This window comes from Pan paniscus, chromosome 20, assembly GCF_029289425.2.
Source record: "Pan paniscus chromosome 20, NHGRI_mPanPan1-v2.0_pri, whole genome shotgun sequence".
NCBI lineage: Eukaryota > Metazoa > Chordata > Mammalia > Primates > Hominidae > Pan > Pan paniscus.
This window is the reverse complement of record NC_073269.2, coordinates 21,220,278-21,342,173: the sequence shown is the minus strand read 5'-3', so window position 1 is coordinate 21,342,173 and position 121,896 is coordinate 21,220,278. Positions and strand designations below refer to the sequence as shown.

The following is a 121,896-nucleotide window of genomic DNA, read 5'->3' as shown; positions in this document are numbered from 1 at the left end:
TGGCACCTGGCACTGTGGGTGCTGCAGCGGCACAGAGAGGTGAAGTCCTGCGCCTGAGCTTAGCCAAAACCCTAAGGGGCAGACCCAGATTATAAAACACACACAAACAGCTATCCTGGAGGACGCCTTGCGGGGCAGGGTGAGGGGGGCAGGGTGTGGGTCCCCCAAATTAGCGCGCACAGACACAGGAACAGGGCGCTTTGCGGGACAGGGTGAGGGTCCCGACCCTCCGCGGGGTGGGCGACCGCCTCCCCAGGCGCACTGGCAGGGGCACGGCATCCCTAACAGAGAACCAGGCCTCGGCATGGGCTGAAGGGATGACACAGCATGGTCGACTCGGACAGCGGCCAGCGGCAAGAGAGTCCGAACAACGTTGGAAGGAGGAGTAGGGGCACGGGCAAGAGAGCACGGAAGACGCAGATGCCTCAGGCCCAGCCCCTCCAGGCTGCGTGTGGGCGGCCCCGCCCCTGCCCCCGCCCCTCCCGGCCTGACTGCACATGCGTGGCCCTGTCTACGGCCCCGCCCTCTCCCGGGACAGGCTGCGTGCGCACCGCCCTCCCGTGGTCCCAGTGCGCACGCGTGGCTGCAGCCCCGCCCCCGTTCCCCCGGCGCTCGGAGCCCGAGTCCGCGGGAAGATGGCGGCGCCGCTCATCCCCCTCTCCCAGCAGGTACGGGCCGGGCGGGCCTGGGGGCGGCGCCGGGGTGCGGGGCGCGAGGCGAGCGGTGCGGCGAGGCTGAGGCGCTGGGAGACTCAGCCAGGCGGCGGCGGGGGCGGCGCGTGCTGAAGGGCTTGCGGCGGGCGGGTGGGCAGGCGGCCCTGAAGGTGACAGGCCGGGACCCGCGGCCTCCCGTGCCCGAGCGACCCTCGCGGGCACCGGCGAGGCGAGGAGGTGCGCAGCGCGTGTCCTTTCCGCCCAGGGCCCGGACCCTGCCGCCGCTGAAGCTCCCAGGCCGGGGACCCGCGGAGGCGCTGGGCTGCATCCCGGAGAGGTGGGCGAGGGGTGCGAGCGTTTCTGTCGGCGCGGCGGCCCAGCGAGTCTTTGTCTCCCTCCGGTCCCGGCGCCCGGGCGGGCAGGGTCCCGCCGGAGCCCGGACCCGTCAGCAGCAGTGCGATCTCAGACTGATCCCCTGCCTCCTTGGAAGCTGCTTCTGCCACCCCTGCACCGGGCGCAGATCGCACGTCTCCGGGCGCCTCTCTGTGTCCTCAAATTCGCCTGATGTGCTTATGAAGGGGCAGTATCGATAGCGCGACACAGACATGCGAAAAAGAGCCATGCGTAGGCAGCTCTGTTATTTGGGAGAGACTTTCATTCATTCATTTTCTATCCATCCCTCAAATGTGCGTTGGGTCAGGTGCTGGGAGCGCTGCATTCTTCCAGACAGACAAGGTCGCTGCTTTCCTGGAGGTGACACTCGTGGGAACTAGAAACTACCTGTGTTATGCTAATCACAGCTGCCTTTATTTGCTGAATACCTGTGTTGTGCAAAGCACCATATAAGCATTTTGCTAGAATGATCTAGCACAGCATGGTGATTAAGAGTGAGGACACAGGGTCAGATCATGTGTTCAAATCTTGGCTCCAGCCCCGATTTCTCTGTGCCTTTGGTTGAAGCTCTTAGCCATTCCACCCATCAGTTGCTTCCTTTGGAAAATGGAGATATAAAAATGTGTTGGGATTATGTGAAAATTAAGCACGTGAAAAAGCGCTTAGAACAGTGCCTAGCATATGAGAGGCACTCAGTGATCCTATAATTACTGTCATCATTTAATCTCTGCCAGATTTGGACGTTTGGGAGTAGAGACCGCAGCAATTAAGAATTCCAAACCCAAAGAGAGCCGATAGGCCGGTTGCATGCTTGCATGACTGGTTAGCTGATCCAAGGAGAGAGAAGTGCACAGCTAGCCAATTTGCAACACTGTCACTAAGTTAACAGTGCTAAAACCCGGTGATTATTAATTAGCAAGTTCTTGTTACTGACATGAAAGTGCTCTGTAAACTGTTAAGTGTCCTACCGATAATAGGTGTTAATAGCTAAGTGCTACAGTTTAGAGTATGTAGTCAGGGGGTGGGGGGCGGGGAAGGCGGGAGTCGGGGGAAAATCACCTAAGATCATTTCATGAGAAAGCACTAAGCACTCCCAGTTTGGGAGGCGTGGATCTTTCTAAAACTTCCTGTCCAATTTTTTTTTTTTTTGAGATGGAGTATTGCTCTGTCACCCAGGGTGGAGTGCAGTGGCATGATCTCAGCTCACTGCAGCCTCCGCCTCCCGAGTTCAAGTGATTCTCCTGCCTCAGCCTCCTGAGTAGCTGGGACTACAGGCACGTGCTACCACACCCGGCTAATTTTTGTATTTTTTTTTTAGTGGAGACGGGGTTTCACCATTTTGGCGAGGCTCGTGTCAAACTCCTGAACTCGAGTGATCCACCCGCCTTGGCCTCCCAAAGTGCTGGGATTGCAGGCGTTAGCCACTGCGCCTGGCCAGGTCACTGACTTCTTAGCCTCTTCCTGTTCCTTTCCCTATACATTTGTTGAATGAAGGCGTGGCCTGGTTTTCTTCGTTTGGAAATGTCAGCACTTCTTTACACTTGCTCTCGAGTGAAAATCTACACCATGGGTTACTGCTGGCCCAGGTGTGAGGCGTGGCCCTCCCAGGCCCTTACTGTCTAGCTCAAGAGATCACTTGGGTTCACAGATAACTCTGGGGAACCAAGGGTATAATTCCAAAATTTTTGGTTGGGGGCAAAAGGGAAGCACCCTGCAGCAGGTGGCTGTGATCTGGTTGGATTTAGGTGACAGAGCACACTTGGCAAGCAGATGGCCAGGTGAAGGTGAGCAAAGTGGATAACCCAGCGGGCTAGCCTAGGGGAGGAGGGGTGTGTTTTCTCCACCCCCACTCCTGTCTGCACTTTTCCCATCAGCATCTTTTTCAGTCTGTTCTGTACTCCATGACATCATCTCAGAATCTCCTTCCTTATATACTCTTTTCTGACCCTGAATATCAACGTAAATTCGAAAGGTCTGCACTCCTGCCTCTTTAGGAGTGATTTTTTTTCCCCAACAGCATCTCAGTGATTTGTGTGTCTCCCTGTCCCCCTGCTCAGCTCTCTTCTGCTTTCCAAAAAGCCTTCCGTGGAAATGCATCCAGATCTCTTCCCTCCTTGTACTCCCTGAGGTTACCGGTGGCCCCTCCGTCCTTAACCCCGGTGCCCTGTGGCTGCAGCCGATCCTCCTCGAACTCCGCAACACTGGAGCCCGTCGGTCTTCACTCTTCATCCTCCCTCCTTTCAGTCTCTCCTTCTTGTCCCCTAATTTCAGCCTCCCTACCTGCATCTTATCTCTCTGTGCGCTCCCTCCCCTGGAGCTTCTGTGCAGAGGACTTCAAACCTGCCTTCTGGAGTCCAGAAGGTGTCTCTCTCCTGCACCTCTGCCAGCCTGCTGGACTCTGGAATGGGCCATTTCCTTGCCATGCCCCAAAGTGGTCTGGGCCATCCTACTTCCTACTTGCCCACTCCCTCCCACTTAATCCCACGCCACTGTGGAAGTCATCTTTTTGTTTTTTGAGACAGGGTCTCGCTCTGTCCCCCAGGCTGGAGTGCAGTGGTAGGATCATAGCTCACTGCAACCTCAAACTCCTGGGCTCAAGCAATTCTCCCACCTTGGCCTCTCAAGTAGCTGGGACTACAGGAGCGCAGCACCAATCATACCCAGCTAATTAAACAATTTTTTTTTGTAGAGATGAAGTCTTGCTATGCTGCCTAGGCAGGTCTTAAACCCCTAGCCTCAAGCAATCCTTCTATCTTAGCCTCCTAAAGTATTGGAATTACGGTGTCAGCCACTGCATCTGGCTAGGATTCATCTTCTAAAACATATTCCCCTGTTCCAAAAACCTTTCACAGCTCCCATTCCCCTTCCTCCAAAAGAACTCAGTTTATGGCTGGGCGCTGTGGCTCATGCCTATAATCCCAGCACTTTAGGAGGCTGAGGCGGATGGATTGCTTGAGGCCAGGAGTTCGAGACCAGCCTGGCCAACATAGCAAAACCCTGTCTGTACTAAAAATACAAAAGTTAGCCAGGCATAGTGGCAAACGCCTATAATCCCAGCAACTTGGGAGGCTGAGGCACAAGAATCGCTTGAAACCAGGCGGCGGAGGTTGCAGTGAGCTGAGATCGCGCCACTGCACCCCAGCCTGGGCGACAGGGTGAGACTCAGTCTCAAAAAAAGTCAGCTTTGATGAGCTTAGTAAGCCCTGAATCGACTCCACCTAACCTTGCTGGGTCCCTTTCCTGCACTTCTGGCTCTTGGCAACACTTTCTAGCCTCAGCATCCTTAGCTGTGTTGCTCCGGTTGCTAGAACATCACTGTGAGCTCCTGCCGTGTGCTGCCTGCCCTGAAGGACGGTCTTTGAGGCCTCCCCTGTGTTGTCCTCCCTTAGCCCCACCCGAATGAGAGTTCTCTCCCTTGTACCTTCCGTGGGTCCCTTTTGTGACCGCTGTACCTAGGAAGCGCATGATAACTGGGCTCAGTGATGAGGAGAGACTGCCCTGGGCCCAAAGAGCTACACCTTCCTCCTTTCCCCCTTGTTATGTGTTCTTCATCCAGGAGCTTTTGCTGTATTTCAGTAGGTGCCTCCATTCTAGGAGGCTTTTATTCCCCTTTTACAAGTGAGGAAACCAAGACCCACAGAAATAGAGTAACTTGCTGAAGTCTCATAGTTGGTGGGCGCAGAGCTGAGGTCACACCTGCGTCCTCCTGCCGCAGAGCCCTGCTGTTCCAGACGGCCTGCTGGGCACCCCTCCCAGAGCAGTAGCCGGCCAGTGTGTCTGGAATGAATGCTGAGTGGCTCGGACACTTACTTGTCCTCTTGTCCCTTGTTTCTTTTCTTCCTCTGAAATAAGTGCTAGTCTATCTTAGTAGAATGCTAATGGCAATGCAGTCTAAATTGATGAGAACGAAGTTTTAGAGTAAAATCCACTCCTGAAAGATCCAGAATTCCCTGACTGTCACTTATTGACCTGCACTGGCCTGTTTTTGTTGTTGTTGTTGTTGTTGTTGTTTCGACTAAATAGATTCTCCCTGGGCAAGATCGCTCCACCTCCATTCTGAACTTTAAAACAACTTTCCAGGCCGGGTGCAGTGGCTGACGCCTGTAATCCTAGCACTTTGGGAGGCTGAGGCAGGTGGATCACCTGAGGTCAGGAGTTTGAGACCAGCGTGGCCAACATGGTGAAACCTCATCTCTACTAAAAATACAAAACATTAGCCTGGCGTGGTGGCGGACGCCTGTAATCCCGGCCACTCGGGACCCTGAGGCAGGAGAATCACTTGAACCCAGGAGGCGGAGGTTGCAGTGAGCCAAGATCACGCCACTGCACACTCCAGCCTGGGCAACAAAGTGACACTCCGTCTCAAAAAAAAAAAAAAGAAAAGAAAAGCAGGCACCATCAGGTGCAGTGGTGCCTGCTTTTCAATGTTTAGGTCCTTAGATGTTTGTTTGGATTCCCAGATGTTCCTTCACTGCCCTCAGTCCTGCAAATACTTTCTGTACCTTAGTTTTCTCATCTGCAGAATGGTACTGTGGACTCGCTTGACCTGCTTTGTCACAGTAGAGTGTCAGGACCCTGCCGTGTGACGCATGTGCTCTCAGTGCTTTCCTTTTTTTTTTTTTTTTTTGAGACAGAGTTTCACTCTTGTCACCCAGGATGGAGTGCAATGGCGCTGTCTTGGCTCACTGCAACCTCTGCCTCCTGGATTCAAGCGATTCTCCTGTCTCAGCCTCCTGAGTAGCTGGGATTACAGGCGCCCACTACCATACCCAGCTAATTTTTGTATTTTTAGTAGAGATGGAGTTTCACTATGTTGCCTAGGCTGGTCTCGAACTCCTGACCTCAAGTGATCTGTCTGCCTCAGCCTCCCAAAGTGCTGGGATTACAAGCATGAGGCACCTCGCCTGGCCCTCATGCCTTCCTTTTGTAGATCACGCTGTTCGTTCAGTGAGTATTTATTTGGCATCTTCTTTTTGCTGGACACTTTCTGGGCAGTGGATGGAACAGTGAATCTGAAGGCAGTGCCGCCTCACGGGGCTGACATCGTTGGGAGGGGCCCGGATATAAAGAAGTGAGCCAATGTGTAGTGCATTCAGTGGGGATTGATGCTGTGAGATGAGTAGAGCAGGGCAGGTTCCGTTCTGATGATGGAGGTCAGGAAAGGTCTCACCACCAGGCTGGAAGGACTGAGTAAAGAAAACATCTTAGATTGCCTGGTTCATCCTCCCAGTCACTCTGGCCAGTATTATCTTCAGTGTATAGGGGCAAGAGGGGCAGATCACTGGAGGCCAAGAAGGGCAGATCACTGGAGGTCGAGAGTTCAAGACCAGCCTGGCCAACATGCTGAAACCCCGTCTCTACTAAAATACAAAAATTAGCCAGGCGTGGTGGCACATGCCTGTAGTCCCAGCTACTCAGGAGGCTGAGGCAGGAGAATTGCTTGGACCTGAGAGGTGGAGGTTGCAGTGAGCTGAGATTGTACCACAGTACTCCAGCCTGGGTGACAGAGCAAGACCCTGTCTCAAAAAACAAAAAAAAAAAGATAAAGTGAGGCCAGAGATTGTTACGTCCCTTGCCCAAGTTTGTACCCAGTGAGCTCAGCAGACATGGCTTTTCTGACACAGGTTCAGGCCTCTTCATTGCACCATAGTTTCTTGTCTTGGAAAGTTATTTTTTTGTTTGTTTGTTTTTAAGTTTATGACATCTCCTAACCTCATTTGTTTTTATACCTAGTTATTAGATATCATGTAGTCTGAGTTTTTATTTTATTACTTTAATCTCATCTCATTAAAAGGTAGAGAGGGACATGGAAAGGCCTGCTTATTGTCTTCCTTTTTCCTTTAGAGACAGGCTCTTGCTCTATTGCCTACACTGGAGTACAGTGGTGCAATCAAAGCTCATTGCAGCCTCGACTCTTGGCCTCAAGTGATCCTCCCGCCTCAGCCTCCCAAGGAACTGAGACTACAGGCATGCAACACCACACCTGGCTAATTTTTAATTTTTTTGTAGAGACAGGATCTTGCTATGTTGCCCAGGCTGGTTTCGAACTCCTGACCTCAAGTGATCCTCCTGCCTCTGCCTCCAAAGCGCTGAGATTACAGGTGTGAGCCACCACTCCCAGCCAGTTGTCTTTAGGAGAATCCAAAGGTTTCCCTGCCAGAGTGGTAATCAGTGCTCCTGGCCCATGCAGAATTGAGTTGTCCAGGCCCGGCCCACAGCAGAGGCTCAGGTCACGGGTGGTCCAAGCTGCAGGAGGGGCAGATGACTGGCTGCCATTTGGGTGTTGGACATGGTTGTATGGAGGAGAGGGCGTGTTTGGTGTAGGCCAAGCTTGTCCAACCCATGGCTGCATGTGGCCCAGGATGGCTTTGAATGCAGCCCAACACAAATTTGTAAACTTTCCTAAAATATTATGAGGTTTTCTTGTGAATTTTTTTTTTTTTTTTTTTTGAGACTAAGTCTCGCTCTGTTGCCCAGGCTGGAGTGCAGTGGTGCAATTTCGGCTCACTGCAAGCTCCACCTCCTGGGTTCATGCCATTCTACTGCCTCAGCCTCCTGCGTAGCTGGGACTACAGGCACCCACCACCACACCTGGCTAATTTTTTGTATTTTTAGTAGAGACGGGGTTTCACTGGTTAGGCAGGATGGTCTTGATCTGACCTTGTGATCTGCCCGCCTCGGCCTCCCAAAGTGCTGGGATTACAGGCATGAGCCACCATGCCCACCCGTGAATTTTTTAAAGCTCATCAGCTATCATTAGTGTTAGTGTTAGTGTTAGTGTTAGTGTATTTTATGTGTGGCCCAAGACAATTCTAGTGTGGCCCAGGGAAGCCAAAAGATTGGACACCCCTGGTCTAGGCCACGGGGAATAGCCTTTCACACGGAGGCAAAGAGGACTGAGCCAGAGCTGAGAGGCTGCAGGTCTAGGTCAAAGGGCCAAAACATGCGGCTGGGACTTTGGGGTTCATGTCCTTCCTTTAATTTAGGCAGCTCAGGGATGAAAGGAGGAAGGTCTTTTGGTAAATAAGACGTGAGAGTTTGTGTCTGGGCTACAAATTGGCCTAACTGACAGGATGTCTGCTTGCCGAGAGAGTGGCCAGTGGCTGATGGGGGCTGAGGAGCTGAGACCTGCCCACTGTCCTTCGCGCTGGACTGGGCTTTACCGCTGGTCAGAGTGGTGGCCCTGAAGTTTGCTCCTGCATGGAGTGCAGACCATTAGCTCTTAAAGCTTCTTTGGGCTTTTCCCTTCATAGGAGTCCCAGCTCTTGATACTACAAGCTTTGGGGTGAAAGTAAAGGTCACAGATGACCGCAGACATTTGTCTCGGATTTCCATCTGCACTGCCTGTGGTGTGGAATGTAGACCTGATAACAGAATCTGTTTACTGACTGCCTGCAGGTCAGGCTGACATAAAGTCACTTCTCCTCCTCTTGGGCACACCAGCCAGGCTGGATCAGGCGCTGCTACCGGCAGCTGACAGCACACCTGCTCCCCGTGTTTCCCAGGCCTGCAGTCCTCATTCCCTCTGCTCTGTGGCCCCCTGGCCCCTCTTTCTGTCATCTGCGCAGGCGATCCTTCATCTTGCCTCAAGGCGTTTGCATCTGCTGTTCCCTCTCTCTGGAATGCTCTTTCCAAACCCTTCATCCTCTGGTGAATCCCTACACCTTTTCATATCAGCTGGGGCATCACTTCCTCAGGGAAGCCTTTCCTGACAAACTGGCCCAGCATCTCTGTTACCACTGGTGGAGATGGACACCTTTTCCATTTAGCCGTTTATAATTTTCTCTTTGCGGGGTTGATTGATGGTCTGTCTTCCCCAACCACCTAGACTAGGTCCACAAGGGCAGAGACTGTGCCTGTTTTATTCATCCTTGTTTGCCAGGCTGCAGCTGGCACTCAGGTGCTCAACAATCATCTGTTGAAGGAAGAGTAGCATGGGCCACAGTATGAGAGGCAGTAGGGAGCTATGGCAGGTTCTTGAGGAGTGACACCTTTAGATGATCTGGCTGCTTACACAGGGAGTGCTTGGAGCTGGGTTCTAGCTCTGAGACAGTCTCTGTGATATGGGCATGAAGTGATCAAGAGGAACCTGGCCTGAGGTTGTTTTAGGAAGAGTAGAAAGGGCTGGGGGTGGAAGGAATATGTGGGGTAGCTGTTTGGACAGGTGAGGGTCTAGGTGGGAGAGGAAGCAGGGGGAAGAAGCAGGCATAGTGTCTGCAGCCGTCAGGTTGAGGCCACCTTCAGGGAGCCAGGACAGCAGCAGTGGGAGTGCCTGGTGGGCAGAGCCTGGTGGGCTGTGGCTGTGTCAGTTGAGTCAAAACCCATCACTTTGCAGGAAACCCTCCAAGCCACGTGAGACCCCACATTTAGGCACAATCAAAAAGAAGACCAGCTCTGGGGCTGGGGCACCATGAGATTCTGTCTGCTGAGCTACTGTGTGCTGTCTTGGGACCAAGATAAATAAAACCGAGCCCCACCCTCCAGGTCAGCTCAACTGCAGCTGGGCACCCAGGCACACAGAAAATTAGGACATAGTGTGACACACTCGTGGAAGTCAGGTGGCACCCACAGCGGTGGGATGAATCACCTCCACTGGGCTGGGAATAAAGGACAGGAGGAAGAGGGTGCCTGTGCCTCCTTTTGTCTTTTCCCTCCTCTGTTCCAACAGGCCTGGAGGAAGCAGCTGGGTGCAGCCTCTCTGACTGGCTGTACACTGCGTGGACCAGTGTCCTGCCCCCACCCTCTGCACAGGCCCTCTCTCCCAGCACCATCTTCACAGCTTCCTGGCCCCCTCTCTGCCTTCTCAGAGCCCCACTTCCCTGATTCTTTCTTTTACTTTATTTTTTCTTGAGGTGGAGTCCCGCTTTGTCACCCAGGCTGGAGTGTAATGGCATGATCTTGGTCACTGCAGCTTCCGCCATCTGGGCTCAAGCAATTCTGCCTCAGCCTCCCAAGTAGCTGGGATTACAGGTGCACACCACCAAGCCTGGCTAATTTTTTTGTATTTTTGTATTTTTAGTAGAGACAGGGTTTCACCATGTTGGCCAGGCTGGTCTCGAACTCCTGGCCTCTAGTGATCCACCCACCTCGGCCCCCCAAAGTGCTGGGATTACAGGTGTGAGCCACCATGCCCTCCCCCCCACTTCCCTGATTCTGGTAACCTGGTCTGCCAGAACAGGTGGCAACGGGACCCCAGCCCTGGTGGTACCCTGACTGCCCTCACCAGTGAGTGGGCCCAGGCAGGCAGCTCTGGGCCCTGGGGAGAGATTTGGGGCACAGGTCTGATGCAGGAGTGAGGGAGTGTTGTGGGACCAACAATGGTGCCATCGTCCCTGTGCTTGTTTCTAGATGAGGAAACTGAGAGGGAGAAAGGTAAAACAACTGGTCAGACCCCCATGGAGAACAGGCGTCTGAATCAGACCATGGGCTCCAAAGCCACCATTTTGTCCTATGATTGCCACACCATGGGCTCCGGGAGGGTTGAGGAGCTCTGTCTTTCCTGCTCCCTGCTGGGTTCCCAGTCCCTGAAATCTGGGCTCCTGGCACATAGTAGGCTGGTGATATCTGTTGATTGGAGGCTGGGTACTTGGAACAGCAGCCAGGAGCGCAGTCTGTCTCTCCAGCTGCCTTTGAGGGTAGTTGACAGAAGGGAACGTTTTGTCTCTCGGGTGAAGAAACAGGCACAGGGCCCAGAGCCGCCTGCTCGAGCCCACTGGCCGGTGACAGCAGTCAGGGCACCACCGGGGCTGGGGCCCTGCTACCTCCTCACCTCCGCTCATCAGAGGGTGAGGAAAGGGCTTTCCTCTTGTGCAAGTGACATCAACAAGCGTGCCTCTGTCATTACACCAATCTGTAGAAAACTGGCTTTTCTTTTTTTTTTTTTTTTTTTGAGACAGAGTCTCACTCTGTGACCCAGGCTGGAGTGCAGTGGCGCGATCTCAGCTCACCGCAACCTTTGCCTCTCGGGTTCAAGTGATTTTCCAGCCTCAGCCCTCCGAGTAGCTGGGACCACACGTGTATGCCACCACACCCTGCCAATTTTTGTAGTTTTTGTAGAGATGGGGTTTCTCCATGTTGCCTAGGCCAGTTTCGAACTCCTGAGCTCAAAGCGATCCACCTGCCTCGGCCTCCGAAAGTGCTGGGATTGCATGTGTCAGCCACTATGCCCAGCTGGCTTTTCTTTCTTTCTTTCTTTCTTTCTTTCTTTTTTAAGAGATGGAGTCTTGCTCTGTCGCCCAGGCTGGAGTGCAGTGGTGCAATCTCGGCTCACTGCAAGCTCCGTCTCCCGGGTTCATGCCATTCTCCTGCCTCAGCCTCCTGAGTAGCTGGGACTACAGGCGCCTGCCACCACGCCCGGCTAATTTTTGTATTTTTAGTAGAGACGGGGTTTCACCGTGTTAGCCAGGATGGTCTCGATCTCCTGACCTCATGATCCGCCCGCCTCGGCCTCCCAAAGTGCCTCCCACCGCGCCTGGCCCCAGCTGGCTTTTCTTAATCTGAAGAGGACGTGCTTTTCAATTTTATATTTTCCAGTGGAAGAGAAAACTATCTCATTTCACACTCTCCAAAGGGGAAAGATGAAACATGAAAAAACTTGATGAGGCCCTCACACTGAGCGTGTTTAACCAGGACTGTACCGTTATGGGGATGGACTGTCCCCCTCAATTCCCCCCACACCCTACAAATGGCACTGTTTGTGGTTGAGGGGTCCCAGACACGATTGGCCTAGGCGCATGTTCTTGTAAATGTTCTTCCCTTTGAGTTTTTTCTTTGCTGAGAACTAGAACGCTCTGTGCCCGCGGCACCCCTGTGCTGGCTTTGGAAGCTTTCTCTGTGGGTCGAGGCTTCTGGAGTGGAGGAGCAGGCTCCACAATTGCTGATGGGCTGGGCAAGGTTGTCCATCACCAGGGTGCAAATTGTTGCTGTTATTTTGCTTGCTCACACCAGGCCATGGAGTTGGCATTTTCTTTTAGGCCAGCCTCTGAGTTGGCATTCACAGTCAGTTGACTTTATTGATTTAATTTGTTGTTGTTGACTCTTAGCCACTAGAAAATGTCCTTTAATTCACATTTAATGCACATTTAAAATGTCCTTTAATTCACACTAAGTGGGTTTTTTACAGGTGTGTACTTACTTGCTGTGTGTAAAATTGTATTTTTTTTTTAAGAAAATGACAGCTGAGACTAAGAGAATTGGTGAAACACTGTTCTTTTTTTATTTTTAGAGACAGGCTCTGTCGCCCAGGTTGGAGTGCAGTGGCGCCATCACGGCTCACTGCAGCCTCAGACTCCTGGGTTCATCCTCCTGTCTCAGTCTCCTTAGTAGCTGGGACTGCAGGTGCTCCTCAGCACACCACCACACCCAGCTAATTTTCTGATTTTTAATTTTTGTAGGGCTAGGGTCTCACTATTTTGCCCAGGCTGGTCTTGAATTCCTGACCTTAAGGGATCCTCCTGCCTTAATCTCCAAAGTGTTGGGATTACAGGCCTGAGCCACCATTCCCGAACTGAAATATTGTTCTATCCTAGATGTTGGGAGCTGCTTAGCTGTTGAGTTGAGAGAGCAAATGGCTACCATATGTACCATAGTGTAGCCAACATTTGTTGAAATACTTTATTGCTTGGCAAAGATCAATTGGCAGGGCAGGCTATAAGGACTGTGATTTTACACCTGCAACTCACGTGCTGATTCACAGCCTTGCCTGACCTCCCTCCCCGCCCACCATTCTTTGTAAATACAGCCTGCTCCCCTGTCTCAGGAATAATAATACAAGAGTAACCATAATAGGGGATATAATAATGGCTTCCCATTGCAGAGTGTATTTCACTTGCATATTCTCATTTGGGACTTACCAGCATCCTCAGGCCAGGTGCTGTCTATTCTCATTTTACAGATGGGGACACTGAGGCCCAGGGTGGCTTGGTGGCTTGTCCTCACTGCTACTGAGCCACGGAGCTATGTCTGCCCGCTCCCCACTACCAGCTGCACCTTCCTGCACTCAGCCCACCACCTGCCTTCCTCAACACTTTAATCTCACCCATGCCCTCAACAGACATTTACTGAAGGCCTGCTTCTAGGAGGGCACAGCGTGATCCCTCCACCCTCCAGGCATTAAGAATGTAGTGAGAGGGGCCGGTCATTACAGCAGCTTTTCCATCAAATCGACTTCAGGAAGTGTCCCTTGTCAAAGTTTGGGGCTATGGGAGTGTGGAGGCAGGAGAGACTTATTTCATTTGGGGGAACCTAGGGTCATCTTAGAGCAGGGCGTTGGCCTGCAGCAGGCAGCGGCCCCAAACATAGGGAATGCAGTCACGCACCGCATAACCATGATGGACTGCATATGTGACAGTGCTCCCGTAAGATTATACTGCTGTATTTTTCCTGTGCCTTTGCTATGTTTAGATATGTTTAGATACGCAGCTACTTAGCATTGTGTTACAGTTGCCTGCAGTTTTCAGTACCGGGCCACGCTGCCCAGGTTTGTAGCCTGGGAGTAATAGGCTAGACCACAGCCCAGGCGTGGAGCAGGCGCTGCCTTCTAGGTTTGTGTAAGTTCACTCCAGGATGTCCTCACGACGATGAAATTAACCTGACGTTGCAACTCTCAGGATGCATCCCTGTAGTTAAACGATGCATGACTGCATCTTGTGCCAAGACAAGGAGTGAAAGGTGCCCGATATGTTCAGTAGAGCTCTGCCAGCCGGGGGAAGGAGGTGAGACTTGAGTGTGATATGTGTGAGTGTGAGTGTATGTGGGTGAGCCTGAGTGTACATGTGTGATTGTGTGTATGTGTGTGTGGCTGAGTGTGTGTGAGTGAGTGTGTGTGTGGAGTGAAATCAGCCCGGCAAGGTAGGAGATGGCCAGGGAGCACTTTCAGGACTGGGCTGAGGGCTTGGACCTTAACCTCCGTTGCACACCCTGAAGAGCCTTTCTGAGCAGAGGAGTGGCTGTGTGTGAGGTGCAGTGGGGAAGTGGGTGAAGGCAGGGCTGTGGGTGAGGAGGCTGGGCCAGGCTCTGTAGAGGCATATGTGGGTCAAGCGGGGTGGGGGCGGGGCGGCCCTCCCATCAGGACAGAGCCCCTGTCCTTGTCCTTGTCACCCCTGCTGTGCGTTTGCTCTTCTGTGTTGGTGTGTGTATCAGCTCACTGGCTTTGATGCCCTGACCAGACTATGATGCTCCATGGTGGCAGCAACCATCTTTCTGCTCACTGTGGGATCCGGGGGCCTCGAGGGGTGCCTGATGTTTAGAGGGGCCAGAAAAAGAACAGTGCACTAGGAGGCTGACGCTGTCACCCACAGTGATGAGGAGGAAGGTGGCATGGCACTGACCTGGCCAGTGCAGGGGATCTTGGCGTCCTTGGCAGGGAGCCACCCCCCCACTGTCAGGAACACCCCGACAGGAGGCCAGACCCATCCCAACCGAGTCCTGGGCAGTGTGCTCTGTTAGGGAATAGTAGATGGCAGGGACATTGGAGCCCAGGAGTAGCTGATGCAGGAAAGGAATGTTGGGAAGGCCCGGGGTACACTTTGGAAAGTTGGGAGACTCTGGGAAGTGGGCCCTTGTGGGAGGCGGTGGGTGTTCCTGCTGCGGAGGACACACTGCTGAGTCATTGAGCCCCACTCGGTGTTCCCCCCTCCCCCCCAGTCTTGGGTGACTGCTCTCCCATGTCTCTCCAGGGAGACCGCTCATGGGTCAGAGGAAGGAAACAGATGGAACTGAATAGGTCTGTTCTCTGAGATGCCCGGGAGGGGTGATGTCCAGGGGACACAGGTTAGCAGCTGGGAGGGCTGCTCAGAGGCTTCATCTGCTTTTGCTCTTAAGCAGCATTTTCAGGAGGGAGGGCTGGAATCTGCTCCCCTCCTGCCTGGGCGCCATTCCAGTTCCATCCCTTCTGCCCTCTGCATGGCTGCACAAGATCCTTGAGCCCTTCCCTACACGCCCGCCCCTCCATCCCTCCAGGACCCAGCTCCCCTGGTGTTTCCTGTGGTGGAGCCTCCTCCCTCCCTCCCCGTGGCAGGCCTGTCTCCGGCACTGCTTTGGTGCGGGTGCTCCACAGCCTTGCTTGACCGAGACTCCCTGGACAGGCTCAGCCATGGAGGGGGCGCCTTCCAGGTCTCCTGATGCCCTGGGTGTATGTCTGCTGCTGGCTGTGGACTGGCCCTCCATCCTGTCTCTTCCATCTAGCTCTTGGCAGCCGTCTCTGTGCTTTGTCACGGCTCCATGAGGCTGGGGGTGGGGAAGGTCCCATTGTTTATCTCCACACCTGCACCAAGGTGTCTAGAATGGCAATTAGATTTCCACCTCAATGCCCCTGGGGACATCCCAAGGAAACACATTCGTTTTTAGGGAACTGGCATGTCCTCCTTCGCCGGGTGTCTGCACTGTGAGTCGCTGCAGTCCCCAGGCTGCTGGAGTCCTGCTGCTGGAGGGCCATGGCAGTCTCTCTCTGATCGCTTCCTTCCAGCCCTGCTCCTTGCAGTGGATTTCTACCGTTTACCATCTCATATGCATATGCGCCCACCTTGCTGGCCTGCAGGCACCCCCTCCCCGGGCTCTGCTTGCCCTGGGGATGACATCCCGTCTTCTCAGCACAGCGTGCACAGACCCTGGCATCCTACGCACGTGCCCTTCCACCTGACTGGGGCCATGCTGAATCACCCACAGCTCACCTGTCTTCTCTGTCCCAGTGCACACCTGGCCCCAAGCCCTGAGTTCCCCTCACTGTGCCTACTGCTGCAGTCATATCATGCGGTCCCCTGTGCCATAGTCCTGGGCTGACTTTGTCCCGCCTGCCCTTCCTGAAGCCCAGGACTCTATTTTTTGTTTGTTTTGTTTTTGTTTTTGTTTTGAGATGGAGTTTCACTCTTGTCACCCAGGCTGGAGTGCAATGGCATCATCTTGGCTCACTGCAACCTCTAGCCTCCTGGGTTCAAGCGGTTCTGCAGCCTCAGCCTCCCAAGTAGCTGGGATTACAGGTACCCGCCACCATGCCCAGCTAATTTTTATATGTTTAGTAGAGATAGAGTTTCACCATGTTGGCCAGGCTGGTCTCGAACTCCTGACCTCATGTGATCCACCCACCTTGGCTTCCCAAAGTGCTGAGATTACAGGCGTGAGCCACCACGCCTGGCCTGAAGCCCAGGACTCTGTCCTACACACTTTTGTATCCCCAGTGCTGCCTCTTAGCACGAATTCAGCATGTGTTGATTGAGTGAGCAAACAAATAAATTTCCAGGTCCAAAGAAGGGAGAGCTGGGGAATCCAAGGGTGGACCCTTTTTCAGGAGGGTTTTTTGTTTGTTTGTTTGTTTGTTTGAGACAGGGTTTTCCTCTTGTTGCCCAGGCTGGAGTGCAATGGCACAACCTCGGCTCGCTGCAACCTCTGCCTCCTGGGTTCAAATGATTCTTCTGCCTCAGCCTCCTGAGTAGCTGGGATTACAGGCCTGTGCCACCATGCCTAGCTAATTTTATATTTTTAGTAGAGACAAGAGTTCTCCATGTTGGTCAGGCTGGTCTCGAACTCCCGACCTCAGGTGATCCGCCCGTCTTGGTCTCCCATAGTGCTGGAATTATAGGCGTGATCCACTGCACCCGGCTTTCAGGAGGTTTTATGCGAAGGGTGGGGGGAGGTTGGTAGCTGGAGGTGGAAGAGAGATGGAGGGATGTTTCTGGGGAGAGGGTACATTTTTACCTGGAGCTAGTGGAAGGAGGGCGATGAGGAGGATACCACGAATCACAACAGCCGGTGATTGACAAGTCCCCGGGGGTGGGAGTGCTCACCCTCATCTCCAAATGCAGAAGCTGAGGCACAGAGAGGCTGCTCGTCCTGCCCCAGGGTTGCACAGCGTTCCAGCAGCAGGACAGGACTCAAATCCACATTTGTCTGGCAGCACTGTTGACCTCCACATGAGACAGCTTCTCTTAGTGAAGCAAGATGGGAGAACACAGCCCATAGGTGTAGATGGAGCCGGGCAGTCTCTCCTGAAGACCTTTAGGGCTCAGCATAGTCCTGCATCCTCCACAGGGCAGTGCATCGAGGCAGGAAGCCTGCTGCAGGCGATGTTTTTTCTCCAGCAATTCTGTTTCTGGAATGCTGAGTTCGGTGCTCACGCCTGTAATCCCAGCACTTTGGGAGGCCAAGGCAGGAGGATTGCTTGAGGCCAGGAGTTCAAGACCAGCCTGGCAAAATAATGAGACCTCCCCCCATCTTTACAAAAAAATGAAAAAAAAAAAAAAAATTAACCACACATGGTGGTGCATGGCTATGGTCCCAACTACTCAGGAGGCTAAGGCAGGAGGATCACTTAAGGCCAGGAGCTTGAGGCTACAGTGAGCTATGATCGTGCCACTGCACTCCAGCCTGGACAACAGAGCTGTCTCTCTTTTTTTTTTGAGATGGAGTTTTGCTCTTGTTGCCCAGGCTGGAGTGCAATGATGTGATCCTGGCTCACTGCAGCCTCTGCCTCCCTAGTTCAAGCAATTCTCCTGCCTCAGCCTCCCAAGTAGCTGGGATTACAGGTGTGCACCACCACACCTGGCTAATTTTATATTTTTAGTAGAGACAGGCTTTTACCATGTTGGCCAGGCTGGTCTCAAACTGCTGACCTCAGGTGATCCACCCACCTTAGCCTCTGAAAGTGCTGGGGTTACAGGTGTGAGCCACCATGCCTGGCCCAGAGCTGTCTCTTAAAAAAAAAAGAAAAGAAAAAAGAAAGCTTTCAAACCTTGATTCTGTGTTCTGACGACCTTCCTGGTCCATGTCATTCACCTTGCTGCTTTGCTGCATGTCTGAATGCTCGGGGCAGTTCTCTTGCTTGTTGGTTCCTCTCCAGGGCAGCGACTGTAGGCCTTACCCCTGTGCCATGCCCCACTGTAGGCCCTGAGTTCTGTATGGTTTGGATGGAGGCCTTGAGCCCTGAGCATGTTCGTCTTCTGCTGGTCTCACAAGGCACTCATTTGGGTCCCTGGGGAGAATCCATGAAAATTCCTTCAGATCCTGCTTTTCCTTGCACATCTTTCTATTTCTGTCTAATTTACAAAAGCAGCTCATGCTGACATAGTACACCAGGGAACATAGGAAGCCATGAGGAAGCAAACTAGCTGACCCGTAGAAATCCTGGTAAGCATGGCCCTGTCCCGCCAGGTTCCAGTAGCGGGGCGATAGGATACCGTGTGCTTATAAGCCAGGTCACACTGCACCTGCTAGATTGCCCCCTTCTCATTTAGCAAGCTGATGAAGATTGGACCCCATTTGTAAACATTCTGCTGTTTTGACGGCTGTGAGGTATTTATTCTGTCCCATGGAGACTCAGCAATTTATTAGCAGCTTAACCAGTCCTCTGCTGTTTCCAGTGCCTCGCAGTCTGCATCTGTGCCCTCAAGGGGGGAAAACAGCGAACCCTCTTGCCCTTCCCCCACTCCTGCTTCACTTCTCAGTCTCCCAGGAGCAGACCTTGTAGCCATGGTAGGGCACACTTGTGTGTGTTCTAAAGGAATGACAGTTTGTATTGTTTCACAGAAGCACAATCCTGTCACCAAGCTCTCCTCATTTGTCACACTTAACCCTTACGCAGCTTGTGCCATTAGGGTCCTTGCCAAGGCAGAAGCACATCAAATGGCCTTTTTTTTTTTTAATAGAAATTCTTTTTTCTTTCTTGGATTTCAGCTTTTTTTTTATTGTAGATACAGAGAGTACATGTGCATATTTGTTACATGGGAGTATTGCATGATGCTGAGGTTTGGAATACGGATCCTGTCACCCTGGTAGTGAACATAGTACCCGATAGGTCGTTTTTTTTTTTTTTTTTTCTTTTTTTTGAGACGGAGTCTCGCTCTGTCGCCCAGGCTGGAGTGCAGTGGCGCGATGTCGGCTCACTGCAAGCTCCGCCTCCCGGGTTCACACCATTCTCCTGCTTCAGCCTCCCGAGTAGCTGGGACTGCAGGCGCCTGCCACCACGCTGGGCTAATTTTTTGTATTTTTAGTAGAGATGGGGTTTCACCATGTTAGCCAGGATGGTCTCGATCTCCTGACCTCATGATCCGCCCACCTCGGCCTCCCAAAGTGTTGGGATTACAGGCATGAGCCACCGTGCCCAGCCCAAATGGCCTTTAAACACATTAAAAGTTGATGGCTGGGCATGCTTACACCTATAATCCCAGCACCGTGGGAGGCCCCGGTGGGAAGATCTTTTGAACCCAGGAGTTAGAGACTGGCCTGGGCAACAAAGCGAGACCCTGTCTCTACAAAAAATAAAAAACAGTAATTAGCTGGGTGTGGTGGCATGCACTTATAGACCCAGCTACTTGGAAGGCTGAGGAAGGAGGATCCCTTAAGTCCAGGAGGTTGAGGCTGCAGTGAGCTGTGATGGCACCACTGTACTCTAGCCTGGGTGACAGAGCAAGTCTCTGTCTCTATGAAAAATAAAATAAAGCCTGGGCGTGGTGGCTCACACCTGTAATCCCAGCACTTTGGGAGACCGAGGCGGGCGGATCATGAGGTCAGGAGATCGAGGCCATCCTGGCTAACATGGTGAAACCCCGTCTCTACTAAGAAAAATACAAAAAAATTAGCTGGGCATGGTGGCGGGCACCTGTAGTCCTAGCTATTCGGGAGGCTGAGGCAGGAGAATGGCGTGAACTGGAGAGGCGGAGCTTGCAGTGAGCCGAGATCGTGCCACTGCACTCCAGCTTGGGGGACAGAGCGAGACTCCATCTCAAAATAAATAAATAAATAAATAAATAAATAAATAAATAAAATAGATGTAGAGGGAAGGGTTTAATGAATTCCCATGTACCCACTGCCCATTTACAACAGTTATCAATATTTTGCAGATTTCTTTGTACCACCCTTTGATCTTTTCCCCCACCTACATATATTTTTAGTTCTTAGGTTTTGTTTTGTTTTTTTTTTTTCAGATGACATTTTGCTATGTTGTGCAGGCCGGAGTGCAGTAGCCATTCACAGGCCCAGTGATCATAGCTCACTCAGCTTGGAATTCCTGGCCTCAGGCAATCCTCCTGCCTCAGCTTCTCGAGTAGCTGGGACTACAGGCGAGTGCCACTACACCTGGCTCTGGCTTGTGTTTTTTTTTTTTTTTTGAGATGGAGTTTCACTCCTGTTGCCCGGGCTGGAGTGCAGTAGCATAATCTCAGCTCGCTGCAACCTCTGCCTCCCGGGTTCAAGTGATTCTCCTGCCGCAGCCTCCTGAGTACCTGGAATTCCAGGTGCCTGCCACCACACTTGGCTAATTTTTATATTTTTAGTAGAGACGGGGTTTCACCATGTTGGCCAGGCTGGTTTAGAACTCCTGACCTCAGGTGATCTACCTGCCTCAGCCTCCCAAAGTGCTGGGATGACAGGCGTGAGCCACTGCACCCAGCCTCCTGTTGTGTGTTTTTTTTTTTTGAGACAAAGTCTCACTCTGTAGCCCAGGCTGGAGTGCAGTGGCGTGATCTCGGCTCACTGCAACCTACGCCTCCTGGGTTTAAGCATTTCTCCTGCCTCAGCCTCCAGAGTAACTGGGATTACAGGCGCACGCCACCGCACCCAGCTAATTTTTTTGTATTTTTAGTAGAGACAGGCCAGGCTGGTCTTGAACTCCCGGCCTCAGGTAACTGCCTGCCTCGACCTCCCAAAGTGCTAGGATTACAGGTGTGAGCCACCACGCCTGGCCTGTTTTTTTTAATCTTAGAAATTGTAGGCCAGGCGCGGTGGCTTATGCCTATAATCCCAGCACTCTGGCAGGCCGAGGCGGGTGGATCACGAGGTCAGGAGATCGAGACCATCCTGGCTAACATGGTGAAACCCTGTCTCTACTAAAAAATACAAAAAATTAGCCGAGCGAGGTGGCGGGCACCTGTAGTCTCAGCTACTCGGGAGGCTGAGGCAGGAGAATGGCGTGAACCCGGGAGGCGGAGCTTGCAGTGAGCCGAGATCTCACCACTGCACTCCAGCCTGGGCGACAGAGCAAGACTCCATCTCAAAAAAAATAAAATAAATAAAATAAATAAATAAAAGAAATTGTATTTCAACATGCACCTCTAACAGTTAAGACCGTTTTCCTTTACATAACCACAATGCCTTATCACACCTTACACAACTAATAATAACGCCTTTGGTATTGGTATTATCTGATACCAAGACCATATTCACATTTCCCTGATTGTCTGCAAATGTCACCTTGCATTTGGTCATTAGGTTTCCTAAGTCTTTAAAGAAAAAACAAAACTTCTCATTTTGAGATGATGGTAGACTCACTTGCAGTTGTTGGAGGGTCTGGGCAGGCACGGTGGCTCACGCCTGTAATCCCAGCACTTTGGGAGGCCGAGGCAGGCAGATCACCTGAGGTCAGGAGTTCACGACCAGCCTGGCCAACATGGTGAGACCCCGTCTCTACTAAAAGTGTAAAAATTAGCCGGGCACGGTGGTGGGTGCCTGTAATCCCAGCTACTCGGGAGGCTGAGGGAGGAGAATTGCTTGAACCTGGGAGGCAGAGGTTGTAGTGAGCCAAGATTGCACCACTGCCATCCAGCCTGGGCAACAGAGCGAGACTCTGTCTCAAAAAAAAAAAAAAGAGCCTGTACCATGTATCCAGTTTCCTCTGAAGCAACATTTGCATAATGGTGGTACAGTATTGCATCTGGGATATTGATGATGATGGCTATGTTCAGGATCTGAAGGAAGAGTCCTGGATTCTCTGGGGACCCAAATGACCACCTTGCGAGACCAGCAGAAGTTGGACATGCCCTGGCCAGGCGTGGTGGCTCACGCCTGTAATCCCAGCACTTTGGGAGGCTGAGGCAGGTGGATCACCTGAGGTCAGGAAGGCGAGACCATCCTGGCCAACATGGTGAAACCCTGTCTCTACTAAAAAATACAAAAATTTAGCCAGGTGTGTTGGCATGCATCTGTAATCCCAGCTACTTGGGAGGCTGAGGCAGGAGAATCACTTGAACCTGGGAGGCGGAGGTTGCAGTGAGCCGAGATCGCACCATTGCACTCCAGCCTGGGCAACAAAGTGAGACTCCGTCTCAAAAAAAAAAAGAAGATGGACATGCCTGGGGCTCAGGGCCTCCGTCCAGCCCAGACAGAACTCAGGGCCTGCAGTGGGGCATGACACAGGGGTAAGGCATGCATTCCCTGCCCTGGAGAGGAACCGAGAAGCAATAGAACCACCCCTGAGAGTTTAGACATTCAGCAAAGCAGCAAGGTGAATGACATGGACTGGGGAGGGCATCAGAGCACGGAATCAAGGTTTGAAAGCTTTTTTTTCTCTTTTAAGAGACAGCTCTGTTGCCCAGGCTGGAGTGCAGTAGCACGATCATAGCTCACTGCAGCCTTGAACTCCTGGGCTCAGGTGATCCTTCTGCCTCAGCCTCCTGAGTAGCTGGGACCACAGGCATGTGCCACCATGCGTGGCTATTTTTTTTTGTAGAGATAGGGTCTTGTTGATAGCCAGGTACAGAACACGTCCCTCCTGTTGCTCTTTTATAGCCACACCCACTTCCCTCCCAGCCCATCTCTTCCTTATCCCCGGCAACCACCTTTCTACAATTTTATCATTTTAATGATGTTATGTGATGGAATTATTCAGTATGTAACCTTTGAGGTTTGGCCTTTGTCATTCAGCATAATTCTCTGGAGAGTCATCCAGATTATTGCATGTGTGTCAGCCGTTCATTCCTTTTCATTGCTGAGTAGTATTCCATGGTGTGCTTGGACCACAGTTTGCTGAACCACTCACTTATTGGAGGACATCCGGGGTGTTACCAGCTTGGAGCAGTGACATATAAAGCTGTGGCCAACACTGCATACAGGATGTGGTATGAACATGACTCTTCATTTCTCCCGGGTAAATGCCCAGGACAGTTGCTGGTTCATGTGGTAGTTTCATGTTGTGTTTAGTTTTTTTTGTTGTTGTTGTTTTTAAGAAACTGCCAGTCTGTTTCCAGAGTCACCGTACCTTTTAACTTTCCCGTCAGCAGTGTATGAGTGGCCCAGTTTGCCTGCATCCTCACCAGCATTTGATGTTGTCACTATTTGTTATTTTAGCCACTCTGATAGCGTGCAGTGGCATCTCACTGTGGTTTTAATTTGCATTCTCCTTTTCGCTAATGATGTTAAACATATTTTCATATGTTTATTTGCCATCTGCTATGTTTCCTCTTTGGTAAAATGTCTTTTTGCCTTCAGATCTTTTGCCCATGTTCTTTTCTTCTTCGTGTTTTTGTTTGTTTGTTTGTTTTTTAAGAAATCAGATCTTGTTATGTTGCCCAGGCTGGTCTTGAACTCCTGGGATCAAGCAATCCTCCTGCTTTGGCCTCCTGAGTAGCTGGGACTACAGGTGTGCACCACCATGCCTGGCTAGTTTTTTAATTTCATGTAGAGATGGGGTCTCACTGTGTTGCCCAGGCTGGTCTTGAACTCCTGGGCTCAAGCGGTCCTCCTGCTTTGGCCTCCCAAAGTGCTGGGACTACAGGTACGCACCACCATGCCTGGCTTGCCCATGTTTTAATTTGATTGTTTTCTTTTTTATGCTGTTGAATTTGAGAGCTCTCTAGTATATATTTTAGGTAGTAGTCCTTTGTTGGATATGTGCTTTGCAAACCTTTCTTTCTAATCTGTAGCTTGCCTTTTCATCTTTTTATCTGGCTTTTTTTTTTTGAGACGGAGTCTTGCTCTGTCACCCAGGCTAGAGTGCAGTGGCACAATCTCGGCTCACTGCAACCTCTGCCCACTGGGTTCAAGCAGTTCTCCTGGCTTAGCCTCCTGGGTAGCTGGGATTACAGGTGCACACCACTACACCCAGCTAATTTTTTTGTATTTTTAGCCATGTTGGCCAGGCTGGTCTTGAACTCCTGACCCTAGGAGATCCGCCTACCTCGGCCTCCCAATGTGCTGGGATTACAGGTGTGAGCCACCGTGCCCGGCCTTTTTTTTTTTTTTCCTTTTTTTTTTTTAATACGGAATTTTGCTCTTATTGCCCAGGCTGGAGTGCAATGGTGCGATCTCGGCTCACCTCAACCTCCGCCTCCCGGGTTCAAACGATTCTCCTGCCTCAGCCTCCCGAGTAGCTGGGATTACAGGCATGCGCCACCATGCCTGGCTAATTTTACATTTTTAGTAGAGACCGGGTTTCTCCATGTAGGTCAGACTGGTCTTGAACTCCCAACCTCTGGTGATCCTCCTGCCTCGGCCTCCCAAAGTGCTGGGATTACAGGCATGAACCACCACGCCAGGCCTTACATGGCTCTTTCACAGTGCAAACATAAAGTTTGTCTGCCAATCTTTCCTTTTGTGAATTGGGCTTTTGGTGTCAAGTCTAAGAACTCTTTGCTTTGCCCTAGATCCTGAGGATTATGTTTTACATTTGAATTCATGATCCACTTTGAGTTACATTTTGTACGAGCCATAAGACTTTTAGTTCGAGGCCCATGTTTTTCCTATGGATGCCGATTGCTCCAGTGCCCTTTGTGGAAAGGCTTTCCTTCCTCCTGAAATACTTTTGCACCTTTGTCAAGAAATCCACTGGGCATATCTGTGTGTGTCTGTTTCTCAGATTCTCCATTCTGTTCTGTGCATTACTGTCTGTGCCCGCCCCCTGCCAATACTCCACTGTCTTAACTACTCTAGCTATAGAGTCAGTCTTGAAATCAGGTAGACTGACTCTTTCCACTTTATTATTATTTTTCAGAATTGTTTTAGCTTCTCTGCCTTTTTTTTTTTTTTTTTTTTCCGAAGATGAAGTCTCGCTCTGTCGCTCAGGCTGGAGTGCAGTGGTGTGATCTCGGCTCACTGCAGCCTCCGCCTCCCAGGTTCAAGTGATTCTCCTGCCTCAGCCTCCGGAGTAACTGGGATTACAGGCACCTACCACCATGCCTGGCTAATTTTTGTATTTTTAGTAGTGATGGGGTTTCATCCTGTTGGCCAGGCTGGTCTTGAACTCCTGACCTGAGGTGATTCACCCACCTTGGCCTCCCTAAGTGCTGGGATTACAGGTGTGAGCCAGAGTGCCTGGCCCTGTAATACTTAAATTACTAGTGAGATGGAACATTTTCTTTCTAACTTTGCTGCATCTCTTCTTTCTGAATTGCCTCTCTCTTCTCTTTGCTCATTTTTAATTGAGATGTCTTTTTCCTTGTGATTTGGAGAAGCTCTCTTTTCACTTGCCAAGTCTTCTCCTTCTCTTGGTAACATTTACCTTAGCTCTGCTATAGAAACCTCTGATGGAGCAGTTGGAGAGAGCTGCCCATCCAGTCCAGGAAGGTTAGACATGCCCCAGAGTTTCCCTGATGCCTTTTGAATGTTTTGAGTCAAGTCCCAGTTCTGCCCCATGCTTGCCACATGACTGAGCCAGGTTACCTCACCCGCAGAATGTGGGCCGGCCTGCCGGGAGGGCTGGGCTCACATCGGGTGATGGTTGTGCAAGGCCTGTGGGGGACTCTAAGGGGAAGGCAGAAATGGAAGGATTATCAAGCAAGCTCTACTCCGGGCTATGTTTTTGCATCCATATGTTTTTCTAAGTAGGAACTCAGACTGAGATGTGTTTCAGTGTTATATGCCTAACTTCCTGCAAAACTTGGCAGTGGCATTGAAAAACATAGCCATTATGGGGTCTCAGCTTTCCTGGGGAAATGGCAGGTCATCGAAAACACTGACTTTCAAGTCCATTTATATGCTCAAATTGAGTGTTGCCTTTTGACCTCTTCTGTTTAATAAAATCCTCCAGCACGTCATCACGGATGTGCATTTTCCCAGGCCAGCATATGCATGAGGCTGTCCTGTGGTCCGGTGCCCAGCCCTGTGACACCCGGGCTGTCATTACAGGGTGCACAGTAGGCGAGGGTCTGACTCCAGGACCACCTATCCTGGGTGCTTCACTGACTGTTGCTCATTGGCTGTTGTGGTCCTGAGTAGGGCAAACTCAGTTTCCCCACCTGTCAACTGGACTAGTAATATTACCTGCCCTTTAGCATTGTCGGGAGGATGAGAGGTACTGGATAGGAAACAAGGGATTATAGGCACTTCTCTGAACATTTTACAGTGAAAATGGATTGCTTTCCAAAAGTCATTTTGAACCAAGGCTGATGATCGTTGGTTTGTTTTGCACAAGAGCGCGTACTTTGCTAGCAGAGTGAGAGTGAGAGTTTGGGCAGGAGGCAGCCAGGCATGAAGATGTAGGAGGCGTCCTGCCCTTGGCCACGTGCGGGGATCAGAGTTGGGTGAACTCTGCTTAGGAGTCGTTAGAACACAATCCTGAGACAGTTTCTTCTCCGAGGTGGTTCTGCTGGGTTTCTCCATCTCAACTGCTGTTGTCCTGGGTTACAGTTACAGGCGCTTGTGTGAATTGTGGTGTTTTAAAGCCTTCAGAGCAGAAGGATGTGAACTTGTCCTTCTCCTTGTGCCCCTCTCTCTCTGTCATCCCACTTGTAAATTGTTTCTGGGCTGGAGGATAAGTGAGGAGGCCACAGGAACTTTGCATGTTGTCTCTTAGCATTTTGAGTTAGGAAGAGCAACTGAAAGACCGAGCTGAAAGCTACACTGAACCTCATCAACAATTCACACACTGCAGAGGCGAAGATGGCGTCTTCTCAGCACAGTGGGCTGGGTCAGGAGAACACATTGGGTCAGCTCTGCTGCACTTCCTTCCATTCCTACGGCCATCCTGGTGCCACCTGCAGCCTCTTACGGTGCAGGCCTCATCCCCTGGTGCGTCCCCTCTCTGCCGTTGCCTCGGGCTTGGCCCCAGGCTCACTTTGGGGTCAGACATGGGTGGGCAGCTCCAGAGGCTGCTCTCAGCACACAGAGGGCTCTTTCCCAGTAGCTGTGAATCTTCCTTTTGGGGGCCAAGAGGTCTCTGCACAGGGGCCAGTGACAGACTGCCTGGGGCTGGGGATTCATGTCATTAGCAACATGTGTCTTCAGTTCTGTCGCAATGACATATCAGGGCAGCGTGCAGGTGTGACTCCATTGTTCCCGGGAAGAAGCCTGGCATAAGAGGAAGTGGCAGTTGGGGCCTGGTGCTTTACCTTCTTTCTTCCCCCTTCTGCTTTTGCATATGCAAAACCTGACATATGTGTAATTAGATCAAAACCTCTGACCACTGTCATTGTTTCAGGTTACCCAGATGGACTCCCGTGGTGATGAGCAATGGTTGAGCCATACTCCCTGGGCTTTCCCTCAGCTGTAGGTCTTTTGAGAGTGACATCCGGTGGTCATCAAGTGTTCGAGCCGGATGAGCCTTTAGCATGGATGGGCAGAGGTTGGAGCTCTGGGCTGTGTCCTTCAGCGACTCTTCTGGATTAGTCCGGGCCTTGTTTCTCTTGGTTGCGGATCTTGTTGCTCATTAGCGCCTGGGAAGTAGAGCAGATATTTAATATCCCTGCATGCCTCAAAGACTGAAACCCTTTTTTTCCCACTGGAATCACAGTAGCTTGGAAACCTCTTTCCCTTGCTTCTCATGAGATTATTAAAAAACTCGCCTGGGGCTGGGCGTGGTGGCTCATGCCCGTAATCCCAGCACTTTGGGAGGCCAAAGCAGGCGGATCACCTGAGGTCAGGACCAGCCTGGCCAACACGGTGAAACCTCGCTTCTACTGAAAATACAGAAATTAAGTGGGCATGGTGGCACGCACCTGTAGTCCCAGCTACTCGGGAGGCTGAGGCAGGAGAATGGCTTGAATCCAGGAGTCAGAGATTGCAATGAGCTGAGATTGCGCCCCTGCTCTCCAGCTTGGGTGACAGAACAAGACCCTGTCTCAAAAAAAAAAAAAAAAACTCGACTGGAAATGTGCTTCAGATCCAGACCTCTCTGATCATTGGCAGGAAGGACACCTTTGTCATCTGAAGTGAGGGCCTCTGGAGTCTGTGAACCCATGGCAGGCGATGTGCTATTTGCTGCCTAGACCTGACCACTGTCACCTTTACTGACAGATGACAAACAGCCTGCCTGCCTTGGCCTCCTTTCTGTGGGTCTTCTTCCTCTGGGGAGACATATTTTGGAAATAAGCTGGAGTTTGAACCCAGAAGTTGACACAGGTGTGATGGCTGGACACTGTCATCTAACGAGGTTGTAAGATGTTAAGGGTGACAGCCACTCCTTCCTGTACCCCTCACCCAGGAATGGTGTCACTGCCTCCAAGCACGAGGGGGGCAGCCATCCGGGGGCTGCTGTTGCTATACACACTTACCTCCTACGTGTTTTCCATGATGTCTTTGTCTGTTTTAAAATGATGGCTCCTAAATCTCTGGCTTTTCTTGCTTTTTCATGTTATTCTAGTTTTTTCTGCTTTTTCAGTGTTTCCCCCTTTCTTTTCCTCTTTTTTTTTTTTTGACTTTTTCCCTCTCCCCTTTCAGATCTTTATGCTATTTTCCTTCTATTTTCATTTTGTCATGGTAGTTTTCTCTGTACTTTCACTTCTTCTTTTTTTTTTTGAGACGGAGTCTCGCACCGTCGCCTGGGCTGGAGTGCAGTGGCGCGATCTCGGCTCACTGCAATCTCTGCCTCCCGGATTAATGGAATTCTCCTGTCTCAGCCTCCTGAGTAGCTGGGATTACAGGCGCACACCACCACACCTGACTAATTTTCTGTATTTTTAGTAGAGATGGGGTTTCACTATGTTGGCCAGACTGGTCTTGAGCTCCTGACCTCGTGATCTGCCTGCCTCGGCCTCCCAAAGTGCTGTTTGGGATTACAACTTTCACTTCTTTATACATTCACAGGTGTTGGCGTCCCCCAGAGACGCTGACCATAATCTGGGCATTATTCTTTTTTTCTTTTTATTTTTGAGACAGAGTTTCACTCTTGTCACCCAGGCTGGAGTGCAGTGGTACGATCTCGGCTCACTGCAACCTCCGCCTCCTGGGTTCAAGCGATTCTCCTGCCTCAGCCTCCCAAGTAGCTGGGATTACAGGTGCATGCCACCACGCCTGGCTAATTTTTGTATTTGTTGTAGAGATGGGGTCTCACTTTGTCATGTTGGCCAGGTCTCGAACTCCTGACCTCAGGTGATCTGCCTGCCTTGGCCTCACAAAGTGCTGGGATTACAGGCGTGAGCCACTGCGCCCGGCCTGGGCATTATTTTTAGCTTCAAATGACCCTTTGTAGCACAACAATATGCAAGTGGTGGGTGCGTATTGGTTCAAATCCAATGACTATAACTGGAAGGAGTCTACGTCCCCCTGGTTTTATTCATTGTGAGAAATTGTACAACAGCAGTCCAAGAATTTGTTGGATAAACACTGTAATCGTGCCCCCAAGATAGTCCTCTTTTCCCTGCCCAGTTCTATTCTCTTTAGCTGTTTACACATCCATTCTGTATAATTAGGTGTCATTGTGCATTCTTCACTTTTATCGCTTATTACATCAGCGGCAGGTTTGTGTGCTCTTTTTTCACCTCACTCACTAAAACACCAACACGCGTAAACTTTTACAGCCAGCATTTCAGGGACTGCATAATTCCCCACCAGGTTGGCACACTCCCCTGGGTGTCCCTCCCCTTCCCTGGAAGACGTCTGGCAGAGCTCAGGACACAGCGGGAAGTGTCTGGACTTGGCCGCCAGCCAGGCTGGATCCAGGTGTGGCCTCTGGTGGCCCCGATTAGCTGCGTGACCCTAGATGGGGAAGTGACCTCTAAACAGCGATGTCTTGGGGCTCTGAGGTGTCGGGAAGTGGAATATCTTCAGTGCCAAGCTGAGGACACTGCACTTCCTTCCTGGCCTGGTGGGAACAGTTACTGGCCAGCGCTCTCCGGGCGCGGGCTGGTCAGTGCACGTCTCTGAGCACTCAGGTAGCTGGAGGAGGATGGATGGGATGGTTGAGAACCAGACCCAGGCCAGGGAAACTGGTCGAAAGCTTGCAGGCCTGGTGATTTATGATAACGCGTGGAAACTTCTTTTCTGATTCCGGAGCCAGAGAACAATCTCAGAGGATAGAGTGTCCTTTCCCTCTGAGCTCTCGGAGCTGAAATCCCTTTGCTCAGTGAATGGAAATTGACACTGGGCTGCTGCTGCTGTTTCCTGAGTGACTATATTGTTTGCCCTAGAATCAGGATTTATTAAAGAACATTAAGCTTACTTTTTCTAAATCAGGTAAGCATAATAATATCTGTGTCTGAAGATAAACTGAATTCTGTGTTCAGAGGATGTTTAAAGTGCATGCATTTTGACTCTAACTATCATCATATATTTTGGTCATGACAAAATTGAGGGGGCAACCCTTTTTTTCCCCAAGGGGTTGTGTTCACTTTTGACCAATATCTGTGGTTTCATTTACAGATTCCCACTGGAAATTCGTTGTATGAATCTTATTACAAGCAGGTAAGTTTAGCTGATGTCTCTTCAGATGGAACTAGAGCATGCCTGAGCTGAAAGCACAGTACAGAATAGAAGCCCGGCTGAGCGGCCTTTTGTCCTTTTCTGTTCACTGTCAGCGGATAGTTAGCGTGGCGGGTGCCACTTCACCTGCTGCTGCATTTGCTGAAAAGTTATTTTGCCTCTTGGTCTCCCATTTCAGGTCGATCCGGCATACACAGGGAGGGTGGGGGCGAGTGAAGCTGCGCTTTTTCTAAAGAAGTCTGGCCTCTCGGACATTATCCTTGGGAAGGTATGTGAAGATGAATAGTGATTTCTCTTCTGTGGCTGCCCTCACAGCTCCCCCCGCAGGTCAGGGCCAGCCTGTGCAGGCCTCCTTCCATGGGGCCCGGCCTCCTGGGTAGTGGCCTGGTCGCTGCAGACCTCTCAGGCTGCAGCTGGTGGATCCAAATGCCCAGGTGGCAGCCCCCACCACTACTTTGGTAGCAGATAAGAAACCCGAGTACTTTTGGGGTCTTGATAGCTTGTGGACTTTTTTTTTTTTTTTTTTTTGAGACAGAGTTTCGCTCTTGTTGCCTAGGCTGGAATGCAGCGGCGCGATCTCGGCTCACTGCAACCTCCTCCTCCCGGGTTCAAGTGATTCTCCTGCCTCAGCCTCTTGAATAGCTGGGATTACAGGCGCATGCTACCACACCCGGCTAATTTTTTTTTTGAGACATTCTTGCTCTGTCGCCCAGGCTGGAGTGCAGTAGCGTGATCTCAGCTCACTGCAAGCTCCACCTTCTGGGTTCACGCCATTCTCCTGCCTCAGCCTCCCGAGTAGCTGGGACTACAGGCATCTGCCACCACGCCCGGCTAATTTTTTGTATTTTTAGTAGGGACGGGGTTTCACTGTGTTAGCCAGACTGGTCTCGCACTCCTGACCTCAGGTGAATCGCCCACCTTGGCCTCCCAAAGTGCTGGGATTACAGGCGTGAACCACCGCACTTGGCCACTTGCGGACTTTAGTTGGGGGAAGAAGGGTGTCATAAACACCATTGGCTTGGGAGCTGAGTGCACCTGGATGTCCTCTGGGCCCTGCCGCTGACTGGCTGCGCACCCCTGGGCAGATCATTCACCTGCTCTGAATTGGCTTCTTCATCTGCAGGACAACCTGGGGACAGTCACTCCTGCCCCGCAAGGCCAGTGATGGGGTGGTGGCGGCTCTGGTTTTTGTTAACACGTGGACAGTGATCGGCAGTCATGCTTATGAGCATTTTTGTGTTTCCGCAGATATGGGACTTGGCCGATCCAGAAGGTAAAGGGTTCTTGGACAAACAGGTATATACACATGTACACAGAGCAAGTGGAGGGGCTGGGCAGAGCCCCCAGGCTGGGTGACCTCCACGGCTCCTTCCACATTCCTCCACTGTCAAGTATTACTAGGCATGAGCACAGCTGTCAAACTTAACACGGGAAGTTTTCATTTTGAAATAAAGGTCTTTTAAACACTTGGAGCCATCTTTCATGGCTAGTGTATCTTTTATTTATTTATTTATTTATTTTTCTTTTAATGTTTTGTAACCTTACATGTGATTAAAGTGTTGTCCAGACTTTTTATTTTGGACCAGTCTCTCGTGGAAGTTGCACAAATAGCTTGGAGGGTTCCTGTGTATCTTTTGCCAGCTCTCCCCAGTGATGGTGTCTTACATAACCACAGCACAGTGATCAGAGCCAGAAAATAACATTGGTGTTATTTTTTATTTTTTTGACATGGAGTCTCACTCTGTTGCCCAGGCTGGAGTGCAGTGGTGCAATCTCGGCTCACTGCAACCTCCACCTCCCAGGATCAAGTGATTCCCCTGCCTCAGCCTCTGGAGTAGCTGGGATTACAGGCGAGAACCATCATGCCTGGCTAATTTTTGTATTTTTAGTAGAGATAGTGTTTCACCATCTTGGCCAGGCTGGTCTCGAACTCCTGACCTCAGGTGATCCGCCCACCTCTGCCTCCCAAAGTGCTGGGATTATGGGCATGAGCCACCACGCCCAGCCACATTGGTGTTATTAATGTAACAAAGTAGACATTGGTGTAACTTTGACTAAAGGCCTTAATCAGAGTTTTTTTTTTTTTTTTTGAGACAGAGTCTAACTCTTGCCCAGGCTGGAGTGCAGTGACATGATCTCGGCTCATTGCAGCCTCTGCCCTCTGGATTCACAAGATTCTCATGCCTTAGCCTCCACAGTGAAAACCCCATCTGAAAAAAAAAAAAAAAAAATCTGAAATCTGAAACTCTTCTGATCCCAAGCATTTGGGATGAGGAATACTCAGCCTGTACTTATAAGTGATTTTAAGTGGTCGTAGATGGCCGTTTTGTTAGAAGGGACCTTGTTTGTGCTGTGCCATGACTTGTGATCCAGTCTGTCAGGAAGCCCCCTTCACTTGTACCTCCCTTCTTTGAGGTTCATGGTGCATGTCTGCATGTTTGTTGTTTTGTTTTTTTATTTTTTATTTTTTGAGCCTCGCTCTGTTGCCCAGGCTGGAGTGCAGTGGTGCGATCACTGCTTACTGCAGCCTCGATCTTCTGGGTTCAAGTGATCTTCTGCCTCAGCCTCTCGTGTACCTGAGGCCACAGGCACACACTGCCACACCTGGCTAATTTTTATTTTTTTTTTGTAGAGACGAGGTCTCACTATGCCCAGGTTGGTCTCAAACTCCTGTGCTCAAGCAATCCTCCCATCTTGGCCTCCCTAAGTGCTGGGATTATAGGCATGAGCCACCGTGCCCGGCCTCATGTCTGCATGTTAAAAGTTCTGAGAATTCCTATGGAAAAGAAATTTGGCTTTGCTTAATGCAGTTCCTCTAAACTTACTTAATTCCTTTTTCTTTTTTTCTTTACTATTTATTAATTTTTCTCTTTTCTCAGACCTTGCAGGGATGAAAGGTCCCCTTTTCTCAAAACCCTCTTATGATCCTCTACACTCTGCAAGGGCTTCTGAGGACAGCAGGCTGAGAAAGGCCGATCCTAGCACTTATCTCTTTGAAGACACTTTTAAAACTGTTAACAGTATTTATAGCTTTAAAAGTATCCATGTTCTTAGGCCAGTTAATAAAAAAAAAAAACAAGCTAAGTGATCCCTCACAAGTCCACTGAGCCTTTGTGTGGTGGGTCCTGGGTTAGGAGGGAGGCACCTGACAGCCTAGTTCAACTTCCTTCCCGTGTCTAGGTGGGGTCCACGTCAGGCCACTGGGGGTGGGCAGGGGACGTTCCATTCAACGAGGCCGAGGGGATCGTGGTGAACCACAGATATGAGTTTCTGACCAACCGTGTGTATTTATGACTGCTTTAAAAAAAATTCAACACATAGCCAGGTGCAGTGGCTCATACCTGTAATCCTAGCTACTCAGGAAGCTAAGGCAGGAGGACAGGAATTTGAGACCAGCCTGGGCAACATAGTGAGATCCCACCTCTAAAAAAATAAATAAAAACTTAGCTGGGCATAGTGGTGCACACCTGTGGTCCCAGCTACTCAGGAGGCTGAGGCAGGAGGATCGCTTGAGCCCATGAGTTTGAGGTTGCAGTGAGCTGTGATTGCGCCACTGCACTCTGGGTGACAGAGTGAGACCCTATCTCTAAAACAAACAAAAATTCGGCACATATTTGGTCCATCATTCGTAACCTTAACCATGTTTAACTTTGTTGCTTTATACAACCTAACATTTCCTAAATGTTGGGAGCTCATAGTTTTTGGAAAATATATGCATCTGAAATTTTACAGATTTCCAGATGCAGTGGAATAAGTCCATTTTATTTTATTTTATTTATTTATTTTGAGACGGAGTTTTGCTCTTTTTGCCCAGCCTGGAGTGAAGTGGCATGATCTTGGCTCACTGCAGCCTCCACCCTCTGGGTTCAAGTGATTCTCCTGCCTCAGCCTCCCAAGTAGCTGGGATTTCAGGCACCTGCCACCACGCCTGGCTGATTTTTATGTTTTTAGTAGAAATGAGGTTTCGCCATGTTGGCCAGGCTGGTCTCGAACTCCTGACCTCAGGTGATCCACCTGCCTCGGTCTCCCAAAGTGCTAGGATTACAGACATGAGCCACCACACCTGGCCAGGATAAGTCCATTTTAGTGTATTCATTTAAGCGATGTCCCCAAGGTGAGTCCAGTTCAGCCCAACGCTCCAAGGGGTTTTTGCACGGATGGTCTTCATTGTTGAAGTGCACATCCTCTTTCCCTGAAGCCTGCTGTTAGAGACAGCTCCCCCTACCCTCACTGGCGATGTGCTGTTTACTCCTTCCCTTTCTTTGGACTTGCAGGGTTTCTATGTTGCACTGAGACTGGTGGCCTGTGCACAGAGTGGCCATGAAGTTACCTTGAGCAATCTGAATTTGAGCATGCCACCGCCTAAATTTGTGAGTGTCCAAGTCCTTCAAGTTCACATTCTTCTAATACCAGATGTGTGTGTGTGTGTATGTGCATGTGTGTATGTGCATGTATATTTCCATGTTTTCTCTAGCCTTCCCCTTTTATTGTGGTGAAATTCACATAATAGAAAATTAATAATTTTAAAGTGAACTATTTAGTGGTATTTAGTGCATTTACAGTGTTGTGTCTTCATTACCTCTGTCTAGCTCCAGAACATTTTCATCCCCCCGCAAGGAGACCCCATCCACATTAAGTAATCACTCCTTGTCTCCCCCTCCCAGTTGCTGGCAACCACTAATTTTATTTCTGTCAATGGATTTGCCTGTTCTGGACATTTCCTATCAATGGATTCTCTAACATGGTCTTTTGTGTCTGGCCTGTCTCTCAGCATCGTGTTTTCAGGGTTCATCCATGTTGTAGAATGGATCAGTGTTTCCATATTCCATTTACTGGATGGACCACATCTTTATCCATTCATCTCTCTGGACATGTGGGTTATTTCCACCCTTTTGACTGTTGTGAATAGTGCTGCTACCAGCATTCATGTACAAGGATTTGTTTGGACATCCGTTTTTAATTCATTTGAGTCAATACGTAGGAGTGGAATTGCTGGGTCATGTGGTGATTCTGTGTTTAATTTTGTGAAGTCTTCCCTTTTTTGAAAGCACTTTGAAACGTGTATCCTTTTCAGCAAACCCACCCACCTATGATTTAATTCTGTGCCAGCCACAAAGGAATGTTTCTCTCTCTTCTCAGCACGACACCAGCAGCCCTCTGATGGTCACACCGCCCTCTGCAGAGGCCCACTGGGCTGTGAGGGTAAGTGAACGGGAATAGCTCCCTCCTTGGCTCTCCTTCAGATAGAATTGTTCCAGCAGTTGTTCTAGAATTGTTCTGGAATTGTTCTAGTTTGATGTTGTTCAGAACATTTTATAGGATGATTGTGTCAGCTCTTCTGTCTCAGTGTGAGTGGCCACAGCACTTGGATGAAACGCCTCTTCTAATGAACACCTTTTACAAAGGCTGTGGCCCTTCACTGGAATTGGGAGTTGCCTACCTGGACAACTAAGTGTCAGGAGTGGGATTATTAAAGGGCTGCAGTTTAAATCTTGCATCTTTAGGTCACATTCTGTGGTTTTTGCTGCTTGTGTTGGTTATTCAGAATAGAAGAGGAAACGGTGAGAGCTTGCAAGCACGTGGACCCCCAAATGTGTCCCTTGCTTTCTGGCTTCTTTCCAGCCACTTTGCATGTTACCATTCTTTCCTCCCTGATGTTCTGATTGCTTTGTGAAAAGCCTCTCTCAGCACTTGAAGTGTTATTTTTAAAACAGAGGATGTTGTGGCTGGAAAGATAAGCTACTGCTTCCAGAAAGAAGAAAAAAAACGAGGGCTGTCTTCTAAGTACAGAATTCCTTCTAAAGGAAGTGAGCATGGTCCCTCCAGATAACATGAGGCCTCCTCACCTTCCCTTCACTTTCAGACTGTCACATTTCCTCACGTTTATGTGGCTTAAATCCTGACATGAATAACACTCTTGCTCTCAAATAAAGGTCCCAAGCACTTTCGTCCCATGTTTACACGGTTGGTTTGCTCCCTTCTTGGAGAGGTCATGGGCTGGGTGGGGGTATCTGTGCAGGGAGAGGACATGAAGATATGTCATGTGACCGAGGAGTCATGCAGTCACCTCTGTCATCAAGCACTTTGCCAGTGGCAATCACTGTGGTGAAGGGTTTCTCCCTGTCACCCAGAGCATTGTGTGGACTTTGAAAAAGAGCTACTTTGTCATGGGAAACAGTGCCAAGAGATCTTATACTTTAAAATGTGATGGCTCTTTTCCACCAGGGGTTATGTCCAGGCCTCACTGGAAGAGCTGGGACTGAGGGGCCTGGGGACCTCGCAGAGAGGAGTCAGGGAGCGCAGGACCAGATGCTGTAATTGGGGTGTACTGTGGTCAAGAGAGATTCTGCATTCCATTCACAGCCACAGTCAGAAAGAACAAGCCCGAAGTGCCAAGTGTTTGTTTCCGTTGTGAACATTTCTGGGCTTCTGAAGGCACTGAGTCAGCAAGTCCGATGGCCAGGAGAGGATCCCAGGCCCCCGAGAAAGACCTGCAGCGCTCAGCTTCTTAGCACCAACAGCCGTGAGAGCATGCGGTGTCTGCTGGTGATCTCATCTCTGTGACTGAGGGCTCTGTCTTGGTTTTTGTCTTTTAAAAATTAAAAAATTTTTATTGTGGTTGAAAGACACATCACGTAACATTTACCATCTTAACCATTTCTAAGTGTACAGTTCAGGAATGTTAAGTTTCCTTTGGAGGGTGGAACAGACTGGAAGCCACTGCCTCACTCATGGCCCCTTTTACGGGCTGCCTGCCCTGTGTCTTTCAGAACAGCAGGAACTGTGACTCCCCATCCTAATGCTGCACCTTCCCTCTGTTCATGAAGAGCTATTCCTATTTACGTATTAATTTATTTACCATTAGAAATGGAGGGCTTCCTGTATGTGGCCGGGCTTGGTGGCTCACACCTGTAATCCCAGCACTTTGGGAGGCCGAGGCAGGCGGATCACTTGAGGCCAGGAGTTCAAGACCAACCCGGCCATCATGTTGAAACCCCATCTCTACAAAAAATACAAAAATTAGCCGGGCGTGGTGGCGCATGCCTGTGATCTCAGCTACTCGGGAGGTACGAGTGCTGAGGCACGAGAATTGCTTGAACCTGGGAGTCGGAAGTTGCAGTGAGCTGAGATTGTGCCACTACACTCCAGCCTGGGCAACAGAGCAAGATTTTTGTCTCAAAAAAAGAAAAAAGAAAAAAAAAAAAGAGGACTTCCTGTACTTTAAGTTGATTTTGATAATTATTTGCTCAAGCACTAACATCTGCTCACACTTTTGTCTTTCTGGTACAAGTGGGCTCCTTGGAGGCAGGTGAGACTGATCTTTGTCTCCCTGCAAAGACGCTGCCCCACCATGGGAGACTCCTGCCACACTCAGGCAGCAGCTAGGACGAAGAACAAGACCCGGGGCCAGGGCCTCCCTCCTGAGGACCTTGGCTCCCAGATCCGAGGTTGCCATAACGTTATTTCCTTCAGGGTATATGTTCACTTTGGAAACCAAGGGGCCAAGACTGTTCTAAGATCATTTTGTGCTTTTAGCCAAGGGTGATGATGGGTCCGTGGCCATTTTCACTTGGCTTTCGGTCAGAGCTCGGTCTGGACACTCACACAGGTGCGCTCTCCTACTTACTCGGGCTATTTCTTTCCAACTAGGTGGAAGAAAAGGCCAAATTTGATGGGATTTTTGAAAGCCTCTTGCCCATCAATGGTTTGCTCTCTGGAGACAAAGTCAAGCCAGTCCTCATGAACTCAAAGCTGCCTCTTGATGTCCTGGGCAGGGTAAGTGGGCCACGGGCTTGGTTCTTCTGCACTCAGTGTCCCTGCTGTGTGTGGGCGCCACTGTTCCCTTTCCCCACGGTGCTTACAAGGCTCTTGCTCTGTTTTCTCCCTGTGCCATCAGGGGCTTTCATCAGCGCTCCTGTGGGTCCAGCCCCAGCTGGCTCAGGGCTTCCTAGGGTGTGGCTTACAGTGTTCACCCAGTCCCTGGGGAAGGTGCCAGAATCCTTCCACTTCACAGATGAGGAGGTGGACTCAGAAGTGAAATTGCTGCCTGGGGCTTTGGGACCAGTAGAGCTCAATCTTAAGCTCCCCAACCTGGGCTTTCCCCCTTTCCATTGTGCTGAATGTGGGAATGTGTGTCTGTGTCTATTTATTTATTTATTTATTTATTTATTTATGAGATGGAGTCTTGCTCTGTTGCCCAGGCTGGAGTGCAGTGGCACGATCTCGGCTCACTGCAACCTCTGCCTCCCCGGTTCAAGCAATTCTCATGCCTCAACCTCCCAAGTAGCTGGGATTACAGGTGCATGCCACCACGCCCAGCTAATTTTTGTATTTATAGTAGAGATGGTGTTTTACCATGTTGGCCAGGCTGGTCCCAAACTCTTATCTCGGATTCACCCGCCTCGGCCTCCCAAAGTGCTGGGATTACAGGCGTGAGCCACCACACCCGGGCTTTTTTATTTCTTTTTTTGAGTTTTTAGAGATGGGGTCTCACTGTGTTGCCCAGGCTGGTCTCGAACTGTTAGGCTGAAGCCATCCTCCCACCTCAGCCTCCGGAGTAACTGGGACTGCAAGAGCACCACCACTCCTGGCTCTTTTCTACTATTAATTACTGTTTTTCTTCCGATAAAGCTCAAGGTAAAAGTATTTTCAACTCTGCTGCAAATTTAGGAAAAATTTTATGCATTCTCTTTAAAGAAAGTCTTAGCCTGGTGCGGTGGCTCACGCCCGTAATCCCAGCACTTTGGGAGGCCGAGGTGGGTGGATCACTTGAGGTCAGGAGTTCGAGAACAGCCTGGCCAACATGGTGAAACCCTGTCTCTACTAAAAAAAAATACAAAAATTAGCCAGGCGTGGTGGTGTTCGCCTGTAATCCCAGATACTTGGGAGGCTGAGGCAGGAGAATCGTTTGAACCCAGGAGGTGGAGATTGCAGTGAGCTGAGATCGCACCACTGCACTCCAGCCAGGGCAACAGAGCGAGACTCTGTCTCAAAACAAAAACAAAAACAAAAAAACCCCTCAATTTAGGCTGGTGTGGCGGCTCATGCCTGTAATCCCAGCACTTTGGGAGGCTGGGGCAGGCAGATTACTTGAGTCCAGGAGTTTGAGTCCAGCTTGGGCAATATGGTGAAACCCCATCCCTACTGAAAAAAAAATACAAAAAACTAGCCAGGTGTGGTGGTGCGTGACTGTAGTCCCAGCTACTCTAGAGGTTGAGGTGGGAGAATCACACCTGAGCCTGGGAAGTCGAGGCTGCAATAAGCTGAGATCATGCCATGGCACTCCAGCCAGGGCAACCGGATTGAGACTCTGTTTAAAAAAATAATAATAATAATTAATTTTTTGTTTTGTTTTGTTTTGTTTGTGAGACAGAGTCTCGCTCTGTCACCCAGGCTGGAGTGCAGTGGCATGATCTCAGCTCACTGCAACCTTTCCTCCCAGGTTCAAGCAATTCTCCTGCCTCAGCCTCCCGAGTAGCTGGGATTACAGGCATGCACCACCACAGCCGGCTAATTTTTGTATTTGTATTTGTATTTTTATTTATTTATTTATTTATTTATTTGAGACACAGTCTCGCTCTGTTGCCCAGGCTGGAGTACAGTGGCGCAATCTCTGCTCACTGCAAGCTCCGCCTCCTGGGTTCACGCCGTTCTCCTGCCTCAGCCTCCCAAGTAGCTGGGACTACAGGCGCCCACCACCACGCCTGGCTAATTTTTCATATTTTTAGTAGAGATGGGGTTTCACCATGTCAGCCAGGATGGTCTCGATCTCCTGACCTCAGGTGATCCACCTGCCTCGGCCTCCCAAAGTGCGAGGATTACAAGCGTGAGCCACCGTGCCTGGCCAAATTAATTAATTTTAAAAGCCTCAATTTGTTTCTGTTAACTAAAAGTACAGTTGTCCCTTGGTATACTTAGGGGGATTGGTTCCAGGGCCCCTATCATACACCGAAATGTACGCATACTCAAGTCCTGCAAGCCCTGCACATACAAAAGTCGGCCCTCTGTATATTCGGGTTTCACGTCCCACGACTACTGTATTTTGTATCCACGTTTGGTTAGAAAAATACGAGCATAAGTGAGCTTGCACAGTTCAACAAACCATGTTGTTCAAGAGTCAACCGTGTTTTGCTTTATTTTGCGTTTTATTATTTTTATTTTTGATGATACATAATAGTTGTAGTGTGGGGTCCACGTGGTGGTTTGATACATGCACACAATGTGTAATCATCCCAGCAGGGTAATTAGCATATCCATCACCTCAAACACTGATCCTTTCTTTGTGTTGGGAACATTCAAATCTTCTCTTCTGGAAGACTCTGAAAGATATGATAAATTATTGTTAGCTATAGTTCCCCTGTTGTGCTGTTGAACTTTAGAACTTATTCCTTCTGGCCGGGCACGGTGGCTCACGCATGTAATCCCAGCACTTTGGGAGGCCGAGGCGGGCAGATCATGAGATCAAAAGATCAAGACCATCCTGGCCAACATGGTGAAGCCCCATCTCTACTAAAAATACAAAAATTAGCTGGGCATGGTGGCACACTCATGTAGTCCCAGCGACTCGGGAAGCTGAGGCAGGAGAATCGCTTGAATCTGGGAGGCAGAGGTTGCAGTGAGCCAAGATCATACCACTGCACTCCAGCCTGGGTGACAGAGTGAGACTCTGTCTCAAAAAAAAAAAAAAGAATGTATACCTTCTATCTAACCATAAATATAAGTATTATTTATTTATTAAAAAAATTTTTTTTTTTGAGATGAAGTCTCGCTGTCACCGAGGCTGGAGTGCACTGGCACCATCTTGGCTCACTGCAACCTCCGCCTCCCTGGTTCGAGCAATTCTCCTGTCTCAGCCTCCCAAGTAGCTGGGAACACGGGTGCACCCCATCACGCCCAGCTAATTTTTATATTTTTAGTAGAGATAGGGTTTCACCATGTTGGCCAGGCTGGTCTCGAACTCCTGGCCTCAGGTGATCCGCCTGCCTTGGACTCCCAAAGTGCTGGGATGGATGACAGTTGTGAGCCACTGTGCCCGGCCATGCATACATCTTTGTATCCATGCATCTATGCACCCATGTCCCTCCGCATCGCTATGATCCATTCATCTGTGTGTGCACATGCCCATGCAATGTATTTATCCACATCTGTGCATGCGTCTTTGTGCCCATACGTCTATGCTGCCATGTCCCCGTGTGTCCATATTTATACATTCATCCGTGCGCACTTGCATCCATGCTGTCATCCATCTGTGCATCCAGGCACTCACACATCATGCATCTGGTCAGTCATTCAGTAAGCATTTTTCAGAGCCTGCAGTGGACCATGCCTTATGCTGGGCAGTGGGAAGGTGGGGATAATTAGATACCATCAAAGAAGTCAAATAAGTAATAGCTAAGAGGCTGAGACTTATTTACTGAGGGCTTAGTATGTGCAGGCCGGGCCCTAGTGCTCTGCATGAAGACACACATCCAGCACTTGCAGCCCTCCTGTTAAGGACTGTGTCTCACACCCCTCCACCACCCATTTTTCAGATGGCGAAGCAGATCTTCAGGGTGGTTGGGAAGTCACCTTGGTCGCACAGTTGTGGAAGGGTGGAGAAGGGATGAGGTCCTACTGCGGACAGGGCGGGGCAGGGTCCAGTGTGCATTCTGGAGCAGCTGTCCCCAGAGCCTGCCCTCTTCACCTGCCCTGTCCATTAGACACCCCCACAGCATCCCTGATAATCACAGTTTGGCCCAGTGAGGGCAGTGGTGGAGGGGAGGGCCCCTGACCCACTCGAGCACGGGGAGCAGGGCAGCTGGGGAAGACTTTCTAGAAGAGGTGCCCCTGGTCACATCCTCCAGGGTGAGGGGGACTCTGGTGGAAGTCTGGGCATGTGGGCAACTTGAGTGAAGGCACAGAGGCCTCAGGCAGCCTGGCATGCCAGTTAGGGCCACAGCTCCCCCTGGACACTTCCACCCCCCAGGGGACATTGGGCAATGTCTGGGGACATTTTTGGTTGTCACACCTGGGTCGGGTGCTGCTGGCATCTGGTGGGTCAAGGCCAGGAATGCTGCTCACCACCCTGCAGTGCACGGCATGGCCCACACCCCAGAGCACGATCCAGCCCTAACAGGCAGTAGTGCCGAGGTGGGGAAGCCCTGGGCTGAGGGAGGACTGTGGAGCCAGAAAGGCCTGTTGGAGTCCTGGATCCCTGGCAAAGTAGGTGGAGGTCCCCGTGGAGTCTGTGGAGGCTGGGTTGGGGTGCAGGGACCTGCTACCGTCAGGGGCTCAGCAGCAGCCAGGTGACAGGGCCCCATCTGCCAGGCTGAGGAGCAGGGTGGGGCAGGGTCAGGTGTGTGTTCTGGAGCAGTTCCTGTGGTAGCCATAGGGACAAGACTGGGATAGGGAGGCCAGCTGGAGGCTCTTGGCTGTGTGGGCTGGTGAGGCCTGAGCCTCAGACGCAGCAGCGGAGGTGGAGAGGAGGACCAGATGTGAGAAACCTGCATGGACTGAAGCCCTGGTGATTGGCTGGAGAGAGGTGATGCTGACACATGAAGCATCATGGATAGAGCCACGGGCATCTGCTTAGATCCGGGGACTGGCAGCCTGCCCAGCGTTGGCCTGGCAGGCAGTGTGCCCATCCAGGAAGGCTGGCATGGGTCAGGAAGCTGGCAGTGTGATGGTGCTTGAGATCTGCACGTGTCTTAGGCACGCTCCAGAACCCACGCCTGCCTGCCTTCTCTTCAGCGCACTGAGTGGCCTGACACCTGTCTCACCATCCACTGCTGGGGAGACGAGACGAGACCCACAGACCTGCTCAGACATGAGCTCGCAGCCCTGCCCAGCTGAGAATGCAAGGGAGGGGTGGGGTTTGCAGGAGTGAGCATAGGGAGTGTGGGTGTTTAGGGCAACACCTGTACTCAATCAAAGCTGTCTTTTCTAAGATGTCTGTGTAAGACAATAAAGAAGAAACTCAGGGTAAGTTTAAAGTATAGCCTTTAAACTTATAATCTTATAATCAATATGATTATAATCATGATGATTGTCAGACCACAGATCTGGTAGTTGACAGTACTTCACAGGTGATGGTTTTTCTGAGAACTCGCAGACTGGTCCTGAAATGTATATTGACTGCCGTCTCCTGAGCCCAGTGAGTGCCACGGCTGAGAGTCTGAGTTGCGGCAGGTGGTCTCACTCTCACCCATTCCTTCCTCCCACAGTTACTCATGCTGGTCTCTCCCTTGCAGGTCTGGGACCTCAGTGACATTGACAAGGATGGGCACTTGGATCGAGATGAGTTTGCTGTGGTAAGTCCTGCTGTTTCCTCCCCACCCAGCCCAGGAAGGAAATGTGCAGTGCGCAGGGGTTGCTGGATTCGTTTGTCTTTCTCTCTTTTTTCTTTTCTTTTCTTTTCTTTTCTTTTCCTTTCCTTTTCCTTTCTTTTCCTTTCTTTTCTTTCTTTCTTTCTTTCACTTTCTTCCTCCCTCCCTCCCTCCCTCCTCCCTCCCTCTCTCCTCTCTCTGTCTCCCTCCCTCCCTCCTTCCTTCCTTCCTTCCCTCCCTCCCTTTTCTTTCTTTCTTTCTTTTTTTTTTTTTTAGACGGAGTCTCACTCTATCGCCAGGCTGGCATGCAGTGGCCCGATCTTGGCCAGGATGGTCTCCATCTCCTTCCTTGTGATCCACCCGCCTCGGCCTCCCAAAGTGCTGGGATTACAGGCGTGAGCCACTGCACCCGGCCTTCTTTCTTTCTTTCTTTCTTTTTTTTTTTTGATACGGAGTCTTGCTCTGTCACACAGGCTGGAGTACAGTGGTGTAATCTTGGTTCACTGCAGCCTCCGCCTCCCAGGTTCAAGCAGTTCTCTTGCCTCAGCCTCCCAAGTAGCTGGGATTACAGGCACCTGCCACTACGCCCACCTCATTTTTGTATTTTTAGTAGAGACGGTTTCACCATGTTGGTCAGGATGGTCTCGATCTCCTGCCTCATGATCCACCCGCCTTGGCCTCCCAAAGTGCTGGGATTACAGGCGTGAGCCACTGCACCTGGCCTTCTTTCTTTCTTTCTTTCTTTTTTTTTTGACACGGAGTCTTGCTCTGTCACCCAGGCTGGAGTGCAGTGGTGCAATCTTGGTTCACTGCAGCCTCCGCCTCCTGGGTTCAAGCAATTCCCATGCCTCAGTCTCCCAAGTAGCTGGAATTACAGGTGCACTCCATCACAGCCAGATAATTTTTTTGTATTTTTGATAGAGATGGGGTTTTACCATATTGGCCAGGCTGGTCTTGAGTTCCTGGCCTCAAGTGATCTGCCCGCCTCTGCCTCCTAAAGTGCTGGGATTACAGGCATGAGACACCACACCCAGCCTTCCTTCTTTCATTTTTTAAGTGTTTGTCTTGACATAGTTCTTTGTATGTAGGAAAGTTTCAGTATAGGTTGAGTATCCTTAATCTGAAAGTCTGAAACCAGAATGCTTCAAGATCTGACATTTTTTGAGCATCAACATGACACTCAAAGGAAATGCTCATTGAAGAATTTCAGATTTTGGATTTTTGGATTAGTAATGCTGAACCAGTAAGTGTAATACACACATTCAGAAATTCAGAAAACTCCAGAACTGAAACCCTGTGGTCCCAGGCATTTTGGATAAGGGATACTCAACCTGTAATACAGAGAATTATTTTTTGTTTTTGAGACAGAGTCTTGTTCTGTCACCCCAGCTCCAGTGCAGTGACGTGAACACCCTTGCTGCAGCCTCGAACTCAACTCAAGCGACCTCCCCCCTTGGCCTCCGACAGAAAATTCTTTTGAAAACTCTTCACTCAAATTTCCCAGTGTCACTAATTTCCTACATTTGTTTTATCTTTCTCCTCCCTTCTTCCTCCCTCCCTCCATCACTCTCTCGCCCTTCCCACTGCTGCACGAAGTTTTCCTGTGAACCATTTCAGAGTTAAGTTGCAGACATGATGCCTCTTCATCCACAAACACTTCAGTGCGTATTTCCTAAAAACAAGGACTTCTCTCACACATAACCATTATCCACTTCAAAATCAGGAAATTCACATCATAGCATTGCATTTATGATGTTTTCATTATATCCTGTATATACCCCTTATATTCTGTATGAGCGTGTCTATTATTATCTAATCCCAGGATACTACTCAGATTTTATCAGTTGTCCCAAAAATGTCCCTTGTGTCTAAAGAGAACCCAGTCCTGTGTGTTACATCCTGTTGTCTTTTGTCTTTTGTTTCCTGGGATCTAGAACAGTTCCTCCATCGCTCTTCGTGTCTCTTGACGTGGACTTTTTGTTTTTTTGTTGTTGTTGTTCTGTTTTTGAGAGGGAGTCTCACTCTGTCATCTAGGCTGGTGTGCAGTGGCATGATCTCAGCTCACTGCATCCTCCACCTCCTGGATTCAAGCAATTCTCCTGCCTCAGTCTTCCAAGTAACTGGGATTATAGGTGCCCACCACCACAGCCAGCTAATTTTTTTTTTGAATTTTTAGTAGAGATGCGGTTTCTCCCTGTTGGCCAGGCTGATCTTGAACTCCTGACCTCAGGTGATCTGCCCGTCTCGGCCTCCAAAGTGCTGAGATTACAGGCATGAGCCACCATGCCTGGTTTCAACGTGGACATTTTGAAGAGCACAGGCCAGCAGTTATGGAGTGTCCCTAGGCCTGGGCCTGGCTGCCAGGTCCTCTTGATGACCCAGGTCATGCACTCTTGTGAGACAGGAATCCCACGGAGGTCACACCCGCCCCACATGGGCCTCCCACCTGGGGGAACGTGATGTCAACATGTCTTCTTACTGCCATGTTGACATTCATCACTGGGTCAAGGTGGGTCAAGGTTGTGGGTTCCTGTGGGCAGTTGCTCTTTTTCCCTCTGTGCTCAGTTCATCTCTTGTGGGGGACGCCTTGATACGGTCAACACCCATGACTCTCAGACTCTTCCGTGAGAGTTCCACCATCGCTGATGAGTCTCGCCTTAATCTGGCAAGATTAATTATGATCATGGTGGCTGCCAAATGGTGATGTGCTAATCAAAACCATCATTCCTTGCACTTTTATTAGTTGGCCTTCCACAAGGAATTTATTTCTATGGCTGTGGCCTGCCTCATGGATGCATCCTCAGTTCCACTGTTTTTTGTTTTGTTTTGTTTTGTTTTATAGAGACAGGGTCTCGCTCTGTCACCCAGGCTGGAGTGCAGTGGCGCGATCACAGCTCACTGCAGCCTCCATCTCCTGGGCTCAGGCGATCCTCCCACCTTAGCCTCCCAAGTAGCTGGGACTACTCCTGAACGTCTTGAAGTACAGGTCTCTCTTCTGGTGTCTTTAGACTTCCAAATCCAGTACTGGGAAGGTGCCAGCCCTGGAGCTGGTGGCCTCCCTGAGTGGTGAAGGGATGCATATGGAGTCTGGCTTGATTGGATTCTTTCTGTGTGCATTTCAGTCTCGAGGAATAATTCAACACATGTCTTGGAAAGTTACACATAAAAGATAACTCATGAGGAATGATTTCTTTTCACTCTGGTCAGCTTGGGAGCGTCCTGACAGAGTGTCCTGTCACTGCAGCCCCCAAAGGGCTGCCCTCTGCCTTCTCCTGATGGTCCCGGCCCCAGCCTTGCCCCTTCAGTGCCATTGTTGTTTGCACCTGCAGGCCATGCACTTGGTGTACCGAGCCCTGGAGAAGGAGCCCGTGCCCTCCGCCCTGCCCCCGTCCCTCATCCCACCCTCCAAGAGAAAGAAGACTGTGTTCCCTGGCGCCGTCCCTGTCCTGCCCGCCAGCCCCCCACCAAAAGACAGCCTCCGCTCCACGCCGTCCCACGGCAGCGTCAGCAGCCTCAACAGCACAGGGAGCCTGTCCCCCAAGCACAGCCTCAAGCAAACACAGGTACGGAGCCCTCAGCGGGCACAGCCCCCTCTCAGAGCACAGTAGGATGTTTCTCGGGAGTTCTTAACATGCAACCCCAGAACGGTCAAGCTTGTGATGAAATGTCTTTAAAAAATACTTGTGGCCAGGTGCGGTGGCTCACGCCTGTAATCCCAGCACTTTGGGAGGCCGAGGTGGGCAGATCTCAAGGTTAGGAGATCGAGACCATCCTGGCCAACATGGTGAAACCCCGTCTCTACTAAAAATACAAAAAAATTAGCTGGGTGTGGTGGTGCGCACCTGTAATCCCAGCCACTCGGGAGGCTGAGGCAGGAGAATTGCTTGAACCTGGGAGACGGAGGTTGCAGTGAGCTGAGAGCGCGCCACTGCACTCCAGCCTGGGCAACAAGAGCGAAACTCTATCTCAAAAAAGAAAAGTATTCATTTATCTCATTATTTCAACATGGTCTCCCCTATGTTACTCAGGCTGGTCTTGAACTCCTCGGCTCAAGTGATCCTCCTGCCTCGGCCTCCCAAAGTGCTGGGATTACAGGTGTGAGCCACCGTGCCCAGCCTGTGTCTGCAGAGCTCTTGCCAAGAGTTTTGAAAGTCAGGTTAGGGGAGGTGCTTTACTGGCAATGAAGCTGGTGGGGCCAAACTCACTGGTGGGCACAGGTCACCCAGCTTCATAACCCACCTCTCTAGTGATCTTCTGGTGGTTCTCTCAAGACCCTCTGACTAGACCGATTTTACCAGTGGCCCCTGGTGGGGTGGGGTGGGAGGGTATAGCTCCTGCCCCCACGACGGCATTGGTAGGATCACAGTCATGAAAACGAGCATTTCTGGGGGCCTACAGTCCACATGCTCCCCCTACTCCAACTTCCTCATCTCCAGGCCAGCAATGCTCTTGTCTGGGCCTCCCCAGGGCCACCCGATTTTGCCCTCATGCCAGGTTTGAGTGAAGCCACTTCCAGCCACCAGGGTCTGATATCCTTCCTTTGGGACCTGTGGCTGCTGAGCCGGCCTTAAAGCCCAGCCATCACTGGGAGAGCCAGCTCCACGACAAGGCTGCCCCGTGTTGGGTTTATAGTCAATTTGGCATCAGAATCTTGCTGCTAACATGCTCTGAGGCTCCAGAAATCAGGCAGTGAGTTCCTTTTGTTTGCCCAGCAAGTATTATTAGGACTCTTGTCATCCCAGAGCTATAATTTCATACGTAATTTCTTCTTGGGACCCGTGGGACACAGAACCCCCCTTGTTTCTGTGTCCCGCCACAGCTCAGCTTGTCTGACTCCTGTTACCTCTTTGTGATCCCTGGCTTCTGAGGTTAGCTTGCTGTAGCTCCGTGACTTAAAAGGCAGCAAGCCCATTTCTCATTGGAATTCCTTTATTGGCATCTTTACGTCCACCAGACTTGAGAAGGCTCACAAAATTTACACGGTACAATGCCACAAGTAAAAATCAGGTTGCTCTTGCCATCTGAACTCTCATCATTTGAATCTGATCCATAGATTTTTTTTTTAAAATATATAAGAGACAGGATCTTGCTCTGCTGCCCTGGCTGGAGTGCAGTGGTGCAATCACGGCTCATTGCTATCTCAACCTCCTGGGCTCAAGTGATCCTTCCACCTCAGCCTCCCTAGTAGCTGGAATAGGTGGATGCCACCACACCTAGCTAATTTTATTTATTTATTTATTTTGTAGAGATGGGGTCTTGCTGTGTTATGCTGGCTGGTCTTGAACTCCTGGGCTTGAGGGATCCTCCTGCCTTGGCCTCCCAAAGTGCTGAGATTACAGGCGTGAGCACTGTGCCTGGCCTAGCTCCATGGATTTTGATAAATTGTTTGATCAAGTCCTTGCTGTACTTCATCACACATACTTGCTACGTGAAACCCCTGAACTAAGCTGATCTGGGTCACATGGTATCCCTTGTTTCCCAAGCTTGCTTTCTGATTTCCCTGAGTTGGTATCAGGAGCCCGTTAGATTTGGACATCACAGGACGTTCATGAAGAGTAAATGAGTTTAACCATTGTTTCCCAGTCTTGACCATGAGTCCCTTCTCCTCAATCCTATGGACATCTTCGGGTTGTCAACACTGTGAGAACTCTTTGAGAAATCCCCCCCCCGCATTTTTTTTTCCCCGAGACGGAGTCTTGCTCTGTCACCCAGGCTGGAGTGCAGTGGCACAATCTCAGCTCCCTGCAACTTCCGCCTCCCAGGTTCAAGCAATTCTCCTGCCTCAGCCTCCCGAGTAGCTGGGATTACAGGTGCCTACCACCACACCTGGCTAATTTTTCGTGTTTTTATTAGAGAGGGGGTTTCACCATGTTGGCCAACCTGGTCTCGAACTCCTGGCCTCAGGTGATCCACCCACCTCAGCCTCCCAAAGTGCTGGGATTATAGGTGTGAGCCACTGCACCCAGCCTAAGAAATCCTTTCATAACTGAGAGGAATGACTTTGAGTGGCAGTTTCAGGCATCATGGCGTTCATTGAAGGTGAGGAGTGGAGTGGCTTTTCTGTATAGTTGCTGCGTGGAGAAGGAACAATCAATCCCTCCAGCCACATTTGCCTGTCCTTTTTCTCTCCACTCCCTCATCATCTAGATAATTCAATCAGGTGTTTATTCTCATTGCTATTATGAGATTGTTTAAAAGGAGTGATTTGTATAAATATTAAAAAAAAAAAGGGAAGAGGAAAAGCACGTCTAGAGTTCAGGACACAGATGCCGTGAACTGTGGCGTGGTGGGTGTATTGAAGGCCCGTGGTAATGCAGGCGGAGTAGGCCACGGGAAGGGCCTGCCCCTGAGTGCTTGAGGGGCCTCGATGCCTCTGAACCAGGAGGTGACCGGGCCCTGGTTGACCCACGATGGCGTTTGCCTCTCTCAAGTTAACTGTGAGCCGGTGGCGAGAGGGGTCGCACGTGCAGCGGGTGGCCCAGCCCCAGGGCTGTGAACTTTGAGCTGCACTGGGCTCGTGGCTCCATCTGCCCTGGTGGGGTTGGGGCTGCATGAATGTTGGTGGGGCCTCATGGGTGGTGGCCCTCTTGGATGGTGGTGTCATTTGTTACCTGTCAGTGACGTGTGTGTACTCACACCTTGGGGGTATCTTTGTTGTCTCAGGAGTGGGGTCAGGGACATAGAAGGGTGGTCTTCAGAGTCCTGGGACGGGACACTTTGGCTGCCTGTAGGGCAGCCTTTGCGGGCTGAGGAGTGGGAGGACCAGGGAGGCTGGCACATGGCCGGGCCGGTTCTCCAGGGACGGTCCTTCCAAGTGGGTGCTCGGGAGGGTCTTTCCTGGCATGCTTGAACCCATCCCCTGAAGATCACAGCCTCCCTCACACCCTGGGTGGCAGGGTGGATGGACAAGGAGAGCGGGTGATGGGGTGGAGAGAGGTGCAGACTGGCATCTGGGTGAGCTTCACAGAGCCAGCCTCAATCTGTCTCAGCCTCAGTTTCGCCAGTTACAGAACAAGGATCTCATCTGCCCTCTTGGCTCATGGAAGTGAGGAGAGTTTGATGCCAAATGTGCATGGAAGTGCTTTAATCGCCCCATCATCAAAAAGCATGTGTCTGGGGGTCATAAAAAGCTTCCAGATTAACTGTTTTGCCAAAAACTGTTTCAGCCAACAGTGAACTGGGTGGTGCCTGTGGCAGACAAGATGCGATTTGATGAGATATTCCTGAAGACCGACCTGGACCTGGATGGCTACGTGAGTGGCCAGGAGGTGAAGGAGATCTTCATGCACTCGGGCCTCACCCAGAACCTTCTAGCACACATATGGTAAGGCCGGACAGGTGGCAGTTGTGGCTGTCGGTGGCTCCAGGGGGCCTGTGGGTGAAGACTGTGGAGGGTGGTGGTCAGGGGGCCCCCTCCAGCCTGTCACAGGCTTCCGCTATGTCTGGCGTCCTTTATTCTCCCTGGCCTGACAGAGGCTGAGCAAGGTGCACGTGCCAAGGCTCGAAGCCCGTGCTCCGTGATGGTCAGTTCACTGTCTTTCAGTAGGCAGGGCCTCTGGTCCGTCTTAAGTGCTCCCAGGCCATTTGCATACACAGCTGGGCCCTATTCTTGCTGGCCGTGATGCTGGCTCTAACAGGAGGCCTGGACTTTGTCACAGCCACCTCCAGGAGGTGCGGGCAGCAGGGCCTTGGAGCCTCTAGCAGAGTGACCTGGTGGGGTGAGGGCGGGGGCAGGAGGCCCTGCTCTGGAAAGGCCAGTGCTTTGGCTCCCGGCGGGAGGGTGAGCACAAGGAGACCCTGTCAGTGCCTCAGAGCCCAGTCGAGGAGTCGGCCTCAACCCCTCTTTCCCCCAGGGCTGGACACAGCCGACTTCATAGGGCTGGGGCACTCCTCTTGCCACTGGCCAGGGCTGAAGTCACTTTTGAGCTTGTTGCTGAGAGCCTTGTGGCCTTAGAGAAGGCTTCACTTGGGAGCTATCAAAAGGAAAGAATTGCTGGATAATTCTCGAGAGGCAAATACCTCCAAGTAGAGCAGTGAAATTCAGGATGTTACTTAGTGGCTTGGGGGAAATGACTGTCCTTAGTGGTAATTCACAGATGTCCACACTGTGAGGTGGGAGCCTGAGAACCAGCTGTCGCAGAGTCATCACCCAAATGGCCAAGCCGCCTCCAACTGGCTAGGGACAGTGGGTCTCAGCTGCCTCAGATCCAGTGTCCCTTTTAGAAACCAACAAAACACAGTGTCCCCTTTATGACTCCGAAACCAACACACATACAGTTCCTGGTTAGCGCCCTGACACCCTGACTGTCATGTCTAGGGGTCAGTAGAGGGAAAGTAATTTATAATGCATGCTGCAATTGACACATGATGTAATGACATGGAAATGACACAGGAAATCACTAATCCACCTGGATCAAAAGAAGGAACTCAGAGGTCATTCCATGCGGGCAGCAAAGGGGAAGGAAAGGATGATCGGGCTCTTGAATAACCATGAGAAAAGAAGTCTAGATGTGTCTGCGAGTGGCTGGGGCGGGGCATGGCCCAAAGTAGATGACACACCAGGAGGGACTGGGAGGAGGGGGAGCATGAAGACAGAGGCTTTGTCCCTGCGATGGCTGCCACCGTATGGGTCAGCAGAGCAGGTTGTGGTGTCAGAGCCGGATGGCCGCTGACTGAGCCACCCCTAAGCTTGCTTCTCCTTCTTTCTCTCAGAACCTTCCACAGGTGGGCCTTGGAGCCCACACTCCTTGAGAGATGGCAGCAGCAGAGAAGGGGCGGGAGTGGAGAGGCAGCTGCAGCCCACGAGCAGGCTGGGGCCCGCAGGGGCAGACTGGGGAGAGACAGTGGCAGTATGAAATCATCAGGGTCTCGAACTGTGGGGACAACTAGGCATTTATCAGCAATGTTCTTTGAGATCTGCTCATTCTCCGCAGCTCTGTTCACGGACCGCATTTGGGTATAAATAAGTCTGTTAGAACGGTCCCAGCTCTCTTTTGGTAAAGGGGGAAACTTCTGTCGTAATGGCTTCTGCCGCAACTACACGGGAGGTGGGAAACGAGGTCCCTCGTTGAGAGGGCAGCATGGGTGAAGGAAGACATTTTTCATAGATGCCAAAGGCCTTGTCCTTACTCCACAAGGGTCCCTTCCCTTCCTGGCTGGCTCCTCTTTTTTTTTTTTTGAGACAGAGACTCACTGTTGCCCAGGCTGGAGTGCATTGGCGCAATCTTGGCTCACTGAAACCTCTGCCTCCTGGGTTCAAGTGATTCTCGTGCCTCAGCCTCCTGAGCAGCTGGGATTACAGGCGCGCGCCATCATGCCCGGCTAATTTTTGTATTTTTAGTAGAGGCAGGATTTCCCCATGTTGGCCAAGCTGGTCTCGAACTCCTGACCTCAGGTGATCCGCCCGCCTCAGCTCCCAAAGTGTTGAGAACACAGGCATGAGCCATTGCACCCGGCCCTGGCTGGCTCCTTGATTATAAGTGTCGCGGAGCCTCTCACCTCAGCTCCACAGGACCACTGTGTGCTGCTATTCAGGTGCTGCTATTCAGATGCTGCCTTGGCCCATCTTTCACGACATCCAAGAGCTATGTGGGCAGGGGACGCTTAGTTGTGGGGGACTGTCCTGTGCATTGTGGCCATGCCCCTGTGGCAGCCTCATTTGGGCATAAGAGGAGTGTTTTAGACCATTGGGCTGCTGTGACAAAGTGCCATAGACAGAGTGGCTTAGAAACAGACATTTCTCACGGCTCTGGGGGGTGGAAGTCTGTGATCCAGGCACCAGCAGATCCAGTGTCTGGTGAGGGCTCACTGCCTAGTTTGTAGACGGCCACCTGCTTGCCGTGTCCTCACGTGGCAAAAGGAGCAGAGAGAGCCTTCTGGGGCCTCTTTTATAAGGGCACTAATCCCACTCCTGAGGCTCCACCCTCATGACCTCATCACCTCCCAGAGGCCCCACCTCCCCACACCATCCCATTGAGGGATAGGATTTGGACATAGGAATCTGGGGGGACATAAACGTTCCGTTCATAACAAGGAAAGAGAGTCGTTGCTGATTCTTTCTTCATCATGATGACACCCCAAAGTGCTGCTGTCATCCCCATTGAAGGCCAGTGGCCGGGGCCATTCAGATGACCCAGAGCTACAGGGACAATGCTTGGTCTCAGCACCCATTTCCACGGAAGGGCTGGTCTACTCCATGCCTGCGGCATCAGAGCCTGCCCCACGCACGAGATAAGCCAAAGGAAGAGGCAGCTGCATCTCAGCCCTAGTGAGGTTTTCCCAGGGGGTCGGCTCCTCAGCCCAGGTCAGGGGCTTGGGGTTCTTCAGCCCTGACAGCCCTCCTAGGGTGGGGGACACTGGGAGCGGGGAACCCCTGGGCCACTTCCTGGGAAGGAGATGTGAAGTAGGGAAGGAGCTGGGGCTTGCCACCACGCCCTGCCATTGTTTTCGTCGCTGTCGTTTTTGAAAAGCATGGGATCGGTGACTTCGGTTCAGGCTGAGTCGGCGCCTGTGATGTGTAATTAGCATCCCCACGTTTCTCCCAGGGCCCTGGCCGATACGAGGCAAACGGGGAAGTTAAGCAAAGACCAGTTCGCGTTAGCTATGTATTTCATTCAGCAGAAGGTCAGTAAAGGCATCGACCCTCCTCAAGTCCTCTCGCCGGACATGGTCCCGCCTTCGGAGAGAGGCACGCCCGGCCCGGTGAGTGGTGCTGGTCATGCCCTGGGGGTATTGACATCCCTTCCCACCGCCTGCCACCAGGTGGCACTGGTGGCACACATGAGCCCACGGTGGCGGGTGCTGCCTGTGGTCCCTGCCTTCCTCAACAGGGGCCCCCGGGAGGGTGGCTTGGCTGCCCAGGTATTTCCCCAGGCAGGGGGCTGGCACTTTTGCTACCTCACCCTGTGTACTAAAGGGACAATTTTATCCCTGGGCCCGAGAACTGCTGGTGCCTCCTGTCAGGTGATGTCAGGTTGCTAATTAGAGATCTCGCCTCTGAATTCGATTCTAGGACAGTTCAGGCTCTCTCGGCTCCGGGGAGTTTACTGGCGTGAAGGAGCTTGATGACATCAGTCAAGAGATCGCCCAGTTACAAAGGTATGTTGGAAACGGCCCTTCCCTCCACATCCAGACGTTACACGAACTCTCCCAGGTTGTTATCGGAAATATCAGAGGCTCACCTGGAAGTTTGCTCATCACAGGTTTATTCAGAAGGAAGGAAAAGATACAGCTTCTGAGGTCCTAAACTGGCTCAAGGGGCTTGAAGAATGACATCTTCCATTTGAATCAGCCTCAGCCAGAGCCCGTAGCATCTGTGTGGTCTCAGGCAGGTCTTGACCAGAGCCTGTGGGTGGCAGCTGTGTGGTCCCAGGCAGGTCGTGGGCAGAGCCCGTGGCAGCTGTGTGGTCCCAGGCAGGTCGCAGCTCAGTAGCCCCAGGCATCAGCCCCTCCCCAGTGCTAGGAAGGCCTTGTTATCCTTGACAGCTAGGGCAGTTGGGTCTCGGATGGTGAGGAGCGGGCTTAGGACCCAGCAGCTGAAGGTGTGAAGGGGCCTCCAGGTCTCTGGCTCCCCTTCTTGCCTAGTGCCTTAGTTTCCTCGTGTGTAAATGAGGGCTTTGGATGGGCTGTCTGTACTTTTAGAGTCTGGTATAAAGAAATGCAGTCACTTCCTGTATTCCCCTCTGGATCCTCTTCAAGAATGACATCCTTTTTTGTGTTTGTTTTTCAGACAGGGTCTCCCTCTGTCACCCAAGCTGGAGCGTAGTGGTGTGATCATGGCTCACTGTAGCATCTGTTTCCTAGGCTTAAGCAATCCTCCCACCTCAGCCTCCCGAGTAGCTAGGACGCACCACCATGCTGGCTAGATATATATATATATATATATATATATATATATATATATATATTTTTTTTTTTTAATTTGAGACAGAGTCTCATTCTGTCACCTAGGCTGGAGTGCAGTGGTGTGATCTCAGCTCACTGCAGCCTCTGCCTCCTGGGCTGAAGTGATCTTCCCACTCACCCTCTCAGGTAGCTGAGAGTACAGGTGCATGCCACCATGCCTGGCTAATTTTTTTGTATTTTTTGTAGAGATGGGGTTTCGCCATGTTGCCCAGGCTGGTCTCAAACTCCTGAGCTCAAGTGATCCTCTGGCCTTGGCCTCCCAAAGTGCTGGGATTACAGGCGTGAGCCACTGTGCCAGCCAGCATCTTTTTTCCAGTCGATTCTAGGACAGGGTGGACTCTTGTGATGTCGGGGCACCATGCAGAAGGGCCCAAAGGTGCTTTGCCCTCTGTGGGAAAGAGATTGTTTACTTGGCTGAAAATGGAAAGGGCTTTGACTTTCCCAGGGAGGATGGATCCTGGTCCTAGCTGGGGGATCCCCGGGGGTCATATTAACAGGTGCAGTATTCTGTCAGCTCCTCTGGCCTTGGTTTTGTGCTGTTAGCAGAGCCCTGATGAGCAAAGGCAGGTTAGGTCTTGGAGGGGATCAAGGTGGGTGGCTGGTTAGAAAACCTGAGCCACAGCCTGAGTCAGGCATCCCACTTCATGTTCAGTGCAGCAGATGGTTCCTGTTCTGTCTCGGCTCCTGGGGGCCGTGTTATCCAAACTGGCGATCAGCAAGGATGTGCAGCCTGACAAGGCTGAGTGTGTCTTGAGGATGCAGGGCCAGCATCCTAGAGCCTGGGCAGGCCTGAGAATCAGGACCGGGCAGGCCAAGGATGGAGGGAGCCCCTGTCGTGCAAGGGTCAGGGTCTAGGAAGGGACGCTGGGGCGTGAATCACCCCAGTGTGGCCTCAGACAGCCAGAAGCCTTGTTTCCCCAGTGTGGAGGTGACAGGCTGGTGTGTGTAGAGTACCCATCTGTAGGAGGCTGGGGCCTGCAGTGGCCCCTTGAGCAGGTGGCTCTGAGAGTGGCCCTTGATTCGGGGAGTGTGGGCTGAGCTTTCCTCTTATGATTTCACACTGCCATAAGCCAGCAAGGGCATGTCAGGTCCTTCAGTTTAAAGAGCACTTTGTATTGTAAGTTTCTGGGCTTGTGGAAATGAATATTCCAATGATCACTTACTGTGTGTCTGGCGACATGTTCCTGAGAGGGCCTTATTGTTGCACAAGTCCTGGGTCCCCGGGCAGGAGGCAGGGTCTGTTAGACACATGGTATTCCTGTCCCTGAGGCAGCCTCTTTGGGCACAAGAGGAGGGTCTTAGTCCATTCAGACTGCTATAACAAACCACTCTGAATGGGTGACTTAAACATCAGACATTTCGCACAGTTCTGGAGGCTGCAAAGTCCAACCTCCAGATACCGGCAGATCGGGTCTGCTGAGGACCCATTTGCTGATTCCTGGAGAGTCACCTTCTTGCCGTGTCCTCACAGGGCAAAAGGAGCAAAGGAAGCTCTCTGGGGTCCTTCTTATAAGGGCACTAAACCCTTATAAGGTTCACACCTGTAATCAATTTTTCCTGTTCCAAGCCACCCAGTTGGTGATTTGTTACAGCAGTGCTAGGAAATACATGCACGAATTCTATCTCAGTTTAAAAATAAAAGAAGGCCGGGTGCTGTGGCTCATGACTGTAATCCAAGTGCTTTGGGAGGCCAAGGCAAGAGGATCGGTTGAGCCCAGGAGGTCCAGACCAGCCTAGGCCACATATTGAGACCTCGGCTACAAAAAATAAAAAATTAGCCAGGCCTGGTGGGGCACACCTGTGGTCCTAGCTACTCAGGAGGCTAAGGTGGGAGGATTGCTTGAGCCCAGGAAGTCAAGGATGCAGTGAGCTATGATCATGCCACTGCAGTCCAGCCTGGGTGACAGAGCAAGAGCCTATCTCAAAAAAAAAAAACCAAAACCAAAAAAAGGCCAGGTGTGTTGGCTCACGCCTATAATCCCAGTACTTTGGGAGGCTGAGGCGGGCGGATCACTAGGTCAGGAGATCAAGACTATCCTGGCCAACACAGCAAAACCCCGTCTCTACTAAAAATACAAAAATTAGCCGGGCGTGGTGGCACGTGCCTGTAGTCCCAGCTACTAGGGAGGCTGAGGCAGGAGAATCGCTTGAACCGGGGAGGCAGAGGATGCAGTGAGCTGAGATTGCGCCACTGCACTCCAGCCTGGGTGACAGAGCGAGACTCTGTCTCAAAAAAAAAAAAAAGTAGTAGTTCAGACAGGCTGTCCTGGGCTGTCCGGGGTGTCACAGGCTGAGGTCAAGGCGTCGGCTGGGCTGGGCTCTTGTTGGAGGCTCTAGGGGAAGAATCTGTTTCCAGGCTCATTCAGGTGTTGGCAGAATCCATTTCCCTGCGGCTGGGGGTCCGAGGTCTCTTTTTCCTTTCTGAGGTCAGCCAGGGCCACTCCGTGCTCCTGGACACTGCCCCTGTTCCCCCTCACGTGGCCCCTCCACCTTCAAAGTCAGCAAGGGCACGCTGGGTCCTTATCACACTTGGGATGTCTCTAACTTCCACTTGGGCAACCAGGTGGAGAAAGCGCGCTGCTTTTAGAGGGTGGTTACGTTGGGAGCGATCCCTCCCATGGTCACAGGTCCTACCTACAGTCGACGGGGAAGGGACTGTACAGGGCGAGCAGTCGCTGGGGCTCATTCTTAGACTTCTGCCAGCACACAGAGGGGCTTTTGTGGGGGTGAACAGAATCAGACCTTGGGAAGGGGTGGAGGCTTATTATTCACTCTTGTTTTCATGAAATATTTTTAAACATTCAGAGAGAAATATTCACTGGAACAAGACATTCGAGAAAAGGAAGAGGCAATCAGACAGAAAACCAGCGAGGTGCAGGTAAGGGTCTCGCTCGTTTTGGTTACATCTACTTTGTGCTAAATGTAGTTCAGGAAAACTTCCCTCCCTGGCTGGTGGTGGGGAAGGGCAGGGGTCTGCCCTGGATGGAAACATGAGCTCTTGGGGGCTGCAGAATGAAGTTTTTTTGTTTTTTTTTTTTCAGGCTGAATTCACTTTATTTTTCTTGTATAAAAACCCTATGTTGTAGCCACAGCTGGAGCCTGGGTCCTCTGCATGGAGACTCTGGTGTAGGTCTTGACAAGGTGGTCAGTGAACTCCTGATAGGGAGACTTGGTGAATACAGTCTCCTTCCAGAGGTTGGGAGTCAGGTAGCTGTAGGTCTTAGAGATGGCATCAAAGGTGGCCTTGTCGAAGTTGCCCAGGATGGCAGTGCAGCCCCTGGCTGAGGTGTAGCAGTCATTGATACTAGCCATCATGAGCAGCTTCTTGGACACAGGTGCTGAGACAATGCCAGTGCCCCTGGGCGTGGGGATGAGTTACACCAGCACAGAGTTGCAGTGGCCTGTCACCTTGCAAGGGACAATGTGGGGTTTGCTGATCTTGTTCCCCCAGTAGCCTCTGCACACGGGGACAATGGAGAGCTTGGCCAGTATGATGGCCCTGCGGATGGCAGTGGCCGCCTCCTTGGAGCACTTAATACCTAGACCGATGTGGCCATTGTAGTCCCCGATAGCAACAAACACCTTGAACCTGGTGCGCTGGCTGGCGTGGGTCTGTTTCTGCACTGGCATAATCTTCAAAACCTCATCCTTGAGAGAGTCCCCCAGGCAAAAGTCAGTGACCTCAGATTCCTTGATGGGCGGGAGAAGAGATAGCTCTCCTCCAGGGACTTGATCTTCATGTCCTTGACCAGGCGGCCCAGCTTGGTGATGGGCATCCACTCCTTATCCTTGGCCTTGCCTCTGCAAGCTCCGTGGCCTTGGTCCCGGCTCCGGCGCCGTCCACGGCCGCTACCCCAGCCCCAGATGCCACTGCTGAAACCTCCGTGGAAGTTACTGTGGTTGCCCATCGCAGGGCCTCTGACACCACCCCCCACCCCCCCGCTGCACCGGTGTCATCTGCCATTTGGTGTTTTCTCGGAGAAGAAGTTTTTCAAAAAAAAATATATATATATATATATTTTTTTTTTTTCCAAGTAGAGATGGGGTCTCAGACTCTTGAGCTCAAATGATTCTCCTGTCTTGGCTTCTCAAAGTGTTAGGATTGTAGGTGTAAGCCACCAAGCCTGGCGAGAGTGAAGATTTTTTTTCTTTTTTTTTTTTTTAAACGGAGTCTTGCTCTGTTGCCAGGCTGGAGTGCAGTGGCACGATCTCGGCTCACTGCAATTTCCGCCTCCTGGGTTCAAGCGATTCCCCTGTCTCAGCCTCCCAAGTAGTTGGGATTACAGGCACGCACCACCATGCCTGGCTAATTTTTTGTATTTTAGTAGAGATGGGGTTTCACCATGTTGGCTAGGATGGTCTCAATCTCCTGACCTCATGATCTGCCTGCCTCAGCCTCCCAGAGTGCTGGAATTACAGGCTAAAGTTTTTAAAGTTGCTTATAATCATAGATGGTGGCTTCTCTTTTTCTAAAATTGAGACAAGTTGGCCCTCTGTATCCAAGGGTTCTGCATCTTTGGATCTAACCAACCACAGATTAAAAAAATAAAAAAATAAAAAATAATCCAAATTGATGAAACAATACAATATGATAACTATTTACATAGCATTTACATTATATTAGGTATTATAAATAACCTATAGATGATTTAAAGTATACGAGGCTGGCTGTAGTGGCTCACACCTGTAATCCCAGCACTTTGGGAGGCCGAGGCCGGAGGATCGCTTGAGCCCAGGAGTTTGAGACAAGCCTGGGCAACATAGTGGGACCCCGTTTCTACAAAAATATTTGCAAAAGCCGGGTGTAGTGGCATGTGTCTGTAGTCCCAGTTATGTGTCTGTAGTCCCAGTTACTCGGGAGGCTGAGGTGGGAGAATCACTTGAGCCCAGGAGTTTAAGACAGTAGTGAGCTGTGATTGCACTACTGCACTCCACCCTGGGCAACAGAGTGAGACCCTGCCTCAAAAATAAATGAATAAGTAATATGGGGTGGTGGTAGGGTAGGGGACATGTGTAGGTTATATGCAAACACTGAACCGTTTTATGTCACACTTGAGCATCTGCAAATTTTAATACCAATCTGAAGGATGACTATGTAATTAATGTCAAATGTGCTGTATTAAAGTGTACATTTCAGTGGTGTTTTGCATAATCACCGTGTTGATTAACCATCACTCTATCGAGTTAGAACCTGATTGTTTCTCCCATAGGCGCCAGTAGGCCCATAAAAACATCTAGCCCTGAACAGTAAATGGAAGGTTACTTTCTGAAAGATTCATCGTTAACTGTTCCCTTTCAGTGAGTGGAAGAGTTTGACACTAACTTTCCATTAACCCAAAAGGAAACCTCATCCCCATTAAGCAGTTACTTCCCATTCTCCCCTTTCTCCAGCCCCTGGCAACTACTCATCTTTTTTCTGTGTGTATGGATTTGTACCCAGCCACAACGGGGCACATTTCCTTCATCCATCTGTTCCTCCCATCGGGGAATATTTGGGTTTTCCCACTTTTTGGCTGTTGCGAATAATGTTGCTAGGAACATTTGTCTGCAGGTTTTCGTGTGAACACCTGTTTGCATTTATCTCAGGTACCTGGGAGTTCCGGACATTTCCTATCAGTGGAATCATACAACACATGACCTTTTGTGCCTGGCTTCTTCCACTCAGCATCATGTTTTTGAGGGTCATCCATATTGTAGCATATATTAGCGTTGAATTCCTTTTTATGGCAGAATAATATTCCATTGTGTGGATGGAGCACATTTTTTGTTTTAAGAGGCAGTGTCTCACTCCATTGCCCAGGCTGGAGTACAGTGACACAACCTTGGTTCACTGCAACTTCTGCCTCCCAGACTCAGGTGATCCTCCCACCTCAGCTTCTCAAGTAGCTGGGACTACAGGCATGCACCGCCATGCTTGGCTAATTTTTAATTTTTTTTGTAGAGACAAGGTCTCACTATGTTGTCCAGGTTGGTCTCAAACTCCTGGACTGAAAGCAATCTGCCTGCCTCGGCCTCCCAGAGTGCTGGGATTACAGGCATGAGCCACCGTGCCAAGTGGCCACATTTTACTCATCCATCCCTCATTGATAGATGTTTTGGCTTTGTAAATATTGTTGCTAGGAACATTTGTCTGCAAGTTTTTGTGTGAACACCTGTTTGCCTTTATCTCGAGTGTATACCTGGGAGTGAATTTGCTGGGCCACATGGTAACTGTTGAGGAGCTGCCAGACTGTTTTTCAAAGTGGCTGTACCATTTTACATTCCCATAAGCAGTGTACTGGGGTGCCGGCTCTGCACAGCCTCACCAACACTTACCCATTTCCCGTTTTTCCTTCTAGCCGTCGTGGTGGGTGTGGAGCACTGCCTCATTGTGGATTTCATTGGCATGTCCCTCATGCTTCCCTAGCGACGTCAAGTAACTTTCCATGTGCTTATTAGCCATTTGTATGTAGTCATTGGAGAAAAATCATTCCGATTCCTTGCCCTTTTATATTGAAAAAATTTTTTTCTTGCCGATTTTTAAATTGCATTTTTTTTTTTGAGACGGAGTCTCACTCTGTTGCCTAGGCTGGAGCACAAGGGTGCAATCTCAGCTCATTGCAGCCTCCGCCTCCTGGGTTCAAATGATTTTCGTGCCTCAGCTTCCCGAGTAGCTGGGATTACAGGCATGTGCCACTACACCTGGTTAATTGGGTTCTTTTTATAGCTGATTTTTTTTTTTTTTTTGAGACAGAGTCTCACTCTGTGGCCCAGGCTGGAGTGCAGTAGTGCGATCTCAGCTCACTGCAACCTCTGCCTCCCAGGTTCAAGTGATTCTCCTGCCTTAGCCTCCCAAGTAGCTGGGATTATAGGTGTGCACCACCACACACAGCTAATTTTTGTGTTTTTAGTAGAGACAGGGTTTCACCATGTTGGCCAGGCTGGTCTCAAACTCCTGACCTCAGGTGATCCTCCCACCTCGGCCTCCCAAAGTGCTGGGATTACAGGTGGGAGCCACTGCACCTGGCCTATAGCTGAATTTGAAGAATTCTTTATCATTTCTAGGTAGAAGTCCTTGTCAGATATGTGACTTGCAAATACCTTCTCAGCATCCACTGAGAGTCCACTCTGGATTGTCTTTCCACATTCTTGATGGTGTCTTTTGAAGCACAAGTTGTTAATGTTGGTGAAGTCTGGTTTATCCTTTTTTTGCTGCTGTTGCATTTGGTGTCGTAGCTGAGAACCCATTACCAAATCTCAGGTCACATGATGTATCCTTGTGTTTTCTTCTAAGAGTTTTATAGTTTTTGCTTTTCCATGTAGGTCTTTGATCCATTTCTAGTTAATTTTTGTATATAGCATAAGGCAGGGATGCAATGTCATTGTTTTGCATGTGGACGTCTAGTTGTCATGGCACCATTGTTTTTATTATTTTACTTTAAAAAATTTGTTTTTAGAGACAGTCTCGCTCTGTTGCCCAGGCTGGAGTGCAGTGGTATGATTCTAGTTCACTGCAGCCTCAAAATCCTGGGCTCAAGGGATCCTCCTGCATCAGCTTCCTGAGTAGCTAGGACTACAGGGTGTGCACTGCCACACCTAGCTAATTCAAAAACAATTTTTTTTTTTTTTTTTTAAGAGACAGGGTCTCGCTGTGTTGCTCAGGCTCATCTCAAACACCTGGCCTCTAGGGATCTTCCCACTCTGGCCTCTCAAAGTGTTGGAATTACAGGTGTGAGCCACCATGCTGGGCCAGTGCCATTTGTTGAAGAGACTCTTCTTTCCCCCGTTGAATGGCCCTGGCATCCTTGTCAAGGATGAGTTGACTATAGCTGTGCATTTATTTTTGGACCCTCAGCTCTATCCCATTGACCTATCTGCCTCCTCATGCTACTACATCACTGACTTGATTACTGTAGCCCTGTAGAAGTTTTGAAATCAGGAAATGGGCATCCTCCATCTTTTTTTTCTCTGTCAGGGTCGTCATGCCTATTCTGGGTCCCATGTATTTCCATATGATTTTTTTTTTTTTTTTTTTTTGAGACGGAGTCTCACTCTGTCACTCAGGCTGGAGTGCAGTGGCACGATCTCGGCTCACTGCAACCACTGCCTCCTGGGTTCAAGTGATTGTCCTGTCTCAGCCTCCTGAGTAGCTGAGAATGCAGATGCGTGCCCCTACACCCAGCTAATTTTTGTGTTTTTAGTAGAGACTGGGTTTCACCATGTTAGCCAGGCTGGTCTCAAACTCCTGACCTCAGATGATCTGCTTGCCTTGGCCTCCCAAAGTGCTGGCATTACAGGCGTGAGCTACCGTGCCCGGCCCCATATGAATTTTGGAATGAGCTTGTCTATTTCTGCAAAGAAGCCAGCTGGGATTCTGACAGGGATTGTGTGGACTCCGTGGACTGTTGGGGTTATTTTTGTCTTCTCTTTGCTCTGAGCTCCCCTTCCTAACCTCGAGCTGGTGGGTCTTTGTCCCTCTGGGACTTTCTGATGGCTCCTTCTCCATTACGGAATGAGGTCCAGATTCCTTCAGTTCCACACTGTTGTTACCTGGTGTCCAGAGCTACCCCACCCGGCCTAACGCTCTTCCCATCTTCCCTTCCCTTATCCATCACTCCCTTTAGATGTGGCCACCCACATCCCCAGCTCCCACAACTAACTCTGTTTCAGTTATTCTGTGTTATCACCCCCAAACTTCTTAGACTTAATGCCTCAGTTCAGGGGTTTGGAGACACAGTCTCTGTCCCATCAGCAGCCACCCCTTCTGGCCCAGGGTCTCCACTAGTGTCTAGGGGAATCCAGGAGTTGTCACGTCACAGGGGTTGGCTGCGCTGTGGCCTGACTGAGCAATGACATTTTTCAATGAAGGGGGAAGACGGAGACTGCCCTGAAGGAAACTGTAGCTCAGGTTCCTAAATGGGGGAGAAACTATGTGCAAAAAATTACCCAGCAAGGTTTAAACAATTGTGTATTTCAGCTTTATTGATTTTATATATCAAGAAGGGAGAAAGCAAGAATCAAGAAGGGGAAAAGAAGGCCAGGCATGGTGGCTCACACCTGTAATCCCAGCACTTTGGGAGACTGAGGCTGGCGGATCACTTGAGGCCAGGAGTTCAAGACCAGCCTGGCCAACATGGTGAAACCCAGTCTATACTAAAAATACAAAAACACAAAAACAAAAAATCACCCAACTGGGCGTGGTGGCGTGCACCTGTAGTCCCAGCTACTCGGGAGACTGAGGCACGAGAATCCCTTGAACCCAGGAGGCAGAGGTTGCAGTGAGCTGAGACTGCGCCGCTGCACTCCAGCCTGGGTGATAGAGTGAGATTCTGTCTCAAAAGAAAAAAAAAATGCTGGGGAGTGGGGAGAAAAGAAAGGGAAGAGAGAGCCAAGAGTGAGTAGGGCAGGAGCTTCTGAGGAGGGGTTGAGACTGTGAGAACCCTCTTAGAGAAGTGGTGAGGTACCCTGAGCACCTTTGTCACTGCAGACGCTGACATGGCACGTGTGTCTTAGTCCATTTGGCTTGCCATAACAGCACACCATGCACTGGGAGGCTTATAAACAACAGAAGTTTACTGCTCACAGTTCAGGAGGCTGGGAAGTCCAAGATCAAGGCCTGCAGATTCAGTGTCTGGTGAGGACCCACTTCCTGGTTCATAGGCAGCACCTTCTTGCTGTGTCCTCCCTCAGTGGAAAGATCGAGGCAGCTCTCAGGGGCCTCTTTTATAAGGCCACGAATCCCACTCACAGGGGCTGTACCTAATCACCTCCTAGAGGCCCCACACCTAATACCATCATCTTGGGGGTGAGAATTTCAACAACAGGCATTCAGTACACGGCATGTGGCCAGTGAGTTCCCTCTTGTCCTCCTGTCATGCCTCTTCTGGGCAAATATTCTCTGCTCTGTGCATGAAGGATGTGGTGTACACATTTTGTCATCTTTGGTTTGAGGAGGAGGTAAAGGAGGGAACTTCTCTGGGCAGGCCAAAGGCGTTGGAGCCCCTAGTGTCCTGGAGCCATGGGCCGTGGCCTGGAAGGAGCCAGTGTGGCGCTAACTAGAACCCTGAGGCCCAGGACACCAGGGAGTTGCTGCCAGCGTTACCCGGTACTGGGGCCAGGGTTAGACTTAGGAGGCTCTAGAGGCTTCCGTCCCTGGTGGGAGCATCGCTCGGAGCATTGGGCTACCTCAGGCTCTCTCTGTGCCCCCCACTGGACACCTCACCCATTCCCACGTGTTTAAATACCACCTTGATGCTGACACGCCTGACTTTATGTTTCCAGCATCTTCCCTTCCTGGCACACTCACTGGAGTCTTTCTCCTGAGTTTCCTGTCGAACATGTCCAGAAGTGACCCTGATTGTCCCCTCCAGATCCAGCCCTCAAGTGAAAGGCCAGGGGCAGGGAGACTGGGGAACAGAGACCACAGCTTCCTGAGGCATGATTTGCCTATCGAGGCAGGGAAGCACCAGGATGTCTTTGTCCCCATAGTGAGGAGAGGGGAGACCCTGGGCCACCTCTGGTTTTGTTATCTCAGGGCACCAGCCACCCCAGCAGCCCAGGCCGGCTCTCGGACTCAGCCCCACCACCCAGCCATGGCTCCCCGCAAACCCACCCCTCCTCTCCATTCTCACGACCACCACTTCACTCAGGCCCCAGCTGCTGCTGCCTCTCCCTGGACCCCACCCGAGGCCCCTGCAGTTCCTGCGTCCTGATGGCCCTTGCACCACGCTCCACATGGCAGCTGGAGGGAGGAGGCTTGTCACAATGCCCGTTGTGCTATTTCAGCTTTGGTTATTTATCTTAAAGACAGATAATGCATTTGCATGGTTGAAAATCAGGAGGTGAGAAGCCTCTGCCCTCTCCTTGGGTGTCCCCATCCCCGGAGGTGCTGTTCATGAGTTCCTGGAGGGGGCCTTCCAGAAAGGTTGATGCACACCACACATACCCTCCCCTTCCCGTTCACACAAATGCAATGTGCTCATGTCCCACTGTAAGGCAGAGCACACGGCGCCATCCCGTTCCATGGCCAAGGAGCGTCCCACAGTGTGGGCTGTGCTGGAACCTTCCAGCCAGCACCTCATGGACATCTGCATTGTTTACGGATTTTGCTGTCATAGACGTTGTATGCCTCTGCACACGCTGTATGCTTCCAGGATGCTTTTCTTGGAAGTGGAATCATGAGGCAGTGGAGCCTCAGGCTGACCATCTGGATCCATCCCACGGGGTCAGAGAGAGCTTCAGAAACAGAATCATGATGTCCCGCCTCCCATGCTCGCACATCCCACCGGGCTCCCCACCGCAGAGCCCAGCACAGTCTCCTTGGTGTGGCCTGTGGGGTGCAGCCTCTGATGCCTCCACCCATTCCCTTTTGCTCTAGCTGGAGTGCGACACCCCCCCACCCTGGGGTCCCTGTGGTTCCCTCCGCCAGGCTCTGTCCCTGGCTCTTCACCTGCTTGGCACCTGCTCACCTGTTGGCACCATCCTAAATGCTGCTTTTGTGGGCATCTTCCCTGCCCACAAGGTGTGACTGCAGTTTCCCTGTGACCCCCTTGGTGCCACTTGTCCACGTTTATTTGCGTTTAGGTGATGTTCCCCTCCGCAGCCACAGCTGCATGTCATCCGGGAGCTGGGGCCTTTTTCTCACAGGGACCCAGCCCCTTCTCTTGCACCTGGCCTCTGTTAGGCCATCAGGAAATATCTGCTGAGGGAGCTGGTGAGAGAGTGGCCCCGGGCCTCCAGCCCAAGAGGCACACATTGGCCGTGGGTGTGCACGGAATGCTGGCCCTGAGCACGGTCACAGTGGGTGGTTTCGGAGGCTTTCCCTGGACTTCTGGCCCAGGCTGCCCCCCGTTATCTTGGACATGCTTCATTTTTCCCATCCTCACATAAACCCCTGCAACTCCTCCCTAGGAATTACAAAATGACCTAGACCGCGAAACAAGCAGTTTGCAGGAGCTCGAGGCTCAGAAACAGGATGCTCAAGACCGCCTGGACGAGATGGACCAGCAGAAGGCCAAGCTCCGAGACATGCTGAGCGACGTCCGGCAGAAGTGCCAGGATGAGACTCAGATGGTGGGTCCCGGCCACCTCCGGGGCAGCGCCCTATGCACAGGCAGGGGCTTCCCAAGGACTCCCCTGAGCTCGTGTTACCTGGGAACACAACACTTAGACACCCTACTGGGTCATTAGAGTTCCTCCAAACACCATGTGGAAAAGTGTCCAAGCACCTGTGGCTTGACTTCCTGGCCACCCCCCTGTACTCCTAGAAGTCAGGTTGTATAAGTGAATGGCCTTGGTCCCTGCGAACTTGTGCCCTGAACACACCCCACCCTGGCTGTGCCCCACAACACAGGGAGTTCCAGGGTGCCTGTGTCCCCTCCTCAGGTGTCTCTGAGGCTCCTCACAGATCCCGGAGGCTGCAACCTCAGAAAACTCTATGGGGACGCTCAGCCTCTGGGGGGATGGACAGATTGTTCGTGCTTGGTCATGCCCCTCATTATTCCAAAGTGATCTTCCGTTAGCCACAGCGGGATGAGCCCATCTGCCTTTTCATTTGTGTCTCTATTTTGGGTGTAGAAAGAGGCCTGTAAGGAAGCCAGGTGTCCGGGCCTGGGTTAGGTGTCTGCCTCCCTGGCTTAGCTTGTTTCGGGGATGGGGGCTAAGAGTTCTTTCTCGGAGTCCCATTTCATCCTGCACTGTGAATCCCTTTAACATCTTTTAACATCTCATTTCAGATCTCATCATTGAAAACGCAAATCCAATCTCAGGAATCTGACTTAAAGTCCCAGGAAGATGATCTGAACCGAGCCAAGTCGGAGCTGAACCGATTGCAGCAGGAGGAAACCCAGCTGGAGCAGAGCATTCAGGCTGGGCGAGTCCAGCTGGAAACCATCATCAAGTCCCTGAAGTCAACGCAAGACGAAATCAACCAGGTACTTCACGGAGTCGGGTCCCTGCCACATGCCGGGGACCAGCGAGCCCCAAGAGCCGAGGCTGCCACTGCTGAACTCCTTTGCTCTCACCCTTGTTACTTACGTGAGGGTCTCTTTTGGGAGGCTGTGGTGCTGGCCTGGAGGCGCAGGGCCAAGGACTCCCCAGGGCATGTTCCAGAGTTTGTTGGCATTGGCCTGGAGGAGTTCACTTTCCTTTCCTGAGCACACAGCATCTTCAGGGAGTAGGCGGGGTGGGGTGGGAACACTTAATTAATGGCTCATTTGGAGAGAGCTTGGGGTTCTTTCCAGCCTGGTCCTCACACAGACAAGAGGGACAAAGTCAGAGAGATGACTTCTTTGTCCTTGGGCAAGAGAACAGACGTCATCCTCCACAGCCACTGGTGTGTTCAGGAGGCGCCATCCTGGAGCATCGCGCCATGCAGGACCCCCATTTTCTAAGCTGCCTGGGATGCCCCCACCCTCTTCCCAGTCCAGGGGGGGCGCTGGCTTCTCGTGGCCTGCAGCCGTTGCCCTTTCCTGCTCTCCTGTGGGCAGTAGTTGAAGGCCTCTGTCCTGGCCCTGGGCATCCAGTCTACACAGTGGTTGTGACACTGGCCCTCGCCTGTGTCGGAGTGGCCAGGCACACTTCTTTTCCCAATTGAACTGGTCTCTCTCTGTGCTCCATTAGCCAGTTTATAGGCCACAGTTGATCGCAAGCATGGACCGCTCAGAGATTTACTGCCCTTTCTTGTGCTTTATGGTTAATATCTGTAGGATTACTTTCAGTGTTTTCTCTTCTAACCCTTAGAGTTTGTAGTTGGGTGTCAGGAGCAAAGATATGTTGCTTTGCGCAGTGCAGTGCCTTACACCTGTTAACCCAGCACTTTAGGAGGCTGAGGCAAGAGGATCACTTGAGGCCAGGAGTTCAAGACCAGACTGGACAACATAGTGAGGCCCCATCTCTACAAAAAATACAGAATTTTTTTTGTATTTTTTGCAGAGATGGGGTCTTGGTTTGTTGCCCAAAAATATAGGTGGTGACACACGCCTATAGTCCCAGCTACTCAGGAGGCTGAGGCAGGAGGAGCTCCTGAGGTCAGGAGCTCAAGGCTACAGTGAGCTATGATCACTTCACTACATTCCAGTCTGGGTGACAGAGTGAGACCCTGTGTCTTAAAAAAAAAGGTCTTTTCTGACATGTTTTCCTGACCCTGCTTAATGCTGATGATGTCTTTGTTGCACAGGCAAGGAGCAAACTTTCCCAGCTGCATGAAAGCCGCCAGGAGGCCCACAGGAGCCTGGAGCAGTATGACCAGGTGCTCGACGGAGCCCATGGTGCCAGCCTGACCGACCTGGCCAACCTGAGCGAAGGCGTCTCCCTGGCAGAGAGAGGCAGTTTTGGAGCCATGGTAAAGGTTGAATAAACGTATTACAGTACGGGGCTCTGGTCCCCTGGTGTGACAGCAGAACATTCCACCTGCCAGATCTGTTCATGGCCAACGTTGGTTCCAGCCAAGCGCAGGCGGCTGTCTGTTGTTTTTGCTGCCACTTTGCGCATTCACACCAGGCCTCGCAGCCTGGCACAGGTGGCCATGCTGAATCCTGGCTTCCAGAACAAAGTCCAAGATAGGCCTGGATCCTTTCAGAACCTGTTTTGAATGCCCTCCATCTCTGCGGAAGTATTTACATTGGGCCAACCACCCAAATTCAGAGGGCTTCTCAAACTTAACCAAAATTGGATCAGTTTCTGCTCATTGTGGAAACCCCACATTCTACTAATCAGGGGGCAGGGGACATCTGAGGGGCATGTGTCTATGTGTATGTGTGTTTCCACAAGGAACACCTTGAAAAGCAAATGTGTTGCTAAAGATGAGGAAGTAATGGCAAGCAGCGCCCCAGGGTGTTGCTCTTTCAAGTAAGAATTGGCCTCTCCTGAAATTTTGGTTATGTTTAAAAACCTCTGCACTTTACTCTGACCTCATGACCCTGGAGTTGTGATCAGGCCTGGGGCAGGGGACTGTCGGCCCCTTACATTTTTGAGAGCTCTTGAGCCCCTGATACCAAGACAGGTGTGACCTTTTCCTTAGGTTGTCACATCCCCCCTGTTCACACCAGAGTCTGCCCCTGCAGCCTCGAACCTGGGGACATGCAGTTTCCCATTTCGTCTTGGTGCTGTTCCGGGAGCGGACGGGCCGGGCCGCGCAGGTCTGGATGTTTCCTTGGTGCTCTGCTGCCTCCAGCAGCTCTGTCCGTGCTGCCACCCTCTCTCCCAGGGCTCATCCCTGGAGCCCTTCTGCTCCTGGGCCTCTGTACATCATGGATTCCTCTTCCTCCCTGGAATAAGAGTGAGCGCTCGTGCTCTCTAAACACCACACTTGCCTCTTTATGTTCAATGCTTGACGTGTTTCTTTTCTCAGCAGCCAAGTCCTCAGTCCCAAGGATTTATGGGGAAGCACACGCGTCCCCTGGGCTGCTGGGAAGGCACTGCTGGCGAGCTCATCTGTCTCTTGTGTCTGGCCCCCGCTGGGTGCACCGCCTCCCTCTTTCCTCCCATACTCTCTTTTCTCGTGGACTCGTAATGAGGTGGTTTCCATAGCCGCCCCCGGGCCCGTCATCACCAGCTTTATTGTCTAAATTTAAACGATGAGCATTCATCCTTCATGAGTTACGAGAAGCCAGAACTCCTCGCTTTGCTCCCTGGCTGTTCTTGGTGTGTGTGTTTCCGCCTCACAACCTGGCTCCTACTTTCCCCATCTGGCATTGTCCCCTGGCACCGCTTTTGGCTTGTCCTGCTCAGTCTTCGTTCAGGGAACAGCTTCCTCTTAAACGTCCCTTTTGCAGGTTTTTAGAAACCGGTTTTCTTGGATAAAAGTTGGCAGTGAAGTGGCAGTTTGCAAGTGGCCAGTGATTCCCCCAACTCCAAAGACAGATTTTTACCTTTCTGGTTATTTTTGTTCATCTTTTGGGCAGGGCAAAGGTTACCTGAGACACAATTACTTTGGGAATGTAGATATAAGATATGTTACGTGGAAACTTGCAACTGGCATCCGAAAGAAAAACTGTTTTTATCCTGTTGTACAAATACAGTTTTTAAAGCATTTTTCTGGCTTGTTTCTATTTCTTAATACATACTTGGAAGAGAGATTTTTGTTTACTCCTGAACACTTCAAGACTGCTTCAGAGCCGAGAGAGAGGTGTCTTAGTTCTCCCTTGTGGGTCAAAGTTGAGGGTTTTAGGTCCCTGAGAATAGCGTATCCACAGTGGTACATCTGGAACTTCCTATGTTTGGACAGTTCTACTCAGGTTACTAAATTCCATGTGAAGCTCATGCAGCGTGACTTTATCTCAAAAGTCAGGGTTTTTTTGTTTTTTTTTTTTTTTTGAGACTGAGTCTCACTCTGTCTCCCAGACTGGAGTGCAGTGGCATGATCTCAGCTCACTGCAACCTCTGCCTCCCGGGTCCAAGTGATTCTCCTGCCTCAGCCTCCCGAGTAGCAGAGATTACAGGCACGTGCCACCATGCCCAGCTAATTTTTGTATTTTCAGTAGAGACGAGGTTTCACAGTGTGGCCCAGGCTCGTCTTGAACTCCTGACCTCAGGCAATCTGCCCGCCTCGACCTCCCCAAATGCTGGGATTACAAGCGTGAGCCACCGCACCCGCCAAAGTCAGGTTCTTAAAGCCATATTTATTTCTTGTCTCTCATCTGATTATGAGAATATTGGCCTCTTGCTCACCATCCAATCAACTTGTGGAGAGAAGCTAATAAATCATCCCAGACTTAGGCCTTACTGAGGACAGATTAAGAAAGGTTGATTGATCTGTCACATCCAGACCTAGTGGCATGCTGGAGCCAGTTTTTATTGACTTTCCAGAACCTATTATTAAATAGGAACTGGCCGGGCACAGTGGCTCACACCTGTAATCCCAGTCCCTTGGGAGGCTGAGGTGGGAGGATTGCTTGAGGCCAGCTGCGTGCCACTGCACTCCAGCCTGGGTGACACAGCGAGACTCAATCTCTAAAAAAAAAAAAAAAAAAAAAAACCCCAAAAAGCAAAAAAGAGGAACTTGTGAGCTAGTTGCTTGGAAACTTGAAATCAACCATAATGAGACTGTTTACACCACAGGAATTGGCAGAAGCTCTAAACCAGGGCTTTTTTCTGAGAGAACTGATTCCCAGCACACCCCTGCTGCCCAGCACTCCTCTAAAGGGCGGGAATGTCACAGAAGCTTCTTCAGCCCCCTTTCAGAGTTGCCGTGTGTATTTCCTAAGAAGGGTACAACTTCGCACTGGTTGCTGAACTTGTTCAAGATATTACATCTCTGCCAAGGGCCGTGTCATTCATCCTGGCCCTTGTCTGCTGTACTCGTGTCCCCCAAGTTGGCAGATGGGTCTGTTCTCCTTGGTAGGTGGTCTGCAAGGGGTAGAGTTGATGGTATCTTTGTAACAGGGAAATCTCATTTCCCACTCTGATTCTGTGCAATGGAATCAAAACCACTATTAGTTACCCTGACCTCCTGAATCCTGCTGGGGTCTCAGGCTTCCCCTTGGAAGGGGAAGGAGTGATTGTGGCTTCAGGCCAATGACTCCTGAGAAAGTGATTGCAGGCCTGACTGTCAGTGCAGGGGGCTTGCAGCCAGCATTCCCAGAACCTCAGTCTCTTCTCTGCCATTGTTTACTGTTATTTGGCAGTCTTCCAAGTGACGACTGAAAACACTGAAAAAAAAAACCTTATAAATAAATGCCAATTAAAAACTAAATAGAGCCAGGCATGGTGGCGAGTGCCTGTAGTCCCAGCTACTTGGGAGGCTGAAGCAGGAGGATCCTTGAGCCCGGGAGTTCTGGGCTATAGTGTGCTATGCTGATTGGGTGTCTACACTAAGTTAGTCATCAGTATGGTACCTTCTGGGAGCAGGGGACCACCAGTCGCCTAAGGAGAGGTAAACCTGCCCTGGTCAGAAGCGGAGCAGGTCAAAACTCCCATGCTGCTCAGTAGTGGGATTGCACCTGTGAATAGCCATTGCCCTCCAGCCCGGGCAACGTAGTGAGATCCTACCTTTAAAAACAAACTAAATAGAAGCTTTCATTCTGAGGTCAAGCTGGCATTCTTAACTCGCTGCTTTATCCAGGTCATGATTCCTCTCTTTCTTCTGGAACAAATATATTCCTCCTTCCATGGGGCAGTGTGAAAGGCAGATTTTCCACGTGGGCCTCCTGGCTTCTTTAGAGTAGGACTTCTCCATCTTGATCTGCATCCGAGACCCCCATCAGACGCTTGCTGGGCGTGTGTGTCTTGTGGTCGTCAGCACCTGACGTCCACTCAGCACTGTCTCCAGCTGCAGTGCTTGTGGACATCTGTACTTAACTTGTCTAAGAACCCGGCTTGGTTTCCCCACCTTGGGAAAACCCTGTGGTCGGAGGCTCCAGCTATTCTTTCCCAGGTAAGAAAAACCATTCCATGTTCATCAGATGGCAGGGATGTGGGTGCATTCTCCTGAAGTGGGGGCCGAGGAAGCGGCACTCATGCTGATTCACACTCATTCACAGCCCAGACCGGTGGCTTGTCTTAACTCTGTACCTCTCATAACTGTCCTGCACCCCTAAGTTGGCTGCCCCAGGGTGGTGGCAGCCTTGCTAGGAAACTTTCTTTTGGACCTTTGATGTCATTGCCCCACACCATTGTCCCTATTTTCGTGGACGCCCCGGCTTTTTAATGATTTTGTTTTGGTCGGTTGGAATACTGGACTGGTTTGTGAGTCCTCCGCAGGAATGCCAGTGTATCTGCCAAATTCAATGAGGGTGTTGTGCTGTTTTTTTAATATCACAGTGAAACATTCATGTTTTCACTGAGGGTGTGTCTTTATTAACTAAAACAGAGTCCTTATTTAAACCAACTGTATTGTTCCCATGTATATGACAAACCCACCCTTTTCAGACTACTTCCCATTACAAAAATGTGCTCTTCAAAAGTAAATATTTTTTCTTCTCGTTTAAATGAACCTGTTTGTTTCTAGAAATACACACTTTAAAAAAAAATGCAAAGCGTTGTGTATGCTCTAGTAATTCTAACTGCATAAGTACTCATTTCCTCATAGGACAGAAACAACCAGCATGTTTCTTGGTATGAAAACTCCATTTTCTCAAATGCCCACCTAGGTACATACTCACCGAGAAAAGGATGATTGAGGAAGGTCACACCTTTGAAATGAGGCCTGTGCCGCTGTTGTTGAGTGGCTCTTTACAGTTTTCTTCATGGCATTTCCAAGTTTATTATTTTTTTCTGACTCAGTGATTTAAAAAAAATTGTTTAACTTTCAGGTAAAATAGACATAAACAGCCGGGCACGGTGGCTCACGCCTGTAATCCCAGCACTTTGGGAGGCCGAGGCAGGTGGATTACTTGAGGTCAGGAGATCAAGACTGGCCTGCCCAACATGGTGAAACCCCATCTCTACTAAAAATACAAAAAATAGCTGGGCATGGTGGCGCACGCCTGTAATCCCAGCTACTCAGGAGGCTGAGGCAGGAGAATCACTTGAACCCGGGAGGTGGAGGTTGCAGTGAGCCGAGATCGCGCCACTGCACTCCAGCCTGGATGACAAGAGTGAAACTCTGTCTCAGAAAAAAAAAAAGAAAGAAAGAAAAATAGACATAAACTTGACCATCTTCACTGTCTTTAAGTGTACAGTTCAGTAGTGTTAGGTATATTCACATTGTTGTGGAACCCAGCTCTAGAACGTTTTCATCCCCATGAAATACCCACTCCCCATCCCCCCACCCACAGCCCCTGGCAGCCACTGTTCTACTACGTCACTGTGAATGTGATGACTCTAGGGTTCTCATAGAAGTGGAATCATACCTTGTGCGTCGTTTCGTGACTGATTTCACTCAACAGCCTCTCCTCAAGGTTCTTCCATGTTGGAGCATGTGTCAGAATTTGCTTCCTTTTGAAGGCTGAATCAGATTCTGTTGTGTGGCTCGTTACAATTTTCTTGATGACATTTCAAATTCATTATTTTTTTCTGACTTAGAAAAAAATTTTGTTTTTCCATTTTGTTTATCCATTCATTCATCGATGGACATTTGAGTTGCTTCCACTCAATGATTTTTTAATGAACTTTTATTTTAGAATAGTTTTTAGATTTATGAAAAAATTGCAAAGATAGGTCAGGTGCGGTAGCTCATGCCTATAATCCCAGTACGTTGGGAGGCTGAGGTGGGAGGATCAGTTGAGCTCAGGAGTTCAAAACCAGCCCTGGCAACATAGTGAGAGACTTCATTTCTACAAAAAATATAAAAATTAGCCAGGCTTGGTGGTGCGCGCCTATAGTCCTGGCTACTCGGGAGACCGACGTGGGAGGATCACTTGAGCCCAGATGGTCGAGGCTGGAGTAACCCATGAGTGTGCAACTGCACTCCAACCTGGACAACAGAGTGAGACCCTGTTTCAGAAAAAGAAAAACTGCAAAGATAGTGCATAGTTCCTCTATATCCCACACCCAGTTCCTCCTGTTAGTCACATCATATATAGTACATTTGTCATAACTAATGAACCAGTATTAAACATTATTATTCACTCAAGTTCATACTTCTTCAATGATCTTTAATTAATTTTTTTTTTTTAAAGATACAGGGTCTTGCACTGTTGTGGCTGGAGTGCAGTGGCACAATCATAGCTCACTGTAACCTCCACCTCCTGGGTTCAGGCAATCTCCTGAGTCAACCTCCCAAGTAGCAGGGATTATAGGTACACACCACCACACCTTGATTTTTTTTTTTTTTTTTTGAGATATAATCTCACTCACTCTATCGCCCAGGCTGGAGCGCAATGGCGTAATCTCAGCTCACTGCAACCTCCACCTCCTGGGTTCAAGCAGTTCTTCTGCCTCAGCCTCCCAAGTAGCTGGGATTACAGGTGCCCGGCACAACACCCAGCTAATTTTTTGTATTTTTAGTAGAGACAGGTTTTCACCATGTTGGCCAGGCTGGTCTTGAACTCCTGACCTCAGGTGCTCCACCTGCTTTGGCCTCCCAAAGTGCTGGGATTACAGGCGTGAGCCACCATGCCTGGCCTCATTTTTAAATTTTTGTTTTTATAGAGATGGGATTTTGCTATGTTGCCCAGGCCAGCCTCGAACTCCTGGCTAAATCATTCTTTTTAGGGTCATGCTACTCAAAGTGGAAATGTGAGTTAAGTATGGAATTCCGTACTTTGCTTTAACTCAGAAATAATAAAATCCCTGTCCTGTTTCTTCACAAAATTGTAGGATGATCCTTTCAAAAATAAAGCCTTGTTATTTAGCAACAACACGCAAGAGTTGCATCCGGATCCTTTCCAGACAGAAGACCCCTTCAAATCTGACCCATTTAAAGGAGCTGACCCCTTCAAAGGTATCTCACTTGCTACCCACTTTCTCATTGAAAGACTGTGTGTTTTATGTCGAATTTAGAGTGGTTCTTCAACTAGAAAAGTAAGGACATGCCACTATCTGAAATGGAGGGGGAAAGGAATGCCTTTTTTTTTTTTTTTTTGGAGACGAACTCTCGCTCTCTCGCTGTCACCCAGGCTGGAATGCAGTGGCGCAATCTCGGCTCACTGCAACCTCCGCCTCCTGGGTTCAAGCAATTCTCCTGCCTCAGTGCCCATCACCGCACCCGGCTAATTTTTGTATATTTAGTAGAGTCGGGGTTTCACTGTGTTGCCCAGTCTGGTCTCGAACTCTTGACCTCAGGTAATCCACCCGCCTCAGCCCCACAAAGTGCTGGGATTACAGGTGTGAGGCACCGCACCCAGCAGGAACGCCTTTTAAGCTTCTTATCTCACCCTGTTAACCAGAGAGCCAAGGCATCGAGATACAGTGGGAAGTGTTCCAAGCTCACCACAAGACCCACATTTGAAGGCAGCTTGGCCAGCCCCCTTGAACTCTTCAGTACTTCAGGTTCCTAATCCCTCAGCAGGTTAATAAATTTCCTCCTTGCTCACCTCACAGGGTTGATAAAATAATCAGAGCTAGTAATGATCATGAAAGTACCTGGAAAACCATGGATTCCTACCTAAACCTAAGGTCTGGATAATTTTAGGAGTCTGTCCAGAGCCACACCTGAGTCAAGAATAACTAAGAATTCCAGAAACAAGATTTCCAAGTTTCTGTCCATGTTTCAGAGCAAAACAGTATTTCCAGGAGGAAGGCTCTCTACATTTTTGAGAAAAACACTGAGGTGGGGAGAGGGCAGCGGGAGCTTGAGCTTCAGCTTGGGTTGGAAGCCTGCCGGGTCTGAGAGGCGAATCTGGCAGCCCCTGAAGCCCAGGGGTGCCGCCGCCTCATTGCTGCAGGGCCGGTGATAAAGTGAGGGACAGCCCAGGGTCCTGTGTCCTCTTACCCAGGGAGGTGGCAGGCAGATGGGATAAAGGAAACCCAGCATGGGAAGAGAGGAGTGGATTCTAGCCCACTCTGTGTCTTCCCCAACTCCAGTCTGTGTGGGACAGCCAGCAGTACCTTCCTTCTCATCTTTAACATTCTAGCCAGAAACAGCTGCCTCCTCCAGGTCCCTCTCTTTGATTTGCCAAGGTTTTGAGGGCAGGTGGATAGTAGAGAAGGAACTAACATTCTCTCCCTACACTGGAGGAGTAGAAGGCAATGAAAGGCTTGGGAGGTGGGTGGCTGTGTCCAAGGGCCCGGCCTGCATCCTGTGCCCTAGAGCTAATAAGCATTTCTCTCCTCTTCCAACCAGGCGACCCGTTCCAGAATGACCCCTTTGCAGAACAGCAGACAACTTCAACAGGTAAAATTCAGTGTTTCCCGGACCGGTCTTTAGACTGTGTCCAGTCCTGGCTCAGAAGTCGCACGTGGTGGGACTTGTGTCCACATACACCGGGGATGGCAGCCATGTAACTGGGAAGGACGGCCGTCCATCCATGTTGCACCCATTCTCGGTCCCGTTCCCTTCTGGAGGTGGCTCCCCTCCCCAGGTCCAGTCACTGCCCACACCCCACCCTGGAGTGTGGTGGGATCACATTGCTTGCTAATTTATTTATTTATTTTATTTTTTGAGACGGAGTCTTGCTCTGCCACCCCGGCTGGAGTGCAGTGGTGTGATCTTGGCTCACTGCAACCCCCGCCTCCCGAGTTGAAGTGATTCTCCTGCCTCAGCCTCCCGATTAGCTAGGACTACAGGTGCCCACCACCATGCCCAGCTAATTTTTGTATTTTTAGTAGAGACAGTGTTTCACCATGTTGGCCAGGCTCGTCTCAAACTCTTGAGCTCAGGTGATCTGCCCACCTTGGTCTCCCAAAGTGCTGGAATGACAGGCGTGAGCCACCATGCCCGACCGATTTATTTTTTTTCAGGTGAAATTTATGTAACATAAAAGTCACTGTTTTAAAGCATCCAATTCAGTGGTATTGAGCACACTCACAGTGTTGTGCAATGATCACCTTCATCTAGTTCCACAACATTCTCATCCCCGCAAAAGGAGACCCCATCCCAATCAGCAGTCACTCCCCATTCCCTCCCGCAACCCCTGGCACCCACCAACCTATTTTCTGTCTCTATGGATTTACCTGCATTGTTTATTATTATTATTATTATTATTATTATTATTATTATATCATCTAGCTCCTGCAGGATATTTTATTTATTTATTTAGAGATGGGGTTTTACTCTATTGCCCAGGCTGGAGTGCAGTGGCACAATTATAGCTCACTGCAGCCTTGACCTCCTGGGCTCAAGCAGCCTTTCTGCCTCAGCCTCCTTAGTAGCTGATACTACAGGCGTGTGCCACCACACCTGGCTAATTTTTTATTTTATTTTTCTCTATGTTGCCCATGCTGGTCTTGAACTCCTGGCCTCAAGTGATCCTCCTATCTCAGCCTCCTAAAGTGATGGGATTACAGGCATGAGCCACTGTGCCTGGCCAGGATATTATTATTTTTAAAGTCAGTTTTATTGAGTGGTATAATTTACACAGAACAAAATTCACCCATTTTACTATGTAATAAGATGAGTTTCAATAAATATGCACGGTTGTGTGCAATTTGAGAACACTTCTGTCATTCCTGAGGCCCCTTTGTTGTCACCCTCCACCCTCTCCTCAGGGTCCCCTGGCCACCACTATCCTGTTTTCCGTCACTAGCGTTCTTACCTTTCTAGAATTTCATGTAAACGGCATCATTCTGTGATGTGTTCTTTTATGTCTGGGTTCTTTCACTCAGTATAATGTTTACTTATGGGGCATTTTTCCTTCTAGATCCATTTGGAGGGGACCCTTTCAAAGAAAGTGACCCATTCCGTGGCTCTGCCACTGACGACTTCTTCAAGAAACAGACAAAGAATGACCCATTTACCTCGGATCCATTCACGAAAAACCCTTCGTTACCTTCGAAGGTGAGTGGGGTGGGACGTTGCCCGGGAGAGCTGCGTGCCTGCTGTGTGTGTGTAAGGGTGGCGCTTCCCGAAGGCCCCCTTCCCTTCGTGGAGTGTACGTGGTGCCTGCGAGTGTGGGCCATGGTGTCTGTTCTCCGGGAGCTGGTATCCCAGGCTGATTTCATTCCTGCTGAGTGAGGGAGCTCACTGGCCTAGTCACTGCAGTGACTCATCCTGTGAGCCCCAAGGTGCAGTTAGCAGTCCAGTGGCCCCACATCAGGGCAAGGAGGATGTCACCCATAGTTCTTATTTCTCTATCCCCATTCCTACCCCTCAACTCTAGTCATCTGCCCCCACTGCCCCTTCATCTCCCAAAAAAGACTAAATCAGACAAGCACCACATGCTCGCATGGACCCGGCCACCCCGCACGGACCTTGTAACACACAGCACTGGTGGGGACCTTAGAGTCACGTTTGGTAGGTGCTCCCGTCACGGCAGGAGTAAGTGCAGGCGTCTCAGCCCGGCTGCCTTGCCTGGTGTCTCCTGAGAGCATCAGCCAACTCTGACCCTCCAGTTTCCAACTCCAGCATACCTGTACTCCCATCCCCGGGCGTGGCAGACACCGGGTATTTTGCGTATTATGCCCAAGAGATTGGGTTAAATAGGTGTCAACTTGGATTTCAAAACCAAAAAAAAAAAAAAAAAAGCAGCCTCGGTGATGGAGCAGAGGATTTTCATGATGGAGTGAGCGTGCTTCATAGCCTTCTTCCGTTTTCTAGGCTGCAACCCAGGCCCGGGGCCTGCTCAGAGACGGGCACTCATCCCTCCTTCTCAGGGCTCCTGCTACCCTGGTGCCCACCTCGCTCACTCCCTGTGGACCTTTTGGTCTTTAGCGCTTGAAGCTCCTTGAAGGCAAAGACTCATTTGCAGTATTTTCTTATTGGCCCCTTTTTAATGTCCTTAAGACCTGTAGTGAGAATTTCCCTGGCATTCCTGGTATTGGTGATCTGTTTACCAATTTCATTGACCTTTCCCATAACCAGCTTTTGGCTTCATTTTTCTCTACTGCTTGTTTTCTATTTCATTGATTTTCTCTTTTCTATTTCTATTTTTTTCCATTTCCTTACTCCTATTTATTTGGGGTTACTTTGCTCTTCTAACGTCTTAAGATCCAAGCTTCATTCATTAATTTTAGACTTCATTTTCTAGTACAGGCGGTCCCTGACTTACGATGGTTCAATTTACAGTTTTTTGACTTTACAATAGTTTTATCGAGATGCAGTGCCATCATAAGTCAAGGAGTGTCTGGACTTAACATTGGTTTGACTTCTGATTTTTTGCTTTGTGATGGGTTTATTGGGATATTACGTACATTTTCAACGTAAAATATTTTCAACTTACAATGGGTTTATCAGGATGTAACCCCATGGTAAGTCAAGGAGCATCTGTATAAATTTAAAGCAACATATTTCCCTTAAGCACTGCTTTACATGTATTTCATATATTTGAATACTTTATCTCTTCATTGCCATTCAGTTTTGAGATATTTCCCAGTTTCCCTTGTGAATTCTGTTCACTTATGGATTACTTAAAAGTATGTTGTTTCATTTCTAGATACTTGGCTTTTTCTCCTAGGTATATTATAATACTATTATTATTGATTTTTAATTAAATTTGTTATTTGAGAACATATTCTGTATGTTTTCAATACCTTCACATTAATCAAGGGTTGTTGTTTATGGCCTATGTTGGTGAACAAACCATGTACACTTGAGAAGAATGTGTATCTAGTTGTTGGGTGTAATGCTCTACAAATGGCAGTGAGGTTGAGGTTCCTCATAGTGTTCAGATTATCTGTGTCTTCATTGTTTGTTTGTTTTTTAGTCCTACCAATGTCTGAGAGAGAGGCGTTAAACATTCTCCTATGATTGTGGAATTGTTCATACTGCACTTTAATTTGATCAAGTTTTGCTTTGTGTATTTTGAAGCTTTGTCAGGTGCATAGGTGTTTATGATTGTTGTGTCTTTCTGACACAACAACCTTTTTATCATTATAAAAGATTCCCATTTGATCTCTGGTGATGTTCTTTGTCTTGAAGTCTGTTTAATCACTTCATTCTCCTCATGTTATTCACTACATGATACATCATTTTTCAACCATTTACTTTCAACTTACCTGGATCTTTAAAACTGATAGGTGTCTTTTGTAAGTAGCATAGTGTTGGGGCTTGCTTTTTTTTTTTAAATCCAGTCAGAAGTCCCTGCCTTGTAAGTGGAATGTTTAGTCCATTAACATTTAATGTAATTATTGATATGGTTTAAGTCTACTATTTTATTATTTGCTTGCTTTTTATCCCATGTTTTGTTTCCTGCTTTCTTTTGAATTGTTTGAATGTTTTTTTGAATTCTGTCTATTGGCCTTTTATTATTTTAATCATACCTCTTTTAATGATTGTTTAGAGGTTGCTTTAGGAAATATCATGTACAGCTTTAACTTTTCATAGTCTACTTGAGGTTAGTATTGTATTATCTCATGTAAAATGTAGAAAACTTGCAACCATGTAGGTCCATTTGTCCACCCACCCTTGCAGCCAGCATGTCTTATGTTATAGCCGTCATGTGAATTTCGTACATCTAAATACATTAGACACTCCATAAGACTGTTACAATTTTTGTATTAATCCATTGTGGGTATTTTAAAGAAAGAGGAAAAAAGTAGTCATTTAGTTTTACCCAAATATGTACCATTTCTGATACTCTTCATTTGTTACTGAAGATTGGTTTTCCCTCCATTATCATTTTCCTTCAGCCTAAAGAACTTTCTTTAGCACTTCTTATAGCTCAGGTCGACTGTGTTGTCATTTTTTTATTTTTAGTTTTGAAACAGAGTCTCACTCTGTTGCCCAGGCTGAAGTGCAGTGGTGTGATCTTGGCTTACTGCAACCTCAACCTCCTGGGCTCAAGCAGTTCTCCCACCTCATCCTCCCAAGTTGCTGGGACCACAGGCATGTACCTCCACACCCAGCTATTGTTTTATTTTTTGTAGAGATGGGATTTCCATATGTTGGCCAGGCTGGTCTCAAACTCCTAGGCTCAAGCAATCCTCCTGCCTCAGCCCCTCCAAAGTGCTGGGATCACAGGCTTGAGTCACTTCACCCAGCTATTATTCTTTTCTTTTCTTTTTTTTTTCCAACCTCCGCCTCCCAGGTTCAAGCGATTTCTGGTTAATTTTTGTATTTTTAATGCAGACGGAGTTTCACCATGTTGGCCAGGCTGGTCTTGACCTTCTGAACTGAACTCAAGTGATCTGCCCGCCTCGTCCTCCCAAAGTGATAGAATTACAGGCATGAGCCACTGTGCCGGGCCTGTTGTCATTCTTGAAGGACATTGTGTTTGATGTAGGTTGTTGGGGTTTTGTTTGTTTGTTTAGTGTGTTTTTCCACTGCCTTCCAGCCTCCATTGTCCTTAATGAGAAGAGTTTTTGTTTGTTTGTTTGTTTGTTTGTTTTGAGACAGAGTTTGCTCTGTTGCCCAGGCTGGAGTGCAGTGGCGTGATCTCAGCTCACTGCAAGCTCCGCCTCCCGGGTTCACGCCATTCTCCTGCCTCAGCCTCTCGAGTAGTTGGGACTACAGGCGCCCGCCACCATGCCCAGCTAATTTCTTGTATTTTTAGTAGAGACGGGGTTTGACCATGTTAGCCAGGATGGTCTCGATCTTCTGACCTCGTGATCTGCCTGCCTTGGCCTCCCAAAGTGCTGGGATTACAGGCGTGAGCCACCGTGCCCGGTGGAGAGGAGTATTTCTTCAGGTCATTGTTATCCTGTATGTAATAGGTGGTTTTTCTCTGGCTACTTTCAAGATTCTCTCTTTATCTTTGGTTTTCAGTAGTTTTTGAAGTTTCTGGGTGTAGTTTTATTGGTGTTTATACTGTTTAGGCTTTGCTCAGCTTCTTGAATCTGTAAATTATGCTTTTCAACAAATTTGATAAGTTTTCATTGCCGGTTCAGTGGCTCATTCCTATAATCCCAGGACTTTGGGAGGCTGAGGTGGGCGGATCACTTGAGGCCAGGAGTTCGAGACCAGCCTGGCCAACATGGTGAAACCCCGTCTCTACTAATACAAAAATTAGCCAGGCGTGGTGGTGCACACTTGTAATCCCAGCTACTTGGGAGGCTGAGGCAGGAGAATCGCTTGAACCTGGGAGTCAGAGGTTGCAGTGAGCTGAGATTGCACCACTGCGCTCCAGCCTGGGTGACAGAGTGAGACTCCCATCTCAAAACAACAAAACAAATTTGGTAAGCTTTCAGCTGTCAGTTCTCCTAATTTGTTTTTTCTGCCCCATTTTCTCTCCCCTCTCTTTCTGGGATTCCAGTTGCATGGATATGAGACCCTTTGTTATTGTCCCACAGGTTCCTGAGGCTCTATTTATTTATTTATTTTTCATTCTTTTTTCTCCTTTTTCTTCAGATTGAGTAATTTCTACTGCTCTGTTTTCAACTTCACTTACTCTTTCTTTTATTCTTGGTTATTTAGCTAACCTAATGAAGTGGGGTTTTTTTTGTTTGTTTGAGACAGAGTCTCGCTCTTTCGCCCAGGCTGGAGTGCAGTGGCATGATCTCAGCTCACTGCAACCTCCACCTCCTGGGTTCAAGCCATTCTTCTGCCTTAGCCTCCTGAGTAGCTGGGATTACAGGCATGCACCACCAAGCCTGGCTTATTTATTTTTGAAACGGAGTTTCACTCTTGTTGCCCAGGCTGCAGTGCAATGGCATAATCTCGGCTCACTGCAACCTCTGCCTCCTGGGTTCAAGTGATTCTTCTGCCTCGGCCTCCCAAGTAGCTGGGATTACAGGCATCCACCACCACGCCCGTCTAATTTTTTGTATTTTTAGTAGAAATGGGTTTTACCATATTGACCAGGCTGGTCTCAAACTCCTGACCTCAGGTGATCCACTTGCCTTGGCCCCCAAAGTGCTGGGATTACAGGCATGAGCTACTGTGCCTCGCCCGCCTGGCTAATTTTTGTATTTTTAGTAAAGACAGGGTTTTGCCATGTTGTCCAGGCTGGTCTTGAACTCCTGATCTTGGGTGATCCACTGACCCCGGCGATGAAGTTTTTATTGTAGATACACTTTTTCAGTTCCGGAACTTTCATTTGTTTCTTTCATATATTTTCTATTTCTCTTCTAAGGTCACCTGTGTTTTCACTCATTTTAAGTGTATTTTCCTTTTCCTCATTCAGCACAGTTATAATCACTGTTTTACGTTGTCCCTGTCTCAGAGTTCCACCATCTGGGTTATTTTGAGATTGGCTACACTGATTGTCTTTTCCGGTGAGAGTTGGTCACATTTTTCCAGTTCTTTATATGTTTAGAAATGTATCTGATACATGGTGAGCATTCTGTGTAGTGACTGTAGTCTGTTTTCTCCAAAGAGCAGGAATGGATTTGTTTCAGCAGGCAGTTAACTTGGTGCCACTCGCACTGCAGACACTCACCAGCAGATGGCAGAAGCTCCAATCCCAGCTCAGTTCTTGTGGCCTCAGCTACAGGCTGCCTCGAGTCCCCCCAGGCTTGCGTGTGCAGAGGCCAGCCTGAGACGTGGGGGAGAGTGGATCATGAAGTTCAGGGCTTGCATCTTTGCATCTCTGCCCCTCCATCCCGATTCCCCTTCCTTTCCCCTGGGAGTGGTTGTCTCTGGGCTCCATCCTCTGGTGGTCAGATTCTACCAAAATCTTAGGCACCCGCACTGTGCCCTCCTGCTGTAGCTGGCGGAATGGAAACTCAACCTCCTGCTATGTTCTTCCGCCACATTCAAATTCTCTTCCAAAGTCTTCTCCCTGCCTTGTTCACTTCCCAGCCTTCAGGCCACTGCTTTTTGTATTTGTAATTTTGGGGGTATTCCGTCCAGGTTGATAGGTGCTATCTGCAGGAGGGTTGATCTGTTGGGATTTTACTCTGCCTGGGTTGAGTTTTAATCATTCCACTTTCCCTCTGGCTCAGCACTGGATGTTGTACATCGACGTCAGGAAGGTCTGGTTGAATGAATGGGTGATGGAACCAACGAACTGCTTTTTACTCTTTCCTCTCTCCTTTCACTTAGCTCGACCCCTTTGAATCCAGTGATCCCTTTTCATCCTCCAGTGTCTCCTCAAAAGGATCAGGTGAGACCCATGGCTTATTTTTCTTCCTGACTATTCCTTGGGCAGTAGCAGAGCTCCCCCGCAGTTAACACTTTCACTCCCAAAGCCAGCGTGGCCTCTGTGTTTGTGTCATCAGTCAGTGGCACCCAGATCCTGGCCTGAGCCCATTAGGCCAAAACAAGCACCCCCTGCTGCTCCCCTTCCTGGGCACGCGCTGGCATCTTTCCGGAAAGGAATTTTGGCAGTAGGAATTCAGTAATAGCACCGGTGATATTAACTACTGTTTACTCACTCCTCCTTATAAATCTTTGGTTTGTATCTTTGGGTTTTTTCCCTAAAAGAAATCCAGAATTTGACCCCAGGTACTGGCCTATGTTGTGGGTTCTGTGTTTGAAGGAACCTCATCTCACAGTGTAGAACTCGCAGATGCATGCTCGAGCCTTTATGCAATGGGAGCATCTGTGAACACCCCCTTTCTTTTGGGAACAGGCCCCGCTTGGTCCTGCAGCTTGCGTGGGGCGGGTAGCAGTGTTTGGTATCATAGGCGAGTGTATCCAGTACTCTAGGCAAATCCCTTCCAGGTTAGAGGAGAAAACACAGCAAAAACCTCTATCCAAAGACACCACCCTGTATAAATCGTGTGGGTGGCAGGTCGCCCTGGAGTTGCTCCTCGCCTCCTGACCCATTGAGACCCAGTGGGACCCAGGGGCCATGCTTCTGTGGCAACTTGTCACTCTTCTGATGACCGTGAATGATGCTGGCCCTCCCAGAGTGGTCGTCACAGTGAGAAACCGTCTCGCCATGCCAGAGTGGGCAGGGGGGCCTTGCTGAGGGACCTTCATGCAGACACACGTGTCTAATGAATAAATGCAGCCTTCCTGAGTCTCCTGGTTCAGGAGCCATCTAGCATTTCCCCTCCACCCCAGAAGGCATGTTCTCTTAAAGACCTGTAACTCTGACTTTGTTGGTGCCGATTGCAGATCCCTTTGGAACCTTAGATCCCTTCGGAAGTGGGTCCTTCAATAGTGCTGAAGGCTTTGCCGACTTCAGCCAGATGTCCAAGGTAAAGCCCCTCCACGGAGCCCCCGCGCCTCTGCTAGTGTCTTTGTGCCTCTTGTCATGGTGTGGGCTGCCAGGCGTAATTGTTCATGTCACGTATGTATCTCCCCGGCACCTTTACAACACAAGGTCAGGTCTGGAAAGCATCCATGGCTGTGATCCAATGCACTGCAGTCCCGCGGGGTGAGCCCTGACCCTTCCCAGTGGCATAGGTGCCCTGGGCTCCCCTGGCTCCCACTGGTGTCTGACGACCATCAGGTCTCAGACGGTGAAGTCATTGCCATGGCCAAGTAGAAACTTGAGAAGGCGTTGGGCACAGGCGTCTCGAGAGGGCCATGGGCAGCAGGCCTGCAGGTGCGAGGCGTCCAGGGAAAGTGGGCCAGCGAGTGTTCAGAGTCGCCCATGTGACAGAACTCTCAAGGGGTGTTGAAAAGTGAGGGCCGGCCTCCGTGAATAAATGCAGACAGATCCACAGGTGAGGAGTGAACTGTTGAAGGAGGACAGCAGCGAGGCTGGTTACCAGACTGGACCCGTCGGTGTCCGGCCCTCACCACACGGTGACCTGAACTCACTGTGGCTCTGGTCCCAGATGGCTGTAGGGCTTCTCCAGACGCTGGCAGTGTGGTTGGAGCTCATCTTTAAGGTAGCATAGAGAATTCTACAGGGAACATCCAGAATGGACAAGTCAAAAAACAACAATAGAAGCCCCTTACGACTGAGGTGCCTTCCGGAAGAAACTGCTGGAAAGTTGGAAATGGGGGCCGTGGTGAGTGGGAAGGACAGGGCTGAGGCACCATTGTGCTTCCTTGTGAGTTGTATGTTTCCCTCTTTGAGTGAGGAGCATTTTTCTTTGGCAGGAATGAAGGAAAGCAGATGAGGTGTGTCCCGTCCCTGACACCTGCGTCCACTCTGTCCCTTCTCGGCAGCCCCCAGGCAGGGGCAGATGGGCTCTGTCTTCGGGGGGCTGCAGGGGCCTGCTTTCCTCACGAGTTCCACCTGCAGAGGCGCAGGCATTATCCACGCTGCGGGAAGAGGCAGTGGCCACAAGCAGAACACAGCCCCCCTCCTGGAGCCCATGGCCCAGGTGGTAAGGGGTGGCCGGTGTGGGGGGTCCCCTGGAGCAGCTGGGCCCAGTCCCTGTGAGCGCTGCTGTCAGCCTGAAGGTGGTGAGGGGAGGGAGCCCCGGGAGTACCTGGAAGACGCGTGCCCCAGGCATGAGGCCCCCTCGGGGCCCCACCGGCCCCATGCCCAGGTGCCCCAGGTGCCAGTGTGACTGGGCAGCCTCCCTTGGCTGCCCCGGGTTCACTCAGCTGGTGGAGCAGATGAGTGTCTGAGCATCTTGGGGTTGGCAGCGGTCGCAACTTGTGATCACAGAACACAGATTCCGAGAAGCACTTGAGATTCTGTTCAGGTTTTCAAAGACGCGTGTGTGCGTGCCCTGGCGGCGCAGCAGATCCCACTTCTGACCGAGGCAGGGTGTGTGTTTACACAGATGAGCCTGGGCAGAGGGAGCCCAGAGGCCCTGGCATGGCGCCCCCCTCCTTACAGCACACGGAGAAGGCCTCCATCCCTCATATGCCATGCTGTGACACGGTTTGGGACTGGCAGAAGATTTAGGGCCCAGTGCACAGGCTCCTGGGCAGGCGGGAAACCATCTCCCGAAAGCAGAAAACGTTGGCCACACGGTGGCAGCAGTCCCTAAGGCAGGCGTCCTGGTCGTTTCTGGTTGTCGCAAGTGGACTCCTCTTCCTTTGGGAGGCTGAATCTGTCTTCCTCCTCTCACTGTGAGCAGAGGGAGGGAGAGCTAGCAGAGCCTGAGCTAGGGCCGGGATCTAATGACCGCCCTCTGCCTGTCCTTGGGCCCTGAAACCAGGGGCTCTTCACACACATGCAGCTGTGATTTCAGAGCCGGTCTCACTTCCTATTGGCGGTGCCGGGCCAGGACAGAGTTGGACAGAGCTGTGGAAAATGGGTCTCCAATACTATCTTGTTTTGATTCCAGCGTTCCATCAGCTGCCTTCATGACACTTGTACAGCCGCATTCTGAGCTCAACCCTGACCTTGCAGCTCTGTTTTTCCTTTTTGGTTACCTATCTGTTTTTCAAGAACAACATTGTGGATATAAATAAAATGCTAAGGGAAATGAAAGTGGCAAGAAGGTGTTTTTTTAAAAAAACAAAAAAAACCATCGTCAACTTTTCCCCATCTGAGCAGAGCAGGGAGGCCCTTTTGTAAGTCCCTGAATTGAAGCACCTTACCTCTGCGTGGCTTTGCTGAGGAGAGTCACAGCCCACAGCCTGATTCTAGAAGTTTCCTTTGGGAGGCTCTTCGGGCCTGCACTCTTAGTTGAGGCCCCACCCTCACCTGAAGAGATTTTTCTAGACAGTATCAAGCCTATGTGACATAAGCTCACTTTAAAAACAGATTCCCCAAAGTATGTTTCCAGGGAGCATTTGAGAATAAAAACAAGAGTCCAACTTACTTCACCCTCTTCTGCCCTGAAAAAAAAAAAAAAAAGCCATCTGTGAAATACTGGGTTAGTCGTCAGCCCATTTTTAGCAACTTCTCAATTGTTTAAAGCTGTGCATTGATATTTAGGGCTGCTGTTTACAAATTCAGTCTTCTGTTTTGAACCAGTTCTTCAACTGGTGAACTCAAACGTGTTTCTCTTAGAGCTGGTTTTCATAGTAGCTTTTTCTGTCTTCCTTTTATTTTAAGCACACTTCACTCTTGCCGAGCCCAGAGAGCCCCTGACAGCTTTACTGAAACCTTTCTAAAAATAGAGACTTTCCTTGAAGCCGCTGCCCGAGTAGGAAAGAGTTGAGTCCCCAAGGAGGCTTCTTGGGAAACTTGAAGTCATGAAAATTGGGATTCGGAAATGACGCGGGCGTTCTGGAGCTAGGAGTGATCTGATTCACTGCGGAGGCAGTGCCAGGCGTTTATTGAAAGCCTGTCGCCTCGCGAGTTGCCGATTGGCCTCGTGGGTTTAAACACACATGGGAGGCGCCAAGCCGGCTTGGCCCGAGGTGTCCCCGGTCAGCCTGGAGGGTCAGGCGGCTCTGATTTGAGTGTGTCACCAGGTCTTACAACTTTGGACGTCCAGGCTGAGTGTGGTTTTATTGCCCGGGTCCTATTGCGCGACACAGAGGGTAGAAAGGCTCACTGCAGCCACTGGAACCGAGGCCCCACTCCGAGTCTGGAGATGTGGCCCAGAAGCCAGCACACGCCCAGGGAGGACAAGGCCCGGCCAGTCACACCACTTCCCATCTAGACCTGCTTGGCTCCCCATCCCAGGCCGCGGGGGACTCGCATGGGCCCTAGGCCCAGGGACATGTTCCATGAATCGCAGAAGCACCCACAGACGGGCCAGTGTTTTTCCCCCATTCTTTCCCAAACAGCCGACCCTAAACGGCCCATTTTAAAGCTAAGCTGCAGGCCGACACTGCCCCTCATGTCTCGGACAGGCCTGGGGACAACTGGGGCAGCAGATGGGGGCACTCCCAGATTCCAATCGCAGCTTCGTACTTGGTGTGATCATTGTCGTGTGGTCCATGTGCCAACTTTATCTAGTGCCAGTGAGTGGACGGATGCCTGTCACATGGCACCTCATTTCCTTCTTGCCGGAGCCTTCCGAGCTCTGTCACTCTTGCCATTTTACAGATGAAGAAACCGAGGCACAGGGTGTTGAGTAGGTGGCAGGGTTGGGGTTCCAGCCTGGGCAGGACAGTCTGCCCAGGACGAGGCCCTGGACCCACCACTGGGGTGGCCCTCGGCAGCTGAGGGCAGCGTCTGGAGGCCCCAGCCTGGGAGGCAGATGATGTGGCAGCCCTGGATCCGCCGCGGACCTGCTGTGTGATGTGGGCAGGCTGCGCCTCCTTTGTGTGCCTCAGTTTCCTTGTGTGTAAGGCAGAGGTGCTGACAGTGGGACCCCCTGCCAGGTCACTGGGCCTATTATTAGGTGAGAAGATCAGCACAGAGCGAGTGTCTCCTGCCTGGGCAGCTTCAGAGGTCGGCGTGAAGCCCAGGGAAGGGATCTGGTGGGGTCATGTGTGCAGGAGCCTTTGGGGCCCCTTCCCCTCCCTGGGGGCACCTGCCACTGCCCTTATCGGGGGGACCTGGAATGGGTAGGCTGCCTCTTAGAGGGGCCACCTCCCTGTTCTGTCTCTGATGTGGCTCTGACTGGGCCGAGCAACCTCGACTCTAGGACTACACAAGGTCCGAGGCAGCCATATCTCTGTGACGGGACGCAAATGGCCCAGATTGATGCATCTCTGTAACTAGATGCTAGAGGCCTAGATGACTGCATCTCTATAACTAGCTGCCAGAGACACAGGTGGCCACATCTCTGACTAGACTCCAGAGGCCTAAACGGCCATGTCTGTGCAACTAAATTGTAGAGACCTAGAGAGTCGCATCTGTGTGACTAGATGCCAGAGCCTCAGATGACCGCATCGGTGTGACTGGAAGCTAGAGCCTCAAATAGCTGTGTCAGTGTGACTGGATGTGTCAGTGTGACTAGAGCCTTAGATGGCTGCATCTGTGTGACTAGACCCTGGAGCCTTAGATGGCCACGTCGGTGTGACTGGACGCTAGAGCCTTAGATGGCTGCGTGTGTGTGAGTAGACCCTGGAACCTTAGAGGGCCATGTCTGTGTGACTAGACACTAGAGCCTTAGACGGCTGCATTGGTATGAGTAGACGCTAGAAGCCTAGACGGCTGCATCTGCATGACTGGACACTAAAATCTTAGACGGCTGTGTCTGTGTGACTAGACGCTAGAGCCTTAAATGACCACGTCTGTGTGATTAGACGCCAGAGCCTTAGGTGGCCGTGTCTGTGTGGCTAGATGCTGGAGCCTTAGATGGCTGCATTGCTGTAACTAGACACTGGAGCCTTAGATGGCCGCTTTGGTGTGACTAGATGCTGGAGCCTTACACGGCCACGTCTGTGTGACTAGATGCTGGAGCCTTAGATGGCTGCGTCTGTGCGACTAGATGCCGGAGCCTTAGACGGCCGCATCTGTGTAACCAGATGCCAGAGCCTTAGGCAGCCGCATCTGTGTGACTAGACACTGGAGCCTTAGCTGGCTGCATCAGTGTGACTAGATGCTGGAGCTTTAGACAGCTGCATTGGTGTGACTGGAAGCTAGAGCCTCAGACAGCCACGTCTATGTGACTAGACACTGGAGTCTTAGATGGCCGTGTCTGTGTGACTAGGTGCTGGAGCCTTAGATGGCTGCATTGGTGTGGCTAGTCTACAGTCTTAGACAGCCACTTTTGTGTGACTAGATGCTGGAGCCTCAGATGGCCACATCTGTGTGACTAGACGCTGGAACCTTAGATGGCCGTGTCTGTGTGACTAGATGCTGGAGCCTTAGATGGCCACATCTGTGTGACTAGACGCTGGAGCCTTAGATGGCCGTGTCTGTGTGACTAGATGCTGGAGCCTTAGATGGCCACATCTGTGTGACTAGATACTGGAGCCTTAGACAGCTGCACTGGTGTGACTGGACACTGTAGCCTTAGACGGCCACGTCTGTGTGACTAGACGCTGGAGCCTTAGACGGTTGCATTGGTGTGACTAAACGCTGGAGCCTTAGATGGCCTTGTCTGTGTGACTAGACACTGAAGGCCTAGATGGCCGTGTCAGTGTGACTAGACGCTGGAGCCTTAGTCAGCTGCATCGGTGTGACTAGACGCTGGAGGCAGAGGCAGCCATACCTCTAAGACTGTCTGCTGGACGTGGTGGTAGACCTTTTCCCCCACATCTGCAATCTGTTGCATTCAGATTCTCGAGGGAAACCCTGGGAGTGTGCCTTTGTGCTCTTGACCTGTTCTCTGTCTCTAGGCCTTCCCTGCTGGGGAGAAAGTTAAAGACCCCCGGCCCCTCCCTCCACCTCTGCCCCACTCTGATCTTTCTCTTCTATGCTCTTGGAGGAACACATGATCTTTTTTAATTTTTTTTATTTTTTGAGATGGAGTCTCGCTCTGTTGCCCAGGAGTGCTGCTGTGGCGGGATCTCAGCTCACTGCAAGCTCCGCCTCCCAGGCTCACGCCATTCTCCTGCCTCAGCCTCCCGAGTAGCTGGGACTACAGGCGCCCGCCACCACGACCGGCTAATTTTTTGTATTTTTAGTAGAGATGGGGTTTTTCACCGTATTAGCTGGGCTGGTCTTGATCTCCTGACCTCGTGATCTGCCCGCCTCGGCCTCCCAAAGTGCTGGGATTACAGGCGTGAGCCAGTGCGCCCGGCCAGGAACACATGATCATTTTTACCCCTATTTCTGCCCATTCCTTTTGTTTCCTGTCGCAGTGTTATCTCTTTGTCCTATAATTTCCTAGTTATTTTGCATTTTTGTAACAATGTGTTTCCTCTGTTAGTAAAAATGTAGTTATTTTCTATTTTATTACAGACTTAATTATTTTCTGTTTTAGTAAGAGTGGTTACTCATCCTTCTTCTGCCCATAGAAAGTGATTTTCTCCCTCCTGGGACACCCCAGCCCCTTCCCTCAGATGCCTGAGATATGCTGGCCCTTCTGTGGCTGATGGAGACCCTGGCTCCCCTGTGCCTCACCGGCGCTCCAAGTGAGGGACAAGCATCCCCCCAGGTGGCGGCGCTTAGTATCTGCTCATCACAGGCCTGGAGGCAGCAGGTGCCGGGGAGAGGACTGTGCTTGCCCTCCAGGTGGGAGAGGCCTGGAAGCGTGTCTCTGTGGCTCAGTGAGCAGTGCAGGCGTGGGTGGCAGGAAGCAGCCCCAGGGAGAGCCCTGGGAGAGCTCTGGGGGACGGCAGTGGGGTCCAGCCAGGCTCTGAGCAAGGAGAGGGGTTCCTGGTGGATGAGGTGGGCCGAGTTCCCCAGCAGGAGACCTGAGTGTTGCAGGACTTGGAAACAGGAGGCTGAGTCAGCGGCTGGGGGGTCAGTGGGTTCTGGGGACTAAGGAGGCATTGTGAGGGGAGGGGTGTCTTCAGAGGTGAGCCTGAAAACTCGGGCAGCTGGGGCAGCGATGAAGTCCTTGCATGCCTTAATGAGAGCTTGGAGCTTCCCTATAGGAAGTGCCTACCTACCTACCTACCTGCGAGACGTCGCCACATATCTGCCTCCCTGTCTACCACCCACCCGCCTCCCTGTCTCTACCTGCCCATCCATCCATCCATCCATCCACCCACCCGCCATTCATTCGTCCATTAATCCACATATATGTCTATCCATTCATCCAACTACCATTCCATCCATCTACCCACCCACCATCCATTCATCTATCCAATTGTTATAACTATCTCTGACTGTCTCTCTCTTTAAGCTGGAGGATATGGTCCGATTTGGGTTTGAGTCAGCAGGTGTGGGGTGGAGGATGTGGATGGGTGTGATGGAGGCTGACCGAGGGTCCGGGCCAGAGGTGGTCAGAGCCCAGTGGAGGCGGCGTGGGCATGCTGACCAGTGCGGGTGGCTGGGCATGTGAGGATGCACTTCCACCTGAGGTGCTGCATGTGCAGCCCAGAGGCATGGAGGAGGAAAGTCTGGTGCCAGCTGACCCAGCACCTGGAGCTGTCCATCACTAACTGAAGGCAGTGACCACACCGGCCAGCTCAGTGGGGAGGCGGCACACCAGGGCATGTACCAAGCACCACAGCCAGCATAGGGGTGAGGGTGGGGCGTGTCTCTGAAGTGTAAGCAGGAGGCCCAAGGGACCCTGTGTGCCAAGTCCTGGAGTCAGGAAAGACCCAGTGTGCCTCGTGTGACTGGGGATGCCCTTGGTGCTAGAAGCCCGTGGAGGTATGGAACTGCTCTCTGCCACCCTGTGTTGGGCAGCTCATCACCCACAGGCCAGAGGGCCCCTGCTGTTGAGGGTGGAGGAAAGCATGGGGCTTGAAAGAGACCCCACGTCCAAGCAGGGCCATGTTGTGCAGTCCAGAGGGTAGGAGGCCTTGCCAGGGCCCTTGGAGCGTGAGCGTCTGTTCAGTGGACATCCGTCACCTTTGTTTTAACAACTATTTTTGCCTCTCTTTCGTGTCCTCTCTTACAGCCCCCACCTTCTGGCCCTTTCACCTCCTCCTTGGGAGGGGCAGGATTCTCAGATGACCCCTTTAAAAGTAAACAGGACACTCCTGCTCTGCCTCCGAAGAAACCTGCTCCTCCACGGCCTAAACCGCCCAGCGGTCAGTAAGCTTTCTTCTCTCGCAGCCACCGCCTGCCGGTGCAGGATGGCGGGGGACCAGGGCCTCCCTGCTCACCAGCCCAGAGTAGCAGCAGATGCCGTGGGACCCTGTGTGGGGAGCAAGAGGGTCCCCCCGGCCCAGCCGCCCAGGTCCACGCAAGTGCCGTGTGTGCGTGGTGTGTGCCTCCTGCCTGCCCGCCCTCGCCCCGTCCTGTGGGCCCCTGGGCTTCTGGCTCTGTATTGGAGTGCACAAAGCCTTGGCTTTAGAGCTCCCCTTGTGGCTGGGGGCGCTTCGTGCAGCCTCCGCCTGAGCATGTCAGTGCCACCCCGACGCCCTGGCTATACTTCAGGAGCCACTCATGGCCGGCAGCCCTGTGGCCACTCTGGCCCCTTCTCTTCCGTCCTTCTCCCTGTCCGTGCTCAGGGAGGGCCTGTTGGGGGTGAGGGCGGCAGGAGTCGCTGCTTGGTCCAGTCCCTCCCCAGCTGCTTCAGGACTGAGAGTGGAGGGAGCGGGAGATTGTCCTTGGTGGCATCTGATGTGAGGAGGCAGGATGGCTCGGGGCTCTCCTCTGCCCCAGCTTGCCCAGGCATCTCAACGCACGGCTCTGAGGAGGGGACTTCCTACAGGCCCTGCCCCTCTTCCCCATGGCCAGTGCTGCCAATGTCTCCTAGCCTTGGCCCTCGAGGGTCCCCTGAGGATTCTGAAGCCCTTTAACTCACACGTGGGATTTCTCTCGTGTGACAGAGTTAGGCCAGCGGCCAGTTGGCCAGACTCTCAAACAGAAAGCTATTGCTTCAAGTGGCAGAAGGAGTCACTGCAGCTCCCTGATCCATTTATCTACCCGGTCATTGCCTGTTCCATCTGTGCCCCGGTCTGGGACGCCTCTTATTCTCTAACCTCCAGGCAGACTGTTCCCCACACTGTCCCTGAATTGTGGGCAGCCACAGGAGACCCACGCACTCCCAGGATCATGCCTTCTGTTACCTGTCTTCCCTAGATAGGGCGTGCCCCCGAGCCCTTTCCATCAGCTCCAGCGAGGGAAGTGGTGCTCACCCTCCTGCCTACACTTGCCCCTCCCCTGGAATCTGCCACTGGCCTCACTTTGCAGCCCCTGTGTCATCGCAGGTCCTGGAATGGACCTAGCAGGCTCCGCATGCCCCCAGCTCACTAGTTACGAGTGACCCTCGGTCCTGCACCTCGGCCACCTGTCAGTAGAGGTGAACATAGGGGAAGTTATTTTTAGAACACCGCCTCTCTCCTCCTGTCCCCTGGGCTGGCCATGGCCTTCTCTCAGGAGGATGGGGACCCAGCCCGCAGTGCCCAGGTTGGCTTTCTTGTGGATGAGTCAGGAGAAAAAGTATGACCAAGTATGGGCTCTGTGGATTTAGAGCAGATTTTCTGTGAACTGTTGAGCAGATACAGATGCGTAAAGAGATCATTTCTGTAAGCCACACATCAAAGACATTTACCATCAAGAGGAGGAAAAACAAAACAACAAAGGGACTCCCTTCCATCTGCAAGAGGCCACCTGTGCCTTACACAGAGGCAGTGGCTCTTCAGGGATCCTTGTTGGCTTCCTGATGGAACGGCAGTGGGCCTCTTCACTCTGCCTAAAAGATGGGAGCAGAAGCACACACACACACACACATATATGCATAATCACAATGCATGCACACAGCTGGCACACATGCATGTGCACATTCCCACGTGCGGCCATGTATTTTTATGCATATATGTGCATGTACACGTGTATGCTCTTGCATGCACATGTGTACCCTGTGTACACACACATCCTCCACGCCTGCAGACACATGCATGCATGCACCTGTTTGCACGTGAACACACATGCATACAGGTGAGCATGCATTCACATACTGCATCACATGAGTATTCTCGCATGTGCCTGCATGTACGCATATGCAGGCACACACGCACTCTCCCATGCACCCCTCCGTGCACACTCTCCATGCTTATATGCATCTGTGGACATGTGTGCATATTCTCTTGTCAGTACACACATGCATGCATAGAGATGAGCAGCATGCACTCACATACTGCATTGTGCATGCCTGCACACACACATGCTCTCATAGATAACAGCTGGGCATGCACACCCTCCATGCTTATATATGTGCATGCATTCATTGAGACATGCACATATTCACATGTGAACATATACATGAATACAGGTGAGCATTACACAGATATTGCATAATGCATGCATGCAAACGTGCACACACATATGCGTGCGTGTGTGCTCATACACACCCGGGCATGCACACTCTGTGCTTACATACATGTACACACATTTACACACATGTGCACGTATTCTCATATGGGTGCACACACTTGCCGAGCAGTGCCGTATTTGCTGGGCCCTGAGGAGGAGCCATCCCACTCAACAGCTCACAGGTGCAAAGCTTCATTTTCAGTGTTTCATGGAAACCGCCACCCCCGCCTCCCCACGTACCTAAACCCGGCGCTGGGTCTGCTTTTGAACTTTCCCTCAGTTATCACCTCCCATCGTGTCTCCCTCTGCAAGCCTACCCACCCCACCTTGGCTTCTGTTGTTAGTGTACTGTGGGCTTCGAAAGCAGAAAAGAATGCTTGTTAAAAGTAGAATGTTTGATAACGGGAGTTTGGGTGACTTCCTTGGGCCTGGCTTCAGGGTTGAGGCTTTTTAGGGAGCTGTTGCACAATTTGAGACCCAGGGGGTCCTGGGCTCCTTTACTTGTGGCACAGGCCACTGCCTCTTTGTTCTGCTGTGGTTGATGGTTGCTGTGCCGCTCGGTGCTCTGCAGAAATATATTAACATTGATGGGCCCTTAGGAAGTGCTTGAACAGTTCTTATCTCACTAGGTCCCAGCAAGACCCGTGAGGGAGACAGGCCAGGCCATGCCCATTTCCTGGAAGAGGAAAGGCGGGGAGGGAGGTCATGGGGGCTCCCCAAGGTCACACAGCAAGGTGGCAGCAGGGCCAGGTCTACACCCAGTGACCTGCCTCCTGCCCCGAGACAGGAGTAACGAGAACCAAGCCATGAGCTTCAGAACATTCTCTAAAACAGCCAATGCACGCGCAGCATTTTAAGTCCGGAGCAACTGCAAATCTGTGTGGAGGCCTAAATATTTCTCATTTGATTCTTTTACCCAGAAGCAATGGCTGAACAGAAAAATTCTGCATTGTACTCACTGCTGGGTGGTAGGTACAGACCGTGTGGTGGTTGCTGTTTGAGCTTGCAGCATTATTTGTGCTGTGATTCCGTACTAACCTCTAACAGTCCAAACACTGAGTTGACCCAGTGGTTGACCTTTTGATGAGTCACATGTTGGGGAGAAGTGTTTGGCTCTTTGGGGAATTGCAAAGGAAGATGCTTGCCCTACCCTTGCTGTCTGGTCAAGGGAATCAGAGCCGGGCTCTGTACAATTCCCTTCCCGGTTCCTGGCCACACGGCACAGACCCACGTGCAGCCCAGGAGGCCTCCGGTTATGGGCAAGAGTGGTCAGCAGATGAGTGTCGGGTGAAGTCGTGCTCAGAAAGTTCGCCAGGAAGACACAAGGCAGATCTCTTGTTTTCTTGGCTTCTTTAAGACAGGAGATAGTGAAGCTAATCTGTGAATTTTTTTTTTTTTTTAAGCATAAAGTCCAACGTTTTCAAACTGCTGGACTTTATGTTTTCTTAAAACAAACAAACAAACCAAAAAAAGCCTTTCTGCCTTTCTTGCTACCCCAGCCTTTTTCTGCTCAGGGAGACCACACGGCCAGCACACAGTGACGGCCGCCTTCCCCTGGCCACCCCAGGGCTTCCCAGATGCTGGGGCTTTGCGCGAGATGCGTGGGTCCCAGTGTGGCTGAGTGAGGAGGAAGGTGAAATGCGACCCCCTGTGAGCCTGGCGGTCGAGCCTTGAGCTGGTGGAGATAGACAGACTGACAAAAAGTCTGAAGGACCCATAGGCTGTCCAGTGGGCAGTCTTAAACATGCACACAGCGTTGACACCTGCACTCATGGAAATCACAATGAAGGAACAAGCTTTTCTGTCATCTCTCCGCCTGGCACATGGAACATGTCTGATGTCCCATGCTCCCATCCAGGGTTTGTCCATCCCAGGGCACCCAGAGGTTTCTAGAACCCTGCTAGGCCTCTGTGCCAGGAAATGGCTGACGTGTGAGGCCAGGACAGGAGAACTGAGGCCGCTTCCTTCTGTCCTCTGGGCAGCCAATTCTGCTAGAATCCAGGGGACTGCTTGATCAGGCTGGTTTCTGGACATTGGAGGAAAGGGAGGCCCCGGGTGGGTCACTTAACCTCCCTGGGCCTCAGTTTTCCTGCCTGACCATGGGACCCACTCAGGCCTAGCAGGTGGGTGTGTGGGTGAAGCGCCTTGCACGGTGACGTGCTGTATGTGGTCTGTAGCCCCCATCCCCACCCTGCGGCACAGGGACCGGGACGCAGGCTTCTGCCATATGGGCACCTTTTCCAGGAAAGACAGGCTGGGCAGCTGAGGTGGCTGCACACATTCTGGGAGTCATTAATTGGGCCCTTTTCTCCCTGTGAGGTCACAGTTTAGTGGAAATCTTTTCCGTTAAAAAAAGCGTGCAGGGAGTTGAACTTCAAAGAGGGCTCCAGCGTCCTCTGTGGGTCATCGCTCATACAGGACCAAATGTGAGTTTGGGTCTGAGTCACGTGTGGCTTTGGTGCCGTCTCTTGTGTTCTAGAGGCTGCAGTTTTCAAATTCCGTGGGAGCTGCTTGTCTTATTTTGTTTAAAGGTCAATTGAGGTGAAATTGACATTTGGTGTGGCTGGCATGCAGTGTGGGTGCACGGGCAGACAGGTGTTGACCTGGACAGTCACAGGTGGACCCCTCCACCTGGGAACCTGCAGAGGTTCCTCGAGGGAGAGTTCCGGTCACAGCGTACACCCGAGTAGCCCACAGTTGGCCATCTGCCCTCAAGGCCACATACTCAGTTCTGTCTCGATCTAAGCCAGAAAGTGCACTCTGGGGACCACCAAGGGCCATCCCCTGGGGCATGCATGGAGCTTTGGTGTGGGTACTAAGTTCTTCTTGCCTGGAGGTCTTTTCAAGAAAGGTGTATCAAGGTATTAAATAACCAGCAGGTGTCTGTTTTGGGCAGAAGAAACTGGTTTCTTTCAGGCAGATGCAGCACAGACCCAGCAGGCCGCCGAAACCTGTCAGTTAGAGTTAGGTTAAAGTTAGCTGTGGCACACACCTCCCCCAGGTAAACAATGGTATATTTTCTGCAACGGACCGGAGATCAAGATCAGTCAGAGCTCACCGCTGAAGAGTTTCTAGGTAAAAGTTGTTGATTTGCAAAGAGAGAAACAGATTTTTTTTTTTAAGTGCAGGAAACGGCTGTGTGGGTGTCAGTGATTGGGCCTCAGCCCTGCTGCGATAGTGGGATCCTGCGACCGGCCCCACCCTTGCCACTTCCTGCCAGCGCGGCCCTGCGTTGCGGTTCCTGCCTGCAGCGCCCGGTGACACCAGCCAGCGCACTTCTACCGCTAACCAGCCAGTCACCTTTAACCTCTCCCCAATTTAATGATTATTTTATTACTGCTAATGACCTTTTCACCTGCTAAACAAAGCCGCATAGGTGATGGTGATGAGCATGTCTTTTCGCCCCCACCCCACAGTTGCACTAACGAACAGCTTTTACCTAAGTGACATGGGATCCAGTTTAACCAGCGGCTGTCCTGTTTGATTTGAGCAGCTCTCTCAACAAAAGAAGAAGACAAAAGTCATTCTTCCCCTTGCAAACAAGCCCCTCCCGTACCTGTGTGTGGCATCCACCCAGGGTGGCCGTGGGTTCTTGACCTCCCTGCCGGGGGTGCCACACAGGATGCAGCCACCGAGGAAGCCCTGAGGTCGTAAGTGCTGCCAGCTTTCCCACTTCTCTGAAATGCCAGGCCAACATCGAAACCAGGGCTCAGTGACCTCTCCCCATCATGTGCCCATGTGGGTCCCAAAACCTTTTGTTGATTGCACAAGATCCACTTTAAAAATGGCATCTCCATTTGAACCCTGCGGTTAGCACCTCAGCCTTGAACTTAACTACTTCAATTGCGTTCCCACGATGATCTCAGAGAGATAATCCGGTGGGTACATGTGAAATTCTACAATGGGACAAGTGGTTCCACCATCTCGAGGGGCCTGGAAAATTCTGGCACTTGCCTGCCAGCCAGGATGGGGAGGGGGTCCCAAGGAGCCTAAAACGGCCAACCAGGTGGAGTCCCTCTTTCCTGCCCACGCCCCCCATCCCCCAGCACTGCTGTGTTCAAGGAAGCTTCAGAGCTTCCGTCTGAGCCCTCTGGAAGGTCTGTCTTAGGGCTGGGTGGGACCCGCTGATGGTGCCAAGGAACGGTCCCACTCTGAGAGGGAGGAATGTCAGCCTTGTATGTTTAAACTGACTGCAGGCAGATTGCCGTTTGGAGCACTTTCTGTTCTGTAAAGACCACTGAGTTTGAAAATAGAAGCATTTGCCTTCCTGGGCACACTGTACCCAGAGGCGGATCCAGGGAGTGTCGTGTGACTCGATTATCATCTGGTGTTCAGTGGGGTGCAAATGCTGAGGCCTGGGGGGCTGCAGGGTGGGGTGCAGGCCCAGAGTGGCTGGGCTCCCACCCCAGCATCTGAGTATAGGTGTGAACAGACGGGAGCCATCGCCCTGGGGACATCGGGTGTACCTGCCTCCAGGACACCTCAACCCCTTGCTTGGCACCTGAGGGAGGTGAGGGCCGGGGCAGACGCCTCAGAAGGGGGCTCTGGGTGCAGCTCTGGGCACCGCCTCCCTGCTTTTTTGGCGGGGTGAACATGGCCCCTCATCTTTCATCTCTCCTATTCAAAGCCCTGAGTCAGCGCGCCCCTTGCCTGCCACTGCTAACTGCAAAATACCACATGCACTCGGGCAACGGGGAATCTGGCCATAAAGAGAGCAAAAGTGTCCCCCACCATGGGAGCTCCTGGTGGGCTCTGCGCCTCACTTGCTCCCCTCCCAGGGGCTCTTTTGGGTCCTTTCATGCACGACCCCTAACCAGCTCTCAGACTCGCTGCACGGCGTTCTCAGGGATCTTGTTACATGTGGGCAAGGCACCTTCCTACCCTTTGCAGAGGTGGCGTCTGCGACATTGGCACACTCCGTAGGGAGGAACAAAGCTGGGCCCCCTTGCCCTGTCAGGGCTCCCCGTGCCTGGCTCATGCATAGATAGCATCTCTCCCTGGAAATCCCCCCAGAGGATGGGGCTGACACCCAGGGGTGTTCACGCAGGGTATGTCAAAGGTGCCCGCCAGAGAACAAATGCGAATTTTCAAAGAAGCCAGAATTGTGACACCTGCCAGTCTGTATTATTTTTGTCATGAAGACTGGCTTGTGATTTGTAAATTCATTTCCAAATCACATACCCCACCCTACACACACACACACACACACACACACACACACACTTTTTTTTCTTCCAGGGCTGGTGCAGCCCTTGCCTGGCAGGTTTTATGTAAATGTCATGGGAGCCTTTTGTGGTGACCTCTAGAAAATTGTTATTTCTCACTTCAAATGATATTTGCCTTTTGAGGACCCCAAAGCACAGCACCTTTTCCCCACTTTCTTCTTTTAATGGCAAGATGAGGCCACAGCCATTGGGTTCAACAGCCCCCTGCCCACCTCACACACCTCACAGGGCAGGAAAACACAGCGGCCAGCAGTGGCTCGTAGTAAATATTTGTTCAGCTTTTCTCAACAGTTCAGAACCAAACCTCATCCTGTTCCCTTCAATGCATGAAGCAGATTTTCTCAAAATTCGGTAAATATTTTTAGTGGAAAATCTCAACGCTGCGATCGCAGGGACCTCAGATTCTTATCTCCCAGGGCTGTGCTGCTTGACACAGCTTTGATCTAAGGCAGAGTGCGCGCGGGGCTGGTGCCTGCAGGACTCCCAGCCTGCAGGTCCCTTACGTGGTCCCGTGTGTCACATTGTAAAAAACAAACTCCCCTCATGTGTCTTAGATGGGAGCCAGAGGAAGACGTTGACGTGTGTTGGGGAAAAGCACTCTTTCAAGACAAGTCCCCGAGCAGTGATGAATTTTAGAACCTATACTGTTTTCTTTCTCCCCTCTCCCCGCAGCTAAGCTTTTTTTTGGGCAGGATGGGGAGGGTGGAATAAGACATGTCAGTGGCCTTGGATGAGCTCTGCTGGAGTGGTGCCCCGCCCGGGCCACTGCTCTCCTAGGCAGTGTGACTCTCAGAAACCTGGCAGTTGTATGGGCATCTGTGTTGTGTAGGATGAATGACAGTTGTGGTTGTGTGGGATCACCTGTTGTGTAGGGTGAATGACAGTTGCATAGGTGTCTGTGTTGTGTAGGGTGAATGATGGTTTTGTGGGATCGCCTGTTGTGTAGGGTGAATGACAGTTGCATAGGTGTCTGTGTTGTGTAGGGTGAATGATGGTTTTGTGGGATCACCTGTTGTGTAGGGTGAATGACAGTTAGGTGGGTGTCTGTGTTATGTAGGGTGAATGATGGTTTTGTGGGATCGCCTGTTGTGTAGGGTGAATGACAGGTGGGTGCCTGTGTTGTGTAGGGTGAATGATGGTTGTGTGGGCACCACCTGTTGTGTGGAATGAATAACAGTTGTGTGGGTGTGCATGTTGTGCAGGATGAACGAGAGATGTGTGGGATCACCTGTTGTGTAGGGTGAATGACAGTTGTGTGGGTGTCTGTGTTCTGCAGGATGAATGACAATTGTGTGGGCATCCTCTGTTGTGTAGGATGAATGGTAGTTGTGTGAGTGTCCATATTGTGCAGGATGAATGACAGTTGTGTGGCCATCTCCTGTTGTGTAGGATCAATGATGCTTGTGCATGTGTGTCCCCTGTTGTGTAGGATCAATGATGGTTGTATGTGTGTGTCCACTGTTGTGTAGGATCAGTGATGCTTGTGTGTGTGTGTCCCATTGTGTAGGATCAATGATGGTTGTGTATGCATGTCCACTGTTGTGTAGGATGAGTGAGAGTTGTGTGATCGTTCTGTGTTGTATAGGATAATAGCGAAGGTGGGCAGCTTCCCTGACCACAAACCCTTGTTTTGTATTTTTTTGTTTTCTTTTTGTTTTTGTATGTATCTCTCATCTGCAGAACTGCATTTTCCAAGTACAGCACTGAACTGAACTGTATAAACAGAACCTAGCCAGGATCAAACACACACACACACACACACTCTCTCTCTCTCTCTCTCACTCTCATGTTTATTACTAATATTTTTATTGATCGGATTGATTGAGACCGTACCTCACCTGAACCTTTTATGCTCCTCCTGAGCAAAACATTTAAACCAAGAGAGTTTCCTTTCCAAGGTTTTTATAGCATTCACCGTTTTTATGGTTTGCAATTGTATATTTCTATTCAATTTTTTGTTTGTTTGTTGTTTTTTGTTTTTTGGGTTTTTTTTTTTTTTTTTTTTTTGCTTTGCACCCAGCTCTTGAGGATGCTTTTAAGCGGAGGGCTTCCTGCAAAGCAAGATAGAAAAGTCAGAACCTTGAAAAACTTTGCTGACCAAGAACGCTAGTGCAGCAGAGCCAGCCCCATCACAGCCCCGATCCCGGGTGCTAGGGGCGTGCGCAGCCTCGAGAAGAAGCTTGAGAAATAGGAGAATTAAAGAAATTTCTATCAGGGTGGAGCCGGCCACCAAGTTTTTTTTTTTTTTTTTTTTTTTTTTTAACAGCACATACTGTGGTAAACCATTTGGTTCATATTGTTTTTGCTAAAGTCAGTCCTGTGTGTGGTTTCGGTACACCGCTTGGGTAACTGTTGAAACTGCTGTGGTTTGAAAATAAGTTCTATTTTGCGTTTTCTTCAGTCTTGTATCCCTTGCCCCCTGTTAATGAAGTCTCCCTGCGGTAGGCAGTCAGCACACCCAAGAGGGTCTTTAACTTCATTTGTCTTTATTCACTGCCGTCTGCTGTGGTCCCCGGTAGTTCCCGCTGCAAATATCTAGGATTGATGGCATCAAACCAGGTGCCAGGATGATGCCTGGCACCTGGTTTGATGCCATCATTCCCAGATGTTTCTATACCAACTTTTTTGGGTTTTGTTTTCATGATTTCCATCCCCTTTTCTGAAATGCGCGTCAGTAAAGCTCTCTCCTTACTCATGTTTTCTGGAGCCATAAAAAAGTATAAAACCCTGGCGTGGGTGCGCGTGGCAGCTTTTGCTTCAGGGCCTGGAGGCAGATTAAAGTTACTTTGTCACGTTTGAGATAAGCTATACCTCACAAAATCGGAAAAAACGATTAAGGAGTTAGCAGAAGTGGTTACATAAAAGCAGGAACTAGACCTAGAAGGTTTGAAAAATACAGCCGCTAAAAATAAATCGCTGAGCAAAAGTGGGAAGTTTGAGCTGAGGGCCGTGGCCCTACAGTGATGCCGGGGGCTTTCTTTGCTCAAAGCGTCCGGTCATTAGCAAGGTCGAGAGCTGGACCGGGCACTCGGCTGACCTCGCACGTGTCAGGTCCAAAATCGCCTCTCTTACCAAAGCACAAACACTAACAACTGAGAAAAAAACCGTTGTTGTTGTTGATGTTCCTTCTGAAAACAAGAGGCCAGCAGTTGATGTGCCCTGGTTTCATATTACCATAGTCATGATTTCTAAATAACAACGGTTTCGGCAACAGAGCAAAACCAGGCACAGGCAGTTCTTGGTGTGAACGAAGCTTTTCATCTCTCTGAACATCTCTTTGCGCATCAGAAACCTCAGCTTGAAATGGTAGCAGGCAGAATTCTTAACCACTCCTCCCAAAAACCAATTTCTTTTTTTTAAACCCCCCAAACCAAGGGAGGAAGATCTTCATTGAAAAGAAGAAGAAAAGCACCTCAAAAATGACTGATTTATTTGAACCTTCTGTACCGTGGCAGTCGCTCTTGGGGGCCTGGCTGGGGCGTCCTCCCTTTACACCGCCCTCCACATTCTTGCAAATCTGCCTCAGGTGATCACTCCCTGCAGGAACGGCTTCGAGAAATCAAGCAGTGTCCACCCTGGACTTGCTGCCCGTCCCAGGGGGCTACACCGTGTCCTGGGACTTTGAGCTTCTCCCCTGGAAACACTTAACTGTTTCCTCTGCTAGAATCTTGCTATTTGATCCATATCACATAGGTATTCGAGGAAAAATCAAATACCCAAGCATGCACAGTAACATTGCTGTTTCCTGCAAACCAGGAAGGGCAGATGCCTTTATTCCCTTCTTGCTCCCCAGGGTGTTGCTCCAAAGGGCCCCAGGTCCCTGGAGACCCGTGGAATCTGTAATAGGTGGCACCTGGTTCACCAGGACCTCCTGAAGCCCACTGTGTGCCGAGCCCTGGGCTGGAGGGCACCAGGGACATGGGGCAGTATTGGCTGGCATTTGTGATATGCTGGGCCCGCTTTTCACAGAGCTGACCCTCAGCCGTGCCAGAGGCCAGTGCCACGGGAAGCAGAGTGGTGAGGGACCCTGGGGGAGGGGGGGCTTTCCCGTGGAGGGAGAAGCTGGGCAGAAGCAGGCAGGGGCTCGAGGGACTGGCTGAGGTCACTGTCCCTATCCCCTGCAAACCCACAGGCTGGGGTGCAGGACACTGTCACACTGTCCCCCAGGGTGCCCCTGCCGGTGGCTTTGGTGGCTCCCTGCTCATACTTGCTCTATCTCAGCCTAAACAGCAGACATGGATTGTCCCGCAGTTCTAGAGGCTCAAAGTCCAAGATCAAGGCGCCAGTGGGGTTGGTTTCTTCTGAGGCCTCTCCTTGGCCTGGTGCATCTTCACATTGCTGTTCTGTGTGCAGATCTGTGTCCTAAGTTCTTTCAGTGAAGACAGTCATTGATCCTTTGACTTCGTTTTAACTCAGTTACCCCTTTAAATATGCTATCTTCAAGTATGGTTATATTCTAAGGCACAGGGGTTAGGACTTGAACGTCTGAACAGTTGTTGGGGGGACACAGCCCTTTGTTTGGATTAAGAAACAGGCTGAGGGGGGTGGCCGCCATGCCCCACACCGTCTTCCAGGGCCACTCCCAGCCCCAGGGCTTGGCTGCAGAGCTGAACACAGGCATGATGGGGAAGGGGCTGCCATTTCTTCCTGAGAAGGCCACCGCCTGTGATGGCATTCCAGTTGGGAGTGCCTTCCAGGCAGAGGGACAAGGCATAGCCAGGAAAGAAGCCCTGGGTTTGGGGGTTCCTGGGGAAGGAGGTGCCACCTGGACAAGACTGGGGTGTCATCCCCAAGTGGGAGAAGCCCTCAAGCAGTCTGGGCAGGGTGCTGGGGCCCGCCTGTGTTGAGGCCACTTTGCTGGGTGGGTTTGGCTCACAGGGAAGGGAGCCGAGCTGGTGGGCGGCCAATAGGGAGACGAGGCTTCTAGGGACGGGAGGGTGGAGGTGAGGGGCCCTCGCCCACCCTCCATCCTGCTCAGGAGCCCTAGGGAGCCCCCTCTGCTCCAGTGGACAGCCTGGGGCTCACAGGAGGCTGGGCAAGCCTCACTTGACCCCCTCCCGCCAGAGCTGCCTGCCCGTCCCTTAGGAGAGGGAACGGGGCAACTCCGGGAGACCTGGCAGCGAGGCCTTGGCTTACCATTGGCTCATGCCTGGGACCAGGAGTGGCCCTGCATGGGAGGCCGTCTCAAGGTGGGGGTGTGAGGCAGTTCCTCAAGGCCAGCGGAACCAGCCCGGGGTCTGCGGGCTGGGCCAGATCACCCTGCTCTCTGCAGCCCCGGGGAGGTCGGGGTAGGAGGAGGCCGCAGTAGAGCTAAAGGTGGGAGGGGCATCTGGGGATAGAAAAAGGGAGACACCTAGAAAGCTCGGGTGTGGGGACTGCCCTGAGAGGGCAGGCGCTGTCGGAAGGAGAGGGGCCACATTCCTGTCCTGCCCGCGTGGGCTGGGCACTGCCCCTCTAGGGAAGGGTCTCCAGCATGGCTTGCCCACAAGTTTTGGCAAAGATAGGCCCCTTCCAGATTGCAGGGCCCCCTCTGCTAACTGGGCCTTGGGTCTGACAGTGAATTGATTTGAGGCCACAGGAGGAGACTGATACCAGGCCTCGACCTCCCCTCTTTCTCATCCATGTGAGTCCTAATAGAGCCCAGGACAGCTCGCCCTCCAACCCTGAGGAGGAGCCTCTTAGATGGACTCACACAGACAAGGAGTCTGGAAGGATCTCCTGCAGCTGGTGGCCAGAGGTCAGCTAAGGATGCAACGGCGACCCCGGTGGAACCCTGTGGGACGGGCAGAGGCGGACAGGCAGGCCGCAAGGGTGGGCTGCAGGGGAGTTTGTCTCCGAGTCCTTCTGTGCAAACCGTGGGAAGGAAGACTGTTTTTCCTTGAATATGCAAAAAGAAAGCAGCAGTCCTTATGCTGGCCCAGAACTGCCGGTTGAGAGAAAAGTGAATTTCCATTTCCAGAAGTAGGGCTACAGGCAAGGGGGGGCTACAGGCCAGGTTCTCACTAGCCTATGCTGGGCACGGCGGTGCAGGACACTGAGTGGGAGGAGACTCCTGGACCCCAGGAATGTCACCTTGTTTGGCGCCCTCCTTCTCATTTCCACTTCACAGATAAGGAAACGGAGGCCAGCTGGGAGGAGGCACTTTCCCTTGCCGAGGCCCAGAGCTAAAGGCGGCAGATGGGGGCTGTAGCCCCGGAGCCCACAAGGACACCTGGGGCCTCAAAAATGAGGCCTGGGATGGCTGATCTGCTGGGGGAACAGAGGGAAAGGCTTTAGATCTGGGCATGGAGAGGGACCGAGGCTGGCCTGTGTGGGCTCGTTCTACCGGATGAGGAAGGCAGGTGTCCCGGGCTCAGGTGGTAGGCGTGGCAGGTGTGGCTGGGAGCCAGGGTGCTCTCTGGAGGTGCAGCCAGAGATCCAAGGTCAACCCTGGAGGGACAGGCAGTTCCTGGTTTTTTCTAAACATTAGCTTCGAAACTTCCAGAGTTAACACGCCGGAATCGTGTTGCATATTATTGAGCTTCCAGTCTGGGGTGCTGCGTGGACCACGTTGAATGCCCAGGGACTCCGTTGGGCAGATAGAGGGGTGTCAGGAGCATGGAGTCAGCCCGGCTGGCCTGCAAACTGCAGATGCTGGAAGGCCCGTCAGGTGGGACCTCCCGTCACCAAGCAGATCTTAACAGGCCTCTGCTTCTTGGTGGAATGTTCTGGTACATTGGCAGGACGCATTGGGAAAAGCTACCGTCCTCAGGCCATGTCCCCCACACAGTGTCATTTTCCTCCATTTCTGAACACTTCTCTCTCACCTCCCTGTCAAGATATACCTTGCTGGGACCGGGCATCCTGGAGTTCCCTGCTTGGCAGAAGCCCAGAAAGGCCCAGATAAACGCTGCCCCTTGGAGCCACCAACACCAGAGGGACAGAAGTGGGGGCTAAAAAAGAACTTAAGGCCAGGTGCAGTGGCTCATGCCTGTAATCCCAGCACTTTGGGAGGCTGAGGCGGGCAGATGACTTGAGGGCAGGAGTTTGAGGCTAGCCTGGGCAACATGGCAAAATCCCATCTCTACTAAAAATACAAAAATTAGCCACGCATGGTGGCTCATGCCTGTAGGAGGCTGAGGTGGGAGGATCGCTTGAGCCCTGGAGGCCAAGGCCGCAATGAGCCATGATTGCACCACTGCATTTCAGCCCAGGTGACAGAGCAAGACTCTGTCTCCAAAAAAAAAAAAAAAGAACTTAAACCTCAGCATGGCAGAGCTGTGTGCAGACCCTTATAACTAACACACCTAATAACCATACCACGTTGTGAAACTAATTCCTCCTTTTCATTTGCAAGTAACTCTCCCCGCTGCCTTTTTTTTTTTTTTTTTTTTTTTTTTACTGTTAGAAGCTTGCAGTGTATTTTTCTGCTCAGCCATGATTTTTTAAATTAGTATGTTAATAAATGTGTTGCCATGCTAAAATGAATCTGTTTGAAACGTACCTGCATGCAAACGATTCTAGGACAACTCAAGTTTTAGCTGCTCTGTGTGCGTTGTGTATGGGAGTCATCTGCAGTGTTTTTCCTGTGTTGTTCACAACCCGTTAAGCCCCTGGGATAAAGCTGATTAAAACTGGGATTCCCCAGGGTACCCCCGTCCAGCCTGTTAGCCAAGTTACAAGCTCTTCCCAGAGAAGCGCCCCGGGCTTGTGCCCACCAGCATTCTGCTCTGTCCGGGTGAGTAACTCATATTTCTTTCTTTCTCCTTTTTTTTTTCTCCTAAACTTTCCAGGTAAAAGTACACCTGTAAGCCAGCTTGGTTCCGCAGACTTTCCCGAGGCCCCCGATCCATTCCAGCCACTCGGGGCTGACAGCGGCGACCCGTTCCAAAGTAAAAAGGGGTTTGGGGACCCGTTTAGTGGAAAAGACCCATTTGTCCCCTCCTCCGCAGCTAAACCTTCTAAGGCCTCTGCCTCGGGCTTTGCAGACTTCACCTCTGTAAGTTGAGTCCTCCGCCTCCCGGCCACCCCCCTCCCTTCCGCTTGCAGCTTCCCTGGGATTTTTGTCTCCTTTTAAAGGCAAACCTCCCAGCTTCTTTAGCTTCTTGGTACCTCACACTCTCTGTCCCTCGCGTTATTTATTCTACACTGCCACTTCTGTAAGAAAAACAGTTTCTCAATAAAAAAAAAAAGAGCCGCAGTTTGGATGCTCTATCATAAGGGCACGCTTTCTTCCAGCAGGGAGGCGGGACCTATCTGTCCTTCACGGTAGATTCATTGTATTATTTCTGACGCACTGAGGCTGTTGTGTTCACTGGTTTTTGGAAGCCAAGATGTCAAACACTTCCGAAGTATGAAAAGAAGATTGCGAAAGTTACATTAGGGTTCTGCTGTCCCCAAAAAGCCCTTTGTGCACAAGTTTTCACAGTCCCGCCCCATGCATTTTGTGCCACAAGTGCAAATTGAAGGACTTCAAGCAGATCGCGCCAGGGAAGAGCAATTTGAAGTTTTTTTTTTTAAAGCTTTTAAATTTCAGTTACCAGCTCCAATGAAAAAAGAAATCCAGTCTAGAACAGCCACTCTGAAAGCCAAAACAAAAAGAGCTCCAAAAAACTGTTGAGCAAAGTTAAGTGCCTTTTCGGAAGCAAATCCCGGGATTTCGAAAGCCTGGCTTTGTTTTTCTCTGTGTGAAAAAATATTCCAGATTGTAACATGCCGTCGCTTCAAGGAGTTTTTAGCAGCTTCCTTGATACATGAAAATCTTGTTCTCTGAAAGCTTCAGGTGTTGTCTTCCCAGAATTGGTTTCACTATGTGTGATGCCCTCGCTTTCTTCCTTTGGGCTTGTTAGTTCCTTCATCATTAGGTGTGAGACGTGTTATTTATAGATGCTTCGACTCCTGGGATGGCTCTTTGAACACAGCCCTGCCATGTCAATGCACAGAAAGCACCCGATTTGTTTCTGAGCCGTCTTGATAATCTCTACCGTGCACAGCTATCCTATGGCTTGTCAATTTATTTATTTTAGTGACAGGGTCTCGCTGTGTTGCCCAGGCTGGTCTGCATTGGCGCGATCAGAGCTCACTTGTAACCTCGAATTCCTGGGCTCAAGCAATCCTCCTGTCTTGGCCTCCTGAGTAGCTGGGATGACAGGCGTGCAACACCACGCAAGGCTAATTTTTAATTTTTTTTTTTTGTAGAGGTAGGGTCTTGCTGCGTTGCCTGGGCTGGTCTGGAACTCCTGGCCTCAAGCGATCCTCCCACCTTGAAGTACTGGGGTTACACGTGACTGGCCCATGTGGCTTATTTAAATCGCCCAAGACCCTGACCTGTTTCTGGCTCTTGGTGACCTATAAATATTTTACAACGGCAGTGAGTTTGATTTTGTTGACCCTAGATGCGCACTGGGGGTCTATACAAAATGGTGACATTGTTAATAAAAGCCAGAAACAAAACCTGCTTTATCTAGAGTTTCTTGAATAGCCCTTCATTTATTTTCTGGTGGAAAAATATTAAATGCTGATTTTAAAAAAACAGAACTCTTCACACATGACTCAGGTACTCTGTCTTGGGTAGGGAAGAGTTAGGTAAGTGGGGTGAACGGCAGCTTGAAGAAATGACTGTTCTCTTTCTGAAATTCATAGTTCTATTTCCTGTGACCCCAACCCCCAAAGGGCTCGTTTTTTCGAAAAGCATAAAAAAAAAAAAAAAAACACCCAAGGTTTCAAGGTATCATTTGGCTAAGCATTTCTGGTAGTTCCAGAACAATTGTTAACTTCAGTTTTAAAATAGCGCCAGCCATTTTATCACCCTCATCTCCTGGTGGGAAAGCAAATTCCACCCAGGCCTGGGTGCAGCCCTGTTGTTTTCTGTTTTGTTTTTTTTTTTTTTCCCTAAGTTTTTGGTTTTTACATTTTTGGAGATGAGTCTTGCTCTGTTGCCCAGGCTAGAATGCAGTGGTGCAGTCACAGCTTCACTGCAGCCTTGACCTCCTGGGCTCAAGCAATCGTCCCACCTCAGCCTCCCACGTAGCTGGGATCTCAGGCGCACACCACCACATCTGGCTAATTTTAAAATGTTCTGATAGAGACAAGGTCTCACTTTACTACCCAGTCTGGTCTTTGAACTCTGGGCTCAAACGATCCTCCTGCCTCAGGCTCCCAAAGTGTTGGGATTACAGGCATGAGCCCCTGTGCCCGGCCTGTTTTCTGTTTAAAATCACTTTTCCCCAGTTTTTTTCCAGAGGAAATGATCAGATAGTGTACTTCAGCCACTCTGAAGGGATGGGTTGAGTGAAGACAGGACCCTTAATTGTTTTTGTTTGTCCCCTTGGGTCGTATCATTGTCTAAAATCATCCATAACCAGCTCTCCTCTGGGGACTCAAGATGACGTCTGTCCATGTTCACGGCATTCGGGGGCTCAGCCGATCAGCCGGTGGTTTCTGGGTTCACTGGATCTTGACTATTTGTGCTAACTTAGAAGAGGGCACAGCTGCTTCCTCTGGTTTGAATGATTCCACTTCCCTGAGCAAATGCCAAGAGGGCTGTCTGACTGCTCGGCAGATTGGCAGCGTGACTCTTTCAGCGTGGACGTTCTGAAACTGCTGTTCAGGGCATGTTTTTACCTGTGCAGGAGCAGCCCAGTCCATGCTGGCAGTCAGGGGGGCCCAGGTCACCCGCACCTCACTTGTGGAGGTGGTGCCCCGGCGGTGCCTCTCCAGAACCCTCTAATTTACAAACCCCAAATTTCCATCAATGGGTTATTTGCGTGTGTGGCTGTTCCTGGGAAACCTCTTCCCTCTCTGGTATTTCTTTAAAAGCAGGCCTTTCTGTCTCAGGCAAATGTGTGTATTAGGAAGTGGCATTTCTAGGTTAGCGGAACGGTTCTTTTGGAAGTTCGCATTAAGAGTAGTGCAAATACCAGATCAGCTAGGCCGTGCTTCGAATTATTGAAGGAGTTGGATGCAATTTCATTGTCGGTAAATGAATGAATGGGAAGTGGCTAGGCGTGTCCTGCACATGGTGGGGTGGAAGTGCCATCAGACACCTTGGAGCGCCAGTGAGGACAGGTGCCGGGCGCCTCCCGGGGCCATCCCATCGCCCAGCATGCCGAGCTGTCTAAACTGCGGATTTCCAAGAGGCTGCTGAAATGAACCACTTATTTGCTTCTGAAAATGAACCCCATCCTGAGTGGGCAGGCCTCGGCTAGGGTGGTGTCATGCCCCTACGGTGTCTCGGTTGCATGGTAATGCCAGAGGGAAGCAGAAATCAGAGCCAGTGTGTTTCCCAGCCACTATTGGTTTTGCATCGGCCACAGACATCCAGATTCTGGCCCGTGTGACCCACCCAGATACGAGAACTAGAAGGTGGCCCCGTCCAGGGCTAAGACAGCAGACACAGAGGGAGCTGCGGAGTCCCCTTTCAGGAGAGCTCTCCCAGGCCTCACAGCCCAGCGTGCCTCCTAAGTGCATACAGACCTCACCAATGCAAGTCTCCACAGTGGATTCGTGAGCTGGCCTTGAACCCGTCGACTCTGAAGGCACCAGGAACTTTCCTGCTGACACCTTTCATTTGGAAACACAGACCCGTCAAGGGAAGGCGCTTCAGTGACACTGTGACACGGGGGCTCAGTGGGGCCAAAGGCGGCCAGAGGGCTGTGGTTCAGACCCAGCAGGCCAGTTACTTGGCCGTTCCAGGCTTTGATTTGGATCCACGCGAACATTACTGTCAGCTCCCACCCACCCTGTCCTCAAGGCTGGTGGAGGGTGAGGTCCCCGTCAGCTGCACTGTCTCCCTCCCACTGTTGTCAGCAGCACCATGGAATAATTTCCACCTGCACTTGTTGGTTTTTCCTTGTTTTTCTCCCCATGAGGTGTTGGAAAATTCCCCAAACTGGGGTGGGGGGGATGCTTATCTGTGCCCATGGCAGTGACACAATGGCGGGGAGGGAGTCCGACCTGGAGACTCATCAGACCCCCAAGTGTTTAGCTGGGCAGTGCCTCTTTAAGAAGTCAAGACTCAGCCCTTCCTCCCAGGGACATCTTTTCTTGATACTGACACTCCGCCTGTCCCCCATCTGGGTCCTGAGGCCAGCTAGAGGGAGGCCTCCAGGGCCCTGCATCCCCCTCACTGCCACATCTGCCTCCCAACCAGGTTCCTTGCATTTACCTGCTCCTGCACCTTGCCCAGTCCCCCCAGCCCTGCCATCTGGCCCTCGTCTCTCCTGCTTCCCGCTCATGCCACCATCAAGCCGTGAAATATCCAGACGCTGCCAATCTGATCACCCAACTCGCTCGCCCACGGAGCCTCCACGGGGAAATCCCAGCTCCTTCCTGGGGCCCACGAGCCCCTCCTCAGTCTGGCTTATCCCACCCCACGCTTCATCCTGGCGACCCCAAGGTCGGGCACTGAGCCTCACACCCAGAACCTCGCAGGGACGCATCCTCCCTGTCAGTTTCACCTAGTATCCTGCTCCCCGCAGGCCTGGGGGGGAAAAAGTCTAGAGTGTGAGCCACCCCTTCCCTGGCCTCAGTGTCCCCAGCTGTCAGAGGGATGAGATGACAGCGGGCCCACCCCAAGGTTGTCACGCAGACCTAGTGCTGCGTGTGATGGAGAGGCCGTGAGTGTTCCTGTGTGCTTCTTTCCCCCACCTTCCTGGGGGAGTCTGCAGGGCCCTCCTCGAGAGCCTGGGTCCTTGGGTCCTGGATCGTTCTGGGATTGTTTGTATATTTCTGCTCCCAAGGGTGCCTGGGGAAGAGCCACTGCGCATGTTATCTTTGGTGTTACTCCAGTGTTGAGCAGAGAGCTGGTCAGAGGCAGTGCATCGCAGAGAGACGTTAATAAGGGAATCCTTTGAATCCCTAAGCAGCAGCAGCTTTCCTGAGGGGGCCGATGATGCCAGTGACCTCTCAGGGAAGTCTGGGACATGGGGACCCACCCTGGGGGAGGAGCTTGTGGGATGTGGCTTTTCTTTTCATGACTAAAGTACTTTGAGTTGTTTGAAATCACCTATCTCAGCATCAAGATGGTTTTCTCCCTTTTTTAAGTTTTTATTTTAACTGAACATTTTAGAAAAACACCCCATGGATAAAAACTTGACTAAATGGCAGTGTAAGTGCCACACCTTTTGTCAGTGTTCTGGGAGAAATTGACCCTCAGAGCCGGGTGCGGTGGCTCACGCCTGTAATCCCAGCACTTTGGGAGGCTGAGGCAGGTGGATCACAAGGTCAGGAGTTCAAGACCAGCCTGACCAACATGGTGAAACCCCATCTCTACGAAACATACAAAAATTAGCCGGGCATGGTAGCGCATGCCTGTAATCCCAGCTACTCAGGAGGCTGAGGCAAGAGAATCCCTTGAACCTGGGAGGTGAATGTTGCAATGAGCCAAGATCGCGCCATTGCACTCCAGCCTGGCGGCAGAGCGAGACTCCATCTCAAAAAAAAAAAAAAAAAGAGAAAAAAGAAAGAGAAAATGACCCTCAGAGGGTCTCAGAGCTCTCTGGAGCATGGCTGGAGGTAGAAATACCGCATTCCCAGAGTGTAGAATTGTCTGTGCTGTGGGGCTTTAGAGCCATGCACGCTGGAAGTTCCCCATCTTTGCACCTCTTGGCCACCAGCATCAAGGGCCCATCCTCACTTCTCTGCGTGGGGCGGGGTGGCTGGTTTCTTTGAGGCCCAGAGGTCACGGTTAAGGTCACTCAATCACATGCATCCCGTCTGCTCTGCTTTCCAGATGGGGGGCCTGAGACAGTCTCGCACGCCCACTGGGCCCAGCCAAGACATGCTTATCCCCTGCACATCAGACCCTCCGCTGGGCGGTGGGCAGGACCCTGACCCCTCCCACGCATTCCCTGCCTCCCTCCAGCTTGCAGGTCCCAGCCCCAGGGCCACATCACCCACTCTCCGTTTTTCCTTTGCAGTTTGGCAATGAGGAGCAGCAGCTGGCGTGGGCCAAGCGGGAGAGCGAGAAGGCGGAACAGGAGAGGCTGGCGCGGCTGCGGCGGCAGGAGCAGGAGGACCTGGAACTGGCCATCGCGCTCAGCAAGGCTGACATGCCTGCCGCCTAGGCGAGGGCCGTGTGTAGGCGGGACAGGGCACGGGTGGGTTCCAGAGAGGGGGCAGTGCAGATGTCTATATATACACACACACACCGTTGCCACCGTACTCCAAGGACCGGGACTCGGGGGCTCGTTCAGGGTGAGCAGACTTGGCTGCAAGACCTGGAAAGGTCACATCTCCTGGGGAAGCCCTTACAGAGGCCTTGGCCACCACTTCTGCAGGTCCATCTCTCCACTGTGCCATCCCCCCCCGGGGCTGACTGCCTCCCGCTCTTCCTCTGGGAACGAACACACAGCGGTCAGTCGAGGAGAGGAAGCACCCAGGGCTTCCCCGCCTCCTCCCTACTCATAGCTGCAGACATCCCCGCCCGCCCTCCCACGCATCAGTCAGACACTCCCCCAGTGGTGTATGCACTCGTTGTATAAAATGAAGTTTGAATGATTAATATAAAATATTTTAATACAAAACAAGAGAAGCTTCTTTAATCTCTGTAAACATTGTTTTCCCTGCATGGGTATCAGGAAGCAGATCAACCAGGTGGAACATTGCTCTTTAAATCTTAAGTTTTTACTTTTTAAAAAAAATTTTTTTTAAGAGATGAGATCTTGCCATGTTGCCCAGGCTGGTCTCAAACTCCTTGACTCACACAATTCTCCTGTCTCAGCATCCCAAAGTGCTGGGATTACAGGCGTGAGCCACCAAGCCCTGCCCATTTTTATGTTTTAACCAACTTTATTTTTTAGGACAGTTTTAAACCTGCAGAAAAATCACAAAGATACAAAGAGTTCCCATAAGCCCCTTAGACAATTTATCCTTAAAAAAAATTTTTTTTTGAAACAGGGTCTGAGCTCTGTCACCCAGGGTGGAGTGCAGTGGTGTGATCTCAGCTCACTGCAACCTCCACTTCCCCGGGCTCAAGTGATCCTCCCACTTCAGCCTCCCAAAGGGCTGGGATTACAGACATGTGCCACTGTGCCTGGCCAGTTTTAAATTTGCAGAAAGATCGCAAAGAAAATACGAAGGGTTCCCATAAGCCCCTTAGAGAGTTTACCTTATTTTTAACATCTTACATTACACATTACTTACATCCCAATTAATGAACCAATACGGATTCATTATTATTAACTAGAGTCCTTACTTTATTCAGAATTGCTCTGTTTTTTTGGCCGGGTGCGGTGGCTCATGCCTGTAATTCCAGCACTTTGGGAGGCCTAGGTGGGGGGGATCACTTGAGGTCAGGAGTTGGGGACCAGCCTGGCCAACATAGTGAAACCCTGTCTCTACTAAAAAAAAAACACACAAAAATTAGCCGCGCGTGGTGGTGCGCACTTGTAATCCCAGCTACTCGAGAGGCTGAGGCAGGAGAATCACTTGAAACTCAGGAGGTGGAGTTGCAGTGAGCCAATATCATGCCATTGCACTCTGGCCCAGGCGACAAGAAAGACACCGTCTAAAAAAAAAAAATGCAGGTAGGGCGTGGTGGCTCACACCTGTAATCCCAGCCATTTGGGAGGCCGAGGCAGGTGGATCATTTGAGGTCAGGAGTTCAAGACCAGCCTGGCCAACATGGTGAAACCCCGTCTCTACTAAAAATACAAAAAAAATAGCCGGGTGGTAGTGGAGCATGCCTGTAATCCCAGCTACTCGGGAGACTGATGCAGGAGAATCGCTTGAACCTGGGAGGGGGAGGTTGTGGTGAGCCAAGATCGCACCTCTGCACTCCAGTCTGGGCCACAGAGTAAGACCCTGTCAAAAAAAAAAAAAAAATTCGTTTTTCCCCCTAATGTCCTTTTTCTGTCCCAGGATCCCCCATGACATTCAGACCTTACATCTCCTTAGAATTCTCTGGGCTGGGTGGAACCCCGTCTCTACTAAAAATAGAAAAATTAGCCGGGCGCAGTGGCAGGCGCTTGTAATCCCAGCTACTCAGGAGGCTGAGGCAGGAGAATCGCTTGAACCCGGGGGGCAGAGGTTGCAGTGAGCCGAGATCACACCGCTGCACTCCAGCCTGGGCGACAGAGTGAGACTCTTATCTCAAGGAAAAAAAGAAAGAATTCTCTGGGCTGTGTGAGTTTCTCAAACGTTGTGTGTTTTTGATGACAGTTACAAGGAGAGCTGGTCAGGTGCTTTGTAGAATGTCCCTCCACTGGGATTTGTCTGATGTTTTTCCCGTGACTAGATGTGGAGCTGGACTTGGGGGAGGAAGACCACAGAGATGAAGTGTATTGACATCAAATCACATCAAAGATCCATGTCATCAACATGACTTAGAAGGCTGGTGTTGACCTGGATCCACTGGACATAGATTTATTTTTATTTATTATTTTATTTTATTTTGGGACAGAGTTTCACTCTTGTCACCCAAGCTGGAGTACAATGGTGTGATCTCAGCTCGCTGCAGCCTCCACCTCCCAAGTTCAAGCAATTCTCCTGTCTCAGCCTCCCAAGTAGCTGGAATTACAGGCATTAGGCAACATGCCTGGCTAATTTTTTGTATTTTTAGTAGTGATGGGGTTTTGCCATGTTGGCCAGGCTAGTCTCAAACTCCTGGCCTCAGGTAGATTTATTTTTAAAAAGCAGTTTTTCAGCCTCAGATATTTTGTTACATAGACTCGTCTCAGGGCAGTAATTCATGAGATTGAAAATACAGGGCCGGGCATGGTGGCTCACGCCTGTAATCCCAGCACTTTGGGAGGCCAAGGCGGGTGGATCAAGAGGTCAGGAGATTGAGACCATCCTGGCCAACACAGTGAAACCCCGTCTCTACTAAAAATACAAAAATTAGCTGGGCATGGTAGTGGGCACCTGTAATCCCAGCTACTCGGGAGGCTGAGGCAGGAGAGTGGCTTGAACCCGGGAGGCAGAAGTTGCAATGAGCCGAGATCGTGCCACTGCACTCCAACCTGGTGACAGAGCAAGACTCTGTCTCAAAAAAAAAAAAAAAAAAAAAAAAAAAGGCCAGGAGCAGTGGCTCATGCCTGTAATCCCAGCACTTTGGGAGGCCGAGGTGGGAGGATAACTTGAGGCCAGGAATTCGAGACCAGCCTGGCCAACGTGGTGAAACCCCATCTCTACTAAAAATACAAAAAAGTAGCCAGGCGTGGTGACAGGCACCTGTAATCCCAGCTACTCAGGAGGCTGAGACAAGGAGGATCGTTTGAACCTGGGAGGCAGAGGTTGCAGTGAGCCAAGATCGTGCCACTGCACTCTAGCCTGGGCAACAGAGCGAGACTCCATCTCCAAAAACAAAAAAAGAAAATCCTCAGGAAAAGGAAGAGAAAAAATATTGGCCATCCATTAAGTGGAAGTGGATCATCATAAAGGTCTTCTTCCTCATCATCTTCCCATTGAGTAACCCGAGGAGGAGGAGGAGGAAGGCTTGGTCTTGGGGTGGCAGAGGTGGAAGAAAATCCACATACAGGCAGGGCACAGTGGCTCATGCCTGTAATTCCAGCACTTCAGGAGGCTGAGGCAAGTGGATCACCTGAGGTCAGGAGTTCGAGACCAGCCTGGCCAACATGGTAAAACCCCGTCTCTACTAAAAATACAAAAATTAGCTGGGTGTCGTGGCAGATGCCTGTAATCCTAGCTATTAGGGAGGCTGAGGCAGGAGAGTCACTTGAACCCGGGAGGCGGAGGTTGCAGTGAGCTGAGACCGCACCACTGCACTCCAGCCTGGGCAACAAGAGCGAGACTCGAGCTCAAAACAAAGAAAATCCACATATGACTGAACCCACCCAGTTCAAACCTGTGTTGTTCAAGGGTCATCTATAAACCATAAACTGAAGTTTATGGTGGATTTGGGCGAATGTAAAGATTCCAAACCTTTGGTAATCCCCCTTTTCCAAGTTACAGGCCCTCGAGGGGTCCCTGCAGTCCTGGAGATGAGGGTGTTGGGAGGGGACGTCTTCTTGGTGTCCATGGAATGGGCCTGCTTTGTGGATTGGGGCCTGGTGGGGCCTCGTGGGCTTTGTAACCTCTGAGATGCCCCTAATCTTCTCTGCAAAAACGAGCAGCTTCCTGAAAGTGGTCATGGCCGGAGGCAATTCCCAAGACTTCCTTCCTCCTGCAGGAAAACCCCAGAGTGAATCTGAAGGTCCCAAGCCATGTGCTTCTGCCGTGATAGATCCCTTTGGAGAAGGCGCTGAGTCACCTCTCTCCAGGGTAGTCACAGCTTTGGCACCATTTGGTTTGGGACTTCACAATTTTCACAGCGATTCAACTTCCGTTATCTTGTTGGAAACTCAAAGCAACCTTGTAAATGAAGAGGGTGGATGTTAGCCCATTTTCCTGAGGGAAAACTGAGACTCATTCCCTGCAGTCATTTGCCCAGAGCTCCGAAGCCAGCCAGGGGCGGAGGCTTGTTTTGCTGATTTGAGAAAAGAATTGAAGGTTTCTTAGAAAACTTCAGGGTTTCTAGTTTCTTGTTGTCTTCTGCTTATTTGCATATTCACCGTACCCAGAAGAGGCAGGTGATGGCTCTTGATATCTTAGAAATGGAAAACCATGTATTGAATTAGGAGCTCTTACCCAGGGGAGGGGACGTTTTTAGGGAAAGCAGTGAACCCCTGAATGCACATTTGCTGGTTTTTTGTTTTTGTTCGTTTTTTTTTTTTGAATCGGAGTCTTGCTTTGTCACCAGGCCGGAGTGCAGTGGCGTGATCTCAGCTCACTGCAACCTCTACCTCCTGGGTTCAAGTGATTCTCCTGCCTCAGCCTCCCAAGTAGCTGGGACTACAGGCACACGCCGCCATGCCTGGCTAATTTTTGTATTTTTATTAGAGATGGGGTTTCACCATGTTGGCTAGGATGGTCTCGATCTCTTGACCTCGTGATTCGCCTGCTTCAGCCTCCCAAAGTGCTGGGATTACAGGCATGAGCCACCGCACCCAGCCCTGGTTTGTTTTTTATTGTATGTGGGTTTGCAGAGTGTTCATAACTTTTTATCTTTTTTTTTTTCCCTTTTTTTAAGAGATGGGGGTCTCGCTCTCTCACCCAGGCTGGAGTGCAGTGGCGCAATCATAGCCCACTGCAGCGTTGAACTCCTGGGCTCAAGTGATCCTCCTGCCTCAGCCTCCTGAGTAGCTGACCACATCCGGCTAATTTTTTTTTTTTTTTTTTGAGAAGGAGTCTCGCTCTGTCACCCAGTCTGGAGGGCAGTGGCACGATCTCGGCTCACTGCAAG

The 121,896-nt window shown here is 50.8% G+C and overlaps 1 protein-coding gene and 1 pseudogene across 8 annotated transcripts; one reads left to right on the top strand and one right to left on the bottom strand.

Moving 5' to 3' along the window:
* The first annotated feature begins 526 nt into the window (after positions 1–526).
* Positions 527–117,178, top strand: EPS15L1 (epidermal growth factor receptor pathway substrate 15 like 1). 8 transcript variants are annotated; one of them, XM_034946163.4, is made up of 24 exons: positions 527–668; positions 30,321–30,362; positions 30,559–30,648; positions 31,629–31,676; positions 34,655–34,750; positions 35,520–35,582; positions 38,031–38,156; positions 43,610–43,669; positions 47,014–47,247; positions 50,851–51,008; positions 54,229–54,385; positions 54,696–54,781; positions 58,394–58,466; positions 67,478–67,639; positions 68,302–68,499; positions 69,744–69,908; positions 76,766–76,889; positions 78,231–78,281; positions 79,747–79,883; positions 85,965–86,025; positions 86,985–87,067; positions 95,087–95,219; positions 110,447–110,652; positions 116,573–117,178. In XM_034946163.4, exons 1-24 carry the CDS (start codon positions 636–638, stop codon positions 116,717–116,719), a joined length of 2,733 nt encoding a protein of 910 aa, XP_034802054.3. In that variant the 5' UTR covers positions 527–635; the 3' UTR covers positions 116,720–117,178. The 8 variants fall into 8 exon arrangements, with proteins under 8 accessions (XP_034802054.3, XP_034802059.3, XP_063456059.1 ...); XM_034946168.4 differs by lacking the exon at positions 110,447–110,652; XM_063599989.1 differs by lacking the exons at positions 85,965–86,025; positions 86,985–87,067.
* On the bottom strand, positions 58,506–66,043 carry LOC134729609 (small ribosomal subunit protein uS5-like; annotated as a pseudogene).
* Positions 117,179–121,896: the final 4,718 nt, after the last annotated feature.

Bases quoted from the DNA above. Each gene is read 5' to 3' on its own strand.
- EPS15L1 (XM_034946163.4), top strand. From the start codon at position 636: ATGGCGGCGCCGCTCATCCCCCTCTCCCAGCAG. The intron at 43,670-47,013 runs GTAAGTCCTGCT...TTGCACCTGCAG, and splicing joins ATCGAGATGAGTTTGCTGTG to GCCATGCACTTGGTGTACCG. The intron at 54,782-58,393 runs GTATGTTGGAAA...TTAAACATTCAG, and splicing joins GAGATCGCCCAGTTACAAAG to AGAGAAATATTCACTGGAAC.